At 36.3% G+C, this 138,077-nt stretch overlaps 2 protein-coding genes across 5 annotated transcripts; one reads left to right on the forward strand and one right to left on the reverse strand.

Annotated features, from left to right (window-relative positions):
• The first annotated feature begins 10,578 nt into the window (after window positions 1-10,578).
• PFN2 (profilin 2) lies at window positions 10,579-20,691 on the forward strand. Of its 2 annotated transcripts, none has more exons than XM_051983287.1 (3): window positions 10,579-11,050; window positions 14,670-14,862; window positions 18,588-18,962. In XM_051983287.1, the coding sequence occupies exons 1-3, from the start codon at window positions 10,919-10,921 to the stop codon at window positions 18,683-18,685; spliced, it is 423 nt and encodes a 140-aa protein (XP_051839247.1). In that variant the 5' UTR covers window positions 10,579-10,918; the 3' UTR covers window positions 18,686-18,962. The 2 variants fall into 2 exon arrangements, with proteins under 2 accessions (XP_051839247.1, XP_051839248.1); XM_051983288.1 differs by having other exon boundaries at window positions 10,599-11,050; window positions 18,898-20,691.
• A 1,773-nt stretch (window positions 20,692-22,464) lies between these two features.
• RNF13 (ring finger protein 13) lies at window positions 22,465-110,172 on the reverse strand. Of its 3 annotated transcripts, XM_051983284.1 has the most exons (10): window positions 109,964-110,172; window positions 98,363-98,485; window positions 94,786-94,866; window positions 80,967-81,092; window positions 73,483-73,570; window positions 62,562-62,652; window positions 48,883-48,988; window positions 45,278-45,371; window positions 25,455-25,535; window positions 22,465-24,984 (listed from the first exon to the last, which is right to left on the reverse strand). In XM_051983284.1, exons 2-10 carry the CDS (start codon window positions 98,474-98,476, stop codon window positions 24,614-24,616), a joined length of 1,152 nt encoding a protein of 383 aa, XP_051839244.1. In that variant the 5' UTR covers window positions 98,477-98,485; window positions 109,964-110,172; the 3' UTR covers window positions 22,465-24,613. The 3 variants fall into 3 exon arrangements, with proteins under 3 accessions (XP_051839244.1, XP_051839245.1, XP_051839246.1); XM_051983285.1 differs by lacking the exons at window positions 98,363-98,485; window positions 109,964-110,172 and adding an exon at window positions 93,579-93,804; XM_051983286.1 differs by lacking the exons at window positions 94,786-94,866; window positions 98,363-98,485; window positions 109,964-110,172 and adding an exon at window positions 85,452-85,540.
• Window positions 110,173-138,077: the final 27,905 nt, after the last annotated feature.

Genomic DNA, 138,077 nt, shown 5'->3' on the forward strand with positions numbered 1-138,077 from the left:
TTGGCCCTTATGGTAGTCAAATAAACTGAAGAATTTTATTATAATATCAACCAATATTGAGCATGCAATAAAGTCACATAAACATGTTTACTGATATATCCCTTTTTCAATTTTAAAATCTTTAGCTTACAAAATAATAACCATAATAATATTCATATCAATATGTTGAGTGGACTTGTTTTTCAGCATTACTTCACTAAATGCAGCATCACTGATGACATTACTTTCCTTAATTCCTCTTTAGGCACTAATACATGTCAATATGTCATCTTTCAGGTATACAACAACAATAAAAATAAACTTGTTTCATACAGATGATACATATGGTAATAATAAGTTGTATTGCATTATTTGATAAATCAGAGAATTCTTTTAATTACTTAGAACCAAACCAAACTTTTGGGGGTTCAAAAACTTCTTTTAATAAACTATTTCAAGATATGCCAATTAACTCTTCTTATTCAAATGGAGTAAGAGCAAATATATCAATCATAATTATACATGGTAAATAGATTCCTTATCCATTCATATTTAGACTTAGGTCTTTAGAATAAAAAAAGGAATTTTTTTCTGTAGATTAGCTGACTGATTCATAAATAGATATTTATAAAAGATATTAACTTTCTTCTAATGAAAAAGAAAATAAATACTTTTTTGCAAGGCATGAGTTTTTAAATTGGGAAGCATATCAAAAATATTTTGCAAATTTACCATAGCTTTTTCATAATTAAGATCAGTTTGAATAGTAACCAATCTTCTCTAACCTAATCTTCTTTTTCAGCAATATAGTATACATATAAACTTTTCACTTTACTGGTGAAAATTCTCCAGATTTTAGCCAAGCTAGACCCACCAGGCTGCTCTCAGATCACTTTTACGTCATGTCTCCTGGATCCTAGCTCTAGCCTAGGCTTCCTGCTCCATATTGTAGTTCTGGCACTGGATCTCTGGGCTTTTGATTACTGAGAGTTTTCCATATCTAGCCTGACCCAGATCTACTATAACATTCTCTGGCTATCATCATGCTACCCCATGCCTTGTATGGATCTCTTCTTGCAGTGTCCCATTCCCAGCTCCTGCTTTCCACCTCTAACTCTGGAGACAGTAATCAAATCAGCACTCCCATTCCTGAAAAGGATGTGTCAATCAATTGCCCAGTCTAGACTGACTTTCCAGACCAAAATAAGCCTCCCTAGCTACGATTTTCCTACATTTAGCTCCCCTGTTAGAATGAAAATTCCCTGAAAACAGAGTATGTCTTACCTTTTGTTTTTATAGTATCTGGTAGAAATGAAAGTTTTTTTCCTTCATTCATTCATCCATCCATTCATTCAGATGTAATCAAATGAGCCTCTTTAAATCTATTGTTTTACCATTCACACTGAAAAAGGAGATTATAGTTCCTCAAGTGATTTTAAAGATTTTCAGAAAGACAATTCTCCTACCCATTATGTTATCTATTTGTGGAATCATTTGAAGTTGCTCTGTATATTATCTGCTGAATAGCCTTTTGACCATATGTGAAGAGAAGAGGAAACTATAGAAAGCCCTAAATAAATGTTAGTTATTATTATTATTATTATTGTTATGGTGCCTACGATGTTCCAAGCACTGTGCTAAATATTTGACAAATGCTTCATTTGATCCTGATAGCAATCCTGCAAGGCAGAAGCTGTTATAATCCTCACTTTGTAGTTGAGAGAACTGAAGCACAAAGAAGTAATAATTAATATAATAATAACTAATGTGTATATAGTAGTTACTATGTGCCAGACATTGTGTTAAGTGCTTTACAATTATTGTCTTGTGTGATTCTCACAACAATCCTGGAAGGGAAGGATACTATTATTATGCCAAATTTACAGATGAGGAAAATGAGGCAGCAGAACTTAAATGACTTGTCCAGGGTAATACAGCTAGTAAATGTCTAAATTTGGATTTGAACTCCTGATTCCTGATTCCAGACCCCGTGTTCTACTTCATCACCTAGTTGTCTACTTATTCACAGCAATTGCTGTAACTAGTGCCAACATTTCTTATATCAGATATTGTCCTAGAAGGATGCACTCCCATCCAACTCCCAATTTGAAAAACTAGTTTAAGGTTTCTGTCCTGATTTTTTTCTCTTCTATATTTGTACATATATAAACATAGGTCTATGTTTAATATGATTTTTAAAAAATTTAGACGTGGGTTAAGTCCACAAAATTTTCTATGAATTATGTGCTAGATAACTTCTTAACATATTTAACACAGAAATATGGAAATTATTTTTAAATTCAATTCAACAAACAACCATAAAGTAACCCTTATGTGCTTGAAATTTAATAAGATCTTGAATCCAAAAGACCACCACCACCAACAATAACAACAAAAATCCTACCAACTAATCAATCCAGTTCCTGCCCTCAGAGTGCTTATATTCTATTGGGAAACCCACATGTACACTGAGAAGTAAATAATAGGCAATTTGAGGTGAGGGAGAATAACAAAAATTGGCAACATTAAGAAAGACCAGGTGTAGAAGGTAGCATTTGGGCTGAATATGCCATGAAAGAAACTAGGGATACTAAGAATCTTTTATGATGACTTTTAAATAGAAAACTTTGTTTTAAAAACATTTACATTTAGTATAATCACTATATCTAGAACATGTATATTCTTACATTTTTGTACCAAATTTAGTATAATCAGTGCTTATAGACTCAGAAGCAATGTGCTTCTGATAAAAACAAAGAGAAAAGCAAAAAGAAATAGCTCTGCCCTCGAGAAGTTTACATTCATCATGATTGTTGTTCAGTCACTTCAATTTTGTCTTACTCTTCATCCTCTCATTTGGAGTTTTCTTGGCAAAGATACTTGAATGGGTTGCCATTACCTTCTCCATTTATTTTAAAAATGAGGAAATTGAGATAAACAGAGTTAAATGACTTGTCTAGGGTCATGTATCTGAAGCTGGATTTAAACTCAGGTGTATGACTGTGCTACCTATGGCTACCTGCCATTTTATATTCTATAAGAAGAAACATCACACACACACACACACACACACACACACACACACACACACACACAATCCCCAAAAAGGGTTAAGTGATTTGCCATATAGCTAGTAAACATCTGAGGCTGAATCTGAACTCAGGTCTAACTACTGGGTCATCTAATTGCGCTCTTGTGTTCTATTGAGGGAGATAATATGCAATAGATAAAATGTAATTGGAGGGCACTAGTAGCTAATGGGATCAGGAAATAGCTCACGTGGATAGATCATTGAGCTTCTTTTTGAAAGAAACTAGAGATGCTAAGAGCTTTGCAAAGGTGAGTAAGGAGTGCCCTTCAATCACAGGGGTCACATGATGTAAAGGAATGGAGATGGGAAGGGAGATGCCATTGAATGGCATGCATGAAGAATTACACAAAAACTAATTTGAAAGGACTGAAGAGTGAGTGAAATGGAGAAATGTAAGATAATTCTGAAAAGGTCAGGAGTCAGACAGTGAAGTACACAAGATTTTGTATTTAATTCTAGTGGGGCTAGGAAGCCACTGGAATTTATTGTGCATAAAAAAGAAATGCTCAAAACTGAGTTTTAGACGATCACTGTGGCAATCCTGTGGGAGCCTGATTGTAGGGGGGAGAAATTTATGACACAGATACTGATTAGGAGGCTGTTAAAATACTCCAGTCAAGAAGTGATAAGGACGGAATGCAGAGAGTGGTTGTGTGAATGCTGAAAAGGGGACCAAGAAGTGCTATAGAAGTAAAATGGACAAAGTTTGACAACTAATTGGGCATGTGGTATGAGAAAGATGACTAAATTCAGGCACCTAGATGACCACAGATGGTCCCCTCAATTCAAATGGAATTTCAGAAGAATGGTAGCTTTGGGAGAAGGAAGATGAGTTCAGTTTTGAACATGTTTTTGAGATGTCTCCAGTATATCCAATCACCAGTTGACAATGCAGGACTGGAGCTCAGGAGAGAGAGGGATTGGATGTGTAGGTTTGAAGCTTCCACAGATATAAGTGAAATCATAAGAGCATACTAATGAAGTAACTAAGAGAAAGAATAAGGGAAGAGAGAAATAGGGCCAGGAGTGTTGGGGTCATAGTTGTGGGGGAAATGCCATGATGATTCAGCAAAGGAAACCAAGAAGTCTGACAGGAGAATCCAGGATACACCCAAAGAGGAATCTAGGCAACAAAGTGGATAAACTTCTGGATCTGAAGTGAGGAAGACCCAAATCTGAATCCAGCTTTTGATAATTAGCATCTGCATGGCCCTGGACAAGTTATGTAATTTGTGTGCCTCAGTTTCCTCATCTGCAAAATGGGGACAATACTTCTCAGGGATATTCTAAGAATCTAATGAAATATTTGTAAAGTGCTTTGCAAATCTTAAGCCACTATACAAATGCTAAATGTTTTTATTATCCAAGATGAGGAGGCAGTATACACTATCAAATGATGTGTGTAGGAGACCAAGGAAGAGAATTGATTTGATTCCAGATTCATTTTTTTTCATCCACTAAAGCAAAGATGCTGAGTCTTGTAGTCTCCAGTACATAAACAGAATGGTAGCTTTTCCCTTAAGAAGGTACATTAACCCTTTCAGTCCAAGATAGAATTTTGTGCGGCTGCCCTAATGCTCCTGAAGCAGCTCTTTGTGGCTTGGACATTACAGCAGTGATACATTAAATGGCTCCTTAGTGACCTCAACGGGTGAAAGCAGTTCCCTCAGGGCAAACCTTGTAATAGGAAACTTCAATAAATTAATTCAGAAGCCCTAATTAAGTGCTCCCTAACCTGCCAAGGGCTCCTAAGCCTAGGAGATAAAAAGCAAAAACAGTACCTGCCTTCAAGGGGTAAAAACTCTAATTGGGGAGAGTTGGTGGGTTAATTGTTGTCCTTCCTTCTCAAAAAAGACCAAAACAACTTCATTATGTTAGAGTCAAGTTAGTGCATCTGGCTGTGGCTGATCAGACCAATACAAGCTCAGAATGCTCTGCCATAGTGGGATACAAACAGTCTCTATGAACATTGGGGTATATTCTCTAACTTGGAGCATCCCAAGTTTCTTCTAAATTAATTCAATTCTGCACAGTACCTTCCCTAATGAGGAATGCTGGGCAGGCCTTTGCCAGTGTCTCCCATGTTATACAAACAATTTCTTAAGTTCTTAAGAGAGACCTTGAGAGTGTCCTTATGTTGCTTTAACTTAATAGGGGAGCGAATATGTACATGAATAGGTAGATAAGAATTCAGTGAATACATGGGAAAGTATTGTGAAGAGGAAAGCTCTCATAGCTAAGCAGAAGGCTGATAGACTGGTTTGAAACTTGAATCAAATCAGAGGTTCTAAGAGGTGAAAGAAAAGAGAAAGAATATTATCAGGAAATCAGGCTGGTTAGAGGACGATGCATCTTGGCTAACAATTTTTAAGCACTTGTTTTAATGCTTGCCTTTTGCCATCTTCCAGAAATGTATGAGTTTACTTTCCTGCTTAAGAGAAATACGTGAAATATAATTGCATTTCCATTTGATTATTGAAATGTTTGCATTGTTCCAAGGCCATTATATTAACCTATAGTGTTCTAGAGCACTACAGAATTAGATATTTAGGCCAATTGTGTATTCATCTTAGTTCTGATGAGTTCAAATTCAGTTCTGATTAAAGTTGACTTTTTTAAAAATAGGCCTTCCCCTTTACATCTCCTCTTTCAGTCATAGTGAAGCAGAATTCAGTTTTAAAAGAATTTTTAAATCCACAGTATTTAGCACATGTTTTGCTGTGTTGTGACTTGCCAGGGATCACATAGCCAGAAAGCATCTGAGTTCATATTTGAACTCCGGTCTTCCTTACCTCAGTCCAGTGCTCTATCCATTGTGCCACCGCCATACCACTTTAGCACATAGTGTTACCTTCAAAGCACAGATTAGATGCCACCTCCCATATAAGGCTTTCTCATACCATTGGTTGATAATGTTATATACCTCCTAAAGTTATCACATATGATTTTATAGGCGGCATGTAGTGGTTACAGGGTTTACCCAAAAGTACTAAGTTTAGGATCTCTGACACATACTAGCTATCTGGGGCTAGTCACCTAATGTCTCAATGCTGTAGCAATTTTCAAAGACTATGTGTGTTTTGCAGAGAAGGTGCTAATTTGCGCTGATAGTTTCTTCACTTGGGAGTTCCTCATGCCAATAAGATCACAAGTTTGGTCTTTATTCCTAACTTATGCTCCTGTTGTATTCCTTTCACATCTTAGAAATATAAGCTCCTTGAAGGCAGAAACCATTGTGTTTCTGATCCCCAGGACCTATCCAGTGCCTCATCTCAAGGAGTTAATATTTGTTGAACAGAATTGTCATTTGGGGTAAGTATATTCCCAAAAGTTGAATTTAGATCTTAGTCTAAGTACAATCATCATACTGTCAACTTTTGATTTCAGTGTTAATGTTGGTCAAGCTTGCTGTCCCTCTTAATTAACAATAGTAACTTAATATAGATGCACACATATTAAATGATTCCTTAGCTTTTAGAAAGAACTCATTAACTTAGGTACTAAAAAGAATATAAAATATTTTGGTTTTAATCAAATAGAGAATAGGGAATCATGGCTCCATTCCAAAGGATGATTAGTTTCAGTCTCTATGTTTTTTAAGATCTAACTTCAATCTTATTGACTAGGTCAGTGATTCTCAAACTTTTTGGTATTGGAACTCCTTCATACTCCCAAAAAATAATACTGAGGACCCCTCTCCTAAGAGCTTTTATGTGGGTTATATATATTAATAATTACCATATTAAAAATTAAAACATTTTTTTGTTTGCTTTTTCTTTCTCATAGCTTTTTTCCCTTTGGATTTTTTTTTTCTTGCACAACATAACAGATATAAAAATATGTTTAAAAGGATTATTCATATATAATCTATAGATTGCCTTGGGAAGGAGATAATGGAGGGAGGGAGAAAAAATTTCAAACACAAATTCTTACAAAAATGAATGTTGAAAATTATTTTTTACATTTGGAACAATAAAGGACTATTGATTTAAAAAAAATTAAGACGTGTTAGTATTATGAAAATCATTTTGTTGTGGTATATGAACGTTATGGAATATTATTGTTCTGAAAGGAATGACCAGCAGGATGAATACAGAGAGAACTGGCGAGACTTACATGAACTGATGCTGAGTGAAATGAGCAGAACCAGGAGATCATTATATACCTCAACAATGATACTGTTTGAGGATGTATTCTGATGGAAGTGGATCTCTTCGAGAAAGAGAGCTAATTCAGTTTCAATGGATCAAAGATGGGCAGAAGCAGCTACACCCAAAGAAAGAACACTGGGAGATGAATATAAACTGCTTGCATTTTTGTTTTTCTTCCCGGATTATTTATACCTTCTGAATTCAATTCTCCCTGTGCAACAAGAAAACTGTTCGGTTCTGCACATGTATATTGTATCCAGGATATACTGTAACCTATTCAACATGTAAAGGATTGCTTGCCATCTGGGGGAGGGGGTGGATGGAGGGAGGGAGGGGGAAAATCGGAACAGAAGTGAATGCAAGGGATAATGTTGTAAAAAAATTACCCTGGCATGAGTTCTATCAATAAAAAGTTATTTTAAAAAAAATCATTTTGAGTACTTGGATTCCTTGACAGGGTCTCAGGATCCTCAAAGGTGCTAATGTCATCCTTTGGGAACTGTTGGATTTATTAAATCATCATGGTATCTATCTGTATTATTAAAAGCATGTATTTCTTTTTTGACATACAGCCCAGATATTCCTGCTATTTTTCTGGTCCTGAGGTTCCCCAAGAAATACAAAGTAGTCATTATTTATGCTTCTCATAATAAATATTTGATAACCTTAGTTAAGACAAGTTGCAAATCAATGTTCTATCTCTACCTTCTAAATCTGAAAGTACCTAGGATAGGATATAGCAAAAGCCACAGGAAATCAGCAAGTATCCTCTTTTTTAAAAATAAACAAAATATAGAATGCACCATGATGTGAAAGAAAATCAATCTCTAACTGTAAAAAAGAATAATCAAAGAACTGCCTTAAGAGAATACATATTAATGAAAACAAAAAGCATAAAAATTTTGTCAATAAGAATAAACTGATTAAAATTGTTTTTAAGCTGTTCATTTAAAATACTTTAATAAATATTTCTCAAATCTTAATTCACCTATGTAGTACTTTAAAACAACTTAATAGTATGTCTGAGATCTGGAACAGTCATTTTTAAATGTCACCACTACTTTCTTCATCAATAGTTTAAAAAAAAAAAGAAAATATGAGTGGGATTTCAAATTCTGAGAAGAATATAATAGAAATTATACCATGTTTCAAAACATTTCTGCAACCTTTTGGAGGAATCAAAGTATATATAGCACAAAAGATCTGTGCTGTCTGAAAATAATCTACATAGAAAAACTCAAAGCAAAATAAATAAATGGATCATAAGACTGAAATGTCTTGAAAACCTTGAGATAAAGACAAAGTTTCAACAAATCTGTAAAATTGTCATAAATTTTAAGGCAAAGCTAAGATTGCAAGTTACATATAATCATTAAAGGAGAAGGGAGTACCAGCGGCAAGTAGATATACAACCTTAAATGTTGGATACATTGAAACAATTTGGTGTCATCTTTTTATAATGTCAAGATACTTTGTTTTCAAAGTAGGAAAATAGTATTCTCTCAATGTGAAGTCAATAGCTTGGAAAGCCCTTACAAATGAAGGACTTCATTACAGATGAGGGAAATGAGGTTAAGAGAGTGACTTGCCTAAAGTCACACTAGTAAATGGAAGAGTAGCAGATAGTTGAGTTAGTTCTTCAGCGAGTTAAGCCCTGGGCTTGAAGTCGAGAAGTTCAAATGTGACCTCAGACACTTACTGTGTGATCTTGGAAAAATCCCTTAATTTCTGTTCACCTTAATTCACTGGAGAAGAAAATAGCAAAGTATTCCAGTATCTTTGCCAAGAAAACGCAAGGGACAGCGTCGATGGGGTTATGAATCATCTTTGTAAACCAAGACCTCCAAACCAAATCCATGTCCCATGATACCATGTTGGTGGCACTTCATTTTTTTCATTCTGCTGTATTTTAGCTACATTTCAAAATATGCAAAGAAGAAAACAGGTTTCTTTTCTTTTTCCAGAACCCCTCTATTCTGCAAATCCACATTGATTAACAATACTTTCATCCCACTCCCTTCTTAACTGGCAAAGAAATAAAGACATGTGCTCATCACTTAAGGCAGTTTTTTAAACTTTTTCCCACCGTGACCCTTTTCACCTAAGAAATTTTTACACAACCTCAGATATATAGGTATATAAAATAGGCATACAATCAAACATTTACTGATAATAAATCATAATGAATTTAAAAATGTTTTTGGTATCCTATAATTTTACCATTTATTAAAGCCAAAAGCAAATGTGCATATTGATAAGATGGCTGTGCTTGTTTATTTTTATTTTTACCTAAAGAATTAAATCTTGGCAGAATGTTTGCTACCTTTTACTGCTGCCAAATTTTCCAATCCTCACATTCAGTCACACTACGCCTCATGGGGTTGGGACCCACAGTTTAAGAAGCGTTGATTTACGGGATTTTTATCCTTCTTTTGCTTGGTGAGACTGAGTCTGGCCTGAGCCTGTGCTTAATTTTAGCACATCATGGCTGTTAAATGACAAGACGAGGTTGACTGGTGTTACTTTGCCAGAATCGTAGTCACCTGGATTCTCTTACCTCCCTAAAGTGCATTTTCTTCCGTTCCTCCTGCACTAACAATATGAAAGCTCAAGAGCGACAGAACCCCACAAAAAGGACTCAGGAGGATCCCCTCGGCGTTAAGAATTCGTGGTCTATTTCAGCTCCACGTGCTGAGGATGTCCAGGATTGACGCGCTGTCCCAAGGACAGTTAGGAGAGAAAGAATGGGCAAAATGAGGCGCTGGGGAGGAAACTCCCCATAATCAGACACTTTCTTCTCAGGGAACCACGCAGGTGATTTTTGTTGTTGTTTTTTGTTTTTATTTCTAGACAAGCCTTTATGGACCAAGATCAGTGGGAGCCCCTCTAAGGTGGGCGTGTTCAGGTAAGGGCAGCCAAAGGGGGCTTCTGTGTAAGGACTCGCCAGCCCCCCCGGCCCCGGTGATTTCCCACCCTTCTCCCCCAGAATCACAACAAAGGATCTGAGCAATCTCGGTCGGACCCCTCCTCGCTGAGGGGTTGCCCCCGCCTCCCACGCCTGGGGAGCCCCTGAGAGGGGAATCAAAGGCTGCGCCTTCCCCAGCCGCTGCGCCCTCACGGACAAGGTCAAGGTCGCGAGGGGAGCCCCGAGTGGCCCTCCCCCTTTCTGGGGAGGCGCGAGAAGGAGAAGGGAGCGGCTCGCCTGCTCAGCCCGCCCTCGCCTCGAATCGGGGCCCCGTGGCGCGCCTCCCGCCGGGAGCCCGGGGCGGGGGCGGCCGCACGTGTCCGTGATCGCGTATCCCTCCGCGCGCTCTAGCCCGCTGGCTCACTGGGCGCCTCGCGCGGCGGAGGGATCCTTCCGGGCCGCGCACGCTCGCTCTCTCGCGCCGCCCCGCCTGAGCTGAGGCTCCTAGGTGCCGGCCGGCCTCTCACTCGGAGCGGGGACGCGTCGGGCGCAGCAGCAGCGTCGACGAACAGCGCGAAGAGGGCGCCGAGCAACAAGCCGCCTCAGCCGCTGCCGCGGGGCGCAAGCCGGCCCTGCCCGCCGTCTCCCGGGCCCGTCCCCGCCGCCTCCGCCCGGCCCGGCCCGGCTCGGCCCGGCTAGGCTCGGGGGTGGTTCCGTGCGTGCGCAGACCCGCCCGCCGCCCGCGCCCCGCGCCCCGCTCGCCCCGCTGCAGTGCGGACGGACGGCTCGAAGATGGCTGGCTGGCAGAGCTACGTGGACAACCTGATGTGCGATGGCTGCTGCCAGGAGGCCGCCATTGTCGGCTACTGCGACGCCAAGTACGTGTGGGCGGCCACCGCCGGAGGCATCTTCCAGAGCATCACGGTAAGCGGCGACCGGCCGCGCGGCCCGGGAGCTGGGAAGGGGCCTTCGGGGGCGCCAGGGAGGGGGAGGGGTTGGGGTTCACGGGGCCCGAGATCCTTCATCTACCCGGGGGGAGGGGCGCGTGGGGCCCGAGATGCTGTTCCCCCTCGGAGGAGGAGGGGGCTTTCTAGGCTCCGGGAAGCTCCCCCACCCCGGAAGGAGGAGGAGGAGGGGGCTCTCGGGGCTCCGAGATGCTTCTCTTCCCCGGGAGGAGGAAAGGAGGAGGGGGCTCTCGGGGTTCCGGGATGCTGCCCCCCCCACCTCGGAGGAGGTGGCTATCGGGGCTTCTGGATCCCCCCCTCGAAGAAAGAGAAGTCTGCAATAGGGGAGGGGGCGCACGGGGATCTGGGCTGTTCCCCTTGGAGGAGGAGGCTGCAATAGGGGAGGGGACGCTTGAGGATCCAGGCTGTTCCAATAGGGGAGGGGGTTGTGAGCCTTGGGCTGTTCCCCTCGCCTCTGCTGCCCCGGATGCAGGAGCCTTAGCCCTCTTTTCGGGTATTTTCCCCGGTAGGGTCATCATCGAATCGTCCCCGTGCATCCCTCCTTCCATCTCCGCATCCTCTCCACCACCCCCCACCCCCAACTTCGTGCATCCAGAAGGAAGGGTTAGGATGGTGATGGAGGTGGAATGGAAAGGAGCATGGGCAAAGGGGAGCCGTTTTCCCTTGTAGATCTTCTCTTTCCCAGCAATTTTGGGATGGAAGAGCAAGAAAATCTTGACAGCCTAAAAATGCGACTGAACTAGTTTCTCACGGGGTGGGATTCTCCCACTGTTTCATTCTCTTTTTTAAAAACCTTTTTGGTCGCCCCACCCCCATCCCCATCTAGTTATAAGTTTCTCATGGATCTAAATTAAGATTGATGGGAAGAAAAATATTTCTTCTTCCATTCCCTTAATATCTTACCTTAAAATGTTGATTTGTTCAAACATGTAGGATTATCCCTTATGAGGATTAATCCTGTTGAGGGAATCTGTTTTTGCTGCTGTCTGGCTAGGCAGATATACGTGTATATATATATATAAGTGCAAGCAAAAGCTTTATGTATTATAGATGGGAGGTATGTATACATTACATAGAAATGTATGTGTGCATAAAATGCAAACCAAAGCTTTGTGTTCTTACATATATGTATGTTGGGGGGGGGGGGGCCGAGGGAGAGCGGGGCGAGTGCCTAGCAAGACCAGGCAGAAACTGCTTCTCTGGAACATGCAGAATGTGTGTGTGTGTGTGTGTGTGTGGTGTGTGTGTGTGTGTGCGTGCGTGCGCGCGTTATATAACAGAAATGTCTTAAATAAAGCGTAACGTTAAAGATGAAGGTGTGGCGGTAGGATCAGGGGGTAGGATGCTGCAGCCAGAGGTTACTTTACCTACTTAATCTTCCTTCTTTTCCCCACCCCCAACCTGAGGCCCGGAGCTTTGCCTACTGCTCGAAGCCAAGGCAGCGATGCCGGGCTCTCTGTTTCATTGCGCTCCTTTGGGCAGCCCCGCAGCCAAGCGTTCTCGGGGACGTAAAAGGGATTTCTGGACCCAGAGGGGAAGGCACGCTCCCGACCCTTGCCATGAAGGCAACAGTTTTTGCTGATTTGTGGGTTTCTCCTTTTTGCCCACCTGCCACTTGGGGGGATTCGGTGTGTCGTGAAAGAAAAGGGTTGGAGATGGAAGGACTGTTCTGCACTCTGATGTCCGTGCCTGAATGTTTCATTGGCTCCGCTAGCTTAAGGAATTGCCGGCATTGCGGCTTGGGGTGGGAGGAGGCCGGGCAGAGGGAATTCTCTGAGTCTTTGCGTAGGTTTTCCTGCGTCCTGGCCTCTAGTGCTTGCCGCAGACTTAAGTCTTCAACGTAGGTGTCTTTCGTGAATCCCAACCTTAACGTTGACACTGAGTTTTTTTCCCCCCAGATATCCTCCAAGATGGCGAACTGCCATTAATTTCTCATTCCATACATCGTTTTCCTTCTGCGAAATATTAATCCCTAACCTCCCCAAACTGTTATTCAGTTTAGTTCCACAAAGACATATTCTTGGGAGGGAGGAAAGTATGGAGGGAAGAGAAGAAGGGTTTTCAGTTGGTTATTTTAATATTTTGGTAATATTTAATATGTTTCTACCACTTCTTTTCTTCTTAGTGGTATTTCATCAGGAAGGATTTGGTTTAGATTATTTCTGCTGTACCTAATATACTTGTTAGTCTACATAACAACCTTTTTTCGTATTTTAGACACAAGCAGTAACTGATTTTGTTTAAAGCATTAGCAGTGGGAGGTCTTGACTTAGTTGCCATGTTTGAGGAGAATTTGCTTTTTAATCTTTAACTACCAATCATTTTTGCTCTTTATTTCTGCCCACAGGCCTTCAAAATAAATCATTGAAATGGTACTGTATCAGATAGTTTTGCCTTTTTTCCTTCCTCTCGTTTCTCCATCATTCTAAACTACTGTAGGTTTACTTAATGTTTGTGAGTTGATGGTTTTTAAAGGGTAATCTTGGACACTGGTCCTTTAAGATTTTCTGTACCTGCAGTGGACTAGTGTTAAAGGAAAACCCTGAGGTCTGGCATCTGGGGATCAAGTTTCCCTTTACTGCTCTCAGCCTTCCCCAGCAGCCTTTGTGTGCCTGGCTGCTGTCTGGTTGGGCAGACTCCCCCAGTGTGCTTGGACATGGCTGGGCCTGCTGTGACTCTGCATTTCTGATGGGGGCGATGCCTTCTTTTTCAGTCCTAGAGTGTTAGAAAGCACATTTTCTCTTAAGGCCTATTGGCGACCTCACTTTCTTCTACTTCCCTCCATTTTCTGTTCTTTTGCTAGTGTTATCCCAGTATTAGAAAAAGAATTCTCATACTTTTGCCTGAGAATTCATCAAGAAAAATGGAAGGGGGGGAAGATGGTGAAAGAGTAATGACTAGAAAGGAGGGAAATAACTTAGAATCTTATAATCCTTATGAAATTCTTCCATGTTTATTAGCTCTTCTATTCAAACCAAGAATACCAACTAAGGGTTCTGTTGGAGCAAATACTTTGTTAGGAGACTTCAGGACTATGATAAACTCAGATAATATTGAGTAAGAAACAAATCATAAATTTCATTTTTTAAAATGCTGTATCTGAATCTGTGTAATTAAAGATGATTTTTAGGTAGTCAATCTGATCTAAATAGAATTTTTTACTTTATTATAAAGAGGAATTTTATAATAAAGTAATATAAATGTGTTATAAACAGAAATGCAATGTATGACTGAAATATTTTAAAGGTGTCTGTGCCTTTGAAAAATTTTAATTTGTATGATTTTCACTTAGCAAGTTGTGCCATTAATTATGTCATAGGGAGTGTTTCCCATCCTATTAAAATTTAATCAAAATTATTTAGTAAGATTTATAAAATCAAGTTTATAAGTTTTCTAACAAATTTATGAATTGGATAAGACTACATTCAAGGTTCCAAAGTTTTAATTTTTCATAATGAAATTTGGAGGCCCTGATAATAATAAAGTTGCTAATTTCACTTGCAGAATTTTATGTTAAAATTTCAAAAGAATGTACTGACTTCTGGTTTTGTTTTGTTTTTGCTTTGTTTTTTTGGCAGCCAATAGAAATAGACATGATTGTAGGAAAAGATCGAGAGGGTTTCTTTACCAATGGTTTGACTCTTGGTGCAAAGAAGTGCTCAGTAATCAGAGATAGTCTGTACGTGGATGGTGACTGCACAATGGACATCAGGACAAAGAGTCAAGGTGGTGAACCAACATATAATGTTGCTGTAGGCAGAGCTGGCCGAGGTAAGATTTTTTGAAAACAAAAGTAGTTACTGTAAGGTAATCAGTTAATTGTTATTGAATTGCCACTCATAACTTGCACTCTTTTTTAAAAAAGTCTTTTAATATATAAAACAATGTCAGTCCATAACTAAGGGATTAATCCTTTAAAAAAAAAAACTATTAAGATGGTTTCCATGTATTGTGTGGCACTAGATGACAAATGTACTAAAAATTTCCTGTCAAGTGCTAAATCTTAATTCTGTCATCATTCTAAATGTGAATATATTCTGTATTAATACTAATCTTTACATTTGTAAATTTCATAAATTTCATTTCTTCAAAAGTACTTAGCATGTCACTAATGATGGTGGAATAAGATTATTAAAATATACACATTGATTAAACCAATTAATCATAGAAGCATAGATTGAACAGCTGGAAGGGGACCTAAGAGGTCCATCTAATTCTATATATAATTTTACACCTTAGAAAACCAAGTCCTGAACAAGTTAAATAACTTGCTAAAGGTCTTGCAGCTTTATTAAAGCAGAATTAAAGTTAAGATTTAGCCTATATCCTCTGCTTCCTGTCCATTGCTCTACTTATTAAACAGCACTGCCTTTCAAAATTAATTTGGTCAGGTATGCCCTTTCCAATTTTCCTTGCCTTTATGGTTTGTCTGTTTTTTAAATATTCATTTTCAGACTTTATTAGAGAAAGAAATTATAGAATCTTGGAAGACACTGTGTAGTGCACTCTCCTGCCTCACACAGAAATCTATCCTAGAACTCCCTGATAGGTGGTCGTGTATTTTGTGCCCAAATAGACCTAGTAACAAGGAGCTCATTATATCATAGATCATCCTGTTCCATTTTTGGAGAAGTGGTCTAATCCTTCACAGAAGGAAATTGTGATTCAGAGAAGTAACATGAACTGCCCATAGTGACACAGCTATGGATTAGACATGAGTCAGGACCAAGTATTCTGACATTAAATCCAGGACTTGGTGCTATACTATGTTTGTTAAAAAGTTCTTCCATATGTTGAGCCAAAATCTCCTGTAGCTTTTACTCTCTAGGCCCAATTCTGTCTTCTGAAGACATACAAAGTAATACTAACCTTTCCTCTTTAGGAAACATCTATTCCACTTTTCTGTGGTTTTTACTCTTATGCTAAACATAATAGTTTTGTTCCTTCAACCTTTCCTTATGTAATACATTTTAGGGTCCCCCTCTGGATTGGTTCCAGTTTGATAAGTGCTAAAATGTGTCCAGAACTAAGCACAGTATTTCACATGTTGTGGAAAGCCTATCACAGAATATTGTTAGGGTCCTTCCTCCCTTGTTCTAGAAATTATATCCATATCATTACTCTTTTTCACTTGTTGAATTTGCAGTTAGTTAAATTCCTATTTATCCCCTCATGTAAACTGGCATTTTAAGTTTTTCCCATTCTAGTAAAGTTTTTTTCCTTAAGTGTTTGTTTCAAAAATATATATTTACATATCACCTCTGAACTTTCATCTTCATTCTGTTAATTTTTGGGAACTTGATTCTCTTACTTTATAAGCCCTCCTTCAGGTTATATCATACCCAGATTTGATAAATCTGCCTCTTAGATTTTCATCAGGGTCACCAACAAATTGCAGTTATTTTATTTTTCTATTAAACATCTACTGAGGTGATTAAAATGAAGATTTTAGATGATCTGCTTTTTCCACTCTGTACTTATTGTTTTAATTTTCAAAATCCTATAGGACTGAGCATCTGAGAATACTTAGATTTTAAAATATCCAGGGAACCTAAGTTCTTTTTCTGATAGTAGTCTAGCTTTACAACTCATTCAGATGTTTATTGACTATATGGTCAAATTCCAAAAGACTTTTATTCATTGAACTTAAAAGGAATAAATCCTTGCTGCTTTTTAAGGAATGATTCTTAAAAAGGTGGGAGGGGAGGACTGATATTTGTCTCAATTGTTGTAAAAATCCATTTATAATATAAAATTGTGGAGTTATTAAAAACTTAAAAAAAAAAAAAAGGAAAATCCTTTTCTAAAACAGCCAGGTTTTGAGCATTTAATGTGAAAACAGCATTATCATCTAATAAGTCTTTTAAATTGGCTTTTCATTTTACAGTATGACTCTAATAACTAAGATTGCCATTGCCTCAAAAGTTATTCATATAAATTGATTACAACTCTGGTAGCTGAGATGACTGGGATCTTGAATTTTTTTTTTTTAATGTAGAACAGAATTAGCTAAGTATAATTACTATATCTGAAATAGAAGGTTCTACATGTTAGATGCATAGAGGTGTTTAGACACTGATTTCAAGAAGTATCCTAGGAGTCCTGGCTCCTTGTCAGACACATGGTCTCTCAGATGCTCAGTTTTATCTCTAACATTGGGCACAAATACCTGTACTGCTTGTATCATGGGCTGTTCATTTCCAAAATCATAGCTTTAGATCTGAAAGGGAAATTAGAAGGACGACTAGAGGATTCAGTCTCCTACTGTAAGGATAAAATGAGATAACATAAAAAGAGCCATGTTAGGTGTAAACTGCTTAAAAAAACAATAACTACACACCCTATACTTAAAAGTTCTTGAACCAATTTTTTTTAAAGTCCCTTTTTGATGCCTCCTGATATATTAAGAATTCCTAGTTCTTGAAGGCCATACCAGTGAGTTGTGGTAGGTCCAATGAAGCCAGAAATACCTTTGGGCACATCCTAGCTGGCAATAGACTCTTCATCTGTAATTTCAGGGACCAACTAAATTTGGAAAGGATCAGCATCAGGGTATTGACCACCAAATGATAACTTTGTCTTTTAGCTTGAGCACCTCTTCAGGAATTTTATAATCTAGGTCTTCAGAGACTCATGGTCTTAGGTACAGCATTCTGTTTTACAATATAAATAGAAATATTTGTTGTATTTTGATGAGAATTAAAAAATTTTAAGGGCTGTATTCTTCATTGAAGAAGTATCTGTACTGATTAATTAGTGAATACTTAAAAGTTATAATTTTACTGACATCTAGTGGCAGTCAATATAAAATTTCCATCCATTCACTTTTGAATGAATTTTACATTATACAGATATACCTCTTGTTTATTATGTTGGATTTAATTCACTTGGTTTGGTCTTAAATAAAAACATCAGTAAACAAAATTTTTAAAACTTTAATTCTTCCATAATTAAAATCCAATGAAAATTGTAACTCAGTTACTTTTTTATCTTAGCATCCCATGTAGCAATAAAAGGCTAGTCATTTCTTAAGTGTTATTTTAAAATGTTGGAGGAAAAAATGCTTTAAAAATAGGAAAAATGTATGTTTCCTCTTTAATAGAACAGCACCTAGTCTAAGTTATTATTTGCCTAGGCATTTCAATATTTTTGTCATAGGTTTTCTCCTATACTGTACAGGTTATTATTTCTCCATTACTGTATTTGTACAGAATTCATTCCCAACTATTTCAAGATTCTTTAGTGATCACAGTAATTGCTGTGCATGAGATTGTAGCTTCTTGCCAGTTTGAAAAAAATCAATAAAATTTCTAGTTGTTTTGGAGTGATTTTAACTTTCTAAACGATCCATTTGGCACCAGTGCTTGGTAGCTCATGGAAAACCAGCTTAATATAATAACTTTTATTAATTTTTATTCCATGTGCTGTCTGCTAAAACTTACATGACTTTCTTGTCTAACACTTCTTTTGAAACACTTTTCTTTTTTCTCTTTCAGTCTTGGTCTTTGTAATGGGCAAAGAAGGGGTCCATGGAGGTGGATTGAATAAGAAGGCATACTCAATGGCCAAATACTTGAGAGACTCTGGGTTCTAGCTGCTAGGCAAGACTGTTAAGTATTAGGGGGATTGCTCTTAAACTTTCCTAATTGTAAGCGTAAGTCTTCATTCTGGAAATTTTATTAGCAATGCAGGTGATGGGGTTATGAACCTGTGTCTTCTTTGTATCCCTTTGTTGGTGGGGAAAGGTGTTTTTGTTTTTGTTTCATAAGTAATTCTGTTCACTTTTTGTTTCCTTGTGTACTCCAGCATTGGTTATAGTCATGGGAAAGGAAGGTGTCCATGGAGGGACACTGAACAAGAAAGCATTTGAACTCGCTTTATACCTGAGGAGGTCTGACGTCTAAGCAGCCTCTCCCCATCCACCTAGCAACCGTCTTCATCGCCACCCCACTTATGTTCATAATACTACCAGACAGTAGATGGTAGTTCATTTGTTTTTATTTACCTATTTTCTAATGTCATGATTCTGTTTACCCAAATGGATCATTTGTATGTTAACCACTGTATGTAATAGGACCCTTATCTGGCACCATCATTGCAGCATAATAATGATATGCATGATACCTTGAAATTTGGGGGGAGGGGGGCATGCCAATTTGGGCATTGCTTTATTTTAGCAATTAGTGGGATCTTGAGACTCCTAAAATAAGTTAACACTAATTAAGCGAGGTGCCGGTTGTACAATCTCCAATTTGATCAATGTCTTTTCAGCACTTTGAGCAATTACACGGCTCCCTTAGTCTTCCTTTTATAGAGCATGGTTGGGAGGAAAAAGTGCATGCATCTATCTCTTCTCTCCTCCCCTCTCCTCCCTTCCCACATACGGTATTTTGTTTGCTTCCATCTCCTCATGCAGTGCCTGGATTATTCAGCTAGTTGAACACTATCTTTGTTTATGAGCTGCTGAGAACTGCAGGACATTTTGCCTTAGTATTGTTGTTGTACTCCAGTAGAGACAAAGTTTTTTTTCCTAGTGTCTAGAGCACACACTTCTTTTGAGTACAATGGCAAACAAGAGCAAAAGGTGCAAAATGGCACACTTCCTTCTCAATCTTACAGAAACTATACGGATTGACTCCCCAGGGACATTCTGTCACTGCAATAGCTCAGGCACTTGAGAGGTTTGTGTCTGTCTTTTCTTTTTCATATCAGCTCCTGTTCTGTTTTTTTTAAATTGATTTATGAAAGGCTGCCATCATGGACATTAGATACCCCAACATAACCATCTGGAGTGTGTCCGATTTTTTCATAGGACCAATTTTTATTTGCAGCTTGGGTTTTCGTATGAAATTATGTTGTTGTTGTGGAAAAACTGCCACCTTCAGCTATATATACTGGTAGTCTAGACTGACTTATTTTGGTCTGATCACTGATTGGTTAAAAAGTAAATGGAATTGCTGCTTTAATACCGATATTTGGATGAGGGTTGGAAGTTTTATAAGCTAAAATAGTTGAAATAGACACATTTCAAATTCTAAAACCTGCATTTGGCCTGTCACACCCTTGCTGTGGAGTAAATCTGCCTTGTGCTCTAGTCATCCAAAATATGTGTAACCAAGCTGTCAGTTCAAAGCACGGAACTAACTTGTATGTTCATTTTAAAAAAAATAAATAAAAAAGCAAATGAAGACTTCTGTATAAAAAAAATAAATGGGAGATGGTATTGGTTGGAATAACTGACTTGGCTGTCTTGTGATGAATTTTTTAAATATGTATTCTGTGCCATACTATTGTTAAAAATGAACTGTTGCTATTGTGAGATGGATCTTAACTAACCCATTAAGGGTTTCTTATTTTGAATGGCACTATTTTAGGGACATTCTCGTATTTGCTTCTATTGTTTGGGCCTTGTGGATAATGTACAGATTTTAAAAAAAAAAAAAATCTTGTTGCTGATTTATCCATTTCTTTCCCTGCACTTTGTTACATCTGGGATACAGTCTAACTCATCTGATTTAATATGCATTTCAAAAAATGCCATAATTATTAAAACACCTTGTTTACAGACAGATGAAATAAATTTATTCCAACCAAATAAAATCTAGGCTCTTGTCTGTGTAACATATGGTTTACTACTCTGGTTTACTTTCTATATTCATGTATATTTCTTCCTCTCCTCTACAAAAATGAGAATATACGCTTGACTAAGTCCTGCTGTAAACCATCAAAAATCCTTATACAATACCAAGTTAGGATAGCTCACAGAAATGAAACATGAGGGGATTTATTCCTGGAACTGTGTGATCTTGCTGGTGCTGTTTATCACTAACCCACCATGCCTTCATCCAGAGAGGGCTCTGTCCAGGGTGCTGAGGAGTTAATTTGACATCATGTAAAACCCAGGGACTATGTAGGCAGTGCCCATTCATTATCCCAGTTGTTGGTTTTTGGCATCTACAGTGACATTTGTTATGGTTCCCAAGTATTTCTCTTCCTTAAGGTTAAAAGGCAGCATAGTGGAGAAGACTGCCTCAGAGCCAAGAATGTTTGGGTCCAGGGTCTGACACATCTCATTCAGGGCACCTTATCAATCACTGTACTTTGGATCCTCTCAACATTAAGTCAAAAAAGGCACTGGCAGAGGCATTTACTAATAAAACTACAAATCCAATCCTCGACTGTTAAGTTTGTTTCTGGGTTACTCCAGTTGTCTTATCCCCAGGTAAAGCGGTTACCCCCTAGGGGGCAGGCAAAAGAGAACAATCTTGACCTTTTTGGTTTGATCTTCAGGACTTTTTTGAAGGGTGAGATGCAGAGATTTGTGTAGGAATACTTGCCATTGGAATGAATGAGGATATGATTGAAGCTCTTTTTAGCTCAAAAGTTTCATGACAGTTATTAATTTGAAAACTAGAATTTTTTAAAAACTAAATAGCTAAGTACTAGGGACACCTAGGCAGCACAGAAGCCTCAGATACTTTACTAGCTGGGTGCCTCAGTTTCCTCATCTGTAAAATGATCTGGAGAACAAAATGGCAATTTAATGTCTTTGCCCAAGAAAACCCCAAATGGGGCCAGACACAATTGAATAAGCAGCAGCAGTAATATAACTTGATAATGGGACCTCATTACACATTTAAGAGTTTAAGACATCTCTTGTAACTCAGATAATTCTAATTGCTCTGTTCAAATAGGGATGTATAGCCAATGCAAGCTCTACATCAATAATATACACCTGGCATTGCCAACATGACTACTCTTGTGGTTTCACAGTCATGTAGAAACAATAGTTTTTGACTAATAACTCACTCAAAACTGATATGGTAGTAACTGCTTCAGAAACTACTCTTAGATTTCCCACTAAGTCCAATCAAGAAACAACACTATTGCAAAGTGGCCCGAGCCAAGTCTATTCTGGTGTGGGCGGGGAAATCTATCAACCAGTGTAGTGGCCATAATACCGTAATACTTAAGGGACATAAATTCCTTTCTTCCCACACTATTACATATTATTTTGTTCTCATACTAGTGATAATCTATTACACCCACATTATATAACACTACATATTATACATTATAAAACTTTAAAGAGTTTTCTTTGAATAATTCAGCAAATAATATGTTTAAATGAACTGAACTTGAGTGGGAATCAGGGTGTTTTAATTATGCTTAAATGCTGATGCTTTATTCCAGTCTCTAAGATCTAAGGTGAACTCCACTTTTCTATTGAGATTTTAAATCTTGAATATATTAGAACTACTCGCAACTAAGATCAACAATTTCACAGAAACAAAATTATTTGTTAAAGCTAGAAATGATTTATGATCTATTCCATTTCCTCCCTCCCCCATTTTTTTACAGATGAGAAAACAGTCCCAGACAAATATCATGATTTAATTAAGGCTAGCCATACTGATGTCACAGTTAAGGTTGGAAACCAGCCAGAAGTCGTCCCAGTAACACACACAGTTCAACTTCAGCTTTAAAACACTTAAGAGCTATAGACAAAATACTTTACCTGTCTGCCTCAGTTTACTATAAAATGGTACCTCAGTGCTGTTGTGAAGATTAAATGGGATGTGCTTAGCACAGTGCCTGACACATAGCAGGAGCTATATTACTGAAAGCTTAATACATATTATTCTACAGATATGTCGCTTGGTTTAAATAACACTTCCATGCAGAAATCTGCACGTGTAGAAAAATTAGACTTTACTATTGAGGACTTAGAAATTCCAAAGAATTTCTCTTGCTCTCTTAATTGGGGCAGTTACTTGAAAATGCACATGAAGTAAACCCTATATTCTAATGTTTTGTTTTTAAAAATAACATTTGTCTTGGAAGGGAAAAGAGATTCCAACTTGAGATCTCTCTGAACTTAAAGGACCACCCACAACAATTCCCTTCTTCATGTGAGACAAATTGAAACTTCCCATGATATTACTGCACTATCATTTCTTTACAAGTAGATTTACAGAAAAGTAAAAACCACAATTCAATACTGTTGAGACATAACCATGAAATAGAAGGTATTTCCTTGAAACTTTTGTAAAATATTCTTGTAATTCTTGTAAAAAGTTATTCCCCGCTTGGCAGAAAGCATTTTTATGAATGAAGTTAATAGGATTGCTTCATTTAAGAAAATTACAATCTATAATTTTTCAAGAATATATCATTTTCATAAAGTTGGATCTAACAGCTGTACTTTAAACAGTACATCAGTTAAAATTAAATTTTAGCTTTCTTAGCACATATAGACAATTCAGGTGTCTATAGTATATAGTATAGTATCAAGATCATGCCTTCATAAATACCTGTGTGTGTGTGTGTGTATACATGGCATTTTTTGTGGTTTTGGAGCACTGTTCATATATCTAAAAAATGTTAACAAACATGAAAATTGTTTATAATGCTTTGGTACAGCATATCAGCTAGAACTTAAAGTGGAAAACGTGTTTATTAACTTTCAAACTTCCCTCATACAAGGCCATAAAAAATTCTCTATTTTCATTATACATGAGTCTAACATCTCTCTACATAGTTACAATGGCATATATATTTATAATTTAGCTTTTCATAATACATTGTTAAAGTACATCATGAGTTTTGTTAAATATTTATAAGCACTCATTTTCAAATCAAATACTTCAAAAAAAATTTTCTGTACATAGTTTAGGAGATTAGCGTAAGATACTCTATTAAGGGGTGGGTAGGTGGGGAGAGTGTGCGCGAGTGTGATCAGAAGATCAATAGAACATGTGCTAAAATTTTAGTTAGAATTTCTATGTGGTATTGCCTATTTTTTTGCTTTGGTCACACATAAACACACAATCCTTCAGTTCTGAAAATTAATGTGGGGCCATATTAGTTTAGCTAACAGCTGCATCAAACTAATATTCAACACTATTAAATATAAGAACTGTCTTAATATCAAATTTTTCTGCACTCTACTACAAACTGCTGTCTTCTGGCTTAAATACTATTTGTGAATAGGAAAGAGAATTCTGTTACTAAGTATTTCTATTTCATTTTGTAGTATTTATGAGAAAAATACTGAATGGCCATAATGAAGACAGTTTTGGAGGTTCCCACAAGTTATACCAAAAATTCTGGGAAGCTGGGCTTAAGCCGTGCATGGTATGGCAGCAGAAATCATCATGGGAATAAATATATTTGTACACTGTAATCAAGTCTTCACTGCAAGCCATACTTGTAGTGGTTTTTCTTTTCGAAACTTTTTGGCTATACTCCTTTCCAAAAAGAGAATGATGCTTGAGGTCCAGCACCTTGATAACGTTATGCTTTAGTAATAAGCAGTGTGCTTTTTGTGGATGGAAAACCTGATTAAGGAAAAAAAAAACTGCAATCGAATTAAACCATAGAACACATTAAGATTCCTCTCTACAGAAGTAACTGAAGGGAGGTGGACAATGAAAGTATATACTTAAATACACATAAAGGGATAAGCTGATAAAACAATTTTTTTTTCATATAAGGTATGAAGATGAATAGACTTGGAAGTTCAAACCGTATTTGCTATATTATAATCCCTTTCACCATTGGGTTGCAGTTGAACAACTACACTCTCTTGATTCACTTCATTTTCAGCATCACTACTATCAATATCTTCATTGTCATCCTCCTCCTCCTCGTAGTCTGAAGATTCTGTCATATTCTGATGGGAATGAGATTCTGATAAAGCCCCAAACGACTGGGCACTAACCGACGCTAAAGGTCTAAGTAAAGGGGTATGTTCTGAGACTTCATTCTCTTCTTGACTACTATCCGTGTCAGAGTCTGAATCTCCTTGTGAAGGAACAACTTTTTGTTTACATACTGGACAGGTTTTTTTGGTCTTAGTTAGCCAAGGATCCACACACTTGCAGTGATACGCTGTTGAGAGAAAATACACATTATTCAGTTGGCAAAATGTGCTTGGAGTATACAACTTTTTTCATTAGAATGTCCAATATTACTAACTGGATAAAAGTATACTAGGAAATTGCAGTTTATATTTTCTTCTGAGAACAGTGCTCAGTCCAGTATATTCTACAATTCCCCTATTAGAAAGTATAGAAAGTAATCTTCTTGAGGACAGGAATTCTCATTAACTGTCTGTTATTTGTATCCCCAGTGCTAATAGCAAAGTGCCTGACACATGGCAAACACTTTAAAAATGTCTTTCTCAGTTAATCACCTATTTATGTAGGTTTTATAAGATTGTTTTCATGGAGGGAAAAAAAAGAGATATCCTATTTTTGTAAAGCCTTTCTCAAATATAAACAGTAAGTAAACAACAAATCTAAGATGCTTAAAACATTTTGAATACAATGACATAAAAATCAATTTGAAATTGTCCATACCATGGGAACAAGGAAGGATTCTGAGTTTGTCTCCATCTTCATATTCATCCAGGCAAATGGCACATACGTCATATTCATCTCCTAAATTAGAAAGTTGTAAATTGAAATTATAAGATTGACATCTGCCATAAGATTTCAAGCATATCAAATTAGATTATTTTAAGAAGTTTTTACAGTAGGATATTGAGGGTAGAGAGGGTATGTCGCACACACAATTCTTATTTGACACAGGCTAATGATATTTTAAAAACTTAAGGCATCTACATTCAAATAATTAATTTCTATGCAAAATGCATGTTGGATTTATTTATGCATGTAAAATGCACTAAATACTTTTGCTACTATTACAAGGCAGACTTAGTAAAGTCTGCAAAATTGCTATTAGAATTCTAATGTTAATTCTTATTTTAAAACAAAATTTATTCTTTCCTAAAATACTCAATTACTGGTATTTCTTAATACAGAGGACATCTCTAAAATTTCACTTATTAACATTTTTACTATGATGGAGGACTAGCTTTCCATGTTTCTTTCCGTTTCAACAGTGTTTTGACTATCTGTTTCACTCAGGATTGTTTGGCTTATAAGTATGCAACAGTGTTGTAATTTAGCTCTTACAAATGGCCAGAAAACTTGACTACTTTACAATATAATTTTCATCAATACTCCTCCAATATCAAATTATAAAAAACTGATCTATAATGCCAAAGTCAATTCAATACATATTACCTGCAAAGAGAAGGATTAATGTTCACAACAATGTCACAACCAATTAAGTTGCTCTCATAAATCACAGGATGTAAAAAAAGAGGCAAGAAAACTATTCTTTGTGCCTGAAGCCTTAAGCCCACTCCCAACACCAAAATGAGGCATCGCCCTTCCCCCCAGTAATTATGAGAAGTTCCACAGTAAAACATATTCTTCAGTTGCTGTGTGGCCTATATAGTGAACAGACTTCTGGAATCTAGAAGTGGGAAAATCTGAGTTCAAATACTATTCTGATGCTTAAAGAATGTACTACAAATAGCTGGTTAAATGTTTGATAAGTAAATTGCATTAATTGGCACATCACTTAATTTTGTACCTCATCTGTAAAATAGGAATGTTAGTACCCACTTAACAAGTTATTGCAAGGCTCAAAAGAGAATCTAAAATTCTTTGTAAACTTCAACACACTATCAAGTATTATTAGTTTTGTTCAGGATCTTTAAACATAAATAATGTCAAATATTAAATATATATTGAATTAACTATGCCAAGATACTGTTTTTCAGTAATGTTCTGTGGCCTAAAAGCTTGCTGCACTCAGATCCCCCTTAGGTCATGATATTTAGCCTATGCTGTTTTCCTAGAATCGGCTAATAGCATCAGATCACGTGGGCATGTATTCACACACATATGTGTAATTCAGAATGAGAAGGCACCTCTACCTGAACAGGAAAATCTTCAACATCCCTGACAACTGTCATCCAACTTCCACTTGGAAGATCTTCACTGAGGGGGAATTGGCACTTCTCTACCTAAGAGACAATGTGGCCTAATGTTCAAAGCATTCTGGATTTGAATCTTACCTTGGTTACTTAACTATTCCCCTGCATAAGCCAGACTTCTCAGAACCTGTATTTCATTATCCATACAACAATGTTTGCCTTACCTATTTAATATACTTGTAAAGAAGTGATAAGTTTTAAAATACTATGAGTTAGTATAACTCATCACTAGAGTTACTAGTAACTCTACTTTAGATAGCTAAGATTTTCCAAACTTCTGTCCTCTATAAACCAAAATCTGCTCATTCCTCTGCAATTTCTACTCCCAGGTCTTAGTTCTGCTTTCTAGGAGCAAGCAGGAATGTCTTTTCCAAACAATCCTTCAAAAACCTGAAAACCTATCTTTTGTCCCACTATCAAGGTAAAAGTTGGCACAAAATAGTCATCTCATATAGAATACCAGAAGGAAGTGAAATTAGTAGTAAACTACAGAAATCTCTTGTTGAACCTACTTAAATAATAGTCTAATGATTACATGGATGTAATGTTGGTTGTATAATGTAGTAAACATGTTTTCCTATAATATAATATCTTGAAGTCCAGAAATGTTTTCTATTTTGCCTTTGTGCCCTCAATACCCTACCTCTAACAGATGTTTAAATGTGGAGCTGGATTTGACACTGACTAGAGGTTTTGTACTAATTAAAAGGGGCTAACCTTCAGAAACTAGAGACTTTGCAGAACCATGGACCATATTCAGCCATCCAGGCGGATAACAATCTTGGAAGGGGAAAGCATGACCAAGTGATTCATGACATACTGGAGACCTTGATCCCAGTTTGGGATGGGGAATTCAGGGAAAGAATGGGCTGAATTGAATGACACATAACCTTAAAGAAAACAGTTTAGACTTAAACCTGAAAGCTGCCCGGGTATGTACTAGGCAGATTATTTTTTTTAAGCACAACACTTAGGAAAAACTTGGAGAACTAGAAAGAATAGATGCTCCTTGATGAAAATGTTTGACTTTTGAATTTGAATAATTATAGATCAACAGAGTGGCAAACTCCAAGACACATTAATTTCAAGCTGCTGAGTGGAGAATATGTCCAACTGGAGATCTGTTCTCAAAGTGTGTATGGCAGTCCTATGTATGATGTCCCACATTAAATCCCAGTGGAACGTTGTAAGCAGGTGTACATTAAATCTAATAATCTCTAAATATCTCAGGATGTTGGTTAAAAAATTCTAGAACTTATACTCCTAATATGGATGTAAATCATGACATTTTGGAAACTAGTATTACCAGGATAATATTTTGCATGTGTAGAAAGAGACAACTGGATGTGAGAGTAGAGAGAGAGCTGGTATTGGAGTCTGAAAGATCTACTTTAAAGTCCTACCTCTGATAAATACAGCTATGGGCAGGGTACATGAGCAAAACACTTACCCTCAGAGTGCCCCAAGAATACAAGAACATAATCTGCAACAGTGGAATCGATTAGTCAATAAATATTTATCAAATGTGTCCTTGATGTTCTTCCAACCAAAGTGCAATGAGCTTACATTCTATGGAGCAAAAATAAAGAACACTGGGAAATGAATATAAACTGCTTGCATTTTTGTTTTTCTTCCCAGATTATTTACATCTTCTGAATCCAATTCTCCCTGTGCAACAAGAGAACTGTTCGGTTCTGCACACATATATTGTATCTAGGATATACTGTAACCTATTCAACATGTAAAGGATAGGTTGAGGGAGGGAGAGGAAAAATCGAAACAGAAGTGAGTGCAAGGGATAATGCTGAAAAAATTAGCCTGGCATGGGTTCTGTCAATAAAAAGTTATTAAAAAAAATTATATGGAGCAAGGCACCCGTATTTACCGAATGACTACACTAACAAAGTAGTTCGGAGGAAAGACATCAGCAGTTGAAAGAACCTGCTGCAAGCAGGAGATGGCGCTGAGCCGCATCTTAAATGAAAAGAGGGCCTCTGAGAGGATGGCAAGGGTGCGTCCCAGCCCAAGGGACGGCCCTTACAGAGGTCCAAAGGCCAGGCCAATGAGGCCAAACAGGGGGGCCGAGCCAGGTCCCATCAGGAGACCACCTCGGAGGCCCAGGAGGCCACGTCCACAGAGTGACTAGGAGTCACTTAGGTTGGCAGCAGCGTGGAGACAAGACCACGTGGAGGTGACTGTGAGAACCTAGATGAGAGGGACAGTGAGCGAGGGGCTGTCGGGAGGGTGACAACGGAAGCCTGAGGAAGAATGAAGGGCTGAGAATAATGCCAACATAGGGACTGAGGCACTGAAGAGAGGAGATGCCTTTAATAGAACAGGGAGTCTGGAGGAGGGACTGGAAGGAAAAGACAAGGAGGAAAGCAAGAGACATAAGGACTGAAGCTGTCTCTTGTGATCTGGAACCTTAGTCTGGCAAAGAAAGGGGCTGGATAGACATTTTTTGCACCTGAGGTTACAGGTAAACCCTTGGAAACTAATAAGGTTATTGATAAGAATCCCAAGGGAAAAGAGGGCTACAGGGACTGAGAAGTGATCAGATACATAACAGAAAAATGAGGAGAGAATGTCACCATAAAAACCCAGAGAAGGTCAGCATCCAGGAAACAAAGCAGAGACCAAGGAGGAGGAGGAGGATTAAGGGGGAAAAAAATGATCAGATCTGGCAATCAAGATGCAACTGCAATTTCAGTGAGTGAAATGGTGCAAAGGTTGATTACAAAAGCTTGAGAAGTGAGAAGGGAAATGAGAGATAGGAATATACATCAATTTTTCAAGTAATCTAAGAAGGAGAAGAGATCTAGAAAATATTTTCAAGGAGATGACACTGAAAGTATTTTTAGGAATGAATACCTTTCTGGGTACCTTTGAGAGTAGGACAGATGAAATTAGTTGATGAGAAAAGAGATGATTAAGGGCACAATCTTCTAGGGGCTGGCAAAGAGTGAAAGAGACTAAGAGATTATATGAATAGGTTTTGAGAGGAGTTCACCTCAAATGACATTTTTTTTTTCTTTTTAGTAAAAGTAGGAACAAGGTGTTCAGTTGAGAGAGGGGCAGAGGAAGATGTATAGGGGTGGGGATTGGGAAAAGGTCTAAAATAGCTCCTGGGGTAGTATGGTAGGGAATCAGGTCTGACCATATTGACATCCCACAATCTACCCCCCAACTCCAGTGAAAACTGATTATCTCCAGGATTAAATCACCTGTTTAGCTTTTAAATTCCTTCATGACCTATCCTCTTCTTCTCACACCTTCCATGAAATTTGTGATCTAGTAACAATGACTTCCTTGTGTTCCTTAAACACCACACTCTGGTTTCCCAACACCAAACATTTTTACCATTCCTGTGGCTGAAATAATTTCCCTCCTCTTCTTCAACTCCCTCTTAAGCTTAGTGCTTTCACTCTGTTAATTATCATTTGTACTCGGTTGTTTGCTTTTTGTTTCTCCGCTACACAGTGATATCTGAAAGCAGGACCTGTTTTGCCTTTCTATGTATCGCCAGAGGTGCCCACAATGCCTGTAACCTAGCAGGTTCTTAATAAACAAATAACTATTTGAGTGACAGAAACAAAAGGCTTGCTTTACTGTACTCAGGGTCCATTTAAGGTTGGATGAAATGAATTGTAGAAGTAAACCAGGGTTAAAATCTGGCAGGAAAGGAGCAGGGACAAGACAAGGGGCCCAAGAAATTCAAGAGCATGGGCAAGTGCAGAAGCACAGTGGCTGGTTCTCAGATTAAGATTGCAAAGGGAAAAGACAGTTTAAAAGCAGGGCTAATGGTCATTGCTGCTCCAAAAATCATAGGTTCAGAAGGGAAAAGACAGTTTAAAAGCAGGGCTAATGGTCATTGCTGCTCCAAAAATCATAGGTTCAGATGTCCTCCTTTCCCCCCAAAAAAGTATAAAAATGTTTCTGACCCAAAAAAATATATCATAATATCATCCTATTAGTAGGATTTTGTTCTTCTAGGAGTTGTTTATAATAACCAATTCATACTCTTGTCATATCCCCACACACAAAGATAGTTTGAGTTATTGGAAACAATCTGATAACCATAGAACTAACTGAGGATAAGCTATAGAAGAACTGAAAAGTGGCTACTAGATACTGGAACCAAGCCCATGACCTTGATTTCATTAGCACGATGTTCTTAGAAACCTGAGTTAACTGGCTACAGAAAATTATTTATCACAAAATAAATAAATACATAGTTTACTTAGCCTTTTATACTAATTTCAGGCTCCATTGAATAAAGTCTACTTGTTTTCTACTAAGGCCAAAGTGTCATAAAGCATAATATTCAATTCGCATCCAAATACATGTCAATATTTTGTTCCCCTAACTTATTTATTTTTATGTACAAGCTTTATAAAAATCATATTGGGGGAAAAAAAATCACATTGGGAGAGAATATTAAGAACAAAAGGGAAAAGACAGAAAAAAAAAAAAAGTGAACATAGCATATGTTTTCTTTAGTTCTTTTTCTGGATGCAGATGGTATTTTCTGTCCAAAGTCTAGTGGGATTGCTTTGGAACACTGAGCCACTGAGAAGAACCAAGTCTTTCCTAGTTGATCATCACACGTTCATATTGTTACTGTGTACAATGTATTCCTGGTTCTATTTGTTTCACTTGGCATCAGTTTATGTAAATCTTTCCAGGCCTTTCTACAGTCAGCTTGTTCATCATTTTTTATGGATCAATAATATTCCAATGCCTTTATGTACCACAACTTATTCAGCAATTCCCCAATAGATGGGTATCTACACATTTTCCAATTCTTTGTTCCCACAAAAAGAGCTGCTACAAACATTTTTGCACCTGTGAATCCTTTTCCCTCTTTTATGATTTCCATAGGATATAGACCTAGTAATGGCATTATTGGGTCAGAGGGTATGCAGTTTGAGAGTTCTTTGGGCATAGTACCACATTGCTCTCCAGACTGGTTAGATCATTTCACAACTCCACCAACAATGACATGTCAATATTTTTAAATAGAAGAACCTTGTCTGTCCAAAATACATTTTGGTACAGGCAAATATAACTCCATTCATTGCACTTTTAAGGTATTGCACTTTTTACAAATTAAAGGTTTATGTCAATTCTTGAGTCTATCAACCAAATTTTCCCAGCAACATGTGTTTACATCATATTTCATTTTGGCAATTCTCACAATATTTCAAATTTTTAAAATCATTTTTTTTATCTGTCATGGTGATCTGTAATCTCTGAGGTCCCTTCTATCTCCAAAAGCCATAAATTCCTCCTTTCACACATCTGAGAGATAGACTGTCCCTTATTCTCCTAGTTTGCTTATAGTATTACCCTTTATGTCTAATTCACGAACCCATTTTGACCTTATCTTAGTATAGGGTGTTAGATGTTGGTCAATCCCTAGTTTTTGCCACTTTATCTTCACTTACTCTCCTCTACTCACTACACCAGGGGGATTTAATATGGCATCTGTAAAATTGTTTTATTAATTTTTAATAACTATTTAACAACTGCTTTTCTTTTTAATTATAAGTATTTTATTTTACAAACTTTTAAAACACAATTCTCAAAGGTCCATGAGCTTCATCAGATGCCCCACAGGTTCAGTACATACAAAAAGGTTAAGAACTCCTGTTCTATGATCTTATTTCTGACATCTTTACTTCACTGAAATAACTTTCTCTAAAGTTACCAATGAGCTCTTAACTGCCAGAACTAAAGACTTTAATTGCCAAATCTCAAACTTCATCCATCCTGGCCTCTCTGCAGCCTTTGCAAGTTGATCACAATCTCCTCCTGCATTTTCAATCCTCTGCTCTCTCCCAGCTCCTTCCTTCTCAATCTCCTTGGTTCAATCTTCATTCCTGCCACACTTACCAACTGTAGGTGTGCAGCAAAGCTCCTTGGACCTCTCCTTTTCTCATTCTATACTATCACACTTGGTTTCAGTTTTAGTTATTACCTCTAAGCCATTATTCTCAGTTCCAATTTATCTGCCCCTCATATCTCTCCTGATTGTCACCAATTGCTTCTTAGACCCCCTCAAAATGGATGTCCCATCTACATTTCAATTCAGCATGTTTAAAAAAGAATTCATTCCTCTCCCCCCACCCCAACAAAACCTCCCCTCTTTCCAACTTACATGTTACTGTTGAGGGTTCCCACTATCCTCCCAAACAATTCAAACTCTCAATCTCTGAATCATTTTAAACTTCTCCCTTTCACTCCCAAATCTATAAAAGCGTAGCTTCAAAACATCTTTCATTAATATCCCTTTTTCTTCATTTACAAAGCTGCCATCCTGCTGCAAGACCCATATCCCCTCCACCCTGGACAAGACCTTGCTAATTAGTCTCTCCCCACTCTAATTCATCCTCCACTCAGCTAGCTCAAGTCTAACCATAACAGTTCACTTCTCGTAGACCCAAGCCCTTCACAGCCCAGTCCTTACAACTTTTCCAGTCTTCTTGTAACTTACACATTTCTATTCTACAGGGCAGGCTGACAACACAACCTCTTGCTGTCCCTCAGATATGGCAGGTCATCTCCTGGGTCAGTGCAGGCTCCTTTCCTCATCCCCACCTCTTGACTTCCTTCTTCCCAAATTCAGAAAAACAGGAGACTTTTTAAAGTCCTGCTAATTACTAGCTTCTTCCTTCTGAGATTATCACCTTTCATTTTACATATATATATTATGTATATTATTGCATAATTATATTCATGTTATCTTTCTAATTAGAACATGGGTTCCTTTAGGAAAGGGACTGTGTTTTTGCTTTTCTTTGTGTCTCTAGCATATAGCACAGTGCCTGGAACACAATAATAACAAAAGCTTGTTTTTTTGAAACTGGCCAAGCCACTCTACAGACCTCCATTTCTGTAAAATCTCTGAATCGGATGAAAAAGCATTCTAATAAATAGAGTGCTCCTACATATATGTTCTAAGTCAAGATCCCTTTGTACAGTTTGCATATTTGCTTTGGTTGTAACATTTTAATTCTTCCAATTCTAGCTGAAAAAAACTTGTTTTAGTCTATTGTTTGTTTTTTTTTTTTTTTTTTGTAAATAAACAATTTATATCTTATCTTTTACATTCTGAATTTGAAGTCACCTTGGAAAATTAATCACTATGATAAAAATTCAGGCAGAAAACAATAGATTCTTAAGAGTCATGATTTTCTACTAAGCAAAAAAAAAAAAAATCACCTTAGGTTTCACATGGGGTCACATTGAAGAAAGATAGCTCCATGTCATCCCATATGCTTACCCCCTACAGAGATGATGTTACAGTCACACAACGTCTAAATAAACTACACCTGTTCATATTCTAATCAGTCATTATCAAATATTTATACATTTCAGGTGAAATACACCCCCCCACCCCAAGCACACCAAAGTGGGTAAGCTCTTTAATCTTTTGTTTTATTTTATCAATACTTCCCACAGAAGGCTGTGAGAATTTCTACTTTGTAGAGGAAACTTTTTATAATTCCCATATCTTACTTTTTAAATGTTCCATCTTAGAAGTACCATGTAAGTCTGCTAAAAGGGACAGGACAAATGGATGCCCTTAAAACTACAGGTGCCATCTTTTGCGCTCCTTACCCTATATCTAGACATTAAGTCAGATAATCACTAGCAAATCAGTAGAACTATGGATTTCATGGGATTCCCATTAATTTTACTTCCAAAGATCTCCCTTGAAAACAAAAGACATAGTTACTGAACACATTCAAGACTAAAACATATAATTACCACTCTGGGGAGACATTTGCTCCATGCACTACTCCCCTGTGTGAACAAGGAAGATAAATATGATTAAATACCAATCTTGAATCTACACAGACAGATGCTAGAAACTGTAAGACATGAGGCTGAAATGGTTTTGTTGGGATCTACATGCTCCCATCAGTCATATGCCTCACTCACCTAGAAAGAAGAAAGGAAGAATGCTGATTCTCCAGCCTCGACAGAGCTGTAGCTGGCTAGAGATGGTGTCTTAAAATCGACACAACTGAAAACACAAAAAAATCTGGGTGAAAGAACTATAAACTAGATGCCTAAGAAAAGCCTGGCCAAAAATATATATATACATCACGTATGATGAGACTTCATCTTCTTGGTTATGACAATTTTGTCGAACTTTTAATAAACAGCATCATCCATCTCAAAAGAGAAAATTTAGGTGCTTCTTAAAGAGACAAACTATATAATCACTCAAGTACTGGGGCTAAAATTGCCCAAAATTTGGCTCACAATAAAATAACTATGACTAATTTATTTTCTCTTCTTAAACATATTTTTCATACATTCTACTAAAGATATTTTCCAAATATTTGCTACTTTGGCAGTTACACAGATGAATAAAACAGTAATTTCTGATTTTATTCAATAAATTCAATATTAAACACGTACTGTATATCAAACAAGAGGAATACAAAGATTATAGAAGTAACAGTCCCTATTCTCAGGGATATTTATCTACTAGTTAAATTATTACTGAAAATTTTACTAAATCAAAATTATTAAACATGAATGGTCTATGATAGAAATATAATGCAGTGTTTCATGATAATTAAAATAATTAAATTTATAAAAATTGTGATGAAATATTTTACTTCACATATATAGAATAACAAAAGACTTAAAATTCAGGTATGCTGAAAAAATTGGGAATAGAAAAATAGCATTATCTATTAATTCTAGGATGACTCATAACAAATGTGTTCTTAAACTGAATTAAGTTTAAATTTAATTCAAGATATTGAATTATTTTTTATTTCAATTAAATATATTTTAAGATATAAAGAATCTTATGAGTATCTTTTTATTTAATAAATTTGGATGTCACATATTAGAGACTATTAAAAGTCAGGAGTTTTGTTGGAGGTAAGGATCTGCAATACAACTGGTTTTAAAAAAAAAAAGATTGAAACTTTATGAAAAATATTAAGAAAATGAAATACTAAAATAAAAAAGGAAAATAAAAATCACCAATATTTTAAAATGTTTTAGCTAACCAGAGTAATAGTCTTAAAAATTATTGGAGAATGGTTGAGTAAATTGTGGTATATGAATGTTATGGAATATTATTGTTCTGTAAGGAATGACCAGCAGGATGAATACAGAGAGGACTGGCGAGACTTACATGAACTGATGCTAAGTGAAATGAGCAGAACCAGGAGATCATTATATACCTCAACAACGATACTGTTTGAGGATGTATTCTGATGGAAGTGGATCTCTTGGATAAAGAGAGCTTTAATTGATCAAAGATGGACAGAAGCAGCTACACCCAGAGAAAGAACACTGGGAAATGAATATAAACTGCTTGCATTTTTGTTTTTCTTCCCGGGTTATTTATACCTTCTGAATTCAATTCTCCCTGTGCAACAAGAAAACTGTTCGGTTCTGCACACATATATTGTATCTAGGATATACTGTAACCCATTCAACATGTAAAGGACTGCTTGTCATCTGGAGGGAGGGAGGGGAAAAATCGGAACAGAAGTGAATGCAAGGGATAATGCTGAAAAAAATTACCTTGGCATGGGTTCTGTCAATAAAAAGTTATTCAAAAAATAAATAAATAAATAAATGAAACAAAAGTTATGCTTTTATTTCAGAAAAAGCAAAATATAAATCATAGGTATAAAATAATACGCAGATATAAATTAGACTACCTTGTGATCTAGTTGATTCCACCTTATTATTACAAATTGTGCCATTTATTAATTTATAAGCTATACTCTTGCACATTAAGATAGTATTTGAGAATATACTCAGTTACAAAGTAAAAGTATGTATATACACATATTGTACATGCGCGCGCGCGCGCGCGCACACACACACACACACACATCACATCACAGGGAGCTCATAAAGATAAAAACAAGATTATGAGTCCAAAGGGAAGACAGAATTAACTGCCAATTTTGGCTTAAGCATGAAATTAGGGTTAGAGTTTGCAGGTCTAAAATCATCACATAGGTGAATTTAAATGAAGAATAGTTTGTGTCTATGTATAAAACATCACAGATTAAGAATGTGCCCATAGAAATGATGAGCAGGATGCTCTCAGAAAAACCTGCAAAATGCTCCGTGAACTGAAACAAAATGAAATGTACTAATGTACAAAGTAATAGCAATGTTGTGGGATGATCAGCTATGATCAGTCAGCTATGAATGAATTTTCTATTCTCAGCAGTATAATCATCCATGAATCCTCTGAAAAACCTAAGTTTTGATGAAAAATCCTATCCATACCCAGAGAAGAAACTGATTGTGTCTTTCTCTTTGCCTCTCTTTTATTTTTCTTGAGAGGTTTTTTTTTGGGGGAGGGAGATCTGTTTTCTCGCAGAACATGATTTTTATGGAAATATTTTCCGTAACTTCAAAAGTATTCTATTAGTGGGGACTGGAGGTGGAGATAAGGGAGATAATCTGGAACTCAAAAGTTTTAAAAACAAATGTAAAGTTGTTTTTAAATATAACTGGAGAAAAATAATAAATAACTTTTTTTTAATTTGCCTATAGTTACATGAGCAATGAAATTAATGGATCAATCAAAGTTCTCATAACTCCAGGTGCAGCATTCTTTCAATAATACCATATCACCTTAAATACAGGACTTCACATTTATCCCTCTTAAATTTCATCTTACTGGTTTTAGATCAAGTCTGTCAAGTTCATGTAGAACATTCATTCATTCATTCATCACTCACATGGCTATGCTTCTCAACTTTGGGTTAATTGCATAAATACTAATTTCTTCTATATCATCATCCAAAGCACTAAGAAAAATCTTGAGTAGGGAGCCTTGTAGTACTCCACAATGGATCCAATTCCAGTTTAACATAGCTGTATTCTGATATAGAACCATTAATCAATACTATGCATATGGTTGTTCAATCAATTTAACATCTACTTTACAATTAAACTCAGTACAATTCAAAAACATTTATTAAGTTCTCCTATATTCAAAACATTAACCTCCAATCCAAAATTTATCATTTCAAGCCACAAAAAATCATGATTAAAATATTCCTGTGTATCTATTTCACTTGGAATAATCTGGTTGGGTTTAATATTAACTTTTTTTGGACATTTTAACCATCTTACTTATTAATAACCTAAATTCCTTATTTAGGAAAAGATAGTTCTGTTACCATTACTTTCTGCCTCCAATTTATGAAAACAACATAAAGAGTATGCGCCACATCCCTTCAAAGAATACTCAAATATGAAAATAAACTTTTTCATGGTGTGCCTATGGGATTAACAAGTTTAAAATAAAGAAACAAGGTTGCAAAGACAAGAGGGGGAAATAATTGGAAAAAGTACACATCTACCTCACAACTATTACAAACAGATCTAAAAAATGCACCAGACTGATTCCTGATCAGAAAGTTCAGAAAGAATTTCACAGTAACTCATTTTTCCCAGCCCAGGTCAGCAAAAGAAAACAGAAGGTTCTAGACATTGCGGACTGGTTCTAGCCAGGAAAGGTGGGGCATTCTGGTGAAGGGAAAGGCCATGTACAATAGAAAAAAAGAAACTCCAGATTCAATTTAGAGGGACCTAACATCTTGTAGAATGTATCCAAATTTATTTTGAGGGCAAAAACTCACTATCTGACAAAAATTTCTTGGAAAACCAGAAAGCATTTTGGCAGAAACCAGACATAGACCAACACCTCATACCCTATACAAAGATAAGGTCAAATGATTTAGATATAAAGGGTGATATAATTAAATTAGGAGAGCATGGGACCTGTCAGATCTATGGAAAAGGGAAGGAGGTTCTGACCAAATAAAAGATAGAAAGGATCACAGGAAGTAAAATGGATAATTGCAATTACATGAAATTTAAATTTTTGCACAAACAAGACCAAAATTTGAAGAAAAAAACGAAAAAAAAAAATTTAAAGCAAGTTTCTCTGAAAAGTGTGTGTGTGTGTGTCTGTGTATCCTCACATACATAGGGAATTGAATAAAATTTATAAAAATAAGAGCCATTCTCCAATTGATGCAATCATGAAAAGGCAGTTTTCAGAAGAGGAAAACAAAGCTTTTGATACTTCTAGAATACCTAAATACTTCTAGAAAGATGAGTGGTGAACTCTGAGTGCAAACTGAAGCATACTTTTTAAACTTTATCTTATTTTGTGTATGTATTTTATTTTGTAATATGGCTTATATTTCATGTTTTACATGACTTTATATATAAAAAATTGATATCCTATTGCTTACCTTCTCATAAGGTGGGGGAGAGGTGATGAAGAGAAAATTTTCTAATTCAAAAGTTTTTTAATTAATATTAAAAATTCTTTACATCTAACTGGAAAATATTTCACAAATAAAAATATACTTAAAAGGGAAAAAAAATGCATTCAATTCTAGGTGACAGATCTAGCATGGATTAAGAAGAGGAACCAGAACCTATCAATAGGTAACATTTTGGTTTGAGAAGTGGTTATGGGCCCTAAGCTGTATAATGGAAAAAACAAAAACAAAACCAACATCAGAAGCAAGCAGCAACTGTGTGACTCTATAAAGAAGAAAAAGGGTTCCCAACTGATGCCTGCAGAGAAATCACCAGGGCAGGAATTTCAGACCAAATGGAATGTTACCACTTTATCACTCAGACCTAGCAAACCTTTTCAAATGACTGTTAGTGAGTCAGTCATGTAGCACTCTATTGGAATTTCCAACCAAATAAACCCACAGGAGTGTTTAGACTCAAACCCAGAAGAGAAACAAAATTTTTTAAATAAGAAGTAAAAGGTAGAAGAATTAGAAAAGGAGTAGCATGGCACAATAGATACAAAATTTGATGAAAGAAACAATCTCTTTGAGAATTAGAACAAACAAAATAAAAACTAATGATTCTTGAGACAACAATAATTACTAAAACAAATTTACTAGGAAAAAAATACAAGAAAATGTAAGGTATCTTATAGCAAAGAAAAAAAAAACTGACCTGGAAAACAAAGGAGAAATAAATTTAAAACTCATCGAGTTATCTGAAAGGCAAGATCAAAAAAAAAAAAGAGCCTATACATATTTCAAGAAAATTACTCAAATACTTGAAAATAAGAGGGAAAAGTGAAAATGGAATCCACCAGGCATCTTCTAAAATAAATCTCAAAATGAAAACTCCTGGAAACATCATAGCTAAAATCCAGAGCTTCCAGATCAAAGAAAAAATAATTCCAAAATGAAAAGATTCAAGTCACAGTCAGGATCAGATACGATTTATAACTATAAAGTAGCAAAGAGCTTGGAATATGATATTACAAAGGCAAAGAATGGACCCTTCCAAAAAAAAAAAAAAAAAAAAAAGATCTTAAGCATTCCTAAAGAAAAGGCCAGAGGGGCAGCTAGAGGGTAAAGGGGATAGAGTACCTGCTCTGAAGTCAAGAGGACCTGGATCCAAATTTGGCCTCAGACATTTAACACTTCCTGCCTGTGTGACTTGGGCAAATCACTTAACCCCAATTGCTCAGCAAAAAAAGAAAGGGCCGGAGATACATAAAATTTTGAAGTACACATCAAAGTCAAAAGAAACATTAAAAAGGTAAGCATGAGTGAACAATTATAAGGGACTCCTAATATGAGACGACACAAGTACCTCTTCTGCACCAACTCACTGGAGTCATATAGGGAGTCTAATTAGACAACGAGTAAGGAATGGTTCTATAATGTCTTGATGATCATAAAAGAATGGAAAGGGAAAAGAGGAATTAATTACACACTGTGAGGTAGAGGAGGAGGACGTAAAAGGAGGGGGAAATTACCTCTTATAACTCAATTGAACAACTAAAAGTCTATACAAACAAACAGGCAATACTTGAACTTCATTCTCATCTGAACTGATCAAAGAGTATGTGCACGCAGACACACACAGAAAGACATTTCACTCAAGGAAACAAGGGGGAAAGGGGATGGGGAGGAAGAATAAAAGTGGATAGATTACAGGAGGGATTAACACTAAGCAAATCAATCTCTAATCAAGGAAATACACAATTATTTATAACAACTCTGGTGGCAAAGAACTGGAACCTGAGAAAGAAGGTCATCCATAAAATGAGCACAAATGTGGTAAATACTACTGTGTTATAAGAAATGTTGAAGATGGTGGTTTCAGAGAAATTGGAAGATTTGTATGAATTGATGCTGAGTGAAGTGAGCAGAACTAGGAGAACAATTTATTTAACAAGACAAACAACTTTTAAAGACTTAGGGTGCCAATCAACACAATGACCAACTGTGATTCCAGAGTCACACAAAAATGTGCTGCCTATCTCCTGACAGACAAAAGACAGTCCCAGAGTTTGATTGAGGCATTTTTTTGGACTGGGATAATGAGGAAATTTACTTTGCTGGACTGGAATCATTTTCTTTTTCTTTTTCAATGGAAAAGAGAAGTGGGCCAGAAAAGAGGAGATAAATTTTCCTTGATTTAAAAAAAAAAAGTTTTTGGTTAAAAACAAAAACAAAAAAAAATACTACAACAGAAATGGCTAAGGTAAAAGTGAAGACCATGTGAGGAACAGTATGCTGACCAAGATGGGTAGATTGTGCTCAGAGATGAGACTTGTAGGAAATCATGTATATAAGACTAACAATCTATTTTCTTCTTAAAATTCTCCACCAAAAGTATTCTTTTCTTTCAACTACTTCAAGTTATTATCCCCATTAACACCCATCTCCACCTGTTCCTGATCAAGTTTGATACTTTTCTACACCAAAGTATTATGTGTACAAGCGTGCAATGTTTCAGTTTCAGATAATATTAAAGTTCACTTGTGTTCCGTTTCCCAACCCTTCCTGCATGTTTCTATACTCATATTTTCATAGACCCCATTATAAGAAATAGCAAGTTCTTTCTCTTTTCTTTTTTATGCTTGTATATCATTCTTCCTCTCTCTCTCTCTTTTGTCCTTTTAAAACCTTCAGAACAGAACTAATCACTCCCAAGTGTCCACTGTTTTTCTTATTTAACTTTCCTAATGCCCTTTGGAGACATTAATTCTGAAGGGATCTTGCTTCTTCTTCCTCCCTATTATATAAAGCACCCAGAGGCTGTCCTCGTCTGAGTAAAGCAGTGTAGCTCTGATGGATACCTTATCTGTACTGTTCGTATCATTCCCCAGGCACCCAGTTATGGGCTCATATGGGGCATTTTGGGGGCTTTCCACTAGAGCTACCTCTGGACAAACTGGCTACATGCCTCTGTCCCTTTACTGATTCCATTAGCAAGTTTGTGCTTCTTAGCCGCTGCTGGTACTGGCTTTACAGGTGGCCTCTTTTTCTGTTAACAGTGTGATGCAAATTTTTTGTGCAGTTCTGGGGTAGAAGTCATCATTTACACTGTAATTTCTGATCATTATTTGGTCTGATCTGCTTCATTTCCCATCTATTCTGGGATGACTCTGACTTCTCCATAATAATCCAGGAAGCTCATTACTAGAAAAACTTCATCATCCTGTAAGACCCCATGAGCCTTAGTTCTCTATCTCACACCTAGTCTCTGCCCCTCTGATGAAAGAGCAGAGTCATGAATTCACCAAAACACCACTTACAAAAGGAGCTCCACATTTCCTCATTTCTCATCCAGCTTCACTACTCTGAGACCTCTCGGACCTTTCTACTACATCTCCAAGTTGAGTACCTTCACTCACTCGTCTCTACTCCTGGCACATAGTAAGCAAATGTTTAGTCAATATTTATTGACTACTGACAGGCCTAAATTCCAGGTTTTTTCCTGGAGTAAGTGTGACAGAGAGGGCCAGCCTGCCATTAGATTGGAAGTCCAATAGGCTTCATTCTTGACCCTCCCCCCTACAAGCTTCTGACATTAGAAGAAACAATTCTCTTCTACATTTTCTCTCATCCCTTGGCTTTCATGGCACTACATTCTACTGATTTTCCTACCTGCCTGACCACATAATCTCCTTGGTATAATTAACTTAGGGATAGGTAGTTATGCTTTTTTAAAAATAGTATTTAATTTTGATGGACACACTTCTTATCTTGCTATCACCTATAATGTGAAATTCTAAAATTTCCTTGTCGGTTTTATTGCCTATCAGTCTATCTGCCTTTCTTCTCCCTTAATCATATTTTTGGCAAGCACATCAATTCCTCTCCTTTCACTGTCAACATTTTTTCATGACATCATCCCTGAACTTGGGCTTCCTTCTTTTCCCTTCCAATCTCAATTCTTTGGTTATCCAGTTCAGCTCTTTTCTACTAAGGACCTCATCACGTTCATGCTCTGCTAAACCTCAGTCTTGGATTATTCCAACCAACCCTCCTGTTTTAATTAATTTGCATGCTTCTCAATAAAGCTTCTGAACAGTTACCATGGATCTCAGCTGACTGGGCTCTCACTGCAGCAAAGCAATTCTTCTCTTAAAGCCATCTAAGTACACATTCAAAACCTTCTCTAGGCCTCCTACTACACCCCTTTCCCCCATCTTCCTATCACACCTCCAATAATAATTATTTTCCAACTGAGCATTTTAATCACATATATCAAAATAAGTTTGTTCTGTGATCTCACTGGTATTGGTATGGTTGTTCCATTCATCACAGACTAAAAACTTTCTGTATTTTCTCATGAAGATTCTCATCCATACCTTTCAATAAATTTTCCATAATAAATTCCACCAAACTGTCTGGACAGATTTCTTCGACTCTATTACTACTTTACTCTGCAGGATGCCCACAGAGCAAAAGATTACCCATTTATTGTTACTTACTTTCTTTACATAACATTCCCATCTCTCTCTCTCTGGTTAATCAAGTCTCTGATACTGTCTTTTATAACATTTTTTGCTAATAAGTCATTACTGGTAATGACAGAACCTATTCCTTAAACTATATCAAACAATTTGTTCTACCTACTGCCAATCCACATATCTGCTTCCCAGAAGGTGGAATGGAGGGGCTGGCCCTGCACTTTAGAGCATGCTCAAATATTCTCTATTCCCTTCTGCTTATTACATGAAGAAAAAGTCTTTTGCCTGGCTGCTAAGGCAGAAATGAGTATGCATGTAAAAATCACGAACAGACAAAAATCAAGCACTCTCTTTCCTGGTAGTGACTGAGGTAAACTCTGTAAGCCTCAGGATTAAGGCACAGCTCCTAAAAATGGACAATTCCCACGCGGACTACCTGACAAATAGCTGGAGAGTGCTTTTGTTTCTTCCAACTCTGTTGAATTTATTCCTTCCTGATAATGGATAAATGAGTATTATAGATGGAATGAACCAAACTGCAAACTTGTAAACCTGGAAAAGTTGGAGAGTCACCAGAAGTCCACTGTTGGGAATTCCAAGCAAAGACTGCCATAGGGGCCACAGCTGAAAGAGAACCTGTGTTTCCCAGCCCAGCAGTGAACCCACACAGCAGCTGATACATCAAAATTTCCTGCATGCAAGGGAGTGACTAATCCATCAACTATGTTTGACCTCAAAATGAGTGTGTAAGGCAAATGTTGGTAGTGGGCATTTTAACTTTGGATCCCACTCTCCCAGGAAATAAGGTGGTGAAGAGAAGAGCCACAGTTGGGGGAGAAATTTTTGTCCTTTGGGTTTTGCTATTTCTTTTCAATAAATATCCTTTTGTGAAGACAATGGATGCTAATTGCTCATCCTCGAATTTCCAATATTAACTGATTAAATGATACTGAGGATATAATATCGTCAGTTTGCCACTGGCAAATGATACTGGGGCAATAGAAGGAATGCACTGGATTGGGCTTGGAATATTGGAAGAATAGATCCACCAGAGTATTCCTAGGATCCTTAAGAAAGATATATTTAGGAATCTTTACTACCAATGGAATTGGGTTGAGAACATGAGACTAGGAGTGCTATAAAGGTAATATTTAACAATTTACCAAATAATCAATATTTCTAAAATAAGACCTACTAAAAAGTATATCAGAACTTTGAAAATGATCATCACAGACAGAAAATGGCAGAGAAAATGTGCCCAATAGTGCCATTCTTTCAAAATTTTAAAAAATATTAAATTTACTTTCATCTGTCTGTGAAAAGGATTTAGCTAGCAAGTATTTAAACTGGAACCTCAGCATACTATTTGTTACCAAGTGGAAGTTGATATAAAATGAAACTATCTTACTCATAGTTCAACGGTATTCTGTTAACAAACTATCCAAAGATCCACATCAAAAGTTCATATTCCCTAAAAGAAGGCTGCAGAAGAATCAACCTAAAGGTGAGATTCCAAAGTATTTAAACCCTACTGACAGCCATTTCGGAAACAAAAAATTTTCACCTACCTTTCTTGAATTTATGTATAGGGAGCTTCTTAAGTTGATCTTTACGAAGTCGATTCCTTCTAGCTCTATGTCTGTCTTGTACAAATTTTGTGATCTAAAATCAAAAGAAAGGTATTATTATATATAAACAGAAAAGGTATTTATTTGTTTATTTATTTTAAATAACTTTTTATTGACAGAACCCATGCCAGGGTAATTTTTTACAATATTATCCCTTGCACTCACTTCTGTTCTGATTTTTCTCCTCCCCCCTTCCACCCTCTCCCCCAGATGGCAAGCAGTCCTAAGGAATTTATTTTAAAGACATCTTAATAAATTTCTTTTTATCCATTTTTTTTGTTTTCTTTACAAATGGCTGCAAAAAGGGTCAAAATTAATAGGATATAATCAAATCATATTAGTGATTAATTTCCCAAAGTCCTCCGCATTTTGCATTGCATTGTATTTGACATAATTAATTTACCAAAAAAGAAGCTTTTAAAATATATGTATCACAAAATACATACATGCAAATTTGTATAATAGAAATCTTATAGATTAAAATTAAAATAATGGAAATGGGGCATAATGGGGGCACTCACAATGGAATTCTGTAATTCTATTACCCCCTGGGCCATAGTTTAGCAAAATGTTCATAAAAAACAAAACAAAACAATAGCACTATTACTTACCCGTAATTATACATACTTGCTTAATTTTATCTTAAACCAATACAATGGCTAACACAAGCATTTCTTTTGGCAAAACCATCACAAATTACAAAATGTTTATAATGCACTTTCAAGAAAAAGCATTTAAGCATTTAATGATGTGTTGAATGGTGTATTAAAAATTAAAATAAACTAGAAGAGCTAAACTTTCTCCTTTTCTAAGGAACATCAAAGTAGTATAAAGTAGACACTCTAAGATGTGTTTGTGTATGTACACGTAAAAAGAAAACAATAAATTAAAGCCTTATTGTCATAGCCCACTATAACATTTTATATTATATCTGAATCACTGTTTAAATGCCAATTAGAAGCAGGAGAGAAGAAACAAAAAAATAATCAAAGTAGAAATTAAAAAAAAGAAACCATGGGTGGTTTCCATCTACAATTACGATGACAAGAAGCAGTGAGCAATATTCTGAACAATTTACAAGAATTTCTATTCTAATATGTATAAAATACAGCTGTATAATTGTTTTAAGAGATTCTTTTCTTCTGTGGGAAGGATGATACAACTAATATCTACCATGAACTTTAAATTATTTAATATAAAAGGGAACTCTTTAATACTTTATTTTTACATATTTGTATTTCATATGTTTGTTACCTTTAAGATGTTTTAAAAAGAAATGAAAAACCAAAACTTCCAAGTTAATGATTATACATTGTATATATACCCAACACAGTGAAAGGCTATGCTGATTTTTAATAAGGCACTCTAAATATTTGAAACAGACACAGACACATAACACAGACACACACACACACACACTCTTTTACTATTTCCTATAAATCAAAAGTTTCTCTTGCCCATGGTGGATATGGAATAGTTATTTGTGCCAATTTAAGGTATAATAAATTGAATCTTGAAAAAAAAAAAAGCTGATTATATTAGCAAAGTTGATGTTCTTATCTGTTTTGATGACTATGGCAACAGATACTCAAAGGGATAAAGATATAAGCAACTTAAAGGGAAAAAATGTTCTCTTACTCATGTCCCCTACACTCTACCACATTGCTACAAAAATGATAAGTATGCTCACTTAGTATTTATGACTACAAGATTCATGTATGACTTTTCTTTCCCCTGTTCTTAGAATGTCAACATGTTGCTGATTCATAGATGGCACTGGTTGATGATATAAATGCAAATCCCTTCAGCCTGTTATTCTACTCATATTTTACATAGTAGTCAGTGAATTATGGTGAAGGTGGTGTCAAACCCAAATAGAAATGAATCCCTTCAGGATGCATATTGATTTAGAAAGCCATAAAATACCATTATCTACGTTACATTATATTTTTTGTTCATTTTGTTAAACATTTCACAATTACATTTTAATCTGATTTGATCACACTGGGGAATTTTGAATGCTGTTGGCACCTCTAGGCCGTGAGTCTGATTTAAGGTTAACTAGTAACACAGGATACAATGGAATGTACAAAAGTTATTTGCCTCCTGATACTATAGTTATTGGAAATACTAAGACACATATTCTAACACCAGAAGAACAAATGAAAACTGGATCATAAAATTCAAACAATTAATTAATCCTTAAATAATTCTTAACTGTAATAGGATGAACAGCCACCAAAGTTATACAAGTGGATTCCAGAAGACAACACAACGTTCAATAAAAATAACAAAGAGATGAAACTAACAAAAGAAAAATATTTCTTGATTATAAATACTGATGGCTTAATTATTTTACAACTGAATGGTATAGAATTTAAAAGTGCACTAAATTCTCCTGAATTCCCTTTTCCTTTTTTAATAGAAGTTTTCTTAGAAGACTATGCTGTAGAAAAGAAGATTAATAATCTTTCCTGCTTGAAAGTTTACCAAGTGTTCAAAATCTTCTACTCAACTCTAACAGTATCAAAACCAATATACTATATAATATGCAATAAGCTGTGTATTAAAGATCAATTCTCAAGTCTCTAGTCACTCCTCTCTACCCGATTCTCTGTTCAAAACTGTCTTTACGCTAAGCTTTTATACCAACCCTTCAACAGAGTACGCAAACTCATACCTTACTTAGAATGGAGACTATTGCCATGAGCCTTCTTTTCTTTGTATTATTATTCCCTTCCCTTGACTTCATTCCCTGATCTCTCCTTTGCTTTAGCCTCTGTATAAGATGATCTTTCTTTCTCATCAAGGCCAACTATATACCTTTAATATCATCATCCTTAAATTTCTTCAGGAGACTGACTCCACATTCTCTAAATTCAGAACCCCAATTCTGGACATTAGTTTCTTCTTTCTCCCTATCTATTTGGCTCTTGCCTTGATATTTAAAAATGCCTTTACTTGACACTAACACCATGGCCCTCCCTCTATCAACTTCCAAATCTTCCTTTTCACATTCATATTTGCCATCTTTGCCTCTCCTTCTTCTCTCTCACTAAGTTCTTAAACCACTACCAGAGCTTTCCACACTACTGAATTCTCTACTCTCTAGATTTTTAAAACATTTATCTCTGTTGATTTTTGTGCCACTATAAGACTGTTCCTATTGCTCTGTCACAGTCTTTTAACTAAACCATCAGTCACACCAACTCATCAACAATTGGATCTGCTTTTCTCACTACATTCTCAATTAGTAACCTCATCAACTTGCAGGAAGGGCTCAATTATACTTCCTACTAAGTAGGTGACAATCAGATTATCTATCTAGCCCTCATTTCTCTCAAGTTGCAGCCCCTTTTCACCAACTATCCAGTTGTTTACCTGGCTGGTTAACAAATTTCCGTTACGATAAGTATGTATTGCAGAAATATTTCATAAAGTCAGCACCATTAGGCATGTTATTCGTATAAGGGGGGAAAAAAAGTGTCATGCTAATTTTTCATAATCCTTAATTCTAGTTTTAAAAATTATTTAAAATTACCTACCATGAAGATGACAATCAAGATGAGACATATTCCCACTATGATGAGGAATGGTATTAGGTAGTATTCTAGAGGAAGGCTAAACTCCGGAACCAAAACAATATGGCCTCTAAGGAAAAACACAAAACAATATTTGCAAAACATCAATATTTGTCAAATCATGTTCTAGAAATCCCTAATGCAGTAGAACAAGTCTCAGGCTCAGATTCTGAGCCTGACACTTCACAGCCAGTGATTGCCCCACATAAGTCCCTTTATCTCCTTGAAATTCAATTTCTTTATCTATTAATGTTTTGAACTTCCAATGGAATAATCAATGGAAAAAAGATAAGGTGCCAAGTATAAAAACTCATTTTCATAGGAAAACAGCAACAAATGAAAATGTATACTTTTGGACATCAAAAATTCACTCCCATTAATTTTCACTAAACTCTTACTCTTTTATGTAATACATAGACCTTAGAAGTGTTTCTAGATTCTCCAAGGTTATGCCCAGAGAGCACAAGCTACAGAGGATTGGGCAGGAAAGGCTTATTATAGGATGAACCTGACAAAAAAAGCTTTGTCATGAGAATAGCAGTTTATGTGTAGGAAGGAAGGCCCAGTCAACAGAAGGCTAACCATCAGATGAGCAATTTTTTGAAATTTAACTCAGAAATATGGTCTGTGTTGATAGAGAGGATAATCATACCAGGGAAAACATGGATTCCTGAAGAACTGGAGCAAAAACACTATTAATGATACACATATGACTATATGTGCATGTAGGTCTGTGTATATGTGTACTTGTGTGTAGCAAATAGTAGTCAATGAAACATGAAATCAAATTAAAAATGATCTATATGATGGTAAGTATATTAGCTATTTAACTAATGCTGGACTTCAACTAAGAAGCAGCTTATTTTCAGGACTAGGTGATAGGCAATCCGACCTTACAATCCCTAGACAATGATCAAGGAGAACACAGCTTCTTAAGCTCTTTGTTTAATGGACTTTTTTAGTGCAGTTTAAGGACTCCTTCCCAAAATCATGTTTTTAAAAACATAAAATACAACATAATATATCCAAAACTGGACTCATTATCTTTCTACCAGAAACCCTCTCCTCTTCCTAACTTCCCTAGCAGGTGCCACCCAGTTCTCAGTTACCCAGAATCAAAACTGCTAGATGTAATTCTCACATGCCTTTGTTCTCATTGTTTCTTAGTCATCTATTCATGTCCAACTCTTCATGATACCATGGATTATACTGTCCAAGGAGTTTTCTTGGCAGAGATACAGGAATGGTTTGCCATTTCCCTCTACAGTGAGCTATAGCAAACAGAGGTTAATTGATTTGCCCAGTGCCACACAAGTAGCTAGTGTCTGAGGTTGGATCTGAACTCAGATCTTCCTAATTCCAAGCCTAGACTATCCACTAAGCCACCTCGCTGTCTCATTCATTCTTTTTACCCCCTCCCATATCTAATGAATGGTAAAACCTTGTCCTTTCTGTCTCTGTAACAAATCTTGTGTGTGTGTGTGTGTGTGTGTGTGTGTGTGTGTGTGTATACCCCTTCTCTCCCATGAAAAGACCATCATTTCACTAGGCACCCTCATCACCTCATACCTAGATTATTGCACTGGTTTGCTGCGTGGTCTAGTTTCTTCATCTCTCTCCTCACTCCAAACCATTCTCTACTTGGCTGTTAAAGAGTTAATCCTCCTAAATCACAGATCTGATCATGTCAATACCCTTCAACAAACTTCAGTGGCTCCCTATCACCTTCAAGGCCAAATGAAAATCCTCAGTCTGTCTTTCAAAAGTCCTTACTTCGGACCTTCCTTTCATAACCTCCTCCCTTTCCCCCCTGGCTTGCTCGCTGTTTCTCAAACATGAAACACCATCTCCCAAGCCTGAGTTCTCACTGGCTAGCTGTCTCCCATGCCTGAAACTCTCTTTGTCCTCATCTCCACGTGCTGGCTTGCCTGACTTCCTTCAAGTCTTCAAGAGATGAGAAAGTAGTCAACATTATCAAATGCAGCAAAAAGATTAAGGTGAATAGAGACTAAGGAAAAAAATCCACTAGAGCTGTGGTCTAGATCAGGGGTCCTCAAACAGGGGGCCAGTTCACTGTCATACAGATTGTTGGAGGGCCGGTCTATAGTAAAAACAAAAACTTTGTTTTGTGAGCCTTTAAATAAAGAAACTTCATAGCCCTGGGTAAGGGGGTTAAATGTTCTCAGCTGCTGCATCTGGCCCACAGGCTATAGTTTGAGGACCCCTGGTCTAGATAGTACTGCTAACTTTATGGGAGAAAAAAATTAACAGAAGGATTAGCTGAGATGGAGGATGAGATGGCAAAATCCTGGGTGGAGAGAAGAAGAAAACTAGATTTCCTCCACTAAACACAAGCTAATTTGTCTTTTCAGGTTATTTTAGTTTCTTTTAAAAATCTATTTCATTTGGAGCAGAAGGTGAATCAATAAGATTATTAATTTTAAGTATTTATTTACCTCTTCATATTTAAAATGTCATTTCTTGCCTATTCTGTCAAACTCTCCCAAAAACTTCAATATGACACAATTCCATGGCATATCACCTAATTTAAAGACCTCAAAATGGCAACAATGACAAAAAAGGAATAGATTTTTAAATACATGATTTTTTTTTACAATATTTTCTGAATATTTACTTGTTTCATAACAGAGCTGTAATCACCTACCTGAGAGGATTACTGTGTCAAATAAGATCATATTGTAGACACTTTGTTTATCTTAAAGTGCTATTTAATCATTTGCTAGCTATTATCTTCATCCTCATCTTCATTCATCCTTGCTTCTTAACATTTGTTCTGTTAAATAAATCAGGCATATAGAAATAACTAGCAAAGGGAATCTTCCCTAAGAAAAACATGCCTATTTCTATTCTATTTTTCCAAACTGTTTTGATCTTGATTGCTAAATAATTTTATCTTTAGTAATAAAAAAAATGCCATTATTTATAAATTAGTTATTTTTAGCCATCAAAAGTAGTTTTTATGGTATCTTAGTTTCCTTATCTATGATGGAATATAATTTTCACCTATAAATATGCTACAATAACTGGGTAATGAGAAGAATTCCAAATCTTATACATGAATATTTCTACACTTCAAGGCTAGTACATATCACACTTAGACTCAGAAAACCAGATCAGTAAGTCACAGTAACAAAAGATACTTTCTACAGGGATAATAAATATTCTATTGTTCCAAATTTAAAAAGCAGAAATACAGTAGAGCACTTTAACTTGATACCCCAGACATATTATAGTCTATGGAAAAATAAGATTGGGAGGCTATTTTTCTTTTTCTTTTCAGATTTAAACAAAGAAAATTTGTCAGATTATACCTATAAGTACATTCATTTAAAAGGATAAATAACTTGCCATGGAAGTTTGTTTTTTGTTTTTGTTTTTAATACAAAAAAGCAGCATCAAAGCCAAACTACTCATCTAAAGAGTCTCTTGCTATAACAAAAGGAAGATGAAGATTGAGCCTTAGATGTCTGTGCACCATATTCCTCATTCTTTAATAAAATCCACAAGAGGAAACAAAATTAAAAGCAATGAAATGTCTCTACCACTTAGCCAAAGTTTTGTAAATTGGCTGGATGAAAAAACTAGAAATGCTTTGTGATCACTTTAATATTAACCATGCTATTAGTTAATGAGCTAATACTATTATAAAAAATTAACAGAGTTTCATGAAAATGACCCTGTAATCAGCATACGGTGCCCAGCCTTTATGTTACCGTAACAAAATCCCATGCCTGATGGCCGACGCACCAGACACACTCTGGCCCCCCCTACTGGATGCTCGCTTAGGAAGCCAGATGAGGAGAGAAAGGAAATTGGAACCACACATCCAATACTATGGAAACAACTACAGGAAGGGAAAGACATTAAAAAAAACATTTCTTTTGAAGAGCTTCTTGTTTTAAGACCTCATGCCTAATTCGGTACAGTTCCGCTAATTGTACCGACTTAAGACTTTGAATACCATGAGATTCATTCTTTGGGCACAAACAGAAGATGACCAAGTTCCAATCAGGTCATTTCCACAATTACTGCCATGACTGCCTTTATTGAGGAGTCCTGTGGAAGGTTCCCATCTGCTTCGGGCATCCATCTCTAAGGGCCCAGACACACGCTAAGGTCTCACACAGGGCCAAAGGGCCCGGGGCTCCGCTGAGGAGGCAGGTCTCTTAGCCTGCTTCCACTGCTCTGGCCAGTCAGTCCCCAGGGACTAGCCTGCACTGAATCCTCTGCCTTCATGCTTCTCTCGTGGAGAAGCAGCCTTGCCTGGGGATCGAGGTCACAATGAGGTGCCTCAGCTCACTGAGAGACTAGAAAGAGCAGGGGATCAAGTACCATGTCCCCCAAATACTCAACTCTTTGATATCTAGGAGAAAGTACTACATAAAGAGGTGTTGTATGTCTTCAGGTTGTAGCTAAAGTGATTCATTAATTATAGGGAATAGCACAGAGAAAAAAATACAGTAACTGTTAAAAGGGCTATCCAATTTCATCCATAAGTACAAAAAGGACCTGTAATCTCATCAATGTACCTACTGCCTCCAACAGTGCCAAATAAAATACTTTTTTTGCCTGTCCTTCCTGTAAAAATGTTATCCATGTCCCTGCTTAAATCTGCCCCAGGTGGTCTACCTAATGTGCTTTGGAGCCTCCCTCATTTTCTCTCCACCTTATGAGGATATAAACGGATCACTGCTATCCCTTGTTCCTACCTTTTTCTCCATTTTCCTTTCTAAAAATTTTATTTTTTGCACAGCTTCTCCTTTGCAATTCTTTTCTTCTAATGTGTTGCAGCCTTTTCAAATTCAGCATGAAATTCTCTACTGGATGGTCCTCAAATGAAATTTTTCAGAAACTGCAATCTCCCTAACTTATGGCCATACAACAACATTGAAAGAATGTACATTACTGTCTGTCTTTATCTCACTATTTCTATACCCCTGTACTTGTCTCCATATTATTGTCTACTCTGTCTCTCTCAACAGAAAAATAAACAGGTACATAAAAGAAGCCTAATGTTGCACAAACAATCCTCTTTTTCTGTTCTAACTCATGCAAACGTACATTCTATTTGGTATCTAGTGATTTAAAAAAAAAAAAAACTTTGTAAATTCCCCAAAACAACCCAGCACCCTTTCCTTCGCACTCTTTCCTTCTTCTCATTCTGGGTCTAACTCATTGCTCCTTGGCAGTCTCTATTCAAAATTTTATCTATTCAACCATTCATCAACCTAACTACCTGGATGACTTCACAAATTATCCCAAGACTCAGATTGTACTTTTTTTTTTCTCTCTCTCTAAATAAGCTAAGCAAAATTCTTTAGGTAAAAACTCTTTTAACTGATCATGGATCTTACTTAGAGGAGATTTTGTAATGAATGTTACAGGGCTTGACACAATCAGCACAATGTTATCCCCAATCAGTGCAGGGACTATTAAAAGGAATAGGCATTGAATCCTTGACTAGGATTCTGCACTCAATCTCCTCCAAGACAGTGGAAAATGAATACTTGAAAAAGGATGATAAAATACTTTTTAACTGAAAAATAGAGTAAAATCATGCTAGCCCCAAACTTATGCTCTGGGAAGGTACCTAAAATCGGCTGCACTGAACTTTTTGTTATTTTTGTGCATGTCACCTTTCATCCTGAATTTTAAATAGCAGCTCTCTTGTACATAAGAGATGCTCAATAAAATGTAACTGTTGGATGAATTATAATATACTGTGAAAGCAGGGTTTTTTTTTTAATTGTGTAAAGAGTCTTAAATGAAGAACTCCATTCTGATCACTGTTTCAGAATGTAGAATGGAACTCATGATTCTTGATTTGATTGCTTGCACAAATGATCATAAAAACACTCTCAGGAATAGGAATGAGTGTGATTTCAGTTTTTTATTAGTTCATTAATATCTCCTTTGGTTTAACTTGGTGTTATCTTTCCGAATTTTCCCATTGTCTCTCCATGTTTCTAGTGAAACATGATGAAATTTGTGCTCAAAACACTCAGACACTGGAACAGAAAATTATGTCTCTGTAAATGACTGGCAAGAAATGATATATTTATTAGGATTGGTATTTATTTCAATACTTCAATGATATGTAATGTTGATAAGGGTAGATCTTACATCAACTGACTGCAATCTCTCCATAATAGATAATAAACTGAATGAAAAATGAGTAATAAATTAATAAATGAATGAAAAAGCTTACTAGGTATTTACTATTTGCAAAACAATGTGTTAGATGTGTTAGAATAACAAGACAATCCCTATATCAAGACTTCACTTTCTAATAGGAATAAATGGTGTATACAGAAATCTTGAGCTGTGAATCAGAAGGAAACAAATAAAGTTCTCTGGGTGCAGTTGCAAAGCAGATTTAACACTGGTAGCAAGAACTTTCGTTTCTAAGTCTTCAGTAGCTGCAGCAGCTGAGAAAGCAGGGGCCGAAGCAACTGTTGGTGGCAGTTAGTGAAGATAACAGGTCTCTTCTCCACAAATGTGGAATAATGATGAGGGACTGCAATTATCTAAATTACCTGCTAAAGCTCTTGATCTGTCTAAAGCAGAATTACTAGCAATTTTTTTTACTTATTTTAATTATTAAAAGGAAGAGGAACTAGTGAGAAAATGTTCTGAGAGTTATCTTGGGCAAAAATTTCATAATCTTTTGGTTAACTTGATAATGAGTCTCTGTATATAACTGGGCTGGTCCGTGTACAACAGACAAATTATAACCATTCTTAGACCACATTACACTGTGAAGGTGATTCTCAGTTCTCTGATTTTCTCAGCTACCAAACCACAAAATGCTTCTAGCTTGAGCCTGGTGATGATTAGAAGGCATTTTAACACTCTAGAATCCATGGTTATACAAGTCCTCTAGAATTCATTAGGCTTACTTTCTTGCTCAAAGTAGGATTCAATTTAAATTTTACCACTAAGAAAGGCATTTCTCATTACTTTGAAAATCAAAACTTCAGTCTTCCTTAGCAAACTATCCCTATTCTGACCCAATCAACTCAGTTCAAGGCAGTATGTCATACAACTACAAAGGTAATAGAAAATTTGGGAGTGATTCTGTATCTTTTATTGAAGGAAAATTTATGAGTTGAAAAGGGAATTAAGAGAATGAGAGGAAAAAGAAAATATAGGACTGATAAAAGAAGAATTCTTGGACTAAGGGTAAGAGGAGTATAGGAAGGGGGGTAAAATAAATCTGAGATTGAAAGGAGAAAATAAATGCAAGATTGAGTTAATGATAGTAAAATCTACCAACCAACAAATCAATGTCATTTGTGAAGAGCCTGAGCCTCCAGTTCACACTTTTCCTTCCCAAATACATTCAGTACTTAACTTAGAATCTATTTCTCTTCTCCAGCCCTTATAACACACTGATCTCCTAGTCCTTTCACTAAGCTTTCTCAATCATATACAGTTCTCATCACAACCTCACCTCATTTTCTGATGCTCAAATAAATGTCTTAGGTACCAGAATGCTTACTGATGTCACTGCTTAAAATCATAGAAAATTCCTTAACAAAGACTACAACCAGAGAAGTAACTTCATTCAATGACTAATTATTAAGCAGGCATTCACCACTCACTATCATAGAAGATGTTCTATACAAGGTCCAAATGAAAAAGGGATTCCCAAACAGATATTGAGATCTTCCAGAAATTCTTTAGTTTACAAGAGCAAATTGCTGCTGTTATGCCAATGGCATGAAGGCCAACAACATCTTTTTGAAGAAATCTAAAACTAGTCTAAATAAATCAGTATAACAATTTATTGAGGGAAACCTAAAAGGATGAAAAAAATGCCTACTGCCTACACGGAGGCATGTGACTAGATTGAATCTATGTAACAAGAGATAAATCTAGGTTAGGTTTTGTTTGACAATGAGTTGGTCCCAGAAATGAGTAAGAGAAAAAGAACTGGCTGAATTGCTATTGGAAACTGTGCAGTGTTTTAATGATCACAAGTTTTTCCTTATTATAAAAATTCACTAAAAAAGAAAAAAAAAAACAAAAACATTCTCCCACTAGGGCTGTATGGTGTGAATCAAAAAGAACAAAAAACAAACAAACAAAAAGCCACAGTTCTAAAAAATCAAAGTTACATGGAAGGCAATACGGAATGGAAAAATAAATGGTAAGCACAAGAAGGCTATAGTAAATATTCCATAATGATCAATATGTGCAAAATAGTGTCCAGGAAATATGAAATACGACCTAAAAAGGGCTAGTCATGTGGTGAGGATAACAAGGAGATAGACATCCTAAATGCTTCAGTACTACTTCCTCTAAAATATAAAAAGAATTAAGAGGAATACCACAGGGAGGCTGAGCAAATTCTCTATGGAAGTTCTATGGAAGAACAGCAAAAAAAAAAGAGAAATATTGGACAGGTTACATTCTGCATTGATGGAAATAATTAATACCTGTATATGAAACTACAGTTCCACTGAAAAATGAACATAAAGGTTCCTGTGAATAGTCTTTGAGTAAAATATCAAAGTATTACAAGAGAGATGCAACCCCCACAATACAATGAGAAGAGTAAGACTCTATTTCTGAACTGCTCTCAATGATAGCTTCTGGTCCCTCCTTCAACATAAACCTTGAACCACCCACTGTTTTATTCCATGTTACCACACACAAAGAGCATACTAAATCTGAAGTGACTGCTCTATGGGTAACCAACTGGTTTTCATTTTAAACCTTTTCCTTCCCTGCTCTTTCCATCTTCCCAAAATCAATGAAACCCAGCACCCTCTTAATAATGTAACTCCCCAGCTTCCCTTTCCAGTACTTCCCACACTTTAACTCATCCTACACTCTGCTCACTTTCACTGGTTGAGGTCTGGGAGGTAAAATACAACTTTTGCCACTTCAAGCTTTCCCTCTGCTTCCATCTCTCTAAGTAAGCTTCTTTCAATCCATATTTATCACCCAATCAAGATTTTGGTAGTTGTCACCAACTGAGTTCCAGCATATCACTCTCCTCCTCCAGTTGATTTCAGTCTCCCTCTTCTCCCCTTCTACCTGCACTACAACGGACTTAAGTCACAGGCAGTGACATACTCTCAAGCATTCTTCCCTCCGAACTCCCCCCCTCACTCATCTCCCCTACTCCCCTACCCTGCCCCACTGCCCTCCAACGCGCCTCTTCCACTTTCGTGGACTCTGATACCCCCCTGACTTTAGTCAGGCGTCACCTGCTGTTCACTCCACTTTGCAATACGCCCTCACTTGGATCTTTGGCTTCATTCCTCCGTCCTTAGGTCTTAGGTCATGGCTTTGGCCCAGATTCCATGCCTTACCTTTTCCCAGGCTGTCTTTTTCCTGCCCCCTCCCCACTCCTATCAAAGATCTGAGACTGGAGATGGAGATGGAGGAATGAAAAGATGTGGGGAGCAAGACAGCAAATCACTCAGAGAAGCGTAAAGAGTCACTTGAGATTATGTAGCACAAGTTTATGGTGGATGGATAAAAGGAGCAAACATCTAAGTCCCTAATCTGTGCTACACCCTCTACTCAATGCTTTACAAATATTATCTTATTTGATCTCCCCAAGAACTCTTGTCATATAGGTAGTTATTATTCCCACTGTATAATTGAGATTAACAGAAATTAGATAACAAGCCCAGATTCACATAGCTAGTAAGAGTCTAAAGCTGAATACTAATGCATTGTTGGTGGAGTTGTGACGTGATCTAACCATTCTGGAGAGCAATCTGGAACTATGTCCAAAGGGCTATAAAACTGTGACTACCCTGATAGAGCAACACCATAACTAGATCTGTATCCCAAAGAAAGCATCAAAAGGGAAAAAGGGTCTACCTGTACAAAAATATTTATCACAGCTTTCTTTGTGATGGCAAAGAACTAGAAATTGAAGGGAGGCCCATCAACTGGGGAGTGGCTGAACAGGTTGTGAAATGACTGTGGTATAAGAGGATGAGCAGGTAGATTTCAGCTAAAACTGGAAAGACTTACATGAAATGATGCTGAGTGAAGTGAACAGAACCAGAACATCATACACAGAAACAGCAACAATGTGTGATCAGTTTAAATAGATGTAACTCTCCTCAGCAATAATCAAAGAAAATTCCAAAAGACTGATGATAGAAAATGCTATCCATATCCACAGAAAGAATTAAAGAGTCTGAATGAAGGTTGAAGCATACTATTTTCACTTTTTTTTTTTTGCCTTTTTTTTTTTTTGCTCTGATTCTTCTTTCTTTCATAACATGACTAATGTGGAAATAATACGATTATACATGGATAAGCTTTATCAGATTGCTTGCCATCTTGAAGAAGAGTTAGGGGAGAGAGGAAAGGGAAAAAAAAATCAGAATTCAAAATCTTTTAAGTGAATGTTGAAAATTATCTTTACATAAGGATGAATGTTGGAGGAGATGTGGGAAAATTGGGACACTAATACATTGTTGGTGGAGTTGTGCAATGATTCAACTTCTGAAGAGCAATTTGGAGCTATGCCCAAAGGGATATAATACTGTGCATACTCTTTGATCCAGATGTGTCTCTACTGGGCCTATATCCCAAAAGATGCCCACATGCAAAAATGTTTGTGGCAGCCCTTTTTGTAGTGGCAAGGAATTGGAAACTGAGTGGATGTCCACCTTTTGGGAAATGGCTAAAGAAGTTATGGTATATGAATGTTATGGAATATTACTGTTCTATAAGAAATGATGAGCAGGATGATTTCAGAATGGCTTAGAAAGGCTCACATGAACTGATCCTGAGTAAAGTAAGTAGAACTAAGAGAACACTGTACACAGAAACAGCAAGATTTTTATATAATTGTGTGTGTGTGTGTATAAAATACATAACACACATACATATATATAGATATAAATATAGATATTATATAATTATGTAACCAACTATGGTGGACTTGACTCTTTTCAACAACTCAAGGCAATTCTAATAGACTTGTGAAAGAAAGTGCCATCCACATTCAAAGAAAGAACTATGGATACTGCATGTAGATCAAAGCATAGTATTTTCATCTTTTTTTTCCTTCTCGTTTGTTTCCTTGTTTTCTTTTTTCCTTTTTCTGCGTTTTTTCCGTTTTGATCTAATTTCTTTTTGCACAGTATGATGAATGTGAAAATATGTTTAGAAGAATTGCACATGCTTAGCCTATGGAATGATTTCTGTCTTTGGGAGGGGAAAAGGGAAAAAATCTGGAATACAAGGTTTTGCAAAGGTGAATGTTGAAAACTACTGCTGCATGTATTTGGAAAAATAAAATACTATTAAAAATAAATATGAGCAAGAAAAAATTTATAGTTACATCTAATTGGAAAAAATAAAATAATATTAAGAGGCCCTCTCCTGTCTTTCCAATCTTCTTCTACCTTACTCTCCTCTACATATTCTGGGATCAAGTAACATTAGACTGTCTGGTATTCCTTCCACATAGAATGTCCCTCATACTTGGAATTGTCTCCCTCTTCATCTTCATCTCCTGCCTTTCCTGTTAGGAGGCCTTCAAGTACCAGCCAAATCCTACCTTCTCCAAGAATCCTTTCCCAATACCCCCTTCCAAATTAGCCTCTAAATATCAAATATTTGCATGTTGTCTCTCCTAGAGTAGTAGCTCTTTAAAAAGCAAAGGGACTGCCTTTCAATATGTCAAAAACATACAACACTCCCCCTCCCCCCAAAAAAGGGACAGTTAGACCGCACAGTGGATAGAGCACCAGTCCTGAAACAAGGATGACCTAAGTTCAAATTCAGCCTCAGATACTTAACATTTCTTAGCTGAGTGACCTTGGGCAAGTCACATAACCTCAAGTGCCTCAGCAAAAAAATAAAATAAAATAAAATAAAACCACAATATAGTGCATGGCAAATTAATAGGCAATCAATCAATACTAACCGACTAACTTGCTAAGGCCCATACTATAGGTTTTGGATTAATCAGATCTCATGCTAATCAGGCTGATTATTATTTAATGGTTTTATTCTTGGCATAAATCCCTCTGAGCTGCATGGAATCACACCAATCTGTTTGAAAGATTTATAGTTGCAATACTGTTTCAGAATAAAAAGTGCCTTTTGAACTGGAAGATGCCACCCTAAAATCTGCTTTAAATTAATTGTTCTTTAAGTAAACCAGTACTTAAGTCAACACTCCTTTATTGCGATATCTTATGACTATTTGATTATCTCAGGACCAGCAAACTACACAGTCCTATGAAATAATCACCAAGACTTTTCTTACTTGATAGGCAGCAAGAGGGAAGGTTACATAATTTTTCTTTCCCCCCCAAAAAGCAAAGGAGTATAGTAGGTGAGAAAATAAAGGAGTTTACGAGGAAGCTGCACTGTGATTTGTACTCTGGTGAAATATCAACATTTGAACAGGCCAGTTACAAAAGGCTAGAGGGGAGGATGAGGTTCTAGATTCAGTATCCCCTTCTCAGCACTCATATCCTTCAGGTTCTCTGTGTCCCTTTGGGCAAGGATGTCCCCCGCTGCTTCACATTCTCCCGACTCTCATCTGGCTGGCTCCCTTTTACAGACTCAGTTGAGACCCCTATCTTCAACAGCAAGTTTTTCTCAGTCCCGCAAGCTGCTTTGTTTTGCCTTCTAAAGTTACTTTTATCTGCAATGTAGTATGTAAACAAGTATGTATGTAACATCTCCATGATTAGAATTTTTATTCAAATTCCTTGAGAGCAGGAAACTATTTATTACTTCTTTTGTATTCTCAGTTGTTAGTATAGTGCTTGGCACATAGTAAATGCATATTTTAATTTTTTACTTACAATAAGTAATTCTTACAAATAAGTTTAAATGCTTTTTGAGGAACTGATTGATTAGGATGCTGTGAGGAAAAGAGAGACTCTTACCACAATAACTTGAAACAGGAGTACTATGTAAATTTTGATTAATGATGAACTATTAATTATTGATGATCATGTGACAAGTTTAATCTGGGTAACAACATTACAAAATCTTAAAACTGAAATGAATCCTTAGAGGTCATTTAGTCTAATTCCCTCGTGTTCTATAATTACTAGCTAAATATGAGTTGGAATAAAAAGCCTCTCAGGCACTTTCAGCTCTCTGAGTCAGGGGGAAAAAAAAAAAAAAAAAGAAGAAAAATTAAAACACACAGAGCCTGAAACAAAGTCCTTATTAGGATTTCAGCTCTCCTAATCCAAGCTCCCTAATTTCATCGATCAGAAATTATATCTGAGTAACATTAAATGACGTGCTCAAGACCATATACAAAGCAAATAACACAGTTGGGATTTGAACCTTAAGTGCTCAAATATCCAATTTATTTTTCTTTCCATGGATTTGCTGCTGCTAATTATAATTTTCTAGTAAAATCTTCCTTCTTGTTCCAACTTTTCAAATTACTTACCCAATCAAACTTTTCTCATCATACTAAATATATTACAATTAAATGGTCTTTATTTCACTTTTCCTCTATCAACTGAAGCCAAACATGGAAAACAAAATTGCAAAAGCTGGACAATATGAATATGGAAATTAGCATGAGATCTGATTAATACAAAAACCATACAAACATATTAGAGAATAAGAATTTTAAAGCAACATTTTTGTCAACTACTTACCCTTTTTCATATGTGAATTCATCTTTAAGTGAATTAGCTGATGCCTCACCAATAAAGACAGAAGGAATGTCAATCTTCTTTAAAATACCAACTGTTTAAAAAAAAAAGAATGTCATTTCTATTTGTAAATGAAATCAATTCAACTGACCTAATAATAATAATAATTAATATTTTAGGACGTTCATTATTTATTGACATTATGAGTTTTGTTCCAGCAAATTTTTATAAAGAGGTTGAGAACTATCTGGATTGGACACTAGATTGTTTTATTTATTTCACTACTTTAAAAAGTTATCCTCTACTAAAGATCTTCTCTAATACCACTATGACAATGCTCTGAGCTCTTGAAGAGATAATATATATAAAGTGCTTTGCAAAGCTAACATGCTGTATAAATGCTGTCAACTGTGACTGTTGCAGTTAAAGGCTGTGTCAGCAAAGTACACGTTCTGACAGATTCTATACCAAGCTGGAGAAGCTGCTCTCCATTCAGACTGCTTTGTCACCAGACCACTGACATCACTTGGGGAAAAAAGTTTCATCACCAGGTGCCAAATGCTTATTCATTACATGAACTCTAGAAACTTACCTACTAAGACATGGAGGAGAAAGCACTTATATCAGGGAAAGGGGACTTACTACGATCAGCAATATTACAGTCTCTTAATGTTATAGTTTCTTTCCACACTCAGGTCAGTTATTAAAACTAGCTTTTTTCTAAAAATGAAAATACTACCCACTTTTAGGGGAAACTAGAAATAAGCCAAATAGAGAATGCTAAAGAGAATAGCTATACAGTGAGTTCAAAACATTTTATGGTAAGAGTCTTAGAATCAACCTCACACTTCCCTAGGCTGACATAACTAATAGTGCTATTTAAAGCTTTTAATCATCAAAGCATCAAGCTAAAGTTCAAGTCTCTTAAAAATGCTTCTTTGACATTTACTAAACTCTGTAGGTGACTAACCACTGGTAAGAGGTTACTTCTGTCTTTTATACAGTTTCCTAAGACAAGGAAGAACTGGTGGTCTCTGGCCACAATTACATGGTAATAATGTAATTAATGCAAAAGGGTTTCTTTTCACCATGGAAACTCTAAGGAAAATTAAGAAGCTCTTTTCTTTCGTCTGGGGACTAACTGTGGGAAGTCATGAGGAGGATTGCTACTTCACTATCTGAAGCTCTGCCAACATGAAAGACAGCATATTTAATGGCTTAGTATGTTAGACTATTCTGCCCTTGGTGGAAAAACAAAACAAAACAAAACATTTCTGTGGTTAGATATCTAAGTGGTTAGTGGTTTCTAAAATGCCAATCTTGGACTCATGAATAACTCCTATCCTAGGAAGATATCCATACTTTGACATGCAAGTACAGTCTATTTCAGTACTTAAGCTGGTCCCCAAAAAGAACAACAAAATAATAATAATAAAGAGTATAGCACAAAAAAGTTTACAAAGTACTCCCCAATAAATAATCAAAAGATATGACCAGATGAAAAGGAAGAAATTCAGGTTATCAATAGCCATGTGATAAAAATAGTTCAAATGACTCATAATTGGAAGAATACACATTTAAACTCTGAGGTTCTCTCCTCACACTCTTCTTATTGGCATAGCTGACAAAAAAGGAAAATGATAAATACTGACAAGTATACAAGAAAAGACATAGTAATGTAATATCAGTGAAGTTGTGACATGGTCCAGACATTCTGAGAAGAAAAGGGGGAGGAAAAGAACACTTTTCAAACATAGAGGGAACTGAGTCAAATTTATAAGAATAAAAATTATTCCATATTTGATAAAAGGTCAAGGATATGAACAGACAGCTTTCAGACTAATGATATCAATGTTCTCTATAATCAATATTAAAAAAAATCGTTACTGATTAAAGAAATTCAAATTAAAACAAAAATTTATGAGATTGCCTTTTAAAAAAAAATTATATTAGCCAAACAACAAATGTCAGTGGGAAAATTGAGAAACTAAGAACTGCTGGTGGAACTGGAACTGATCCAATCATTCTGGACAGCAATTTGGAACTCCGCTCAAGGGACAATAGAACCATGTGTATGTATCTTTTGACTCATCAATAGATGGTCAGTATCCCAAAGAGATTTAAAAAAAAAAAAAAGGAAAAGGACTTATATGTGCAAAATATGTATAGCAGCCCTTTTTGTGATGACAAAGAATTAGAAATGAAGGAGTCAAATGGGGAAATAGCCAAACAAGTTACAGTACAGAATTGTGGTGGAATATTATTGTGCTATAAAAAAATGACAATCAGGATGCTTTCAGAAAAACTTGGGAAGATTTAAGTAAACTGATACAAAGTAAAATGCGCAGAACGAGGAAGACATTGTATACAGTAACAGCAACAATTTATGATGATCAACTGAATAACTTAGCTATTCTAAAATAATAACAATACAAGACAACTCCAAACAATTCATGATTTTAAAAAATGTTATCCACTTCCAGTGGAAAAACTGATGGATTCTCAATGCAGACTGAGGTGTGCTTTTTAAAACTTACTTTATTTTTCTTTAGTTTTTTTGTTGGTTATTTTTTGAGAGGGATCTGGGTAATTGTGGGGATTTGGACTTTTCCAATGTAGGTCATTATGACTCATCAAAATTTACTTTTTTTTCCTCTTTGCTATTTTTTTTATTATAGCTTTTTATTTACAAGATATATGCATGGGTAATTTTTCACCACTGACAGTTGCAAAACCTTTTGTTCCAAGTTTTCCCCTCTTTCCCTCCACCTCCTCCCCCAAGATGGCAGGTTGACCAATACATGTTAAATATTAAAATATAAATTAAATACAATGTCCATAGTTATTTTGCTGTACAAATAGAATTGGACTTTGAAATAGTGTACAATTAGCCTGTGAAGGGAATCAAAAATGCATGCGGACAAAAATAGAGGGATTGGGAATTCTATGTAGTGGTTCATAGTCATCTCCCAGAGTTCTTTTGCTGGGTATAGCTGATTCAATTTATTACTGCTCTATTGGAACTGATTTGGTTCTTCTCATTGTTGAAGAGACCCATGATCATAAGAATTGATCATCATACAGTATTGTTGCTGGAGTATATAATGATCCCCTGGTTCTGCTCATTTCACTCAGCATCAGTTCGTGTAAGTCACTCCAGGCCTTTCTGAAATCATCCTGCTAGTCATTTCTTACTGAACAATAATATTCCATAATATTCATATACCACAATTTATTCAGCCATTCTCCAATTGATGGGCATCCACTCAGTTTCCAGTTTCTGGCCACTACAAAGAGGGCTGCCACAAACATTCTTCATCAAAATTTACTTAAAGAAATTCTCTAAGACTACAGTTGAATTCTTTCCTTACTACAACTCTCTTCTCATCTGAAAACCTTCTGGTAAAAACCATGAAAAGTTTAGGGACTCTTTAACAGTCAATTTTTAAAATGTCTAACAGATGTGCTAATATCTTTAGTTTCTATCTCCCAATACATGTTTTAATTTATTTTCTTCTCTAATAATATTAAGTAAAACTAGAACTAGAGTTTTTATCAGTAATAGAATACTGGATTTTATAGAATGGCCAGAAGACACTAACACTTTAAAAGTTCAACTTAGGTTTTAACTTCTTAAATTTAGTTCATCTCTGAATCAAAGCAAGATAATATTTAAAAGCCAGTTATTTCAGAAGAATCAAAGGGACTTTTTGTTCCCAACATTTTTAGCATAAGCCATTAACTCAATAATCCCATGCTCAATTCTTCTTTGTCTTTAATGATATCCTTTAACAGTTGCACATTATAGTTCAATACATATTCTGAATCAAATGGTTCTTGATGATATAATGGTATTCCAGTTTAGGTATTAGGAGAAAGAGTAAAGATAGTATTAAAAGGAAAAATACTATAGGATTCTACACAAAACACTGCACGGGTTATACTGCTACAAAGCTATTAACAAATCTCTCTTCATTTTAGGCCTCTTCTTCTTCTATTCCTTCCACCTTCCGGTTTTCCAGACTAAGTCCAGATGATACAGCCTCTCCTGGCCATTCTTCTCTCATAATGTTGACTCAGTAATCACCAAAAGGGAAGCAGAATACTCCTTTGTTCCCTCTTTCCCTACCATCACTCAGAAACCTCTCCCCCCCGCCTTCATCTTGCAATGCAAACCAGTGGAGTCCCAGCCACTTTTGACTCAGTCAAAAGTTCATGCCATCAAGGCTCTGACACTCTCAAATTGTTTGACAACAAAAACAAATATAATCTGACTAGGAGAAATGACATTAAAAAGAGACACTGCCTCCTACTTTATGTCTATGCCCTAAAGACTATGGGACCTTTCCATCTGACTTGCAGGTGGAACCTTCCATGTGCCTTCTGACTTTCTCAATAATAAGGACTCTTCTTTTCGTATTTATAATCCCAGCACTAAGCACAGACCCCTGCATAAAATAAACACTGAAATGCTTTCTTCCTTTCTTCCCTTCCCAATCCCACCCCTTAATGAATTAATTCAACCATACACAATGTTCTACATGGAAGTCTCTTATTCCTTTGTCCTATTATTGCCCATGCCTCTAAAAGCACTTCACAATCTCGTCTTTCATACCCTTCCTACCTTTTTATACATTAATCAACTCCACATACTCATACTACCTGAGTTGCTGTTTTTCCACAAAAGATATTCTGTCTTCAGTTTCTGTAACTTTGCAATGGTTGCAATACCACTGGAATGGTCTCATTTAACCTCCAAGAGTTGGAATCTCTGGTTTTCTTCAACATTCAGCTCGAGCTCCCTTTTTGGTGAGAAGCCTTCTTTGATCAGCTGGTATTACTCTTCCCATATTACTTTTTTTTCATCATCTATATATACTGGATATGTTTATTTATGTATACATCAACTTCTCAATTAAGATTTCAGCTCAGTGAGAGTAGAGACAGTTCCACTGTTAGGTGATGTATCTCTAGGACATGGCATAGTGCCTAGATATTTAATAAATGCTTATTGATGGGTGGACCACCATATGGCATGGGTTCCAGAACCTTCAACACCCAAGTAATAATCCCTCCTTTCTGGATTCAGACACAATAATCCTAATTTGATATAAGTAAAGTAGATTTTAGAGGGACTACAACTTCCAGATTCATATGACCTTAAGGGCTACAAAAATTAAAGAATAAAACAAATTGAAAATAATAGGTATGCTTGAAAACATGTCAGGAGAAGAAATTTGATTTATCTTTCTTAGCCTTGGAACTAACATAAATGTAAATACAAGAGTAATGCCAGTAAGAGCCTCCTCACACATTTTTGTGCAAGAGTGCAAAGGGCTTTCTCAGAGAAGTGCTGGCATCCCCCTTACTAGAGATTTCCAAGCAGAGGCTGGGCACTGTCTCTGGCAAAGAGAAGGTTCTTCTAAGGGTACAGTACAGACCTGCACATCACTGAACAGCTTTGCAGTGCTTCAATCTGATCTTCCAAAGTCCAAGCCCAGTCCCAAGTCTCATCTCAAATCCTACTGTGGGTCAGGCACTGAGTTAGTCTTAATGCCCTATAAGATCTTGGGAAAATCTGAGAGATGGAAATGAGGAAAAACATTTCCAGCATGCAAGAATTGCCTGTCTTAACGCAAAGAAACTGGAGAGGGACTGCTGTGCATGAGGAGCAGCAAGAACAAAAATGAGAGTCATGAGTTAAGTATGGAAAGGTAGGGCAGAGGAGATATAATCCAGGGTTTTAAACGCTGAAGACTTTGTATTTGATCCTATATATCGCAGAAGCTCAGTGATGTGCAGGAGAATTAACTTAGTCAGACCCACACTTCATAAATATAGATTTTGAATAAGGTATACTCTTGCATATTCATATTCTAGCTAATTAGGAATCAGGACATCATTGGTGACCTAGGACAAAGAAGTTTTAGTAGTAGGACTTGAAATATAATTCCATGCAGCAGCTTTTTAAAAAGAGAATTTTTTTAATGCAAAACATACGTATCAGATGATGACATTGACAGTTTTACTCATTCCATTTTTCCAACTTTGTAATTTATTGTCCCTATCTTACTCTCAAAATTCTGTTCTCATATTACCAAGAGCAACTTATATTCAACTCCAAGCTTACTTCACATCAAAAAGCCTGTTAGTTTATTCCCTGACATCATTTTTTACTTATTTCCCTTAGATAATCCTCCCTTTTCCCCCTACTGTTAAGAAGAATAACATCTGCTTCTACAGAGATTCCCCCAGCATTACACTGCTAAGCTTTTCAGACTCTTAATCCCTCAAAGAAAGAACACGGGTTATAGTACCTATCCCATTCCTAGTTTCCCCAAATTAGTTACTTGATTCATGCGTCTGACTTGTTTAAACTTTCTTTCTCCTAAGAAGTAAAACCCTAGATTTTTCTTGTCTTTCCCCTGCTGTTCATGACTTTTTTATAGAAAATCATGAACTAACATATTATAGCCTTAATTTTCCAACTTTTTAAGAAACTTTCAGTCTCAAAGGAAGAACAATTTCTTCTAGTCTAACAATCAGGAAAGACAACTAAACAGAAAAAAGAATTTAAATAAGCTTTATCACCATCTGTCCACATTTAATGCCAATATGATAGATTTCTACCCTGAGATGAAGTACACCTAACAAAGGCTGACAAGAATAGAATTTCCAGCCATCTTTAGAATCTAATTGAATGGGCTTAAAAGTAAAAAGAACGGAAGGCAGAGAAGACTGTGTATGTTTATATACAAGTTAGATTCTATAGGCACCAATCATAAAGAAGGGGGGAAATTCATTCAGCTAAAAGAAGACAAAATCTTCAGTAGTAAAACCCACATACTCAGGTACATATGCATACATGTCAAAGCTCAGGCAACAAATGAGGAAACAGAAGTCCTATGGATAGGAGCAAATTTAACTTCACAGGTTTGAGGAAGAAAAAAATCTATTATAAGATTGTGGCTCTTAATGGATTCGCCTTAAGCAGAAGAAAATCTTATTTAGGAGAAAATCTTCTACAGGATGGATATGAAAAGAAGAAATAAAGTACCACATATTAGGAAGATATACTGCTATAAGGAAATTCAGGAACTAGAAGGAAGAAAAATAAAGGAAAATATTTTGTTGAAGGTTAGGGAAGAAGAAACAAAGTGATTATATCATTGGATATACGAAAGAACAGCTGAAGAGAAAAGAAACAGATGAGTTTAAGAAAAACTATAAGCTTGACATAGCGGCATGATACAGAGTGATGAAGAAACTTAATTATCCTGACATCTACTGGAATGAGTGATGATTTTGGCCTTAAAAAGCTGAAACTGTAACAAGGGAAAATTCTATTTTGAAAGAAAAGAAATTGTAGATAGAAGAAAAAAAAATTTCAGCTGTCTCTATGGTCTAGGATACCAAGAACCCTAATGAGATTGATGAACTAGGAGCCCAGAAGACTAATCCATAGTTTGTTGAATAGTCAGCTTCTACTCCCAGCAGGACTCACAGACTTAGCCCCAAGCCCTGACTCCGAGCCTTCAAAAGCAGGAAGCCTGATCTGCCTGAGAAAGGAGCGCGAATTTAGGGTTAGGGTTCAGAGGGACCTTGGACAGACTGCCAGGATGAGCATGGGGCTTCACTAGGCCTGAGAGAAGAGGAACTAGCATCCAAAAGAGGCCATTCCTCCCAAAGTCATTTCAGACAGGGACAGAAGTGGGTAAAACATGAACTGGTTCTCACAGGAGGAAGCTGAGACAGCCCTGAAGGCCAGTATCAGAAGAAATTGCCATCAAAGGGAAAGGAGACCGAAATGGAGCAACAAGAGAATATGATGAAAAAAAAAATAAAAATACTAAAGGATCTCAAAGAGAAAGAAAACTCAATTAAAGGCCTTACACACAAGCAAATAAATCAACAAAGAATAGATAAATAACAGAAGGGAATGTGGACTCTGGATCAGCTAAATAAATCTATTTATTTACGAATTAATGCAAAAATCAAAGGAAAATACATCAATATCGGATGTTCCAGCAGAGCTTGTAGATTCTTAAGTGAGAATGGAACCACCACAGAATGTTAATGAACAGTTTAAGAGAGAATAAACAATTATGAAAACAGGTTTTATGGGCTATGCAGCAGAAATAATAGGCAGAATAGAAACAACTGAATCCATCAAGGCAATCTCAAAGTAAAAGTGAAGAACAATCTGAAAAAAAAAGAAGCAAAAAAGCCATAATATGAGAGAGAGAGAGAGAGAGAGAGAGAGACAGAGACAGAGACAGAGACAGAGACAGAGACAGAGACACAAAGAGAAAGATAAAGACAAAGACTGAAAGAGAGGGAAGGGGCCAGGGAAGTAAGGAAGACTTACAAACAAGAAAAACAAGATGAATAGAAACAACTTAAGAATTTTAGGTCTGCAGCAGGATGATTTCAGAAAGGCCTGGAGAGACTTACATGAACTGACGCTGAGTGAAATGAGCAGGGCCAGGAGATCATTATATACTTCAACACCAATACTATATGATGATCAATTTCTGATGGACGTGGCCATCTCCAGCAATGAGCTATATCAGTTCCAACAGATCAGTAATGAATTGAACCAGCCACACCCAGCTCTGGGAGATGACTATGAACCATTACATAGAATTCCCAATCCCTCTATTTTCGTCCAGCTGCATTTCTGAGTTCCTTCACAGGCTAATAGTATACTATTTCAAAGTCCGATTTTTTTGGTACAGCAAAATAACTATTAGGACATGTATACTTAAACTGTATTTATACTTTAACATATTTAATATGTACTGGTCAATCTGCCATATAGGGATGGGAGGAAGGAGGGGAAAAATTGGAACAAAAGGTTTGGCAATTGTCAATGCTGTAACATTACCCATGCATATAACTTGTAAATAATAATCTATAATTTTAAAAAAAATTATCGGGGGGAAAAATGGAATTTTAGGTCTGGCAAGTCAAACATGACAAATCAAGAAACATAAAAACATAATACAAGAAATAATGTGAGAAAACTATTCACAACTTTTCAAGGGAGAAAACAAAGTGACAATTCAAAGGATCCACAGAGTGGACAGGAGTCAGAGAAACTATAGAGATACCTATGGTGTCAACCACAACAGCATCTACTTCCCTTGCTCTCACTCACTCCTCAAATCTTTTTTATTCTAGCTTCCAATGTCATCACTCAATTTGGAACTGTTCTCTCCAAAGTTAACAAACTCTTAATTACCTAATTTGTTTACATATTCTTTTCTATCACTCTGAAAGATTTGATGTGGTTGACCATCCTTCTCCTCTGCTCTCCCTGGGTTTTCAGGACACGCTGTTCTTGGTTTTCCTATCTGTCGAATTGTTTCTTCTCAATTTCCTATGTTATTTCATCTTCCAGATTATTAAAGTACAATGTACTCACAGGCTTTTTCTTGGGTCAATTTCTATTCTCTCCACATTCTGACAATTTGGTGACACTCTCAGATCCCATGAGTCATTTTGGATATAATATTGGCACATTCTCTAACTTGGCACATTAGATGCCCAATTTTCTTTCCATAAAGACATAGATATATTTAGGTATTTAGGTACACACACATACTATACACACACACACACACACACACACACACACACACACACTTATTTTCAATCAACAAAAATTTTATTTTGATATTAAAATAGCTAATTTAACATTACCTCCTTGATCAAATGCTTTGGCAAATTGGTGTGTCCTAACCCATAATATTTAAATATAAATATTTCAACAAAATTAGCTCCTTTTTCCCAAAGGTTAATATTTCACTTGAAAACCTAAAGGCATATTAACATATTAAATTACTAATAGCTAGTTATCATACATTTTTTTTGAAAGTAAAAAAACTATTTTTTAAAATTATTATAGCTTTTTATTTACAAGTTATATGCATAGATAATTTTACAGCATTGACAATTGCCAAACCTTTTGTTCTAATTTTTCTCATCATTCCCTCTGATGGCAGGTTGACCAATACATATTATACATTTTTAAAATGCCCATCTCCTTTAACTTGGAAGATCCCATGGTAAGGTATATATCCCAAAAACACTAGAAGAAAGAAAAGGTTCATACTTGCCAAAATAAATCTAACCAAATAAGGAAAAAATGATAAATAAGAATTCAGAGAATCTTAGGAAGAGACATATGGATCTATGCAAAATGAAGCAAGCAATGTCAGAAAAACAATAAACATGGTGATTACAACCAACATCAATTTTAAAACTTGGCTGATATGTTATTTTTTCTCCCTTCTTCTTTGTTAAAAAGATGTCTGAAATTTGTTGAAAGGAGGAAGGATATATTAAAGCATGAAAATGTTGTAAAAACAAAATCTATCAATAAAAAGAATAAGCTCTGAGATTTTCATGTTCTCTTAATATATAAAATAAAGCAGAAAATTATTTTACTATATTCTCAACACAATACTTGCTTATATAAATCATAAAAGAATTCTCAAAGGTCTTTTGCAACTGTCCTCTGACTTGACATTTTGCTACTTGTCTCTTACTGAAAAATAGAAAGGAATCTAAAAGGCAAATAGTCTGGCATAAAAGCAATGAATTTGCCGGATAAGAAACAAGATTATTATGTTGACAATGTATGGGCCACTTTTTTCCCCCTGAAGCAATTGGGGTTAAGTGATCTGACCGTCACACAGCCAGGTAGCGTTAAGTATCCAAAGTCACATTTGAACTCTGATCCTCATGATTTCAGGGCTGGTGCTCTATCCACCGCGCCACCTAGCTGCCCCCATGTATGGGCCACTTTTTAACTTCAAAAGCATAACTACAAACTGAAACATGAAAGGAAGAAATATTCCAAGTAAAATTTGAGTACAATTTTCAAACAGGAGAGAAGAAAAGTGATACCTGTACTTACTGTCGTTGGATCCCATGCTAATTAGGTCATCAGAATCAACATTGTGTACTATGGCTGCTTTATATCCCGCTTTCTGTGCATGTAACACCTGCAAGTCAGAGCAAGGACAGAGTGTAAGGAATACTGACTTCTTGTACACTACCAAACATTAGCAAAGGTAAAGCCAGGGAGTTACAGTGATGAGGAAAGGGCAGAAACAGGGCCAAAAACTTCCAGGTAAAGAACTCCCACCCCTGCAGGGTGGTCAAGGACACTGGTGGGTTAACAGCTCGCCCTGGGTCATAGGCAGCCAGAGACAGTGGCAGGCTCTGAACAGAAAAGAATTGGCTTCTTCAATTCAAGGCTAATTATTTTTACACATCCCTGATTCCTATTTATACCTATTTAAAATTTAAATCTTGTGTTTCTTAATGTGAAATAATTTATTTCTTTTAAAATACTGTACAAAAAATGGATCCTTTCCTTTTTTGCTCTGACTTCTTAAGACAGATGATGATGGTACTGATAAACAGTTTAAATACTAGGTGACTCTGAATTCCATCTGGATCAAATTTTCATCTTCATCCCAGGTCAGTAACCATGCTCATACCTAAACATCTTCTGGGATCTCACCTGATTTTTAGGCCTCCTAAAATCACAGGTAGAAAAAAATCATGATACAAGGATTCTGTGGCACATGGATCCTCGTTACACTTTTCTAGCCCTGGCCCAATCTATGCCACAATTACCCCAATACACATAGAAAGGACAAGAGAACAATTGAAAGCGAATGCTATGAAATTATACTGACCAAGCCTGACTCTCCCCAGAAAGGGATATGAGACTGCACCTCTCCTTTTTTCTCTGCAGAATGTGGGGCCTATGCACATGGAACTTTGCATTTGACAGCAGAGTTAGCTGATGTGTTGATTAGTTTTGTTAAACCTTCTTTCTTTTTTTATTCTTTGTTATAAGGGATACCTCTCTGTAAGGAATGGGGGAAAGGGATATATCGGAAATGGAGGTTATGTAAAAACAAAAGTTAACCATATCTTAAAGAATAAGCAATCTTAAGTAAAATCTTATTTTTATAAATGCTTTAATCAGCTTACCAAGGCAGTATTATTAAAAAAAAAAAAAAAAACTATACCTTGAATTAGAAGATATTAAGTTTTAGCTTTGACAATGATTAATGTCATCTTGGATATGTCATTCAACTTCTCTAAAGTTTCCTCCTTGAAAAAATTTGCAAAACACTACTTATACTATCTATCTTCACTGGGATGAGGATCAAATGAGATAATATATACAAATAAAACTATAAATCTTAAAACTATTTTTATTTATACTTCTAGCATATATTTCTGGACAAATGAAAAAATAGGAGACATGCCTATTATTTTCTTCTCTTGAGTATAAAACTTGACAAAAGTAAAAATGGCTTTCTAGCAAAAAAATCATATATATATATATATATATATATATATATATTTTAAAATGCTATCATTTTTTAGGAATAATTGCTTTGGGGGACAAAAGAAAAATTTTAAGAGGGTACTTTAGTTTAAAAGATCCCATTACTTAGTTGTAATAATCTTGATAGAATCTACATAACATAGAAAATATCAAGATAATTATGAAAAAGAGTATTTCATCAGTCTACAGAAAGGATATTTAATTGTAGTTAAAATTTATTTATCAGTAGCTTGAATACTAGGCCATTAAGCAGTGCAGGGATAGAGCTCTGGGTCTGAATTCTAAAAGGCCTAAGTTCAAACCCAGGTTCAACTAATTACTAGCTGTATGACCCTGACTAGCCAGCTCTCTTAGCCTGTTATTAACATCTCTCTCCCAAAGTTATTATTGTAAGGTTCAAATGAGATCAAATTTATAAAATGCTTGGTACAGTATCTGGCACACAAAAAGGCACACTTAATAAATGTTTATTCCCTTGAATAACCTATTTTAAATTTCCTGAAGGTTAACAAAAGCATAAGCAAAAAAACTAAAGTAAGATGCTTCCTTTGTTTCAAAACTATCAACAAAGCAACTGCTAGAGAGCCATTATGAAAGAAATGTAGAATCATAATAGAAAAAAATTTATCCCTTATGTTAACACACTTAAAACACAAACAATTTTGTACATGGTTCCTAAATGACAAATAAGAAGTTTGCTACATTACAGAGGTCTGAACATGAATGATTTCAAACTCATCAATAAATTGCATAGGTTGAGTCTTACTAAAAGTAAAAACAACTTCCCTCTGATGAAAAACGATCTAGTGAGAAGCCATGATCTCAGCTCCAAGTTTTCCAATGATTAGTGTAAGTAGTTAACAAATTTTCTAGGTAGTTACAATTAGACAAATCCAGCAAGTGGATCCATATACCTGCAAACTGCATGGGGATGCCTGAATTTAGATAATTAGGAAAAAAGGCTCCAAAGCCTATATGTTGATACTTCTCATTCATTATTAGGTTCTAAAATATCAAGAGAATATCAATCAATGCTAGGTTTCTGGTCTTGGATGGTCAACGGAGGATGCAGTAAATCATAAAAAGCTGACTACTCTAAAGGATTTATAGATAAGTCTTCATGTTAAGTTTTAATTAGAAGAATCTGGACATACGTATTTCATTCTAGAAGTATATACAGTATTCAAAAGATTTTCACCAACTATATTTTTATTTCTTTAAATTTTTTTAAATGACAGAGTGGGTTATATAAACAAAGTGAAAGTACATTATTTTCCAAATTTTCCTTATTTTTCTTCATAAAGAAATCTTTCAATTATTTGTAACTAATGTTGTCAAATGCCAACAACAATTCTTTAGAGTTGTCATGTCAAGAGCAGAATTAACCATTGATTTTACTCAGAATAGTTATCGTATTCAAAGTGAAATTCAAAGTGAAAATCAGTAAAATTGCTAAAGATGCAGCTAAAAATGCAGTTGGCCATTGGACTTGAATATAGTTATAACTATCAACACATTTATTGAATATTCTCTCAAAAAATAAAAATAATCTTTCATTCACAATAATAAACTAATAATATTGGCAAATAAACAAAAAAGAAAAACAAAATAGGAACATACTCAGTAGTCACAAAGCAAATGTTAACAAATATTAAAACATGTTTTCCAAATTTCAGAAAATGAGAAAACTTCAACAATCCTGAAAAGAATCAACAATTACATTAACATATGGACCAACAAGTATACAAAATATAAACAAGGAAAATCCATCCAAATTTAAAAACCATATTACATGTGTCAGTCAAATTAACTTATATTTTCAACCGAGAAGCAGCTGGTATTTTTAAGAATACAGGAGGCAGAAATAAAATCTAAATCTTTTTATAAGCAAGTAAAAGCTTTCAAGTTTATAAAATGTAACTTTGCCAAACATATGGTGTCAGAGGGAAACAATGAGAGAAGGCAAAGACATGTAGAGTGGAGGGAGACATAAATGTACTTCAAAGAGTTTGACTGCCCACATGAGCTCAACAAAGAGTAAGCAAGCAGGCTGCTTGGCTCAAAGCAATCTACTTCCCTGAAGGTCTTTGAAGACCTTTTAAGCCACTTCTCTGTTATAGCATAAGCAATCCTCTTCCAGTTTCTGCTTCTTCAGCAGCTTTTTATATCTAGAAACTACAGACTGATGCATTTCACTTTAACAATGGATAAGAAAGTAGAATCTAAAATGAAAAATTATTTTAACAAAGACAAACAGAATCCTCCATAGAAAAGTCAACACAATTCTTCAGAAGAAATCGTGGATGATAACCTCTAGTAAAAGAATCACAACCTTAGGGCTGTGGAGATGGCTCCATTCACCTCACAGGTGAGGAAAGTGCTATGCAAAATCGATGGTGACCTTCCCAAGGCCTCACCAGCATTAATCACTGAGACTGATTCCAAATCCAGGACTCTTTCCCCAATTGGAGATTTTAGGGTTTAACACTATCTCCTCTTCCATCACTTCACAATAAGAGGTGGGTGGTTCTTTTTTTTTTTTTTTTGCCAAAAGCACTTAACTGAAGATAACTGCACAAGTGATCACTCCTCATCTCCTTAAGCCAAATGACCCTATCACTCTTACTCACTCATCTTCAATGGCTCCCTATCTCTACTAATCAAAAACATGTTCTTTTCTCCACAATCTTCAAAAATCTTACTGTTTGAAAAGCCTGACAAGACTTACATCAACTGAAGCTAAGTGAAATGAGCAGAAACACGGAAATTAAATGTGGATGGAAGCACAGTGTTTTTCAGCCTTTTTTGTTTGTCTGTTTTTTCTTTCTTGTGGTTTTTTTCCCTTTTGGTTTGGTTTTTCATGCACAAATGACAAATATGGAAATATGTTTAAAAGGATTGCACACAGTTAACCTATATCAGATTGCTTGCTATCTTGGGAAGGGAGAAAGAAAAAATTGGAACATAAAAGTCTTACAAAAATGAATGTTGAAAAAGAAAACGATCTTTATATGTATTTGGAAAAATAAAATACTATTGAAAATTTAAAACAAGGGCAGCTAGGTGGCACAGTAGATAGAGCACCAGCCCTGAAGTCAGGAGGACCTGAGTTCAAATCTGGCTTCAGACACTTAACACTAACTAGCTGTGTGACCCTGGGCAAATCACTTAACCCCAATTGCCTCAGCAAAAAAAAAAAAAAAAAAAAATTAAAACAAAAACAAAAACAACTCAATGTTCTTCCATTCCAACCACTCCCTCATCTTCCAGTCTCACATCTTCAGTTGTCTGTTGGGTAGCTTCCCTCAGTTTCCTTATCAGCAGAATCAATGCCTGCCCAGTAGGACACAGATTCTAATCATTTAGACATCTTTCCCCAATTATCTCTTGGTACACTCCAGTCTCAGACATGAAGACAATTCTCTTCCTTGCAGAATCAAACCCTCTACATGTTGTATTTGATCTGGCTCCAGACTCCTGAATAAGAATGTTCTCTGCCAAGGCAAGTGTGGCAACTTTTCTGCACCTTAGTTTCAGAATTTGTTTCCATTACACAAAAGTTCACAGGCTGATCTCTATCTTACACATAGGCCCATATGTGTCTGTCTTCACACTAGAACAAGAGCCACCTCCCCAAGCCTACCCTACCGTAGTAAACTGCGACATCTCTCCCTACTGCGGTCCATCTTCCACAGAGATACCCTAGTGACTTAGGAAAGGGCAGGTCTGTAATTTCCATACTAGAATTCCTCCTGCCCCCCTCCAATCTTGTCACATACCCTTTGATCTAGAAACACTGGCTCTCTGTTTCTCACAAAAGACTCTCCACAGTTCAGCTTTTAAGAATTTTCCCTCATTCTCGCTGTCCTCCAACTCTGGATTACTCTCTCTCTTCATCTATGTCTCCTGTTCTCCTTGGCTTCCTTAAATCCCCACTAAGATATCACTTTCTACAGGAAGCCTTTCACAATCCCTTTCTTAATTCATTTCTTTCTTATTTTCTACTTAGCTGTATGTCACTTATTTATATATATTTGTTTGCATGTTGCTTCCCCCCTAGATTGCAAAGTTCTTATGGGCAAGAATTATCTTTTGCTTTTTTTATATATTCTCAGCACTTAGCATAACACCTGGCACACAGTAGGGCCTTAATAAATGCTTACTGATCAACTCTCCAAATAGATAAATGACAAAAGGCCATGAATCAATAATTCTCAAAGGAACTTTGGGTCATTAAGAACCTTACAAAAGAATGTCCCAAATCACTAGTATTGAAAAGGTTTTACCTCATACTCATCAAAACGGTAAATCACCTTCTACTAATGTCCTTCCTGTGGTGGTTAAATATAAGCTTCTGAAGGACAGAAGCTCAATGGGCAGTATACCACTTTGCTCTTACTGAGATGGTTTAGTGACTTCATTGTTATAGATACTATTTCAAATAATGTAAACTCCAAGCTGTCTACTGCCTACCCATTCTGTGACTTTTATCCATATTCTTCCATAAAGTTTCCACAAGGTATTCACTCAACAACTTAGAAGCTTTCCTCTCAATCATTTTACAACCTGGGGACACCAATATGATGATACACTGGCCATTCCAGTTGTATTTTGCTCCTGACAAATGATGGGCCATCTTTTTTTGTGCATGTTAATCATCCATTGTTTTGATGATGAAAATATAATTAAATGAAAACAGCAGAGAAAAGTCAGAAATCCCTGATTTTAAGGAATTTATATTCAAATGAAGGAGAAAACTCATATGGGAGATTTCAATTACCAGCCCATGGAAAAGTCCCATGGTTATTAGGAAACAGTGACAAACAAACAGCAATGCCTTTTCTTTAATGTACTTCCTACCGTTAAACTCTAACTCACGTGTGGTGTTCAATTTTCTAATAGTAACAAGAAAATGGATGACAAAAACTTTTCTAGGTCTTCAGGCTGCACTGCCACAGGGAATACTTCCAACAATGATAACTATGATGGAAAGTGGGGTAGAATCACTCCACAATAATTAGTTCATTCAAAATGATCATTGTGTAGAAATTATTTCTGCCATGTTTTATATATTGAAAAAAAATGAAATCCAAATGGAGCCATAAAAAATTAATTTTAGTACAGAATTAAATAAGGATAGGCCGTGAAAAAAAATTGTACAAGACTGTAGTATCTACTACATACAAACATAACATAGCATGCATGCATATATTATGCTGCATTTCATCAATAATGACACGTTAAAATTTTCCTTAGACCAATAATAAAAAAATACAACATGAAGCTGTTTCATATGGAATAAACCAGGGATCCTCAAACTTTTAAAATAGGGGGCCAGTTCACTGTCCCTCAGACTGTTGGAGGACCAGACAATAGTAAAAACAAAAACTTTGTTTTGTGGGCCTTTAAATAAAGAAAGTTCATAGCCCTGGGTGAGGAGGATAATCATCCTCAGCTGCCACATCTGGCCAGCAGGCCGTAGTTTGAGGACCCCTGGACTAAACTAACCAGTTATTCCCCCAAAGCTTCTCCTAACCCAGATCTAGCAATACAATTTTAGAAGAAATATACTATAGTTTCTATCTGCCTATAGCAAACATCTGACTCTCCTCTCTGAAAACATGAGAGAAGGACATGTAAAATGGAAGTTCATGACATCTGTCATAGAACCAGCCCAGGGGAGTGAGCTCTTTGTCTTGTAAAGCAATGAGAAGAGAATCCTGCTATACTTCATATTACTACCAGACATCTCCAAAAATAAAGCAGCACTGGAAGTCTGACCAATCCAAGCCAGTCAAACTGCCAGGAGACAGAGCCAACCAAGTCTACTCACTACAGGGGTCCTTGATGAAACAAATAAAATGAAGAAACCACACATATCATCAATTTTATCCTTGTTTCCATGTTAAGTTTAAGATTTAAAACTAAGAGTTAGAGGTTCCTAGGTCTAGCTGACATAAGAGTCTTAAGTTGGCATAAACAATAATCTAAAATTGTCCTTTAAAAATGATAAGAAATTATACAAGTACCTTGATATCAAAATTACAGTCAAGTCTTCTAATTAACACAATGAAGGCACTGGATGAGTTGTCTTTCAGTGGTGGAGGTGCAATGGGTTCGCAGGCATTCTCTGGTTTTGAGTTTATCAGAAATCCCTGAAACAAAGAGAGGTATGGTAAGATTGTTTAAAAATAAATTCTCAAAATTTATTCTTTCTAGTCCAAAGGCAAAAATAAGCCAAGGACATATCTGATTTTTAAACAGTAGTAACTGACAATTATATAGCATTTTAAATTTTATGAAGTACTTCATAAGACCTCATCTGAAACTCAAAAATAAGTGATTATCCCCATTATAAATATGAGAAAACTTGGTGCTTAAAAGGGTAAAATGATTTGTACATAACAAAAAAGTAGGAGAGACACGATAGACCAAGATTTTCATCATACCAGGTCCAACACGCTAGCAGATATTGTACCATACTACCTCTCTTTCTACTTAATTAGGATCCCTTGTCCTTATATTTTGGAAAAGACCATGAAAATAAGTTGCCATATATTTTTCAGAGCTAAGAAATTAGAATGTATCTTTTAGCAATTCTAGGACTTGAAATTTGATTAGTGAGTTATAAAACATATACAAAATCTGTATCAAATCACTTGCATTTTCAATGGGCAGGAGAGGAGGGAGGAAGGGAAAGAATCTGAAACTTAAAAGTTAAAAAACAAATATTAAAAATATCAATTCTAACTGGAAATTGAATGGATGCCCATCAATTGGAGAATGGTTGGATAAATTGTGGTATATGAATGTTATGGAATATTATTGTTCTGTAAAAAATGACCAGCAGGATGAATACAGAGAGGCTTAGAGAGACTTACATGAACTGATGCTGGGAAATGAGCAGAACCAGGAGACCATTATACACTTCAACAACGATACTGTATGAGGATGTATTCTGATGGAAGTGGATTTCTTTGACAAAGAGACCTAACTCAGTTTCAATTGATAAATGATGGACAGAAGCAGCTACACACAAAGAAAGAACACTGGGAAATGAATGTAAACTATTTGCATTTTTGTTTTTCTTCCCAGACTATTTTTACTTTCTGAATCCAATTCTCCCTGTGCAACAAGAGAACTATGCAGTTTTGCAAACATATATTGTATCTAGGATATACTGCCACATATTTAACATATATAGGACTATTTGCCATCTAGGAGAGTGGGTGGAAGGAGGGAGGGAAAAAATCAGAACAGAAGCGAGTACAAGGGATAATGTTGTAAAAAAAATTACCCTGACATGGGTTCTGTCAATAAAAAGTTATTATTTAAAAAAAAAAAAAGTTGATTCTATATATAAGTGGTGGGGATAAAACACTAAAAATATAATTAAAACAAATAAAAGTTGCAGAAACATTTAAAAAAAAAAAACATGCAAAGTATTCCTTTAAAATTTCTGAAAAAAAGTGATGCAGGAAAAAGGCAGCCCACCACACTTAAATTTCTCTCCTCTGAAATGAATGTCTGTGGTACCTGAGCTAGTCAGTCCTTGTCAATAACTAACAATGACTTCTATAAAGTTTCCTAACTGCCACTGAGTCACAAGGAGGGATGTATTTGGAGACAGGCACTACCCAGATCAACACAGCTTAACCAGTCCCCACTGCTAACCTGTGTTATCCAGCTTTGGCTAGAAAGCTCAGGTGAACTCCCCAGAGCCTGCCCTCCTCCTCCCTATCTGCCCTCCCAGTGCCTGCCTGTCCCCCAGCACTTGCCTCCCCAACACCTGCCCCATTCCTTCCTGACTGCTCTCCAGCACTTGCCTCTTTCTCCCCCACCTGCCCCCCAGCACCTTACCGCAGTGCCTGCCCCTCAGCGCCTGCCCCCGTCCTTCCCATCTGCCCCTCAGTACTTGCCCCAAAGGGCTACCAAACTGTGCATACCCTTTAATTGTGCAGTGTTTCTACTGGGCTTATATCCCAAAGAAATCTTAAAGGAGGGAAAGGGATCCACATGTGCAAAAATGTTTGTAGCAGCCCTTATTATAGTGGCAAGGAACTGAAAACTGAGTGGATGCCCATCACCTGGAGAATGATTGGGTAAATTGTGGTATATGAATGTCATGGAATATTATTTTTCTGTAAGAAATGATCAACAGTATGATTTCAGAGAGATCTGGAGAGACTTACATGAACTGATGCTAAGTGAAACGAGCAGAAACAGGAGATCATTGTACATGGCAACAAGACTATACGATGATCAATTATGATGCACATGATTCTTTCCAACAAGAAGATGATTGATGCCAGTTTCAATGATCTTATGATGAAGAGAGCCATCTAAACCCAGAGAGAGGACTGCGGGAACTGAGTGTGGACCACAACATAGTATTTTCACTTTTTCTGTTGCTGTTTGCTTGCTTTTTTTTTTCTGTCACATTTTTTTTTCCTTTTTCATCTGATTTTTCTTGTGCAGCATGATAATTGTGGAAATATGTATAAAAGAAATGCACACTACTACTGGGCTTATCCCCAAAAAGATCTTAAAGAAAGGAAAGGGACCAGTATGTGCCAAAATGTTTGTGGCAGCCCTGTTTGTTGTGGCTAGAAACTGGAAAATGAATGGATGCCCATCAATTGGAGAATGGCTGGGTAAATTGTGGTATATGAATGTTATGGAATATTATTGTTCTGTAAGAAATGACCAGCAGGATGAATACAGAAAGGCCTGGAGAGACTTACATGAACTGATGCTAAGTGAAATGAGCAGAACGAGGAGATCATTATACACTTCAACAACAATACTGTATGAGGATGTATTCTGATGCAAGTGGATTTCTTCGACAAAGAGATCTAAGTCAGTTTCAATTGATCAAAGAAAGAACACTGAGAAACGAATGTGAACTATTTTTGTTTTTCTTCCCAGGTTATTTTTATATTCTGAATCCAATTCTTCCTGTGCAGCAAGAGGACTGTTTGGTTCTGCACATATATATCTACGATATACTGTGACATATTTAACATGTATAGGACTGCTTACCATCTAGGGAAAGGGGTGGAGGGAGAAAGGGGGGAAAAAATCAGAACAGAAGTGAGTGCAAAGGATGTTGTAAAAAATTACCCAGGCATGGGTTCTGTTAATAAAAAGTTATAATTATGGAATAAATAAATAAAAGGGGGGGGAGAAGAACTGCACAGATTTGATGTATTTTGGATTATTTGTTGTCTGGGGTAGGAATGGGGAGAAAGGGAGGGAGAAAAAAATTTGATACACAAGATTTTACAAGGGTGAGTGTTAAAAATTATCTACGCATATGTTTTGAAAATAAAAAGCCACCACTATGGCTTGAAACAGCGATCCTATTGTCTCTCTCTTCAGATAAACACCTTGGTACAATCACCTGCACTTTCCTGTTCAGTCGTTTTCATGCATATCTGACTCTTCCTGATACCATTTGGTGTGTTCTGGGCTAAGACACTGAAGTGGTTTACCATTTCTTTCTTGTGTTACAGATGAGAAAACTGAGGCAGGCCAGGTGAAGTGACTTGCCCAGGCTCACCCAGCTGATGCCTGAGGCTGGATCTGACCTACATGTGCTTGTGTTCTGACTCAGCCTTCTTAAATCTGGATTCCAATTGGGTCACAATGTTTTTTTGACTGACAAATTGAATGGGGGGGGGGGGGGGCCTTTCCCAACCAGAGGCTTCCTGCCTTTGATGCACATCGGAGCCCATTGCTCTTCTCCAGCAGGTCTGGCTGAGCTGCATCGTCTATGTCCTGCTTCAACACCCGAGGCTCCACACTCTCTTGGGGGCAGGAGTGCTCCCATGCACGGCCTTGGGTGATGTTTTACAAACAAGGGTGAGCAAAGGCACTGCCCTGGACTACTCCATTTTTCTAACTGACTGAGAAATCAAGTGGAAGATGAGTAAAAAACAGCTTCTGCTCTTTCATCTTCTCCCGAGAAGCAGAAGGTTCAGACGAGCCCTTGGACAGTCTCTGAAGGCAGGTGCGAGGCCTACTCCTTTGGACTCCAACAACGGGATGCCCCGAGTGGACGTGCCCCCCCCCACTTGTATGACACTTAAAAGGATCTTTTAGCTTGAATTTCCAATTCTCAGGCTGGGCAGAGTGAAAATGTGCCTCAAGGCCAAAGGAAAATCCTTTAGTTGGTTGATTATGGAAGTCCCATGGTCAGCTCTCCAATGAATAAAGATAATTTGGGCAGCAGTAGGTAGAAGAGACTGGAGTCGAGGCTCGAGGCAAGGAACCCCAGTGAAAGGCTGCTGACATAATCTAGGAAAGGGAGGATTGAGAAGCAACAAAGGCAGTGTCTGGGGAGGGAGATAGGAGAAATGTCATGAAGACATCAAGGCAAAATGGAGAGACTGGGTGAATCTAAATCTTTGGAATGGAAGAGAAGGAACTCAAGGTGATGTGGAGGTGAAAAGTCTGGGAGATCTGATGTACCATGCTTTCTAGAGCCCCTACGCTAGAGTGCCAAAATATACCTTCCGGACTAGCATTATGGAGGATCTCAGGACCAGCCCGAGTCCTTGGTCTTAGTGGAGGAGTGAAGAAGGCAGGAGACTCATAAGGATGGTCAAAGTCCTCTCAGCCCCTAAATATCTTGGTAGGATTACATCACTATAGCACACTGAGCATGTGCCAACTATAAAACCATTATATCATCACATCACCACATCACACTGTGCAAGTACTAACTATAAGCACCCTGCTGTATGTAAATGCCTCTTTACAGTAAGTATCCTTGCTTCAAGTAGAACACAAGTGGTGCCCCCTCAGATGGGGAGTCAAACCAGATATTGTCAGCAGGTTCCCTCTGAGCTGAAGGGTCTTTTACCAGAGTTCTCCCACTATGTGCAGCCCTTTACAATCTGAGACATTCCCTCCCGCAAGATTCTAACAATGAAAAATTTCCAGGAGCATTACAGCCAAAATCCCTAATTTCCAAGTCAAACAACTCCAAATATCAAGAAACTACAGTCAGGATCATCCAAGATTTAGTGACTATCACTGTAAAGGAGCACAGATATTCTACAAGCAAAAGATACAGACTTACAATCAAGAAAAATGAATCAAAACAGCATAAAAAGTTCAAAGAAATAGAGAACATCAAAAGCATTACTGATGGAAAGACCAAAGCTGCACAGAAACTCTGCACTGCAAACACAGAAATCAAACGTAACAGAGGAAGGTAAAAATAAGGAGAAAATGATAAGGGACAAAATGAGGAAAATGACCTAAACTCTAAAATGAAAAAAATGATACATATGTGCCCTCTGAATTCTATTTTAATTAGAAGGTCATAGAGAAAGTCTAATGAGACAGAAGATTATAAATAGTTCTGTTATATTCTGAGGATCTTAAAAGGAGACTGAACCAGGAAGGAAAAAGGAATAGGGAGCGAGGGGAGAGCACACAGAAAATGGGGGAAAATTAACTCACATATTCAAAGTGTGCAAAAGAAGAATACATGAATAACGAGGAAAGAAAATATGCAATATTTACCTGCTATGTGCCAGATATTGTGCTAAGTATTTCCACAAATATTATTTTATTTGAGCTTTGCAACAACCCTGAAAGGTAGGGATCATGAGCTAGCTAGTAAGGTCTGCAGCCATGTTTGAACTCAGATCCTTCTGACTTCATTTCCAGCATTATAATAGTGGCTTCTAAGAATACAACAAGGGAGGGGGGGAGCAAACTACACTTGACTTTCACTCTCAACTGAACCAAAAAAGAGAAGAAAGTACAAAGAGATTTGGGCATAGAAAATAAAAGTGCTCCAAGGGGAAAAAATTAGTTGGCTCCTAAGGCTTGATTTCAAAACTGCTAGGATGGTAATAAGACATAACATATATAATAAACAGGGTAAAAGTAGGGGAAAAAAAAAAAGGAAGAAAGCAAGCCAGGGCGGAGAAGAGAAAGAACAGATTTGAGGAGAGAGATTAGCCCTAAGCAAATATATAAAATATATAAAAATATTTATATGAGCAAAGAAGTGGAAACTCTGGAGATGTTCATCAATTGGGGAATATCTAAGCATGCTTTGGTATATGAATGTGACAGAATACTATTGTATTGTAAAAAAGTAAGACTCATTTCAGCTAAATCAGAGAAGACTTGTATGAAATAATTTTAAGTGAAATAAGCAAAATTAGAACAATTTTATATAATAATAATATTAATATTAAGGGAAAAAATTTCGGATTCAGGAACTCCTAGAAAATTAAAATTTTTTCTTATATTAAATTCAAATGTTTTTCTACAAACAAAACCAACACAACCAAAACTAAAACGAAAGCAGAAAGCTGGGAATCAATTTTTATAGCAAACATCTCTGATAAAGACCTCATTTCTCAAATTCATAGAAAACTGAGTCAAAATTGTAAAACTACACATCATTCCCCAATTGAATAATGGCCAAAGGGTATAGAACAGGCAGTTTTCAGACAGAGAAGTCAAAGCTCTCTGTAGTCACATGAAAAATGTTCTAAATCACCACTGATTACAGAAATGCAAGTTAAAATAAACCTGAGGTACTATCTCACAAGTATCAGATTTGACAGAAAAGAAAAATGATAAATATTGGAGAGGATGTGGGGAAAACTGGGACATTAATGCACTACTGGTAGAGTTGTTAGATCTACTCACTGGTGGATTCAATCATTCTGGAGAGCAATCTTATTGTGCTCAAAGGGATCCAGCAATACCACTACTAGGCCTGTATCCAAAAGAGATCTTTAAAAAAGGAAAAAAGATCTATATGTGCAAAAATATTTACAGCATCTTTTTGTGGTGGCAAAGAATTAGAAATTGTGGAGATGCCCATCAATTGGAGAATGACTGAACAAATCGTAGAAAATAAGATATAATGGAATACTACTCTACAACAAAAAATGATGAGCAGGATCCTCTCAGAAAAACCTGGAAAGACTTAACAGGAAATGGTGAAAAGTGAAGTAAGTAGAACCGAGAGAACATTATATACAATAACAGCAATCTTGTGCAATGACCAACCATGATTGACTCAGTTCTTCTCAACAATATAATGAAGCAAGACAATTCCAAAGAGGATTGACCAAAGGATGAAAAAAGCTTTACAAAAGCAGAAAAAGAACTGATGTAGTCTGCAAATAAAAGCATACTATTTTTATTTTTTAATTTTTTTTGTAATTTTTTTTCCATTTTGTTATGTTTTTTCTAACTTAACATAGCTAATATGGAAATATTTTATAGGATTGCACATGTAGAATTTATATAAAATTGCTTGTCGTCTTAGGGAGAAGAGAGAGAACATCTGAAACCAAAATTTTATTTTTAAAAGGAATGTTAAATACATACTTAATACATTCAACATAGGAATAGATATCTTTCTTACTCTGCAGGAAAATAGGAGAGGAATGGAATACAGGAAGGGAGAGAGAGTGATAAAAGAGAGGGGATATTAGTGAATAGAGAACCAGCCCTGAAGTCTAGAACCTGAGTTCAAATCTGATCTCAGACACTTAATGCTTCCAAAAATGTGATCCTGGGCAAGTCATTTAACCCCAACTGCCTCAGCAAAAAAAAGGGGAGGGGATGGTGGAGGGGTGAGTGATTAGTAGCAAAACACTTGAGGATGGGCAGACTAACAGGAGATAGAAAATAGAATAAATAAGGGTGGGAGGAGAATACAGTTAGCAATAGTAATTGTAAAAAAAGAATTCTGAAGCATGTTTCCTTTATTTCTCAAACATAGAGGGAACTGAATCAAATTTACAAAAATAAGAACCATGTCCCAATTGGTAAATGGTCCAAAAATATGATCTATGCCCAAAGGGCTATAAATTCATGTATATCCTTTGACCTAACAATACCACTACTAGGTATGAATACAAAAAAAGATTTCAAAGAGGGAGCGGGGGAAGGACCTATATGTACAAAAATATTTGAGTTTTTTTCTTAGGACAAAGAACTGGAATTGAATCAATTGTAGCGTATGATTATCATGGAATATTATTGTTTGACATGAAGTGATGAGCAGAATGCTTTTGGGAAAAGAAAAAAACCCTGAAAAACCCGTGATGAAGTCAAGCAAAATGAAATGTACTCTTATAAAGTACTCAGAAATATTCTGAGATGACCAGTTGTAAATGACTATGCTATTCTCAGCAGTACAATAATCAATAACTCTTCTGAAGGACTTATGATGAAAAATCCAATCCATACCAGAGAAGAAACTGACTGCGTCTGAATACAGACTGAAGCATATTCTCTCTCTCTTTATCTCTCTCTCTCTCTCTCTCTCTCTCTCTCTCTCTCTCTCAACTTTATTTTCACTTAGGGGATTTTTTTTTTAATTGGGATGGGAGATCTATGTTTCCCTTCACAACATGACTTTGGAAATGCTTTGCATTAACTTCACATATGGTTTGTTAATGGAGGCTGGTATGAGGATAAGCTAGAAAATCTGGAATTCAAAAGTTTAAAAAAAAAGTCATTTGTTACCATCCAATTGTTAATGCTTCACTCTTCAAATTTCCTTGCATTTATTTTTTATTCATTGTGTGCATGCTGGGGTTTTTTTCCCCTGTACTTCAATGTGGACATGTTTTCTTATTGGAATGTGAGTTTTTAGAAGGCCAAGACCATTTTATTTTTATCCTTGTATACACATTACCTAATACAATTCTTTGTATATTAGTAAGCCCTTAATAAAGTATTATAGATAGAGCATTAAAAAATTAATATTAAAAATTACATTTGTATATGACTGGAAAAATACTATTTAGAAGAAAAAATATGAATCAGAAACTCTGATAAACACAACATAAAACCACAGCTCTAGAGACCTCATGATGAACCATGCTATCCACACCTCCTGATAGAGGGATGATGAACTCAAAGAGTGCAGATTGTGACTTAAAAAAAAAAAAAAAGCAATGTGGAAATTTGTTTTGCTTGACTATGATCGTAATGAAAGGGAAGATGTTTATTTTTCTTTGGAGTGGAGAAAAGCCAAGGTAGAAGAGAGAGATAAGAAAGCTTTTTTTGGTTGAAAAAAATTTAATTAAAAAAAAATGACTGAGAAATTTGGTGAGAAAAGTAACAATTTAGTGACGAGACTGAAAGACAGACTGCGATGGGTTTAGGAAAAAGAAGAACTAGACAGCAAATGAAGACAACTTTTTTAAAGAGTTTGGATAATAAAGGGAAGAGAAATATAGGTTTAAATTTGAGGGGACCAAAGGGTCAAATAAAAAAATCTAGTTTAGTAAAAAAGGGCCTGCAAAATCAGGTAATTTACTACTTTTCTTCAGGTAAACAAGTTTAAAAAACAAACAAACAAACAAACAAACAAAAGACTATAACTTATTTAAACATATCCTGCTCTTCCCCATCTACTTCTGTATCTTTGTTTACACCATGCTCTACAAACTCTGGAAATTTCTCTTCTACTTCCCACAATTTCTAATTAAAGGAATTTCAGTTGGATTGGCCTATACTGTGACTAATCCAAGTCCAAGAAAAAGAATTCTCTATAAAACATACCTGATAAGTAGTCCTTCTGCCACAATTTCTTTAAATGTCTCCAATGAGAGGAAATCTCTATTCCCTTATGCACTCCACTCTACTTTTTATGAGTTCAAATTATTAAGAACTTTTTCCTTCAAATTTGCCTCTTTGCAAATTTTATCTTCCTTTCATAGTTTCTGAAGCCTTATAAAACTAATTCAATTCCTTTTTCATGTGCCAACCCTAGAAACACTTGAACAAAATTGTCCTTCTGAGCCTTCTTCCCAAATTCTTTCTACTAGTTATCATGACAGAGGCTTTATGAGCCTTCCTTCTGGTTGCCACAAGTTGTTATAATCCTTATTTGTGCTTACCTCAATGCAGCTCAGGTCAAACAGTCTCCTGACCTTCCTTCCAGCATTTGAATTCTCTATTTCTTGTTCTGTTAATTGGATATTCAATCTTATTCTGTTAATTCAATTAGGTAATGGCTTATTTACTTAATTATTTTATTCAAAAAAAAAAAAACAGTGCATTGCTTTAATCATTAATTCAATGACATTTTTTTTTACTTTTGATTTTATTAATTTATCCTTAAAACTTTAGAATTTCTACTTTGATGTTTAATTTATTTTCTAGGAGATTTTCTCCTTTTGTCAAAAAATTTGTTGAAATGGGTATAGCCCATGAATTTTGCTATATAACCCCATAACCTCAATTTTATAATTTTCTTTGATAAGTTATGTACTATTTCTATATGTTCTTTGATTCATTCTTTTTTTTAGGATGAAGTTATTTAGTCTTAAGTTCCTTAAATTCTTTCTTTAAAGGCTAAATTTTTACTTAATGTAAGTTTTATTACTTTGAAATCAATGTTATGTTTAGTACTTCTGCACTTTTTTACACGTTTATAAAGTACTCTGTGTATATGTGTGTGAAATGTACTAATATATGGTTAATTTTGTTACAGTGTCATATACAGCAGAAAGATATGCATGCTTCTTATTACTGGAGATCTATCATATCAATTTCTGTAAAGATGCCACACACAACTGAGAAGTATGTACACTTCTTCTAATTCCTAGTCAGTAACTGCTAGAGATCTACTATATATAATTTTTCTAAAATTCTTTACAAGTCATTCACTTATTTCCTGCTCATTTTTTGGTTATTTACCTAGACTACAATGGCCCCAAATGTTACAGTTATACTGCCTGTTCTTCTTGTATCTCACTTAGCTTTTCTTTTATTTAGATGCAACATCTTTGAGATCATATGTTTATTGATATTAATTCATTACAACAGATTCTTTCTGTGTCCTCTTCAATGAAGCCTAAATTTACTGCTGTTTGGTCTAAGGTAATGACTGCTACTTTTTCAAAGGTCAGCTAAACAGTACCAAACCTAAAACTATTATAAAATGGCAGTCATCAAAACCAGGTACTGGCTAGGAAATAGAGTGATGGATCAGTGGAACAGATTAGATACTGCAAGGCCCACAGTAATCTAGTATTTGATAACCCCCCAAACTACAGCTTCTGGGATAAGCACTATTTGACAAAAATGTCTGTGAAAAATGGAAAACAATATATCAGAAACTCAGCAAAGACCTACATCTCACACACTTTACCAAAATAAAATCAAAATGGGTACATGATTTGGGCACAAAGAATGATACCATAAACAAACTAGGAGAGCAAGGGATAATTTAGTTATCAGATCTTTAGAAAAGGGAGGAATTTATGACCAAAGAAGAAGTAGAGAACATTATGAAAGGCAAAATGGACAATTCTGATTACATTAAATTAAAAACACAAATAAAACAAACAGAAACAAGATTAAAAGGGAAGTACAAAGTTGGGGAAAAAAATCTTTACAGATAAAGGTCTCATTTCTAAAATACATAAAGAACTGTGTTAAATTTATAATACAAGTCATTCCTCAATTGATAAATGATCAAAGGATATGAACAGATAATTTTCAGATGGTAAAATTAAAGCTATGTGAAAAAATGCTCTCAATCACTACTGATCAAAGAAATGCAAATTAAAACAATTCTGAGATACCACCTCACACCTCTCAGATTGGCTAAAATGACAGGAAAAGATAATGATGAATGTTGGTGGAAATGTGGGGAAAATGGGACACTAATACATTGTTGATGGAGTTGTGAAATGATCCAACCATTCTGGAGAGCAATCTAGAATTATGCCCAAAGGGCTATAAAACTGTGCATATCCTTTGACTCAGCAGTCTATATTCCAAGGAAATCATAAAAGAGGAAAAGGACCCATATGTGTGAAAATATTTGTAGCAGCTCTTTTTTTATAACAAAGAAATGGAAAATGAGTAGATGCCCACCAACTGGGAAATGGCTGAATAAGTTGTGGTACATGAAGGTAATGGAATATTATTGTTCTATAAAAATGATGAACAAGCTGATTTTAGAAAGGCCTGGAAAGATTTACACAAGCCGATGCTGAGCGAAACAAGCAGAACTAGGAATACATTGTACACAATAATTGCAAGAACGTGCAATGATCAACTATGAAAGACTTGGTTCTTCTCAGTGGTTCAGTGATTCAAGGCAATCCCAATACACTTTGAAGAGAAAATGCCATCTGTGGCCAGAAAAAAAAAACTAAGGAAACCAACACATGTTATGTTCACTTCTTTTTTCTGGATTTTTTTCTCTCCCATAGTATTTCACTTTTGTTCTGATTTTTCTCTCTCAACATGATTCATAAGGCAATTTGTATTAAAAATTAATTAATTAATTAAAATAAAACAGCTAAACTAAAATAAATTTTGCTCTAGCCTCTTATTTTAATTCACTTTATCTTCATGTTTTAAGGGCAAAATTCCTGATTTTGCAGTATATATAAGCAAGTCAAACCATCATCACCTGGACTAAACCAGCCCAGGACCCTGAACACAGAAAACTGTGAACAGCAGTGTCCCCAAAACCACCAGACCTACTTCTAGGCCCAGCTTCACAGCCATCCTCAGGGGAAGCAACCTTTGTTGATTGAGAAAGGGCCAGCCATAACCACCAACTGCCAAGCAAAGGCCATTCACAAAGCAGTAAAACTTGCCTAGCTGACACAGCAACATACCCTGAGAGAAACATACAGCCGCATATGCCAGGAAAAGTCAAACTATGTCACCACCTTGGCCACCATCTCCCCTCAGACCTTGATGGAGACAGTCCAGAACCCAGAAACCAAGACTCTTAAGAAAAGCAATGTTTTCAGCTCATCATCCTGGGATAACAGGCACACTGGTACACTGTTGGTGGCGCTATGAATCAGTATGAAAATTCCTGGAAAACAATTTGGAATCCTGCAAATAAAATAATCAAAACATATGTACCTTTTGACTCAGAAATTCTGCTGCTGGGTTTACACTTCAAGTTGATCATTAACAAGAAAAACTCACCAAAATATTTATAACAACTTTTTATTATAGCAAAGAACTGGAGACAAATGAGATGTCCATCTAGTTGGTAATAACTAGGCTAAACATATTTATAGCATGTAAAATGATGAAGAGAGAATATAAAAATGCCTATATTAACTGATGCAAAGTGAAGCAAACAAAAGCAAAGGGGCTTAGACATAGTTCAAAGGGAAGTGGATTCCTGGAAACAACACAAAGACTTATTAGGTTTAATGCCAAGTCAGTCATGCTAAGGGGACTGTGGGATATGTTACTTTATTTCAATGTTTTGCTATATTTAAACTTATCTTTTAATGCCCAAAAGTATTGTTACCGTTTTGATTTACTGTTTTTAATTGCAAATATTTGCTATACAATGAGTTAAATCAGACTTTGTATGAAGGTCTGATGAATCAACTGGCATTTACATCATCATTGCTACAGCCTTGTATAAGCTGGGTGATTAAGCTTCAAATGCAACCTCAGGCATGAAGCACCCACAGTAGAACTTTGGACAAGTTGTTCAGTTCCTTAAAGCCTTAGGCTCTATCTGTAAAACTGAGATATCAATACCTGTCCTACCCATTTCAAGATTTTGTTAAGAGTACTTCATAAGCCTTAATGTGCCATTTAAATATTATTATTAAAGGGAAATGCACTCAAGGATTCAAAATGTTGGCAATAAAAATGAACTTCTGAAATATAACCTCTTCACATAAACTGAGGACAACCTATAATGGATATCAAAAATTGAAGTTCAAGTGATCAAAATGTTATAAAACTTTTAGGGAATCATATATTCATATTTTTAGATACTTTAAACACTATTAACAAAATGTGCTAACATAAAATAATGCTAATAATTTACTAAATACTATTTCTTACCTTTAAACCTTCAGTTGGAAGTCTATAACCAAATCTTGCTGGAAGGTCATCAAATGTCTGTGATACATTTTCAAAGTTATACTACATAGAAAATTAAAATGATTAAATTAGATTTATATTATGCAACAGAATGAAAGCAATACATTGATAATTATATTTAATCAGTTCTACTGCTATCTCATTTATGCTACATACATGTGTATACATATATATAAATAAATCCTTCTAATTTCATCTACAAATGCATTTTCACATAAAATATGGCAAGAAATATGCTTAACATCTATTCTAAGTCAATACAAATACTTCAAACACCTGCATTTTTGCATTCTCCTATCACCAGTGTAGATCATAAGCTTTCTACCACCTTAGATTATATTCATGAGGCTTTTTTTTGGTACAAAAATTTCACACATTGAACCCAACTTGATAATGAGTTCCCCTCCACATTTAACTAGGCTAGTCCTTGAACACATTGGGAGGTCTACATATGAAGTATTAACAGCCTGGTAGAATCTTATGGAATTTGCATGTCACTCACAAAGCACAAGAAGGACAGACACAAGGAGAGAATTTCCATTTAAAATTCATTATTTATTTTTGGTGACCTATGATTTAAGTGAAATTTTCACTAAATTCTTAGTGATTTCACATACACACAAATATAGGTTTTCAAATAGGATGGTTTCTTTGCAAACAATTAGCATAATAAGCAATTTTTATGGGAACTAATTAACTTATACACATATTTACTAATTTATACACAATTTACCCCTAAAAAAATATCCATTTGATTTTCTTCCTTTTATAAAGATTACTAGAAACAGACTCCTGTTTTTCTAACCCCAATCAATACTCTTATAACTATACTTCCTGATGAATTTGAAAAGAGTTTCAAATGCACTTTTAAAAGAAAAAGAGGTTCTGTTTCAATATACTTGCATATTCATTTTTAAGCTTCTCTAAGGCTCAAAAAAGAAAAATGAAACACTAGGCAAAACCCAGCAAAAAAGTACAGTTTGTATTTATAAAACAACATTTGAACAGCACATGCATAGGCACACACACACACACACACACACACACTCACACTCACTCTCACTCTCTCTTTTTCACACACACACACACACACACACACACACACACACACACACACACCCCTTTCAAGCTAGAACAAAACAAAAGCAATACCATTTCTTTATTTCATAATTCTACCCATAATTTGCTTGATGACCTTGAAGAAGCTTATTTAAGCTTTAGTATCTGTATCTGAAACATTAAAGGAATTGAACTAAATAATTTTTAAGAGCCCTCCTGGTTCTGAATTTCTTTAATTCTGTGGTTTTAGATTTTTACCTGAATAATAATCTTGTATTTCAAATGAGGAAAGAGAAGAAGAAAAAATTTTTTAAAGAAAAAGACATCACAGAAAGTTAAATGTACTGACTCCATTTGTGGAAATGATCATAGAATTTGGAACTAAGAGACCTTAGAGATCCATCCTCTTATTTGCAAATAAGGAAACAGACCCAGTTTATAATGTTGGCACATCTCATAAAAATAAAGACTTAATGAGTCATTTCTAATGGTATCATCTCCATGCCTAGAATTCCTCATTCAGCTGAAGCAATATCCTATTCATGTTAAGCTATTAATTATTATTGGCAGGAGGAGTCCAGCCTTGGGTTCTCATGCCATGAAAGGGTGTACAGTCTATACCCCAGATTGGATCAAAAACACTTGCAAAGTGATGCAATATTAATACGTAAGGTGAAAGAGATCAAGGGGCTACTAATGCCAAGATTCTGAAGTTAGGTGACTCAAAGTTTGATCTCTTTGACAGAAACCAGGATATGTGAAAGAACTTGGCCATGAGCAGGAGATAGCAGCTTCAGGGGAAAAAAAGATTTTTCAAGGATGGGGCAGTCCTGGGCACCCTTGCAGAGAGTTGGAAAGGAATTAAGTAATAGAGAAAGGTATGAAGATTATCAGGAACCCCAAGAAAACAAAGTGAGACCATAGTGCTGGAGTCAACAAAAATGTAATTTCCATCTACTGTGTACTAGGTATTGGGAACTTACATTCTACTGGATAAAAAATAGCAAAAAGTTGGGAAGTTGGGACTTGGGGAGTGGCACATTTCACAGAATAATAGAATTGAAAAAAACTTCAGACATCAACTGGGCCAGGAGGAGAGCACCATAGCAGGCAGCCTTGGGGCAGGCTGCACAGGGCCATAGAAAACCCACAACCTAAGCATATGTAGCCCATTGCAGGTAATGAGCCTTTACCAGCGGCTGTATAGGACAAAGGGGAGACTCACCCTGTTGCTGTATGCAATGGACACTGACTACCTTTGTCCCTAGTTCATCTTCCAGAAAAACTCCAAGACTTCCAGAGTTCTCAATTAGAATGTGCATTTATATAAGCAAAGTCCAACAAGATCTTACAGGTGAGATTCTTGCTAGCTCTAAAGGTTCCTGATCATGTTACCACTTTTCTAATTCCTAAGTCATTTTTAATAAGCAATAAGTAATCAAAACTGTAATTTATTTATGACATTAATACTTCAAAGTTATGAAGCTAGGAAAATATTTCTAAGTGCAAGAAGAAATCTTTAAAAATTGGTCCACCGAATTGTTATTCAAAGAAAATGACTAAAATCACTACCATTGATCCATTCAAGATGGATATTCCAAGAAAACTAATAATAAAAAGAAAGGTCTCTTATAGATCAAAATATTTATAGCAACACTTTCAGTAGTAATAAAGCACTAAAGAATAGATTACTGTCAACTTAGAAATGGGCTAAATGAAATGTCATATGTTAATGTTATGAATTACTGCAGCACTGTAAGAAACAATGAATATGATGACTATAGAGAGTCATATGAACTGTTGCAAAGTGAAGAACAATACCCATAATAACTACGAAAATGGAAAGAAAAATAACAAGTAACACTGTAAAATTATGAGCAAGCTTCAATTCCAAAGAGATATAAAGACTAAGCTTCCTCTTCTCCTTTGCAGAGGGTAGGAACTCTGAATGTGTGAACACTGCATATGACAACAGCCTTGGTTGATATGTTAATTTTGCTGAATTTTTTTTAATTCTCTTGTAAGGGACAGCTTTATGAATAGAGGAGCAGGAGGAATATTATTGGATGTATGTGACTTTGAAACAAAAGTTGTCAATTAAAATGTTTTTAAAATCAGCTTAAAGTCTGAGTAACAATCCCAGAAATTGAGGACTTTCTTCCTAGACTATCTTCATAGCTTCATATCATAACTGATAAAAGCAACAGAACTATAAACACTTGCACAGTCTCAATCATTGTTCTGTAAATGCCTTTTTTTCACTAAAAACTACTCTTGCCTGAATCACAAAATATCTATGGGCAAGATAATTTCAAAGCATTAGGAGAATCATGAAGTTCTAATTGTTAATTACTTATCCCATAGAATAAGCATATTATAAAAGTCAATAAACACATGCACACAACCAGTTTGGGTGTTATTTTGTTAAATTTATCTCCCACTTATTTCAGACACATTAAGTTGTTTCAGTTACACTTACCGCTAAAATGTCTGCCTCCACAGGTAATAAGTTAAAGAATGCAAACAGCTGGACAGTCAAAATAGTATATATCTGCGTGGCTGACAACATTAACATCCCTATGGATAACAGCATCTTAATCACCTGAAAAATAAGCACATAAGAATGATGAGAAGGCAAAAAAAAAAAAAAATGATTTCTTAAAATGGCACTTCACAATAGTCAACCGATGCTATTCATTTAGCATATATTTACTGAGGACAAATAGCTATAAATTCATTAGCAATCATTTTAAAACATTGTTTTATGTTATTACTAGCACAGGGTCCTTATTCAATGGAATACATAAATATGTAAACTTCTTTACATAAATTCTTAAATTGTGAAAGTATATTACAAATATATTGCTATTAATGTTTCAGGTCAAACCCATATTTTAATTTTATTATGAATAACTAATTAGTAATAACAGATTTACATGATAAAAGGTGTATTAAAAATTTCCATAACAATTCCATGTAAAACTCTTTTAATTCCCACTTTTTACAGATGATATTTGCAATTCAATCTGAGTCATGTAATATTTATTAAGCGTTTATTATGGTATGTGTAAAGTATATCTATTAGGAACCTGACATACAAAAGAAAAAACAAACATGTCCTTAAGGAGCTTACAATCTACTGGGGATACAACACATGTAGAAGTATGTAAATACAAAGTAATTTCAGGAGGGAAAAAGTAAAAAAAATTTTGGGGAGGAAAGGATTATGGGAAAGAAAACAAAGATTCATTAAAGGATTTATAAAAGCAGTGATACATGAGCTAAGTACCGAAGGGAGCTAGAAGTTCTAAAACTCAGAAGGTGAAGAGAAAGTGCATGATAGGCAATGATTATTCCAGGCTGAGCTATTTGTATTTTTTTCCTAGAAACAAAAGAAAGCTATGTTTAACTCCTGAAATTAGTAAATTAGTAAAAAAAATTAGTAAATTAGTAAAATCTATGTCTTTGTAATATTAAATAAGTAGTAGCCACTAGAAAAGCTGGTAACTATATCAAAAGTCAACAGTTAGCATTTATATTTAGCACTTTAACTTTGCAAAGTACTTTTAAAAGTATCATCATCAACATCTCATGATAAAGTCAGTTCCAATGGTCTTATGATGGAGAGAAAGCCATTTGCACTCAGAGGGAGGACTGTAGGAACTGAATGTGGATCACAGCACAGTATTTTCACTCTTTTTGTTGTTTGTTTGCATTTTGTTTTCTTTCTTTTTTCCTTTTTGATATGATTTTTCTTATGTACCGTATTTGTAGAAATATATATAGAAGAATTGCACATGTTTAACATTAAAAAAAATAACATTTCGTTTGAGTTTTACATCAGCCTTGCGAGACAGGCTATATATAGGTACTTATATTCTAATGGGGGACAAAAAGCAAGTTTTCTTTCAGAGAATTAACATCTTCAAGCATCACAGAGAAAGTTAAATAAGGCAAACACAAGAAAGACACAAGTGAGGCTTTTTGTGTTTGGAGTTTTTGTTTTTTAATTTTGTTGGTCTTAAGAAATGAAAGAATAGAAGGAAAAAGGATTTACTAGGGAAGAAATGTGGAAGAAGATTCACAAACACAACACATGAAAAAGATATAGATACTAAATCAGGAATGGGGGAAACAGGATTCTCATTACCTATTTCACATATGAAAAATAACAATCAACTAAAGTTGAACATACATACTTGTGGTAGAAATACAACAAAAGAGAAATGGGCAAGATCAGGAAAGGGGGATAAAAGAAGGAGAGGGCATGAAAGATCTGTTGCACCAGGGTAAGAAGGCCTTGGGAAACCAGCCAACCTGGATCAGGCTTTAGGAACCAACAAATCCTTAGCCAAGGCAATGGCAACAGCAGGGAGGCTTCAAGAAATCTCAGCCTACAGACACTGGGGGTCAAATAGTCAGGAGGCTGTCTTTTTCCTAACACTAAATCAATGTTGCTTTGCCCATACTCAAGGTCCAGAATATAGTTTTGGCTCAGAGTCCCAGGGCAAGAGCACTAGCATACCAGAACAGCCAGTCAGCCTGGATCAGGACCCTCCCCACAGATCCGGAGTGCAGAGAAGTGCTTGTGGTCACTCACAGATGAAAGCATATAGGCCACGAAAGTAGTAAATACATTTCTCCTTGGCTCCCACCACCTCGGAATAACCAAGAACTTCCAGGTCCCTAGAAGTTTCTCCAAAAACAGCTGCAAAAAATCCCTGACGCTTGTGACATTATGCCCTGTATTCTGGAAACAGTCCAAAAGCCAAGCAAAAGCAAAGACTGGGAAAATAAGCAAACAACAAAAAAGATTCTGATCATAGAAAGTTTCTAAGTAATAAGAAAGATCAAAGCACACACTCAGAAGAAGATAACAAAGTCAGAGCTCCTACAAACAAAGCCTCCAGAAAAAATGAGAATTGGTCTCAGGCCATAGAAGGGCTCAAAAGGGATTTTGAAAATCAAGTTAGAAAAGTAGAGGAAAAATTGTAAAGACAAACAAGAGTGATACAAAAGTAAGTACAAAAAGCTAATGAGGAGAAGAATGCTTTAAATAGCAAAATTGGTCAAATGGAAAAGCACAAAAATTCAATGAGTGTTAGAGTTCAAATGTTGGAGTTTGTTCTTCTCAAAGCACAGCCGGTTTAGAGGCTTGGAGCCCTTCGGATGTCTCCAAATCCAAAGGTTCTGTCCTTCAGCCTCTGCCTCTGCTTTCTTCTGCCTCCAACCAAGACAGAGATGGAAGGTCTCTCTTATCTCCTTCTGGGGAGCCCAGCCACCAACTTGCCGCGGAGAGAGGGCTTCTGGCGTAGCTCCACTGAAATCCGTCAAAGTGTTCTCTGCACCAGAGTCGTTCCTCTCAAGTCCAGCGCGATCAGCCAGCCAAGAGGAAAAAATGTATTCTGCCATAGATCCCTCATTGCTGGCCTTTTATCTGCCTCTTCTGAGAGAATGGGATTATGGGTTTTCTCCCATAGTGCTCTCTGGCCCAATGAGTTTTAAGGGAAGCGTGGACTCCCTTGAAGTTAGAAAGTGTACTTTGTGAAGCTAGCATACTTGTGGACTCCAATGAGTAAAGGTGTGAACACAAGCCTTGTATTGATTAGTTCTACTTAGTACCTTGTTTCAGGTTCTGGCCAAAACATCTTCTTGTAAAATTAGATCAACTCTAATTAGTTAGCAGTTAGTAAGGATTCCAACAAATGAGAAAAATAACTTCTTAAAAATTAGCTTTGAGCAAATATAAGCTAATGACTTTGTGACAAATCAAGGATTTTAGAGGATGGTAGAAAGAAGGATTTATTGGGGGAGGGAGTAGCCAAAAGTAAAACACTTTTGAGGAGGGACATGGTAAAAGGAAAGAGAATAAAATTAACAGAGGGAAATAGTTAGTAATAGTAATTGTGGAAAAAAATTTAAAAGAAGTTTCTCTAATTTAGGCCTCATGTCTCAAATATATAGGGAACTGAGTCAAATTTATTAAAAGCATTTTCCAATTGATAAATCATCAAAAAATAGGGACACTTTTCAGATTAACTAATTAAACTATTTATAGCCATATTAAAAAAAAAGTGTTAACTCACTATTGATTGGAGAAATGCAAATTAAAATAATTTTATACCTATGAGATTAACTAATGGGCCATAGGGAGGAAATGAGAAATGCTGGGAGGAATATGGGGAAAATGAGAATTAATGCATTGTTGGTAGAATTATGAACTGTTTCAGTCATTCTGTAGAGAAATTTGGAACTAGGCACAAAGGACTATAAAATTATACATACCCTTTGACCTAACAGCACCATTACTAGGCATATATTCCAATAGACTTTTTTTTTTTTAAGAGGAAAATGATCTATGTGTATAAAAATGTGTATAGCAGCTTTATTCTCAGGGCAGAGTTGAAACCTGAGGGGATGTCCATCAATTCGGAAGACGTGTAAATAAATTGTGGTACGTGATTATGATGGAATATTATTGCTTTTTGAGAAATGATGAGCAGGGAGCCCTCACAAAAACTAGAAAGTCCTCCCTGAGCTCATGCAAATTGAAACATACTGTTTACAAAGTAATGGCAATGTTGAGGGATGATCAACTATGAATGACTTTGTTATTTTCATTATTAGTGATTCAAGTATACTCTGAAGAACTTAAGATGAAAAATGCTATCTATACCTAGAGAAATAAGTATTATGTTTTCATACAGATTGAAGCATACTTTTTTTTTTTTACTTTTTTTTTTTTGGGGGGGGGAAGATCTATGGTGTTGGGGTTTTTTTTTTTTTTTTTTTTGCAACATGACTTTTATGGAAATGTTTTACTTAACTTCACATGTGCCTTCTCAATGGGAATGTGAGTGGGGAATAAGGAAGAGGGAGAATTCTGGAGGTTAAAAAAAATGTTTAAAATTGCTTTAGAAGCAACTGGGGGAAAAAATCAAATAAATGGGGAGAAACTAATATGACTATCACTGTGTATAACTGAGATGAGATGGAGAGTTAGATAATGTTAGACAACCTCCCCACTGATAGGCTGTTGCATTGGCTGACCTCTCTTCTCTTCCCTCTGCCTCCAATTTATCTCATTCCCAGAGCGCAACACCTGTGTCAGGCAAAGGCTACCTTGCAACTCCTTCAGATGCTATGATCCACAGCTGTGGAGGTTCTCTGTGAACTGACCTGTCCCTCAACAAAGGAGCATTCCAATTCCCTATCCCCTATTAATAACTTATCTATTGTTTATCCAGGAGTTTCAGTGCCTGTCAAAAACAAAAACATCTAAACAGCTAACAGTTTGTGTAATTCTGTGTAATTAATCACCAAATAAAATGAACATTTCCAAAACACTATGATTGTATCTAAAACTATAAATTTCTTTCATGTAGAGCTTACTTTTTAAAATACAATAAATTCAACATGTAATTTTCAAAGTTGTCTTGCTTGTCTTGTTGCTGGACTTCTATTCTCTTGTTTTATTTTTTCTTTGGTGGAAGAGGAGAAAAAGTCTATCCCTAACATCTACTTTTCCTCAAAGGTCTCCTTCCTATTGAAAAACAGAAAAAGTTCTCTTCATTTCCTATACCACAATAGTGTTCTGTTCTATTCTATTTCACATATCATAATTTATTTAGCTATTATTCTCCAACTGATGGGTACCTTCCCCTTCCCCCAGTTTCCAGTTCTTTGCTACTACAACTCTTTGGGGTAAAATCTGGATTCTCAATGGATCAGAAGGTATGCAGAGTTGGTGACTTTTTAGATATTACTCCAAACCACTTTCAAAAATGCTTGAACCAATTAATTCACAGCTCCACCAAGGATAAATTTTTATTTTTCCAAAGTTTTCTCCTTTATCTTCTTTACCATACTGATGAATATAAGAGGAAACCTTAAAGTTGTTTCCATTTTCACTTCTCTAATGTTAGTGATTTGGAACATTTTTTTTTTAAAATATAGTGATAGTTTGGATTTCTTGCTGTAAAACTTGCTGTCATTTTTTTACATGTAGTAAATGACAACTTTATTAGAGAATTCTCTGCAAAGATTCTTTTTCCAATTAACTTTATCATTCTAATTGTAGCTGCATTAGTTTTGTTGGTGCAATAACTTTTAATTTTATATACAATACTGTTGGTTTGCACCTTATTTCTGTCAACACTAAAATTTTCACAGCAGCTTTTTTGTCAGGCTGGGAGTTCTCATCACAGTTGGCCTCCTCTTTAGCTTTACTGAACATTATTGCTTTGTTCATTTCTTCCACGTGTTGTGTAATCTATTGTATTAATGAACCAATTTATATTATAACCAGTACCATACCAACGAGTTTTAATTTTTATTGATTTGTACTTAGCTGAATTGTGATATTAAAGGAAAAAGTACACCATACATTTAACAAACAATATTACATTTGTATCTTGATCAGAATAGTTATGGTCCTGGTTTGAGAAAAAATTTTTTGTAATCTACATTCACTTCTCTACATAGACATGTAATAATCAGATGATTCATGGTAATTATAACAAAATGATATTCCAAAAATCAATGCAATCAGTGAAGTATCCCCAGCAATAATCAAGCTTCTCCTATAATGGACTCCCTTCTAAGCAATCTCCACCAATTAGTATAGGTACAGAGAACAAGAAATAAATTTAATTCTATAAGGCATTCTAAAACCTAAACAAATTATCCTATTTCAATAATAAAAATAATAATTTATTATATGCGAAAAATGTAATGATGTCTTTCAGAACCTAATGCAATAAGCTTTTTAAAAATATACCTTCATGTTTACAAATACAAAACTAGGCTGAGAGTCCCATTCCTACCTTAATCTAAATGCATGCTTTTAAACAATAACTTCTCTTTACTCTTAATAGTCTGTATTACTAATCTATCTGATAATGAAGTTCTGGGTCTTAGTATTTAAAAATTAGTAACCATTTTGGAAGTTTTATGTTTAACAAAACATCTTTACAATTACTTTGACATTACTACTAGAAAAAGAGATCAGGTATTTGGGAAATGATTGTGCTGTAAAAACCAATATGCCAATAAAATTGTAAATCACATGTATTTAGCTATACACACACATATATACATATGCTAAAGATGAGTTACTCCTACCAATGATGAATATTCAAATATCTTCAAATTCATTAACTATGTTTATGATCCTCTGTAAAAAAAACTAATCAACTTTTATCATGTTATTTCAGTAATATAAAAATATGCAGAGAAAGATAAGAGTTTAACAATTGTGACCATTTCATGGAATTTAAGAAGGATGAAATTATCCCATCCCTATTATTAGTAAAATACAGAATAAAAACTAGGATGTAAATACATAAAAGCTGTTTGGGGGAGTTTGTTTGGGTTTGTTTTTTTTTGTGAGGCACTTGGAGTTAAGTGACTTGCTCAGGATCACACAACCAAAAAGTGTTATACTAGGCAAGTCTTGGCAGAATTTGAACTTTGCTCCTCCAGGGCAGGTGCTCTATCCACTGTGCCATCTAGCTACTCCAAACTTTAAGCTTCTTTTAGTCAAATTACCATCCAATTCTTCCATCAAGTCCTCCTTCCTACTTGGATGATGATTTAATAATGACTCTATGTCCTCAAAAATTATACTATGACAATGTCAACTGTGACAATTCCTCATCCAGAAAAGTTCTGAGTGTGAGCTAAGCAATACTATGTTGGTTCTCTGATCACGCCTTCATTTTCCTTTTTTTTCCTTTGTTAACATATATTAATTGTTTTTTAATATTGCTAGTATGTCTCGTAAGCCCCTCTCATTTCTCCCAACAAAAGAACCTTCTCTTAACAAATAAGTCACTATTCTCCAGCAGATAATCAAATGATAGTTGAGAGGCAATTCTCAAAATGAAAAATGGTCCAAATCACTAAATAAGAGAAATTTAAATTAAAACAACTGCAAGGATCTACTTCTTACCCATCACAAAAATGACAAAAGAAAATGACAATTAGTGTAGAGGATATGGAAGGACATGAATTCTAATGCAGTGCTGGTAGAGTTATAAAATATATAGCCACTGTGAAAATTTACAATTTACAATTATACCCAAAAAAGCCACAAAACTGTGAATATCCTTTAGACCCAACACTGATGATAGTTATGAAATGTATAGCCAATGTGAAAAGCAATTTACAATTATACCCCAAAAAAGTCATAAAACAGTGGATATCCTTTGACCCAACAATACTACTAATAGATATAAACTACAAAAGAGATAAAAGAAAGTACCCCATATACAAAAATATTTACAGCAGCACTCTTATAACAAAGAACTAGACTCAAGGGAGTGTCCATTAACTGAGGAATAGTTGAACAAACTATAGTATATGAATATAATTAAATAATATTGCATAATAGGATACATGAAAAGGATTTACATGAAATAAAACAAAATGGAGCAAAAGCAGAAAAATAATTTCTATTACAAATTAAGACTTTAAAAAAATAAATGCAATGACCAACCACAATTTCAAAAGACAGGTAGGATAAAGTATTGTTTCTACCTCTTGACAGAAAAGTGATGGATTAGAGACCCATTTTCAGACAAGGTTGATTTGTGGATGTATTTGGGACTGTGTCTGTGTGTGTGATTATACAAACTTGTTATAAGAGAGTTGGGATGTTCTATAGAGGCTAAACTCCCAGCCTTACTATATGATGGAGGAGGACTGGCAGAGACCTTTCCTCAGAACTTTGGGGCAACACCTCAACATCAAGGTGCAAATCTGAGAAGTGCTAGTGGTACCCTATTTCTTGATCATCCTGAAAATGAAAAAAGGGCTTGAAGGGTCAGAAGAATGTGAACTACAAGGAAGGGGGGGATCATGGTGACCTCGTCTCCAGATGGGCCTCCTGATGCAACTGCGCTTCACTCTATATAGGATAAGGAGGGAATGACTTGGGCTCCTTTATCAGCAAGGTTCTTCACCATGTCCCAGAAATCTCTTCATTCTGGAAAACCACTCTGGCAATGGAATCCCTGTCTAGGAATTACCTAAGCCCTTCCCTCTCATTGGGCAGTTCCTCCCAGGGCTTCTACTGATGGCCAGTCATCATCATTTCTCAGAAGGATGGAGTCAGTGCTTTCTCCAACATGCTTCTTCCTTCCCTTTTTCAGTTTCCTTTTCTTGTGTATTCTTCTCCCATTAGAATGTAAACTCCTAATGGTGAGAGTGGCAAACCCCCTGCCCCTTAACAACCTTTTGGCTCATACTGGCATTCTCAGTGCTTAGCACAGCACCTAGCATACAGTAATGCTTAACAAGTGTTTGATGACAGCCAGTGATGGGAGGAAAAAAGTCAAGCACATGAATGAAGCAATTTTTAATATGCACAGAAAAGGAATGTCCAAAGGAATGCTGACAAGGGGACAGATGTTGGCACTTAATGTGCTGAATTCATAGAATATATGCTTTAATAAAACAAGCTTTATATTATTATCTTTAGTTTCATGGGTAATACTATGTCTTGTTTTATGAAAAAGCTCCCACTTCATGGTATTTATTAAAGTTCAGGATAAGAAAAAAATTAAAGTTTAAAAAATACAGCCTTGTTTTACATATTCATTAAAATCCTTTGAATAAGACCTTCTAAAATTTTATTCAGAGATATAAGTGGTAGAGCCAATGTTTAAACTAAGCCTTTTTAAACTCAAGTACTGCAGCACTCTTTTCACATCACCAAATAGCTTTTTCTACTTGTCTCCATCCAATACCTAGAATACGATTATGAAAATGGCAAGCACTTAATATTTGCTGAATTAAATCCTGTGACCTTATCCCATGAACATCTAACTAGTAAAAGTCTAGTGACTGCATGAATAAAGAAAACTAAAAAGTCAGCTTCACAGCAATAGGAAAATGTAGTTAATCCCTTCTCCCTTCCCTCAGCAGAAAACTAGAATTGGATTTTATTTCAGTAATAGAAACAGATTTACACTAATCTTGTAGCATTCTCTTCTCCCTCTCCCACTCCTATCCTGCTCCCAAATCCAGTCTTCCTTGTGACTAAATGCAAACATTTTCAAAATGATGAGTCAGGATTTCTAGTTTGGAAAAACAGTAAACCTAAAATGGAAATACAAGAAAACCCATGAATGTAATTTCATCTGCACTAAATAACCAGGTTACTAAATGTCAATTTCTTTCTCAGTAGTAGAACACATAGGATATTCAGTACAATACAGCAGTATTATATCACTATTCAATTTGCCTTTTCAACTTGACCATATATGACTATTTCAAATACCCTTCAATAAAACCAAACTAGACTTTCTGAAGTATACGGTCATATACAACTTTTCATCTCCTTTTCTGTAGGTGTACAGTTCTGCATGAACTTGCTAGCATCTTCCCTACAGAAAGGAAAAGTAATTACTCATTTATATCTATGTGCTCTCCAAAAAAAAAAAAAAAAAAAGGCGCTCCCTAAGAAGGGACTGTTTTATTTTCTCATTGTATCCTTAATGCCTATTATAGCTCCCGTCATATAAAAGTACTTAAGAAACATTTTTGCTTAATAACTAAAAGCGATTTATTTTTCTAAATAAGAATTCTAGCCCTCTTTTGAGATTCTAACATTTTCCCAAACAATCCCTTTTTGTAGTGTCTCATGTCAAAATGCCATGTGACATAATACCTCGTTAGAGTGGGAACTGGCTGAATTCCATTTTATTTCCAAGTAAACATTATTACTATCCAATCAATACCTCCTTAGTAAGGACCGTCTCTCTTTCTTTCTGTGTGTGTGTGTCTCTCTCTCTTACTTGGAACTCAGGGGAAGCCGGGAAGGTCAGTATCTGCTCCAGGGAACAGCAAAGAGCCAGCACCGACTGGATTGACAGCACATGGAGAGGAGTGAGATCTCAGAAGACTGGAGAGGGGACGAGGGGCCCAGAATTTACACATTTTTTTTTCCCCACTTGAAATGTAACCATCTGTAAAGCAAAGTCACCCTGTAGCCCCTAAGCCTATGTCTTGGAGCTGTCACTCTGCCCATGTCCTCATCCCAAGCCTGCCCCAGTCTTCAGAGGGGCACAGGGCTGAGCCAAGGGACTGCCCCGAAAGCTGAGGACTCAAAGCCGTTTCAAACTGGGCATTCGGCAGCGCCTCCACAAATCTCGGACTTGAAATCTCACCAATTTAAGGCTAACCCACGGTCTATTTCATTCAAGCCTTTCATTTTACAGATGAGGAAACTGAGGCTCAGGACCAGCCAAGGTCACCCCATGTCAGGGGTGGCGGGGGACCCCCAAGGCCAGCAAACTCCCCACCGGGGCATCCCGGCTCTAGGACTCTAGCCTGAGATGGAAGAAAACTCGCAACAGGGGATGGCTATCAGCCCCCAAGGCTGGAACCCTGCACTTCAAGTCCCGGAGGCCAGCCCACTGAAGGCAAAAGGAGACCGGGCAGAGCACGACAGCTGTTTAGCCACGCGCGTTTCTATGCGTATCCCAAGTGTGCGGGAGCCCTCAGGCTGCAGGGCGAGGTCACCCCCCATCGCTCGGGGAGGACGTCCCAACGAGGGGCCCAAGACTGGGGCAGCTGCCCACCTGGCTGAAGCAGGAGGATCCCTCTCCTCACCACGCCCTCGGGAAATAGCGGGGTTCCCCTCCAAAGAACCTAAGGAGAGGTGAGAGCGCTCCTCTTCCAGCGGGGTTCCCCGCCTCCACGGCAAGGCACGGAAGGGGAGTGGGGGGGGGGGAGACAATGTCACGCAGGTCAGGGGCGTTCTCGGCCGCCTTCTCCCACCCCGTGGCCCTCAGTCTGCCTCGAGGGCGGAGCAGAAGGAACCCAAACAAATTAAAACTTTACGACACCCCCTCCGCCCTTTAAAAAAAAATCAGTGGGGGGAGGGGCGGAAGCTAGGTCCGGCGGACCGGTCGTGGCGGGGATCAGTTCCCGCAAAGGCTTCCGCAGCCTGCCCCGCCCCGAGAAGTGAAGGGGGGGAGGAAGGGAGCGGGGAACCCACGCTCCCGGGATGAGCGACAGGACGGACGGACGGACGAACGGACGGTGTAGGCCCCCGCCGAGGCGCGGCTCTCACCTGAGGGAGGAGGGGCCGGGGCTGGGCGGCTGGACCGTCCGGGCCAAGAGCGATTTCGTCCCTAATCCCTACTCAGTCGCGTCAGGAGATCCTAAGCGGCATCCATGACCCCGGAGCTCGCTCTGCGGGCCCAACGGCGGAGAAGCCAAAGAAGAGACGACAACACGGCTGGGAGGAGGAAATCCTGCCTTCCTCGTGTTCTCATTGGTAGAGGCCCGGGACGACGGGGAGGAGCTGGGGAAAGCGCTTGGTCAGGAGAGCTGTCCGTCAAGAGAGCGCGAGATCTAGCCCCGCCCCCTCCTCCTCCCCTCCGCCTTTGCCCCTGTGCTGCTGCTGTCCTCACTGCTGTAAAACCCAGCTCCACAGTGGACCAGCAGAAGGGAAGGTGGGAGCCGGCGGATCGGAGGTGCTGCATAGGGGCTGCTTGGTGAGGCTGGGAGGGAGTGACAGCCTGCCCTGGGGGCTCCTAGGAGACGCGGCAGCTCCTAGGCACTGGACTGAACCCATTTAACAGATGCGGCCCCTGGAGGTCTGGACAAGTGTTGATCCCTCTGGGAAAGACCTGCCGGGGTCGCACAGCTAAGCTCCTCCCTTTTTCCAATGCTCACGCCCATCTGCGCCCGGGCTGCCCCCGGGCCACTGCCTGGGCAAGATCGGACCGGTCCACGATGAGTGGGAGGCTGAGCCAGAAGACTTCTGGTGAAGGCGGCTCCCTAGCTGGCTTCCGTGGGAGGCGAGATGCCCCCGAGCCGAAGCATGCCCCGGGGCGGGGGCGGGGCGCGAGGGGGAAGTGTTGGGATCTGTTGGGTTTTTTCTCGGAGGAGGAGTCCGGAGACTGGCTCCCGAAGTGCGGTTGGGTCCCGGAATCTCAAATTGTCAGATGCTGGGGATCGCGTGGTCCGAGTCCCCCAACCTCCATCCCGCAAACAACAAGCTGCCCTCAAAGATTTCCAGGGAGGGGCAACCCACGAGCAAAAGGGATAATCTTTGTAAACCTTTTAGCACTTGCCTGGCACCTAGTAAGCACTGGGGAAAAGTGAGTTCCCTTCTTCCCCCGGGCCACCCATTCCGCTTTGGAGTAGCTCATTTGTCACGGAATATTTCTTCCAATCGAAATGTATTTCAGCTTTCACCCATTATACTTAGTTCTGCTTTCTGGGGCCAAACCGGAGTCGAATTCTTTTTTTTCCTCCAAGCCAAACCTTCCAACTTCTTCACCTTATTCCGAAACCTTAAGCTCTCTGGGTTCATCACCGTGATGGACAGTCTCTACTCTAGCTCTTAGATAAAACCTTCCTAAAATGTTCCTCCTGGCTTCCTTCAGGTCTCATTAAAATCCCCTCTTCTGCCAAAAGCTTTCCCCAGACCTGCTTAATCCTAGGGTCTTCCCTCTGACACTACCCCCAATTTAACCTGCAAATATCCCTTTTGCCCATAGTTGTTTGCATGTTGCATTCAACTGGGAGCTCTTTTAGAAAGAGCTGGGACTGGTTTTTGCTTTTCTTTTTATCCCCGGGGTTTAGCATAATGCCTGGCATGTTAGCTACCTGATAGACGCTTCTTAATTTCCCCCAGAACTGAATACAATTCTCTAGATAGTTTATGGCCAGGTGGGATAGAGCAGATTATCTATCCCAATGTTCCACAGTTAATCTTTCCACAAAGAATGAGAGCTGGGATGTTCTGACGCCCAAACTACTATCCACTATAATAAAAATATAATAACCAGGATAATAGAGCTGTTATCTCAATTTATCCTCACAACCCTGTCGGGTTGGGTGCTATTATTGTCCCTATTTCAACAGATGAGGAACCAAGTTAAGAATGAGTCACTGATCAATCATACTGATCCAGTAGTGTCTGAGGCTAACTCGTGATTTCTGAACTCCAAGTCACCTACTCTCTGCCTCATAATCTGGTTGGTCTGTTTTCGTTTGTCTTGTTCCTATGTTTTCTTTCTTTTTTTTTTTTTTATTCAATGCTTGACCTGTCAACTTTAATGGATTTCCCATTGCCCTTAACAAGATCAAAATACTGACCAGATCCCACTTCACTGTTTGCAAAAATGCTTTCTTACCTCCCTTTCCTCTCTGCCCCTCATAAATCACTTAGAGGATCTAAGTGACTTATTTGCAGAGTTAAGGCGAGCAAATTGCATTTGAATCAGGTTCTCTCACTTAAAAACCCCGGACTGTTTCCATAATGCCTAACTATCTCTTAGCTATCTAAAGAGTTATTTAGAAAAAGTTTAAAAAAAAAAAAAAGTTATAGAATGTTAAAGTTGGAAGAGACCTGAGAGATCACCAGCTCTCATTTTCCTGATAAGAAAAACTGTAGAGAAAAGAATATAATGTCAGAATATTACAGGGATCCGATGACAGTATGCACATTAACATTTTCTCCAACACTTTCTTAAGTCCATTAAAAAAAAAAAAAAAAAAAAAAAAAAAAAAACCTAAACCAAGCCCTGATTTATAGCATTTGCCAGTTTTCAAATTGCTAATGCTCATGCTGAAATTTTAACAATGTCAGTAGTTGATTGGGGCTGGCTCCAGTACACCCCCGAATGTGGCTCTAAATGGCTCAAGTATGATTGAAAAGGAATTATTAGTAGGTAGCATGAATTAATGATCATCTATTTTAAGTTATGAAAGCAAAAAATTACTCCAAGATTTTAGGATCCCTCCGTATTTTCCAACCAGCAGTACAGAGAAACTCTTACTCATCTGCAATATTACTTATTGCCAAAAGTCCTTTCATAAACCTATAGGCTTGAAACTTAACAGTTGTTCTGTTCCTCTACACTCTTTAGTTTAGCGTCTTGCTCTTTAGACCAAGAAAAGTCTTCAGTGGATGTAAAAGCATAGAATGTGGTTTAGCAAATTCTATATGATTTCATTTTACAAAGTAGACTTAAGCAGGCTAAATGATTGGATAGATATATGTCTGCATATTGTATATAATGTATATGTTTGTCATTCTGAAAGAGGACCATGAGATCAGGAAGGTGATGCCGTGGCAAGATGGACTGAAATGAGCAAAAGGTGTCTCTGCAAAGTCACCTGCCTCTCTTTCTCCTCCAGAGCCATCTGCATCCAGTGATTTATAGATCAGGACCACTGGAGATGATCCTGGATGCAATGGGAGACCTTGGCATTTTGTAAGGTCTTTTAACAAATCTCAGTTTGAGACAATGCTATGGCATTCAGTGATTAAGACCTGAAGATAGTTAAATGACATACAAAGGAAATAGAATACAAAAAATAATAATAATAATAACATATATTAGGGCATATAAACCTTATAATCAAATGGAAAAAAAAAACAAATATTTATGCATACACAAACACACACATACACACATGCAGACAGCTAGGTGGCTTAGGGGGATAGAGTCTGAGCCTAGGATTAGGGAGAACTCCCTTTTAAATCTATCTTCAGACATTAACTAGCATTATGGTTCTGGACAAGTCATTTAACCCTGTTTGCCTCAGTTTCCACATCTATAACATGAGCTGGAGAAGGAAGTAGCAAACCACTCCAGTATTTTTGCCAAGAAAACCCCATAGACACTATAGTCCTTAGGATCAGAAAAGACTTAGACACATCTTTACTATTAAATAACAACTAGATAGATAGATGGGAAGAAAGAAAGAAAATAGATGGGTGGAGGGAGGAATAGACAGATAAAATGACTGAGTTCCAAGTCAGACATTCTTTCTTCGCCACACTGGTTTCTAGGAAAAACTAAAAAATACAAGTCTGAAGACAAATGTAACTGGATAGTTTCTATTATTCTCCTGGATAAATATGCGTTGCATCACAAACTTTAATCTTATGACTATCACATCCTATTTCTTTTTTAAAAAATTATTTGAAACAAAGACAAAATAGAATAAAACAGAAAAAAACATCATGGGTACAACAACATAAGGGGATGCAAAACTTGTAACAGTAAATTTCCATTTTTTTTAAATAACTTTTTAATTGATAGAACCCATGCCAGGGTAATTTTTTACAGCATTATCCCTTGCATTCACTTTTGTTCCGACTTTTTCCCTCCCTCCCTTCACCCCCTCCTCAGATGGCAAGCAGTCCTATATATGTTAGATATGTTGCAAGTATATCCTAGATACAATATATGTTTGCAGAACCAAACAGTTCTCTTTTACACAGGGAGAATTGGATTCAGAAGGTATAAATAACCCGGGAAGAAAAATAAAAATGCAAGCAGTTTATATTCATCTCCTAGTGTTCTTTCTTTGGGTGTAGCTGCTTCTGCCCATCTTTGATCAATTGAAACTGAATTAGCTCTTTTTATCGAAGAGATCCACTTCCATCAGAATACATCCTCAAACAGTATCGTTGTTGAGGTATATAATGATCTCCTGGTTCTACTCATTTCACTTAGCATCAGTTCATGTAAGTCTCGCCAGTCCTCTCTGTATTCATCCTGCTGATCATTCCTTACAGAACAATAATATTCCATAACGTTTATATACCACAATTTACTCAACCATTCTCCAATTGATGGGCATCCTTTCATTTTCCAGCTTTAGCCACTACAAACAGGGCTGCCACAAACATTTTGGCCCATACAGGTCCCTTTCCCTTCTTTAAGATCTCTTTGGGGTATAAGCCCAGTAGAAACACTGCTGGATCAAAGGATATGCACAGTTTGATAACTTTTTGAGCATAGTTCCAAATTGCTCTCCAGAATGGCTGGATGTGTTCACAATTCCACCAACAATGTATCAGAGTCCCTGTTTTCCCACATCCCCTCCAACATTCCGCATTATCTTTCCCTGTCATTCTAGCCAATCTGACAAGTGTATAGTGGTATCTCAGAGTTGTCTTAATTTGCATTTCTCTGATTAATAATGATTTGGAGCATATTTTCATATGTCTATAGTTTCAATTTCTTCGTAGTAAATTTCCATTTCAAGAAAGTATATATCATATATCATACGTATTTCAAACTGTCCATCTTTTCTTTGCTTCCTTGTAATGCATTTTTTGCTTTAGTCTTTTTTCTCCTTTCTCTCCTCCACCTTTCCTAAACAGGCTACAATTAACCACCAATATATTTGTGTGGCTGTGTGTATACATAGACAAATATATACACCTATATACATGTGTATTTATAGATATGCATATACACACATACAGATATACTATGTATATAATCATATAGATATACATTCATTTGCATGTATGTAAGGTTGTACTAATTTGTCCTCTATTTCTCTGAAGGGGGATAACATCTTCCTTCCTAGGCCCAAGTTTTTCTATATTTTTCTGGCTCCACCAACTTATCATTTCCTATGTCACAGCAATACTCCAACCTTATACTAACTAGTTGTTTTGAATAGTTTGAAACAATATGAATATGGCTGACATATAATTTCCCTATTTTTCTCCTTTGATTGACTATTTTAATTTTAACTTTGAGATCAGCGATGACTATCCCTGTTTTTTATCCCATTCTATTCCTATAGCATCTATAGCCTCCCCCATTCCCCATCTCAGGCTCATCATCTCTGCTTTATTGTGGACTCCTGGCTGGGACAGGGCCTTCACAAGATCTACATCTGCCATGGAGTCACAGCTGCCACTCTAGCTCAGGTCCTCATCACCTCTCATCTAGTTTAGTTTCACACCCTACTGATCCATTGATCTTTCCACCTTGAGTCCATCCTCCACACTGCTGCCAGATATTTGGCTTAAGCACAGATTGGACCATGTGACTCCTCTACTCGATCAAGTTTTCTTACTGCCTCTAGGATCAAACAAATTCCTCTGTTCAACTTTGAAAACCCTAGACAACCTGACCCAGCTCTATCTTCCCAGCATTGTCAGAACATGCTTCCCATACTCCAAGATTCAGATAAACTGCCCCTCTCTACATACATCCCATTCCCCACCTCCTTGTCTTTGTACTGGTCGCCCCACCTGCCTCTTGAGATACTAGAGCCACCTGCCAATGGCTGCTGGAGGTCAAACTCAGACCTCTAACTCAGATCTCTTCCTTTGAGGGGATGATGATGATACAAGGAGACTGAGAGGCTGTTGCATTGTCTGACCTCTCTCCTCTTCCCTCTGCCTCCAATTTATTTTCCCAGTCCACAAGCAACATCTGCATCAGTAAAAGCTGCTTTGCATCTCCTTCAGATGCTATGATCCACAGCTGTGGAGGCTGTAGGAGAATTGACCTGTCCTTTCACTTAGGCATGGTTCTTAACACATGCTTAGCCTGTTCTCCTTCTTTTTCCCCTCAAAAGTTCCCTTCCTTTAAAATGGATCTCAAGCATCACCTTCTATATAAAACTTTATAAATAAAACACAATAGATACTTAATATTTATTATTCATAATTATGTCAAATAATATCCCTGGACACTTTTGCTAAGAGTTAGAGATACAAAAAAGGGAGTAGGGGGGCAAAAGTCAGTCTAATGAGAAATAATCCCCCCCAATTTTATTTTTTCAATACATACTGCTTTATGAATCATGTTGGGAAAGAAATAAGAACAAGAAGGAAAAACCATGGGAAAGGAAAAACCATGGGAGAGAAAAAAAAGTTAACATAGCCTATATTGATTTACATTCAATCTCCATCATTCTTTTTCTAAATGCAGATGGCATTTTCTATCCAAAGTTTATTGGGATTGCCTTGGATCACAGAGAAGAAGCAAGTTTTTCATAGCTGATCATGCAATCTTACTGTTACTGGGTACAATATATTCCTGATTCTGCTTGTTTTGCTCAACCTCAGTTCATGTAAATCTTTCCAGGCCTTTCTAAACTTAGTATGTTCATCATTTTTTTATAGAACAATAATATTTCTGTTACTTTCATATACTACAACTTATTCAGCCATCTAATGGGGAATAATCTAATGAGTAAAATCATATGCTATTTGTTTGGCTTTGACAGCCTGATTATCCTCTACTTCTCAATGGCTTTGATTAGGAGAAAAACAAAGATCATCATAAACTAAGTTACTCTTCTTAATCAAATTAGTAAGGCTGAAAGCAGAGGGAAAAGGAAAGGTAGGAAAAATAGATCTATAAGATGAAAAGAATTGAAATTAAGTAATTTGGAAAAGGATGAAGGTTAATTCAACAATAGTCTTCAAATATATAAAAGACTATTTGTCTCCACACTCCCAATCTGCTAATGAATTTATAATCTGGTAATAGACTTATAGCACATTGTTTATAATTACTTCTTCTCCTCCCTACTCCCACCTCCTTCAGCCCAAAGCTAGATTTCATCAATGTTGGAAACTCTACAGAATTCCAGGAAGAGATGAAGTTAAGAATGTTTTGGATTTTCTTTTTTAACAATTGTTATGATAAATTTGAGATTAAGGGAAACTAAGCCACAAAAGTCAGAACATAATCTGATAAATCTAGCAATTACCAATAATTGAGGGCAATGATCCCTTAGTAATCAAAGAGACACCCAACTAATGAGAACTTTCTTTTATGTATTCTGGTTACAGAAGTTCCTTACATAATGTCAGACTGGTGCCAACTAACCTAAAACCGTGATTGGTCCATAATTACACTGACTTGCAAAAGGGTCCTCCAGAGCCAATGGTAACAAGAACACAGAATTAATCAGCTCCTTGGAAAGTCCCTAACCCCACCCTCCTTTGTACTAAAGAAAAAGAAATCCAAAGCAAAACATCCTATGACCAGATTGAATCACTTCAAGAGTCAGGTTCACTCTAAGTCACCTGTATACTCTCCTGTCAAGCATTATGCTGCTCAAAGTTATATACATAATTTATCAAGTATCACACACTACCAAGGCCCATATAAAATAGTTCTGGAGCAAAGCCTTTTAAAATTGCTTATAATGATTACTGTTGTGATTAATAAAATTCCTTACTAATCAATCAATGATCAATTTAACAGAATAAAAATGCTGCTTCTACAAATAAAATGAAAACACTAAAGAAAAACACTGAAATTGAAATGAAAGCTACGGAAGACAGATTTGGAAAGGAGATTAATATCTTGGCACAACCCGGGACAATTTGACAAAAACAAATGCTCTGAAAATTTTTATATTATTGTTGAGTTGTTTCAGTCATGTCCAACTTTTTGTGACCCTATTTTGGGGTTTTCTTTGCAAAAATATTGGAATAGTTCTCCATTTTTTTCTCCAGCTTATTTTACAGGTGAGAAAACAAGAGTCAAACAAGGTGAAGGGAATTGCCCAGGGTCACAAAGGTAGTAAGTATGTAGAGCCACACTGAACTCATGAATATAATGTCTTCCTGGTGCCAAGCCCACTGCTCTATTCACCATACTACCTAGACCTGAAAATTACAATGAACTAAATAGAAGCCAATGATTCTAAAAGACAACATGAAATATTAAAATCAAAGTCAGGAGACTAAGACAAAAGCAGAAGAAAATATAAAGTATATCAAAAACAACTAACCTGGAAAACATCATAGGGGCAAAAATTTTAAATCATTGGACTATCCGAGAGACAAAACTAGAAGAAAAAAAAAAAAACCTACACATATTTTAGGAAATCTTAAAACTGCCTACATCTGTTAGAACCAAATTGAGAAGTAGAAATAAAGTCCAGTCACCTATAGAAAACCTCAAAATGAAAACTCCCAGAAATAACATCCAGAGCTTTCAGGTCAAAGAAAATGACAAGTTGTCAGAAATGAAGAATTAATGTACTAAAGAACTATATTTAGTATCACACATGACTTAATAGCTACTATTATAAAGAAAGAGGGAACTTAAAACACAGTATTCCAGAAGGCAAAATGCATAGATTAACAGCCAAGACTACCTCATCCAGCAAAACTAAGTATGATCCTAAAGGGGAGAAAATGGATCTGCATAAAAATAGAGGATTTCCAAATATTCTTGATGAAAAAACCAGAAATGTATAGAAGCTCTGAAGAATATCTGAAATGCAAATATTAGGAGCAACATTAAAAAGTAAACTCAAAATAATAAAAGATTAAACAAAGAACTGTTTCCATTCTAAAATGGGGAGATAATACATGTGACCCTTCTGAACTATATCATCAAAAAGCATAGAAGGACAGCAATCTTAGACAATTCTAAAAGACTCATGCAAAATGCTGTCCACTTCAGAGAAAGAACTATGGAGTCTGAATGCATACTATTTTCACTTTTGTTGTTTTTTTTTCTTTGTTCGGATTCCTTTTTCACAAAATACTAATGTTATATTTAATACAATAGTACATGTATAGCCTATGTCAGATTGATTGCTATATTGGAGAGAGGAGGAAGGGAGAAAAAAATGGAAATCAAGATTTTATAAGTTAAATGTCAACGATTAATAAATAATTTTTTAAAAGATAACAGAAGAGTTCCAATTAGAAAGACCTAAGAGTAGTTCCATTGTGTCTTGATGGTCTTAAGAGAAAACTTGAAAAGAAAGGAAGAGGAATACCTCAGGGGAGTGAGGAAGATAAAGGAAGATTAATGAAAATTATCCCACATGATTAAGGTGTGCAAGTAGAAGTCTATATAAACAAAAAGAAGACAAAAAAAATATATAAATAAGAAGGGAACGACAAAAAGAAGTCCATATAAACAAGAAGGAAAAGACAACGAGAAGTTTATATAAACAAAAAAGAAGAGATGACAAAGAGGAAGCAACTGACATTTAACAGTCACCCTCATCTGAACTGGTCAAAGGAGAGAAGAACATCCATATAGATTGGGATATATCAGGGAAAGGGGAGAAGGGAGCAGTAGAGAGACAGTAGATGTAGGTAGGAAGTAATCTTAAGCAAAATAAACTTTAAAGATGTACAAAAATATGTATAATTCTTTATGATGTAGCAAAGAATGAGAATCTTGAGTGGGTACCCAAAAATGTGGGAAATGGCTGAACAATTTACAGTATATAATACTACTGTGCCATAAGAAATGATGGGGATCATTTCAGATAAATATATGGACTGATGCATAGTAAAGTGAATAGAACCAGTAGAATAATTTATCTAATAATAATAATAATATGGTAAAGACAAACAATTTTGAAAGTATTAGAGGCTGCTAACAATGGAATGACCATTGCAAGTACTAATGATGAAATATGCACATGCTCCATCCATTTCCTAATAGAGAAGTAAAAAAAATTCACAAGCATGAAATGAGAAGAATTTTTTTTTGGATTTGGTCAATGTGAATTTTTTTTTTTTTTGTCCAACCATACATGTTGATAAAATTGTTTTGTTTTGTTTTTTTCCTCAATGAGGGAAGAAAATTTTGGTGGGAAAGAGGGAAGGCAGAATTAGTCCTAATTTTAAAATATATATAATTCTAAAAAATTAATTGGAAACTAGATTGATTTTTAAGAATAATTAGAGCAAAAGTCAAAATAGAAACAATAGATAACTTCATCAAAAGAGCAACAATGAGACAACCTGCTAACACTTTGAGGATGCAACTAAAGCAATTGTTAGGGGAAAACTGAAATCACTAAACACTTGTGTTATTGTTATTCTAAATACATCAATGAGTTGAGCAGGCAACTAAAAAAAAATCTAACCAAAAAAATTTTAAACTTCAATAAATATCAACAAAGAAATTCTGAAAATCAAGTAAGAGATTAACAAAATTATGAACAAAAAACCCCATTGATATAGTAAAAGTTATTTTTACAAAAACTATTAGTTAATTTGATTTTCACAAAGAAAAAAAACAAATTGTGGTTCTGCCTTATACTCTTCAGATTAGTAAAGAAGACAAAAGAAAGTTGATGAAAGGACTGCAGGAAAACAGGCACTTCTGTTGGGCAAGTTCTGAATTGGTCCTATCATTCCAGAAATTAATTTGGAACTATGCCCAAAAAAGTGTTAAAATTGACATCCTTTTCTGACTCAATCCCACTACTGGGCCTATACTCTTTTTTAAAAATCAGGAAAGAGTAGGGGAAAATATGTATAAATGTGTTTTTAGCAGCTTACTTACAGTAGGAATTTCCTGGAATTTCTACATATGATCCACATACTGAAAGTTATGATATATGAATGAAATGTAGTACTCTTTTTTTTACCATAAGGAATGATGAAAGGGACAGTTGCGAAAAAACCTTGGGAAAGTGGTATAAATTGATGGAGGGAGTAGTGATCAGAATCGGGAGAACAACTTATTCAGTAAGACCATGATTGGCTATATAATGATATATATATATATATATCCTTCTTCCGTCTAATCCTTCTTCCACATAATGGCCTTTAAACCCATGAATACTCCCCAGCTATATCCAGGACCAGCATCTCTTTCGATCCAGTCTAACACTGTCAACTTGCCTGCCTGCTGGATGACTACTTAAATACCTCATCAGTGGCTCAAACTCAACACATCTGTTGCCTTTATAAAATCCAGAATCTTGATCCCAACTCCAGGTCTCAGGTCCTTTCCTTCCCACCACCCAAGCAAGATGACATTCCCTTCTCATGGCTCCATAGGAACCCCTGAGGGGCAGAATGATTCTCTCTGATGTCATTAAGTCAAACATTCATTCCAGTGTGTTCTCCCCACTCTTAACCAACAGAGATTTATTGTTCAACCAATTTCCTTAAATTAGCTAATTCAAAGGGATATTTCCTAAGAAATTATAACAAGAACAGAGATATAAATATTTCCCTCCAACAAGTCAAAGTACGTTCCCCTCTCTACAATTTTGATTTCTGAAGAAAGTAAGCTCAGAATTTAAATGATTTCTCTGCCAAGATGATGTGAAAATGTGACAGAGCCGATGAATTTGTTACACCCTCTTGGATGCCACTGATCCACTTCTATGGCAGGCCAGACAGATTGCTTAGGACTTTGATCCTCAGGGCTTCTAGAGACTGTCAGAGAAATCTGCCATGGACTTTAGCTCCCAGCTCTCTGCTCACCTCCTGCCTTTTCCAGGCTCACAAGGTTGTCTCTGATCTATTAGAAGAAAAGACCAATGCAAAAAGGCCAGAACCAAGACCGGTTTTCGTTGGCTACATTTCAGAACCCCAGGTGGAGAAATGAAAGGTCCAAGTCCTCTCTCCTCACACAGAGGCTTCCAGCATCTTATCTCCATGGCAGCCAGTGAGAGAAGCTCTGGCTGATTAGTACCTTCCAAATATGAGCTTCCTTCTCATTCAGCAGCCAATCAAAAGACTTCTTTACACATTAAAGGGAGCAGAAGCGGTCAGAACACCTGTGCCTGTTCTAAATTGGGGAGCAGGGCCTTCCATTTTCTCATTATACTTTTCCAGAAATAGGATTCTCAGCCTCTTCAAAATGGGCTGGCAGCAGACAGAACATGCTGTGCATGATGGAGCCTCCCACTGGCCAGGTTCCCATTATATACACAAAACAGAATTCATCATCTAAATCTGCCCCTTAAGTCAAATGTTCCTCTTTTTATTGAAGGCTTTCCATCTTTTCGGGTAGCCCACTTCCAGTCTGTACCACCAGACTCATCCTTGATTCTCCCCTAGGCTTTATCTCTTACCTCCCAACACACAATCTGTTGTCAATTCTGATGTATTCTATTTCACCAATATCTTTTACATTACCCTCCTTTTATATCATCCATTCAATGGATGTCTACCATTTTATCACTTCTCACTTAAGTAACTATAATAGTCTCCTAATTCATCTCCTCACTTCCAAACTTCCCTCTTTTCAATCCATCCTCCACACAGATGCCAAAATAATCTTCCTAAGACACAGGTCTGCCCAAATCATTCTCCTTTTTGAAAGCCTCCCAAATTCTATTGACTACAAAATATAAATCCCCAAAAGAATTCAAGATCAATACAGTGATTTTCTACCTTTCTCTTCATACTTTTCATCATACATTCTACTAGATGAAAAGAGATCATATTTGTAAAGTGATTTGCAAACCATATCATTCTATAAAAATTCTGGATGTGGTTATTATTTTTCAGCCAAACCTAACTAGTAGATATTTCCCAAAACTGACATAGAATCTCAAGCCTCCTGATGTTTGCACAATCCATTCCCAATGCCCAGAATTCATTTCCTACTCATCTCTGCTTCTAATGATCCTTACTTTTTACAAAAATCTTAGGGTCTATGCCCTGACTCCATAATGCCTTCCCTGATGCATGCAATTTAGGAAAATGGTGAAGTGGAATAAGGCTGGCTTTGTTAGTGAAGTGCCCTGGATTTGAATTCCATCTCTTTTGCTTACAACCTGGACCAGTGTCTTTCTTTCATTTCTCCTCATCTATAAAATAAAGAGGCAGAAAACAGTTGAGTGACTTACTTAAGGTCACCCAGGAAATGTTTAAGGCCAAATTTGAACTCCAACCTGACTCCAGACTCAGTGCTCAATACCCACTGCCCTGTCCAAGTGCCTCATGCATTGTGATAAAATGCCTTATCCCAGAAGCAAATTGGCAGGAATGTCTCAAGTGCTAGTTTCGGAGTGAGGAATTTAGGTTTGATTCACCCCTTCTTAGACACTGACTGGCTATGTTTCCCTCAGTAAATTATTTATCCTCCTGCAGCTTCCATTTCCTCATCTCTAAAATGGGGGAAGAACTAACACTGGTGTTGCAAGGTTATTATTGAAGCTCAAACGATATGGATGGATGGATGGATGGATATTAAGAATTTACTATGTGAAAAGCCCTGAGATAATGTATGTAAAGTTCTGTGCAAACCCTGAAGGACTAAGTGAACTTCAGCTATTGTTTATTATCCTGCCCTGCTGGCAAAGCACTTCATTCTATTCAATATTTTTCCAGTTAGCAAAATGATTCTGATATGAAGGTCACCAAAGACATTTCCCTCTCCCACATAAGACACTTTCTATTTCTCTTCTGCTCCCAAAGCTTTTTCCTTTTTAAGATTAGTGGTAAGATGAAAAAGTAAATATTGCTTTTTGAGAAACGACATACCCACTAAGTGGGTTTCTCTGCCTCTCCTCTCCTCTTTATCCCCTTCTCTTTCCAATCTCTTCCTTTTCCCCTCCCTCTTTTTTATCCCTATTCCCCTCCCTCCTTCTCTTCTCCCCCTTTTGCTCTCCTCTCTTTTCTTCCTCCACCATTTTCAGTCTCTCTCCCGCCCATCCTTCTTTTCTTTTTCCTCCCTCTCTGCTCTTTCCCTCTCTTCTTCTCCTTTCCCCTTTTTCTCCATCTACTTCCTTTCCCCCTTTTTAATCTTTACCACCTCTTTCGGTGGTACTTGAAGGGTTCCAAGAGATGGCAGGAAAAAGAACATTTTTCTGTATGGGAAACACCCTTTAGAAAGCTTTAGTAATTATAAAATTAATGGAAATTTTAAATGTGACTCTTGTAACAAATGAGACTTTTGTAAAAAAAAGTATTTAGCACAGAGCTTGGCACATAGTAGGTGCCACATACATGCTTATTCCCTTTCACTTTTTAAATTTATTTGACTTATTGTTAATTAATTTATTCTTTTCATTTATTATCTATAATATTGTGAGCACTTAAACTATATCTTTACTTCCTTTTCAAGGTTCTTTCTCTTTCTCATTTTAAATTTATCTTACTTATTGTCTAATTAATTTATTGTTTTTCATTTATTCTCTATAATATTGTGAGCACTTAAACTACACCTTTGCTTTCCTTCCAAGATCCTTTCCCAGTGGTCCTAACCTAGAATACAAAGTCTAGGGGAGGCTGTTATGGCTCAGCATGCAAGTCTCCTCTTGCCTCCTTCTAACAGAATGTTATACCAGCTATAAATATTTGATGGCACTGGCAAGCCTCCAGGTACTGGCTTACATCTTCCACTGCCAGAAGCCCTTTGCTGTGGTGTTATTTCTACTTCATTCTATTATGTAACATGGACATTGGACGGTAGAAACAGATGGGATAGGGTTTTTTCAAATATAAATTGCTTTGCTAAAGTAATCTGCTGGGTAATAACCTTTGGACCTTACGGAACCACATACAGATTATTATGACATAACTGTAAATCCTGTTAAAGATACAAACATAATTGTATATGTGTGTGTGTGTGTGTGTGTGTGTGTGTGTGTGTGTGTGTATGTGTGTGTGTGTGTTTGGTAAAAGCTCAATAAATTAATTGGACTTCCAAGAACTGGATCATTTGCCACACAAATGTCACAAATATTGCTCCACAACATAACTCGATGTTTAAGATCACACTAAAAACAGATAAATTGTACTATAATTAATCAAGTCAATTCTGGTATTCATGATCAATAAATTGTTCTTGCTCATGAAGAATACTATTCATATTTGGTGTTTATTCTAAGAATGTCATATTGTAGCACACCTTTATTTTGAATCAAGAAAAAAAACAAGGGCAGCTAAATGGTATAGTGGATGGAGAACCAGCCCATGAGTTTAAATGTAGCCCAAATCCTTTCATCCCAGTTGCTTCCAAAAAGAAAAATGGAAAAAAAAAACAATAGCACAGTGTTCCAATAGAATGTGAACACTTTGAGAGCAGGGACCATCTCCCTTTTGTATTTCTGTCCCCAGCTCCCACCATTGCCTCTGGCACATAAAGGGCATCAAAATATTAATTGATTGGTTACTAATGGGGATTTGAGTTTGCTGACAAGCAGAATTATAACGAGGAATGTTTGCACCTGTGTTGAGGACCATAAACTGTACTTGGGAAAAAGAGTAAAAATATCTTCAATGAAGGGAAGGAGACAAGATTAGAAGATAAAAAACTCCTTTTCATTGGGAAGAGAATAGACAGAACAGATTCAGGAAGGAAAGAAACTCACCCAAACCTATCTTCTGGTGGTTTCCTGTTTTAATTATTCTTGAGGTGCTTTTAAAGAGCAGCTAGGCCAGAGTTCAAATTTGACCTCAAACATTTATTAGCGCTTTGAATTTAGGAAAGTCACTTTACCTGTTAATCTAAGTTTGCTCATAAAATGAGCAAAAATGAGCTACAGAAGGACATGACAAGCTACTCCATTATCTTTGAGGAGAAAACCCCAAAATGGGATCATAAAAAAAATCAGATTTCACTGAACACGAACAATAAAACTTGGGGCAAAAGTACTGCTGAAGAACTGCAAATGTTATCAGGACTTTAAATTTGGTGCCCTAGGGCAAAAATCCTGTTGTCCTAAGCTATAGCTCTGCTAAAAAGTGATTGTTTTTACAGAAATATATTTTATAGTTGTACAATTCTTGTTCCCTTTCTGAGTTTTAAATAGACTACTGTTTTATTGGTACCTCTTCTTCCCTCTCCATCCTAAATGTTGATGTTAGTCAAAACTTCTCTTAAGCCCTATCTTCTATTCCTTCTCTATATTTTTCTTTGGCAATTTCCAAACTTCTCAGAATTTCATTTATGTCTTCCATATGCACAATTGCTACAAATATTTCAAAACCTGACCACTCTTCTCAATTATAGATTGAATAAGTTGAAATGACCTATAGATATCTCCACAGATATGTCCAACAGTACTTTAAACTCCACATGGTTAAAATTAAACTCCTGGTCATTCCCTCTGAGAGCTTTCATTCCTTTTCTTGGTTTCCCTGTTTCTGTTATTAGCACAGTCTATCTCTGGAGCTTGAAACCCTGGAGCCATCTTTTCCCACCCTCCTTCCCCCATATTCAATCATTTGTCATGTAATCTACCATAATTCCACAATATATTTTGCATCTGTCCTCCACTTTCATTCCCACTGCAACCACCTTATTTCATTATATCTCAGCTGGATTATTTTAGTGTTTCCTAACAGATTTCTTGGCCTCCAGTCTCTGTTCTATTTTACATATAGCTGTCAAAGTAATCTTAGGACATTGTACAATCTTTAACTTGGAAGGAATCTTAAACACCATCCAGTCTAAACTCCTAAAACCACACAGAAGATATCCCAACTGTTTATGTTAAATCACTAAAGCTTAAAACTGTGTTAAAATTTTGAAGGTACCCTATATTTAAATCTTGGAGGTACCTCAAAAACCTATACTATCCCCTTCTTTCAGAGGAGGAAACTGTAGCTAAGAGAAATTGGGAGATGTGCCCAGGGTCATACAATTAGTAATTTCATTACAGTAATACAATTAGAAGCAGTATTTGGGACAAAGCTGACTTAAGTCCAAATGCATTATACCAAAGCTTCTTAAACTATGGGTCACAACCCCACATGGAGTCACATAACTGAATGGGGGTATTTATTTTATATGCCTATATAAAAATTTCTTGAAAAGAGGTCACATGTGGAAAAAGTTTAAGAAGTCCTGTACTATACAATATATACAAAATATACCATTTTGGCCCTCTTTATGCAGGAATCTTCTGTTTAATATCTCTAATATATGAGCGACCAACTTTTGTTTGAAAACTTCCAGTAATGAAGAACTCACTGCTTCACAAAACACAGAACTCCATTGACAGAAAGCCTGCATTATTAAGAAATTTTATGAATGGGAAGCTCTGATCACTTCACTCCTAAATTCTCTATGGCTTACCAGATAGAATCCCAACTTCTTAACCTCATATTCCACGCTCCCAAATCTGCCTGCAACCTACTTTTCTACTTTGGTCTAATATAACTCCTTTTACGAATGGGATGATCTAGGCAAACTAAACAGCTTACCACCTCCTAAATTTATTAATTTATCTAGATTCAATTTCTAAACATTTATTAAATATGTGCTATTTGCAAGGAGCTAGGTTAAGCCGTGGAGATATCAAGATGAAAAATATTCATCTCTTAAGGAATTTAAAATTTATTGGGAAAATACAACTTGTGTAATTAAAATACAAAGTAGAAAATGCTAAGAGGGATCCAGAGAAAGTTCACTAACCAAAAAAGTCAACACACACATATCTATATCTATATGTAGAGAGAGAAAGGGAAAAAAAAAGAAAGAAATATTGCAGAGAAGATTCTCTGTTATAGAAGGTATGTTGGAGCACATGAGCTTTGAGGTCTCTCTCAACTCTAAGATTATACGTTATATTAATTTCAGGCATTTATCACAGTTTAATTGGTATCAACTTATCTCCTCTGCTAAATAGTAAGCCTCCTAAGACCAAGGCTAATGGTTTCTTTATTTTGGTCTTTAACTCATTGAGTAGTGGAGCACTTTACAATTTGTAGGTTGCTTGATAAATCAGCTGACTTGAAGATTTCCTTAAAAATATATTAAATAACTACTAAATGGATCATAACTATTCCTATTAATTATCACCTGTCGCATCTAAATAAATTATGTTTCATTTCTATTTTACTATTACTATTTTCAAACAAGTCAGAAAATTTAGGCTCTTGTGAAACTGTTTTAGGATGCTTTAAACATTTTTTCTCCTGCTTTTTTTCTCAATGAATTGGGAGACAGCTGTGCAAACTTAGATTTATAATGCACAGCTTGTAGTAATTAATTTTTTTCTACTTTCTCCAAACCACAACAAACACTCCCTGCAATTTTTAATGTAGCTTGAAAACATAGCATCTATTTTTACACTTTCATAGGAGAAAGAAACAAAATTCAATTCATTGAAATAAATGAAAAGTTGCAAAAATTACAAAGAACATCATTTCTGATTCTCTATAAGCTGTATGATGCTGGACAACCCCCCTCCCCCACCTCAATTTTCTCTTATACAGAACTAGAGGGTTTCCCTTCCAGTTCCAGGAGCCAAAACTAGTTATTTGATTCTAAATGTGATAACAGGGAACCGCTGTTGAACAGAGGAATATTGAGATCAGATCTGAATTTTGAGAACATCACTTTGGCAGCTAAATGGAAGATGAAATAGAGAGACTTGTGGCAGGCAGAATAATCAAAAAGTCACTCACTAGGCCACAGTACTATGATGGAAAAACACTAATAATTAAATTTTAAATGCTATAAAGAATTTCATTTTGTTTCATTATTTTTTTCATCAGTTTCCTTCTTTAATAATTTTTTTTTTTTTTGCTGAGGCAATTGGGATTCAGTGACTTGCCCAGGGTAATGCAGTTTAAAAAATTTTAATATACTAGTAGAGGTGGAAACATGTATATGTATGTACTATTTAATGTATGTACAAGTACATGTTTTATTTGTGTTTATAGATAACATATATAAACACATATCATTTTTCATCTCTTTGCCTCTAGAAATTCTCAGAAACCAACTTAAATGGGCAATTTAGCTTCAAAGAAAGTAAAGATTACTACTGAAATTTTAGTTTAAAAAAAAATTATAAGTATTAAGAATTAAGTTGATTTAACATGTATTGGTCAACCTGCCATCTGGGAGAAGGGTTGGAGGGAAGGAGGGAAAAGTTGGAACAAACGGTTTTTCAATTGTCAATGCTGAAAAATTACCCATGCATATATCTTGTAAATAAAAAGCTATAATAAAAAAATAAAAAATACAATGTTACTGTTAAAAAAAGAAAGAAAGAAAGACAAAATTAATGTCACCTCCAATAACCTTGAAAAGGAATAGAGAAAAACTGCTGAAAATGGTAATGTGGTTTCCTTTACTTTCCCGAAGACATGGATTTGCTTTAAAAAAAAAAAACTTTTTGCGTTCAGTGATATGAACTTTGTCAACCTTGTGGCATTTTCTCAATAGAATAAAGTTCAGATGGGAAGAGAGGCAAGTAGGGCAGAGCTGGCATAAATCTTTTAAACATATTCTATACTTTAAAACAATAAACTATGTATGTTTTATATACAATCTACTTTTTTCTATTCTTTGAAAATACTTACACTTGTTGATGTTTAACAAATTCATCATAAAAAAAAATTTTAAAAAAAAAACACATTTCTGATAGTTGTGTCAATTTATTTGATGCTAAATGCTGAGGATTTGAATACAGTGGTCTGTTTCAGCTACAATCCTGCCTGAAACAATTTTAATTAATTCGACACTCCTCCAAATTCAAGCATTTTCTGCCTGGAGAGAAATTTCCAAACTTGCAGAGTCCCCTCATACCTTCTATCAGTCTCTAACAGACACTTCTGAAGTAGCATTTATAGAATCTTAAACAAAGAACAATGAAATCACAATATGTCACAGTTCAGGATTAGCATTCTCCTTTACCTAATTGAAAATAGTCCTTTGATCTCTAAAAATATCCTTGGGGGATCATCCTCCTAAACCACCCAACTCCTCCTTGACCATTTTTTTCAGACTCTCCTGCAGCTGATCACAAGTCAGTCAGTCAATTAACATTTATTAAATGCCTACTATGTGCCAGGAACTGTGCTAAACCATGGGAATAAAAACAAAGACAAAGAATAATCCCTGCTTTCAAGAAACTTATCATTTAATGGTGACATGAAGTAGTCAAAAAAAACTTGTTGCTTTTGATTAATATCCCTGTCCCTTCAGGAAATGGTCAAAAATGTGATTTATTACTCTCATCCCTTCAGGTAAATCAAACCAAGGTCCCTGGTCCCTTTGATTGTTCTTAATTGGTCACCACTCTATTTACATCAAGGGATGAATCCTTTCTGTACTTGATTTGGAGAAAGGGGAGCAGAACACTGTTTCAGAATTGATAGTTAAAGAATTATAAAGGTTTTTATCCCTGATTAGTCCAAAGTCTTCAGACCAAGATAATTTTAAAGTGCTTTCTTAATATTTCTTAAAGGTGAAGTGAGTATGTTTCCACAGGATTTATGTGAGATTAAAGGCTTTATTTTTGTAGGTACATTTGGTTATTTCTATTTCTGAATGGCTAGTAAGCTTATGACAAAAAAATATCATTTGCAAAGTCTTTTTCCTTCTTCCATTTCAAAATATATTTTGTTGCTATTTCCTCAATGATTTTACTTTTCCCCTTTGAAGTGAAGTCAACTAGAAAGAGATGACACATTTTTAAAAATCCTTTTGTGTTCTTATTTATTCATTAAGAAGAGCAGACTGCATTAAAAATGAGCAAAGAAAGAATGTGAATATGGTTTACAGGATGCTGGCTCCCCCAAGAAAACAAAAAACAAAAACTAAAAGAAAATTCTACCACTCTTTTACCTCTATCCTCCCAGTTTCACAGCTGTTAGAAAATGTGTGAGTTCAGAGCAGAGAAAAAGAAGCCGTCAAAAACAGAAATTGGATAAGGTAGGCGTTCTTAACTGGGGCCAGGGACCTGATCAGTTTTAGGGGGTCTGTGAACTTGAACAGGAAAAAACTTGCATCTCTCTTCATTAAACTTAGAGGAAATTTATCATTTCCTTCCATTTTCACATTATTCAGAAAAAAGAAGGGAGACAGAGCCAAGATGGCAGAAAGTAGACAGATCTTTATTTGAGTTCTTCGTGGTGTTCCTCAGATCAATAACTGATCAAGCCTCTGAACTGGTTGGAGTGACAGAATCCACAAATATTTGGAATGTAACAAATTTCCAGCAGAAGATATTTTGGAAGAATTTCAGAAAAGGTGGAGGAAGGGGGGGTAGGCAACCAATTGCAGGTGCAGTGCAGGGACCCAGGGCTGGGGAGTGTACTGGGATGTTTTTAGCCAAAATACATGAGCATTGGCTACTCTGTCCTGCTTATAAGCCAGTGGATCAACAGATTAGCTGTGAGATATCCAACACAAATACAAAAGGCAAATAGTGAGCCTCTAAATTCTAGAATAAGGCAGGACCTGGCCAGCCCACTCTGCACTGGAAGTCTGGGTGGGCTCCAGGCAACCTAAAACTGCTGTCCCCTGTAGAGGAAGCTTGGGACAATCTGCCTTTGCCCTAAGAGCAGACCTCAACCTTAAAAAACAATTAGCAAAAAAAAAGCAAAAAGAACTCTTACCAAAATAGCTTTTATGAAGAAAGAGAAAAACTGCCCTCAAATCTTGAGGATTCTAAAGGTAAATCATCTCCAGATGAAGCTCAAAGGGTGATATGAGTTGGTGTCTATCTCACCAGGCTCTCTTTGAAGAATTCAAAAAGGATCTTGAAAGAGAGTTAGACGAGAAATGGGGAAAAGAAATAAGAACTTTACAATAGAGTTTGGAAAAGGAAAAACAGAAATTATCTGAATAAAACTTGCAAAATAGATTTAGTGAAATGGAAAAATCATATAACTCCTTACAAAATAGATTTGACAAAATGGAAAAAGCACATAGCTCCTTGAAAAACAGAACTTGTGAAATGGAAAAAAAATCCAATGAACAAAACACTTCATTTAAGAGTTCAGTTGACCAAATGCAAAAGGAGATAAGAAAGCTAACTGTAGAAAATAATTCACTAAAAATTAGAATTGAACAAATGGAAATGAATGATTCAATGAGACTTCAAGAATCAGTCAAACAAAACCAAAAAGTGAAACAATAGAAGAAAATGTAAAATACCTCATTGGAAAAACAACTGACCTGGAAAATAGATCTAGGAGAGACAATCTAAGAATTATTGAACTTCATGAAAACCATGATGAAAAAAAGTCTAGATATCATCTTTCAGGAAATCATCAAGGAAAACTTCCCTGATGTCCTAGAACCAGAGGGTAAAATAGCCATTGAAAGAATTCCCCAATCACCTGCTGAAAGAGATCCCAACATGAAAAGTCCAAGGAACATCATAGCTAAATTACAGAATTATCAGATCAAGGAGAAAATATTGCAAGCAGCCAAATATCAAGGAGCCACAATCAGAATTATCCAGGACCTAGCAGCTTCCACTTTAAAGAATCAAAGGGCCTACAATTTGATATTCCAAAAGGCAAAGGAACTTAGGTTACAGTCAAGAAACAACTATCCAGCAAAATTAAGCATTATCTTTCAGGGGAAAAGATGGGCATTCAATGAAACAGGTAGATTTCATTCATTTCTGATAAAAAAAAAAAAAAAAAAGACAAGAGCTGAACAGAAAATTTGATCTTCAAATATAGAACTCAAGAGAAGCACAAAAAAAGTAAAAATAAAAGAAAAAATCATTTTCTTTTAAAAGTTAAAAAGCATATATCCCTATATGGGACAATGATATGTTTAACTCTTGAGATATGTATCTCTGTTATGGGTATACTTAGAGGGTGCAGATATAATTTTATTTTATTGGGATGATATAAAAAAGAGGAGGAAAGGGAATTCTACTGGAAGAAGAGGAAACTGGAGTTAAAATGGGATAAATCACATCTCATGAAGAGGCAAAAAGATCTATTACAATTGAGAGACAGAAGGGAGGGATACAATCTATGTACAAATAACTTGATATAAATAAAGAGTAAATATGTAAAGAAAGTATCAAAATTTTGCTTTGAAGTTGTAGGGAGTCATTGAGGCAGCTTTTTATGAAGCTAAGATCTGCAGGGATAGAAATCATAAATAGAAGTTTAGATACATATATTGGGCAGAGACTCCTAAGGTTGCATCCCAGACACCAAAGATATTGCTTCTTCAAACTATAAATTAATCTGGCAAGGTTCTGTACCTCATTATCCCTATAACTTTCCAAGTGAAAGTATCTTCTCTGATCACCTTTCCCCTTCATATGTTATCTCCCCTTATTAAAATATACATTCTTTGATTGCTGAGATTTATGGCCATAAAAACACAAAAGAACAAACATAGAAAAAGGGTACCACGCAATAAAACAGACTTCCAACAGGGATGGTGTTTGGTCATAAAAAAATCTCAAATGACTCTTTAATTCTCCCTCATTTTCTACTATTAATACAGTAAACTTTCTAGCCTAAGACACAGTTTAGGAATGTTAGCCCAGATACTTATGCTAACATTTTTACAATTGGATACAGGTAGTCTCAGAGGACAAGGAAAGAGTGTTTTCTTAGCATTCTTCACTTTTGCATAGTATTTGTCACATAATAAATGCTAAATAATATTTTTCTTTCTTTATTTTTAATTTTATACGTTCCTCCATGGAGCTACTGATATGATAGGCTAGGCTGTTTTCTCCACTGAGTTTCTATTTGCTACTTCTCTACTGAATTACTGCTATGCTGTTTATTTAGCAAAGGCAAGTTTTTTTTATCTTTTTATGCTTGCTCACAGAGTCAAGTTATTTCATCTTTTTTTGTGAGTCAGAGCCCATAAGTATAGCAGTCCTTTGGGTTAAATCTATCTTTTTGACATCTTCATTTCTTTTTCTATGGGAATTGTCCAATGACCACTGGATATTTAGATTAACATGAATAAATTCTTTTAAGTTCCTATGAAATCCCATACTGTTAGTTCCAAGGCCAGGCAGATTATCCTAGAACTTTATTAGCTGTCCTGAAGGGAAGGAGTAAAGTGACTTTTGTCCTGAATTCTTGTAGCTATGCACAAATTGTTGCCATTCCTGCATAATTTACAATGAGTTTTCACTATTTATAAATTTGCACAAATTAGTTTAATGGGGTTGCTCTCCTATTGACATCAAATAAGTCCAGCATCCCTGAGAGAGCAGGGGATTTGATTAGGGTATGTAATTTTGGAATTTAAAGCAGTTTGGAGTAAATAATAATAATAATACATTTGAATAGCAAGGCCATTCATACAAATTTAATTTGATCCTCACAACAACTTTATGAGGTAAGTAAGGTTAGTGGTTTTATCCCAATTTCATAAGCAAATAAACTGATGCTTAAGAAAGTTAAGTAATGAAATAGAATACTAGAACTAGCTTTGAACTCCTGAGAGTGAAGGATGAGTAACAAGAGTATAAACTTTAATATTTAAAAGCCTTAAAACTATAGGTACACTATTGGATCTTTTAAGGTCACTGTTTCTTCATAAAATAAGGATAATGCAGATAATAAAATAAATATAATATGTGCTCTAGTTACTTCACTGGGTTGTTGCAAAAAATGCAAAGGTTCTATAACCTTTGATTGCAAAGGGTCTTATTGCCTCAGGTACAGGTATACCTGAAAACAGTACAGAAGAACTCAAAAATATGTTTTTAAGTACAAATTCTCTCTGATATTTTGTCATTGCTGGTCAGTAATACTGGTGTAGGCTTTCATTCCAGGCCACAAGAAGCTTGTAGCACAACCCATTGCACAAGACTCTCCCCAAGGCCACACAAAACCCGGAATAAACCCAGAAGAAATTAAAAAAAAAAAAAAAAAAAAAAAAGGCTGCCACCTAGGAAACTAGACTTCCAACGATGACGGTATTTAGTCATAAAGAAATCTCACCAGACTCTTTCATTCCCCTCACTCCATTCTCCAGAACGGCTGGATCAATTCACAACTCCACTAACAATGTATCAGTATCCCAATTTTCCAACATTCCTCTCCAATATTCATCATTATCTTTTCTAGTCCTTTTAGCCCATCTGAGAGATGTGAAGTGATATCTCAGAGTTGTCTTAATTTTCATTTTTCTAATAAATAGTAATTTAGAGCATTTTTTTAATATGAATAAAAATGGCTTTAATTTGTCTGAAAATTGTCTGTTCATATCCTTTGACTAGCAAAAGAATTTTTAAAAATTAGTATAGTGGGGAGCAAGATGGCCAAGTAGATAGGACTTTGTCTGAACTCTTCCTGACTTCCCTCAGAATCAATACTAGATTGAGCCTCTGACTAGATTTTGAAGTAATAGAACCCTCAAATATTTGAAGTGTAACAAATTTCCAACATAAGATATGTCAGAAAGACTTCAGGAAAGATCTGTCTCAATAGTGCAGGGGGAGACTCAGCCTAGTAAAAGTACAGCCAAATATTCCCAGGATGGAGAGACCCTGCCCAGGGATATTCTAGTGGGAGGTTCTTAGCCAAAATACAGCAGCATTAGCTATTCTAGCCAGGTTCAGAAAGCCAGTGGGTTAGCAGACTAATTGTGAGACCTCAAGTGCACATATAGAAGGCAAATAGTGAGCCCCTAAACCCCAGCATGTAGAGCCTATCCAAGTCAGTGGGAAAGCCTGCAGCACTACCTATCTCAGGTCAGTGGAAACCCTCTCTAGGCCTGTAAAAGAAGTTCAGGAAAATCTCCCCTTGTGCCCTAGCAGCAGAACTCAACCCTTAAAAATGAACAAAAAAGGCAAAAATGACTCTTTTCATAGATGGTTATTATGGAGACAGGAAAGAACAAAACCCAAACCCTGAGGAAACAAAAGGAAAAATGCCCCCAGATGAAGCCTCAAAGGGCAGTATGAACTGGTCTCTAACTCAAAAGGCTCTCTTTGAAGAACTCAAGAAGAATCTTAAAAGAGAGTTAGAAGAAAAATGGAAAAAGGAAATAAGCGCTTAGCAGGAGAGTTTGGAAAAGGAAACACAAAAATTGACTGAAGAAAAAAACTCCTTCAAAAAAAAAAAGAACAATTTCTTAAAAAACAGAATTGGTGAAATGGGTAAAAAAATTCCAATGAACAAAACAACTCTTTTCAAAGTACAATTAGCCAAATGCAAAAGGAGATAAAAAAGCTAACTGAAGAAAATAATTCACTAAAAATTAAAATTGGACTAATGAAAGTGAATGACTCAATGAGACATCAAGAACCATTTAGACAAAACAAAAAGATAAAAGTAGAAGAAAATGTAATTCATTGGAAAAATGACTCTCCTCCAAAACAGATCCAGGAGAGACAATTTATTACCAGAATAATACACTATGACCAAGTAGGATTTAAAACAGGAATGCAAATCTGATTCAATATCAGAAAAACTATTAGCATAATTGACTATATCAATAACCAAATATATCAATAAAGGCAAAAAAATTTGACAAAAAACAGCATCCATTCCTATTAAAAACACAAGAGAGCATATGAATAAATGGAGTTTTTCTTAAAATGGTAAGTGGTATCTATCTAAAATCATCAGCAAGCATTATATGTAATAAGGAAAAACTAGAAGCATTCCCAATAAGAACAGGGGTGAAATAAGGTTGCCTACTATCATTAGTATTCAATATTGTATTAGAAATATTAGCTTTAGCAGTAATAAAAGAAAAAAAATTGAAGGAATTAGAGTAGGTAATCAGGAAACAAAATTATCACTTTGTAGATGACATAATGGTATGCTTACAGAATCCTAGAGAATCAACTAAAAAAATACTAGAAATAATTAACAACTTAAGCAAAATTGAAGGATATAAAATATATGCACATAAATCTTCAGGATTTCTTTATTACTAACAAAATCCAACAGCAAGAGAGAGAAAGAGAAATTCCATTTAAAATAAATGTTGATAATATAAAATATTTGGGAGCTTACCTGTCAAGACAAAGCCAGGAACTATGTATAAACACAATTACAGAATATTTTTAACAAATAAAATTAGATCTATAAAGATGGACAGAAGCAGCTACACCCAAAGAAAGAACACTGGGAAATGAATATAAACTGCTTGCATTTTTGTTTTTCTTCCCGGGTTATTTATACCTTCTGAATTCAGTTCTCCCTGTGCAACAAGACAACTGTTTGGTTCTGCACACATATATTGTATCTAGGATATACTGTAACCTATTCAACATGTAAAGGACTGCTTGCCATCTGGGGGAGGGGGTGAAGAGAGGGAGGGGAAAAATTGGAACAGAAGTGAATGCAAGGGATAATGCTGTAAAAAATTACCCTGGCATGGGTTCTATCAATAAAAAAGTTATTTAAAATTAAAAATAAATAAATAAAAAATAAAAATAAAATAAAATTAGATCTAAACAATTGAAAGAATATCAAGTGCTCATGGGACAACCCAGCTATTATGATAAAGACGATAATTATACCTAAATTAATCTATTTATTCAGTACCATACTACTCAAACTACCAAGAAATTACTTTATAGAACTAGAAAAAATAATGACAAAGTTCATCTGTGTGGTGTTTCTTGTTCTTCTCTTAAAATAAGTAGAATAGTTCTCTCTGGGGGAGAGGTGCAAGTTTCTCGGGGAGGTTTTCTTGGAGGCAGCTTTAGTATCAATTGAAAGTAATAATTGCCTCAAAACTGATAAAAGTTCAGATCTTTTATTGTCTCTAATATAGCCCGGTTAGCTTAGAGCCCTCCGAATGTCTCCAAATCCAAGGGTTTTGTCCTTCAGCCTCTGCCTCTGCTTTCTTCAGCCTCCAGCCAGCACAAAGATGGAATGAATTTCTTGTCTCCTTCACTTGGGGCTCGGCTAGCTTTCTGGTGAGTCTTTCAGACCAGCTTGGTCTCAGTGGGGGAAGTGCAGGAGCCCAGCCACCAACTACAGTGGTGGGAGATGAAGATGAATCTGGTTGTCCGCTGAACTC

Source organism: Antechinus flavipes, chromosome 3, assembly GCF_016432865.1.
Source record: "Antechinus flavipes isolate AdamAnt ecotype Samford, QLD, Australia chromosome 3, AdamAnt_v2, whole genome shotgun sequence".
Lineage (NCBI taxonomy): Eukaryota > Metazoa > Chordata > Mammalia > Dasyuromorphia > Dasyuridae > Antechinus > Antechinus flavipes.

Excerpts from the sequence above, each read along its gene's own strand:
- PFN2 (XM_051983287.1), top strand. The coding sequence starts at position 10,919 with ATGGCTGGCTGGCAGAGCTACGTGGACAACCTGATGTGCGATGGCTGC. Across the intron at positions 11,051-14,669 it reads GCATCTTCCAGAGCATCACG|CCAATAGAAATAGACATGAT; the intron begins GTAAGCGGCGAC and ends TTTTTTTGGCAG. Across the intron at positions 14,863-18,587 it reads TGTAGGCAGAGCTGGCCGAG|TCTTGGTCTTTGTAATGGGC; the intron begins GTAAGATTTTTT and ends TTTCTCTTTCAG.
- RNF13 (XM_051983284.1), bottom strand. The coding sequence starts at position 98,476 with ATGCTGTTATCCATAGGGATGTTAATGTTGTCAGCCACGCAGATATAT. Across the intron at positions 94,867-98,362 it reads TGGAGGCAGACATTTTAGCG|TATAACTTTGAAAATGTATC; the intron begins GTAAGTGTAACT and ends TTTTCTATGTAG. Across the intron at positions 45,372-48,882 it reads TCTTGATTGTCATCTTCATG|ATCACAAAATTTGTACAAGA; the intron begins GTAGGTAATTTT and ends TTTTGATTTTAG.